The sequence below is a fragment of the Chlorocebus sabaeus genome, chromosome 1 (assembly GCF_047675955.1).
Source record: "Chlorocebus sabaeus isolate Y175 chromosome 1, mChlSab1.0.hap1, whole genome shotgun sequence".
NCBI classification, from domain to species: domain Eukaryota; kingdom Metazoa; phylum Chordata; class Mammalia; order Primates; family Cercopithecidae; genus Chlorocebus; species Chlorocebus sabaeus.
Genome location: NC_132904.1, coordinates 58,539,823 through 58,682,626, shown reverse-complemented (window position 1 = coordinate 58,682,626; position 142,804 = coordinate 58,539,823). Strand labels below are relative to the sequence as shown.

General features: G+C 45.4%; 4 protein-coding genes, 1 long non-coding RNA gene and 1 pseudogene across 14 annotated transcripts; 3 read left to right on the top strand and 3 right to left on the bottom strand.

Moving 5' to 3' along the window:
• Positions 1-20,725: 20,725 nt before the first annotated feature.
• Positions 20,726-22,347, bottom strand: CAVIN3 (caveolae associated protein 3). Its single transcript, XM_008008856.3, has 2 exons — positions 21,874-22,347; positions 20,726-21,350 (listed from the first exon to the last, which is right to left on the bottom strand). The coding sequence occupies exons 1-2, from the start codon at positions 22,255-22,257 to the stop codon at positions 20,943-20,945; spliced, it is 792 nt and encodes a 263-aa protein (XP_008007047.3). The 5' UTR covers positions 22,258-22,347; the 3' UTR covers positions 20,726-20,942.
• Positions 21,357-26,176, top strand: LOC140712376 (uncharacterized). Its single transcript, XR_012093914.1, has 3 exons — positions 21,357-21,478; positions 25,418-25,524; positions 25,730-26,176. It is a non-coding gene; the product is annotated as an uncharacterized lncRNA (long non-coding RNA).
• Positions 26,177-66,379: 40,203 nt separating this feature from the next.
• On the top strand, positions 66,380-67,852 carry LOC103241544 (V-type proton ATPase subunit E 1 pseudogene; annotated as a pseudogene).
• A 24,257-nt stretch (positions 67,853-92,109) lies between these two features.
• On the top strand, positions 92,110-96,665 carry SMPD1 (sphingomyelin phosphodiesterase 1). Of its 3 annotated transcripts, none has more exons than XM_037999796.2 (6): positions 92,110-92,589; positions 93,065-93,876; positions 94,888-95,059; positions 95,287-95,363; positions 95,566-95,711; positions 95,888-96,665. In XM_037999796.2, the coding sequence occupies exons 1-6, from the start codon at positions 92,287-92,289 to the stop codon at positions 96,274-96,276; spliced, it is 1,899 nt and encodes a 632-aa protein (XP_037855724.2). In that variant the 5' UTR covers positions 92,110-92,286; the 3' UTR covers positions 96,277-96,665. The 3 variants fall into 3 exon arrangements, with proteins under 3 accessions (XP_037855724.2, XP_008007007.3, XP_008007012.3); XM_008008816.3 differs by having other exon boundaries at positions 92,112-92,589; positions 95,867-96,665; XM_008008821.3 differs by having other exon boundaries at positions 92,113-92,589; positions 93,065-93,837; positions 95,867-96,665.
• Positions 96,666-96,792: 127 nt separating this feature from the next.
• APBB1 (amyloid beta precursor protein binding family B member 1) lies at positions 96,793-120,869 on the bottom strand. Of its 7 annotated transcripts, none has more exons than XM_073018857.1 (14): positions 120,742-120,869; positions 112,027-112,761; positions 105,338-105,528; positions 105,182-105,238; positions 105,013-105,098; positions 104,839-104,902; positions 104,245-104,394; positions 103,753-103,880; positions 103,248-103,362; positions 103,019-103,103; positions 102,662-102,745; positions 97,760-97,875; positions 97,449-97,625; positions 96,793-97,367 (listed from the first exon to the last, which is right to left on the bottom strand). In XM_073018857.1, exons 2-14 carry the CDS (start codon positions 112,745-112,747, stop codon positions 97,200-97,202), a joined length of 2,142 nt encoding a protein of 713 aa, XP_072874958.1. In that variant the 5' UTR covers positions 112,748-112,761; positions 120,742-120,869; the 3' UTR covers positions 96,793-97,199. The 7 variants fall into 7 exon arrangements, with proteins under 7 accessions (XP_072874958.1, XP_008006966.2, XP_072874957.1 ...); XM_008008775.3 differs by having other exon boundaries at positions 105,338-105,513; positions 120,742-120,868; XM_073018856.1 differs by lacking the exon at positions 120,742-120,869 and adding an exon at positions 120,616-120,711.
• An 11,190-nt stretch (positions 120,870-132,059) lies between these two features.
• Positions 132,060-141,861, bottom strand: HPX (hemopexin). Of its 2 annotated transcripts, none has more exons than XM_008008735.3 (10): positions 141,602-141,861; positions 141,423-141,451; positions 141,208-141,279; positions 140,906-141,027; positions 139,121-139,274; positions 138,214-138,426; positions 137,820-137,951; positions 132,792-132,922; positions 132,546-132,708; positions 132,060-132,406 (listed from the first exon to the last, which is right to left on the bottom strand). In XM_008008735.3, the coding sequence occupies exons 1-10, from the start codon at positions 141,682-141,684 to the stop codon at positions 132,147-132,149; spliced, it is 1,359 nt and encodes a 452-aa protein (XP_008006926.2). In that variant the 5' UTR covers positions 141,685-141,861; the 3' UTR covers positions 132,060-132,146. The 2 variants fall into 2 exon arrangements, with proteins under 2 accessions (XP_008006926.2, XP_008006919.2); XM_008008728.3 differs by having other exon boundaries at positions 141,393-141,451; positions 141,602-141,855.
• Between the last annotated feature and the right edge of the window lie 943 nt (positions 141,862-142,804).

Sequence of the window (142,804 nt, the reverse complement as noted above, 5' to 3'; positions counted from 1 at the left end):
GGAAGGAAGGAAGGAAGGAAGGAAGGAAGGAAGGAAGGAAGGAAGGAAGGGAGGGAGGGAGGGAGGGAGGGAGGGAGGGAGGGGAGGGAGGGAGGGAGGGAGGAAGGGAGGAAGGGAGGGAGGAAGAGAGATAGAAAGGGAGGAAGGAAGGAAGGAAGGGAGATAGAAAGGAAGGAAGGAAGGAAGAGAGAGAGAAAGAGAGAGAAAGAAAGAAAGAAAGAAAGAAAGAAAGAAAGAAAGAAAGAAAGAAAGAAAGAAAGAAAGAAAGAAAGAAAGAAAGAAAGAAAGAAAGAAAGAAAGAAAGAAGAAGGAAGGAAGGAAGGAAGGAAGGAAGGAAGGGAGAGAGAGAGAGAAAGAAAGAAGAAAGAAAGAAAGAAAGAAAGAAAGAAAGAAAGAAAGAAAGAAAGAAAGAAAGAAAGAAAGAAAGAAAGAAAGAAAGAAAGAAAGAAAGAAAGAAAGAAAGAAAGAAAGAAGAGATCCAAGAAGAAAGAAATTAGGCCAAAATGTATAGATACTACAGATGAAAACTTACGGAGAAATTTCCTTGGACTTACCTTCTTAGCTTCAGGATAGCAAATGAATAGAAGCTTGTAAAAGATCAAGCTGAAATTTCTTAGAGAACCTCCAGCAGAACAAACTTAAAGAAGGCCCAAAGGCCCGTATGGTTAACATTCTTGCTGCACCTGTTTAAAGAACCAGGCCAAATCTAATAAGACCATACTCATTTTGTCATCAGAAGTCTTTGAGGTTCTTTGTAATAAAAAGTGGAAAGACTATAAGGAAAAAATTGTGCTTAAATTGAAAATTGTGTGTTGTCATTCCAGAGCACTCCTGACTTGTCCGATTCCAGTTCTGCGGGAGTTGTTTTGCAGCTCTATAGTGTAGATAACTGGCAGCAATGCTAAATCATTCTTGTCCATAGACATGCAAATGGATTCTGTCCAGTGAAAAAGCAACAACAACAAAAAAAAACCCATCTGGCTCTATTTGCACAGTCATTTTAATATTCCTGATCTATAAATGTGTCTGTCCTTGGGATTATCCTTTCACCTGGTTGTAATACTTCACTGGTTTCCTCGTGAATGCGTTAAATAAAACCTTTAACTCATGTTTATTCTCATATCTATAGAAGAGTACTGATCTTACCTGTTTATAAAAATTATCTTTTAATACCTACTTAGAACTAAATTATCATTTAATGGCTTGTCCCTGTCTTTGCTTTAGCCACAGAGGCCTAGAGACTTTAAGACAAAGCATCAGAGACTTCTGAGGCAGCCCAATCTGGCGACCTTCCCAGCAACCTAGCGCAGAAACTTTCTAGAAGCTTTCTGATGACAGCCCTGTTCAGAAGCACTTGCTGTTTTTTCTGTTCTATTGACTGAAGTGTCCTGACACTTTTTTGGCAGACATTGTAATGTGCTGAGAAGTTGTACCTGGTATCTCATCATCAAAATGGAAATTTCAAAAGGCTGTCCTGAGTAGCCCCTGAGATTGTGCACCCCACTCAAAGACTTGGAATCAACCCAAATGTCCATCAGTGACAGATTGGATTAAGAAAATGTGGCACATATACACCATGGAATACTATGCAGCCATAAAAAAGGATGAGTTTGTGTCCTTTGTAGGGACATGGATGCAGCTGGAAACCATCATTCTCAGCAAACTATCACAAGAACAGAAAACCAAACACCGCATGTTCTCACTCATAGGTGGGAACTGAACAATGAGATCACTTGGACTCGGGAAGGGGAACATCACACACCGGGGCCTATCATGGGGAGGGGGGAGGGGGGAGGGATTGCATTGGGAGTTATACCTGATGTAAATGACGAGTTGATGGGTGCAGCACACCAACATGGCACATGTAGCAAACCTGCACGTTGTGCACATGTACCCTACAACTTGAAGTTTAATAATAATAAATAAAAAAAAAAAAAGAGATGGCTAATATATCCTATTGTCAATGCATAGATGATGGTATGATGATAGCTTGCTGGAAAAATGCTGAGGATACTTGCCCAGTTCAGGAAAAAAGCCTGCCTCTTTCACCACAGCATATGCCCTCCTGGGTCTTTATGACTTGCTTGAATGTGTGTAGGACCATCGTCATTATTAAAACATGTATTCCTAACAGCCGAGAGTGAGACCTTTGCTTAGGACAGTTAATAAACAAATCCAAAAGTTAATGCTACCTTGGGAACATGTCAAGTTTCTGAGTCATAAAGCCCCAAGTTAGTAGCTGGAAAGTCCATCATCAAGGTTAAGGGCATTCCCCAGAATGCTAGAATGATTTTGACAATTTGAAAAACTTTGTTTAATTATTGCTCAGGGAAGAAACATCCACGAACATCTTTGTTTAGCAGAGGACTTCCGTGACAGGTGAGTCAAAGTAAGTAACGAGCAAAACAAGCCAGGCAAGGTGGCTCACGCCTGTAAACCCAGCACTTTGGGAGGCTGAGACTGGCAGATCACCTGAGGTCAGGAGTTCGAGAACACCCTGACCAACATGGCAATACCCCACCTCTATTAAAAATACAAAAAAAATTAGCCAGGCCTGGTGGCACTTACCTGTAATCCCAGCTACTCGGGAGGCTGAGGCACCAGAATCACTTGAACCCAGGAGGCAGAGGTTTCAGTGAGCTGAGATTGGCCACTGCACTCCAGCCTGGGTGACAGAGCAAGACTCTGACTCCAAAAAAAAAAAAAAAGAACAAAACAAATCAAAAAGTTTTACCACAAGTGTGTCATTGTTAACAGTTTGATATATAGCCTGTCATGACTCAGTCCTTTGTTTCTGGATCATCTAATTTAGGACAAAGCTATTTTGAGCTAGGGAAAAGAAATTTCTGGAAAATTGAGAAAATCCAGTGTTAGTAAAGGAAGGCTCCTTTGCAGTACCTATTGTTTTCATGAGAAGGATTTTTCCCTAAACCCTCTGACCCTAGTCTTATGCCTCTCAAGTGAGTTACCTGACTTGAAAGGGGAACTGGGTGTGTGTGGCCCAGCCCTGTCCTCCTGCCCTCTTTCTCTCCCTCTGGGAATCTTCCTATCTACAGAGTGGTAGTGCTGATGGCTGCTTGACTCTGGTTTTTCAGGTCAGACTATAACTTGACAAATCTCTAATACCAGAGGAGTTCAGGATTGGGAATTCTACTGTTGCCACATACTTCTATTCCAACTTTATTAGGGAACAGAGATAACATCTAACTGTTCCTGTTGAGGGAACAGTTGGGAACAGTTCCCATTGAGGGAACTGTTCCCATTTAGGGAACAGTTAGATGCTGTCTAACACCTCAATATTTATTATCAGTGTTTCTTTGGAAAATTGGCTGGGGGCTTTTGCTTCTGGCAGTCATCATACAGGGAGTTACAGTGTCACTTACAGGATATCAAATTAGAAAACAGCTGTGGAAAATTATGTGAAAACCCAATTTCCATGGACACTGTGGACATGGTGATTGTGGATGTGTAATGAACAGGGCCCATGATAAGAATGTAATTGAACAATGCTTTTCCATGTTCAACACATGCAGAATCTCAGAATCCTTTACATCATTCTCAATGTATCTTGCCAGAACAAGAGAAACCATATCATAAATGTGAATTCTAAATATATAGCTCTTTTTAAAATCTACCATGACTAATTATAACTGTTGGCTCAACAGATGTACCCCCATTCCATCACCCTTCTTTTTGGAAACAGAATACCACTAAGAGCCACTACAAGATATCCTTTTGTTAGGTCTAAAAAGTCCTTCTGCTGACAAGTACTGCCTGAGAATGAGTTTTCACACCTGCTTGGCAGGCTGTGCACACCTCAAATATTCAGGGAAGCACGGAGGAAGGGGTATGGCCCTCCAGGGTGCTGCTGTCAAGCACTGTAGCAGAGTAACCTACTGGAATTACTTGTAAAACCATCCCCACAAAAGCAAAAATCCATGTGCTGCTTCTTGTCATTTCAGAGGCAATAGTTAAGTTGTACACATAGAAAAGACCCATATTCGGGAATGTCGCTTCCTGACCATTTTTGTTCTTTTTTGCAACTGTGCTACCCAAATAAGCAATGAGCAATATACTAGAAACCTGAGGCTGTCCACATGGCGAGATCTGATCCAAGTTCCATTGCAATGTTGCTCAAAGGTGGTTTGTTTTGCAGGGTTGTAGTCTCTTACAGCCAGAGGGGGATGGAGGAGAACAACCACTGAACTCAAAGGCAGCCCTGGTTCCTTTGATCACTGCAAAGCCATCTAGGAAGTAGCTCCTGACAGACCCTTCCCTCCCTGGAAGGCATGGCCTGCTAGATAACCCCTTAACTGCGGGCCAAATAGCACAGTATTTGGATAGAGAGGAGGCTTCATTAGAGGGGTGATAGAGGCAGCTCTCTTTCTGGTAAAAATTAAAACTGATACAGGGCCATAAGGATGAATGGCAGCATAACATACTGAAAGAGTGAAATAAAATACAGTGTCTTGTGTTTTATTTTCCTTACCTGCTCAGGGTTGTTGTTTTGAGAGCTGGCCCAGGACCCACATAATGTTGGCTCAGAGCCATATTAAAAGATGTGAGGAGTCTCCCCTTATTTCCCAGAAAAGCCTTAGCTTTTGTAAGCTTCAGGGAAGATTAAAGAGTCCATGAGGTAGCTGTTTAAGGTTTTGCTCATATGCCCAACAGCTTCCCACTGTAGATCGTGTTAGCCACCTCTATCCCCAAACCCTGACCTCGGATAATCGAAGTCCACAGGACATGACATGTTGATACCCATTACCTGACCAGAAAAATGCTTTCTTTGTCCTCTGTTTAATCTATTCTTTCTTTGTTTTTTTTCTTTTTCTTTTTTGTGATGGAGTCTTGCTCTAGCACCCAGGCTGGAGTGCAGTGGCACAATCTCAGCTCACTGCAACCTCTGCCTCCCAGGTTCAAGCAGCTCTCCTGCCTCAGTCTCCCAAGTAGCTGGGATTACAGGTGCCCACCACCTTGCCCAGCTAATTTTTGTATTTTTAGTAGAGATGTGGTTTCACCATGTTGGCCAGACTTGTCTCAAACCCCTGATCTCAGGTGATCTGCCCACCTCAGCCTCCCAAAATGCTGGATTTACAAGCATGAGCCACCGTGCCCAGCCTACCTCTATTCTTTCTAATAGTTCTTGTTAACTTTGATAACATGTCTGCAATAAGCTCTGAATTACTGTAATGTTTGAAATGTACACTGGGAAAGTTCCTATATACAACTCAACTGCCATCCATACCATGAGAATAGTGATTTGTTTGGCTCTTCTCCAACCCATTCGAGTTGAACAAAATATTCAAGACTTGCTTCTGGTTTTTTCAGGAGTCTCTGAATATCCCCTCTTGACCACCTTCTGGGGTATTAAATTAAACAGAAACAGAATTTATGGAAATATTCAACAGCCCTAATGATCTATAAGCATTTGCCAGTGCTTAATCTGTTCCAGAGGTATATCTACCTCCTCAAATCATTCTTAAGAGGCCCCAGGTACCACCCAGCTTCTCCTAAGCATTTTAGTCCTTTTTCCTGTCACAGAAGCCTTCTCTGCCCCCTCCACTTTGTCCTGCCTGAGCTGAACAAATCACCAAACCAGGCACTATGGACTGCGACTTGGCTGTACAGGTGCCCTTTACATAACAATGATGTTCTTGAGAGGCATGACTCTTAAGTGGACATGAGTCTCCGGGACTTTAAATCCTCCTTGTTACTTTCAGACAAACTGCTGACAAGCCCAGTCAGCATGCACTGACCTGAATGCCCTTTTCTACATCATTAAACCCCTTTTTAACTTTCCGCTGTGGTGATGATGTGTATCTACCCTGGATCCACACTATGTTTCTTCCCCCTTTCTGTTTAATCACACCTAAATCAAAAGCAGAAAATCATAGTTAAAGCTAATTTGTATGCATATTAAATATTAAAATCCATATTAAAATTAATGACATGGTGTTATGGTGAGACCCCTTAATAACACTACCATGTGACAATTTTCTATTTTCGCTTACTATTGCTATTAACTTCGTGTTGGCATCAGTTGTTCCTCCACAGGTGAAAAGTACATTTGATAGCAGCATGTATATGTAAATAATTTACAAATGACACAATTTTTATAATTATTTTTAAAAATTAAAAACCCTCTAAAAAACTAATTTTTAAGATAGCTCTGAAAAATATGTATACTCTTACCCTTTTGTATCTTACCCTAAAAATTACTTTTTGCAAATAATCTTATATGTTTTCACTCCCCTTTATTTTGCTTTGCTGGTGGCTCTGATGGTATATGTTCACTGGTGCCTTTTTGGGGGAACACTCCAGAATCCTGTTCTACCACAGACACAGACAGATGTTCTGATAATGAGTACTGGTATTTTGGAAAATAAAACAAAAAACAAAATTTCACCACATCCCTGTGAAAATATTTCTACACATTCCTGGAGTTTGTCTGATGTAATATCATTGGCAAGGTAGAAGGTCATCCTAAATTAACTTTGCATCTTTTTCCATTATGCACCATATGAAGAAGCATGAATTGTAGAGTCTTCACAACAGAAATAGCTTGTTCTATATTACAGGACTCCAGATTGAGGGATTCATCTTGACTAACAATATTGTTACATTAATGCTTCAACACAGTCTCTTATATTGAGTACTGTAGAGAAAAAGGCATAGAATAAGTTTATTCTAAGAAATAAATAATTATTACTAAGAAAAAAATAATAAACCCAACTTTCTCTTTACCAAACAATTTACCTGGAATTACAACCTGTATCATTGCAGTGCTTTTACGAATTCTAGGCAATATCTTCTCTCTAACTTAAAAAATAAGTAAAACTTAAGAAAGAAAGAAAGAAAGAAAGAAAGAAAGAAAGAAAGAAAGAAAGAAAGAAAGAAAGAAAGAAAGAAAGAAAGGAAGGAAGGAAGGAAGGAAGGAAGGAAGGAAGGAAGGAAGGAAGACAGACAAGTGATAAAACTTAAAGCTCCCCCATCTCACCCTTCATCACATGCTAGGAGAATATCTTTCACCAATTCTTAACTATAGATACCCAAGTAAGAAATAGTCTGTTTAACGATCACATCAGGGATCAATCAAATGTTGAGGTTTACCAACCTCGGCAATATTGACATTTTGGATAGGCTAATTATTTGTTGTAAGATACTATCATGTGCATTGTAAGATGATTAATAGCATCCCTGATGTCCATCTACTAGGTGCCAGTTGTGACACTAAAAAGTGTCTGCAGACATTGGTAAATGTCCCTCCTGGGGTGGGTGGTGGAGGGGATGCCTGCAGTTGAGAACAATTGGTCTAGAGAAAAGACGGTAATTGACCTAGTTTAGATGGAGTGCATAATGCTGGGTCAGTTAGCTGTGAATCAAGGAACAAGGATTAGTAAAGTACAGCATAATTCTATTTGAATCTATGTGGCTGCTCCTTCAAGCAGTGCTGAAAAGTCAATCTGCTGAGTGTTCACTACACTGTGGAGATTCTCTCTAGGGTTTGGCTTTTGTAGCTTTGCTCTTTGTTGAAGTCGTGCTATGGTCTGATTGTTTGTGTTGCCCTAAAACTCATATGTTGAAATCTTAACAGTCAAGGTGATGATATTACAAGGTGGCACCTTTGGGAGGTGACTAGAGATTAGATCATGAGAATTAAAGGGATTAATGTCCTTATAAGAGAGGCCTAAGAGAGAGTCCGCAGGCCTTCTACCATGTGAAGACAGAGAGAAAAAGCACCATCTGTGAACCAGAGAGCAGACCCTTACCAGATGCTGGATCTGCCAGCATCTTGATTTTGGACTTCCCAGTCTCCAGAACTATAAGAAATAAATTTCTGTTGTTTATAAGCTACTCCGTTTATTGTATTTTCTTATAGTAGCCACAACAGACTAAAGCATGCTATTAAGCTTTTTAATTTATTATATTTATTTTTAATTTTTGTCTGTAGTTATTTCTTATTTGTTTTTGAAGTTTTTCCCCTGTTTTAGGTATTTCTATTATCCTCACAGTTTTAGTATTCTGCCATCTTCAAGTAAGCTTTAAGTTGATTTTTGTCCAATCTGAGTTAGAATGTTGTTTTTTTCTATTTAGCTCCCTCTCATTAGTAGAACCTGAAATTTGCTAGGTAAAATGTGTGAGTTTTATTATGTCTGTATTTCAGGAAGAAATAAAAGGTAGATAGTCACGACTGTATATTTGAGGCTTACTTGTTTATAAACCTTGGAAGTCTGCAGCCAAGTTAGCAGCTAGTTGAAAAGGATTAGAAGAACAAACTCCTCACCATCATAAAGTTCAATGTATTTAACAGTCTGGCTGGGTAATTAATGCTTAAATGTCAAAATGAGTCTTCTTGAAGTATTCTTTTAGATACCCCAACCCACTGACCTAGAGAAAAGATCAAGATTTCAGCCTTTCCCTTGAGAGAAATGTTGCAAGCCGAGTTTGAGAAACTCAGAAGAGAAATCCTAAAACATGAGAAATTTCTTCTGAGATAGACTGCTTGAAAGAGCTGAGAGCTTTCAGAGACATTGTGAGATCAGCAAGATTTCCCCTTTGAAATCTTGCATTCATCCCCAAACCTAGTTGGAGCAAGGGCAGAGAGGCCGCACTCTGTAGCAGAATATCAAAGCACTGGCAATGGTTGAATGGGAGAAAGCTTGAAGAACACAGACTCCTAGTGACAGAGCAAATTGCTTCCAGGAAAGTAAGCAGAGCATTCTGGGTGGCAGTGACAGTGTGACAGCAGTTGTCTCAGAGTTGGGTGCAGTCAGGAACTTGCATCTATCAAAGTACATGAGGGACATCTACTTGTGCCTAGTAGAAAACAGTTCTTAGGCACCAATTCCCAACAAAAATGGAGGTACTAACACCTACCAGCAAACAGGCAATTATGAAAGAAGGATGATAAGCTCAGCCTGTTTTGGATGGACTGGGAATTAATGTATTTCCATCACTAATTGGTGATTTGGGGAGAAACAGAGGCTACAGAGGTAGATTTTATGGTTCAAAGAGGACACATCAATTCCATTTCTTTTACCTAAGGCATACTTTTGGAAGGAGCTTCTTCTTACTCAGAGAAGAGGAGAAGGGATGCTATGTTATATACCAAGGGCCCATTATGAAATGCAACAAGCATTTTATGACTTCTGAATATACATGTAGCATTGTGAAGTTCTGAAAGATAAACTCAATATGTCCTTACCCTCAGGGAGCTTACAATACAGTGAAGAATGGAACAATTGCACAAACACAGTATATAATAAAAAAGTCATACAAGAATGCCACTTTGACTAAAAGGAAGAGAAGTTCATATGTTTTTAAAAATCAGGAATAGCATTCTGACCAACTGAGCATATAAAATAGATTCAAGTATAAACATTTAAGAGATAATTTCAGGAGCCCATATGAGAGTCAATGAGATTCTATGCTAGGATAGTGGCAATGAAACAGAAATGAAAGAATGGATTTGTGAAATGTATACCTAGTATCTTCAAGATTGGTTGACTAATTGCATATGGGAGATAATTGAGATGGGGAGAAAGGAAGCACTGGGAATTGGGGCAATGGAGATACGGTTAGCTGAAGTAAGAAAGAAAAAGGGAAATCAGATGGAAGATGGCAAGCTTGTTTTTGAGATGCTGCTGTAAATACAAGACACCGAATATACAAGAGGCTGGTGATTATATAGGCCGGTACACTGCATGCATAAGAAGTTGGTGATTACATAGATGTTGTCACCTCACCTTATTTTCCCCTGGTTAGGACTCCTGTCTTTTGATTCTGTCTGTTCACAGTCACACCCCTGGTTTAAAGATACTCTGAGAAGCATAAGTATGTATGCCTTGAAAGCCAGTGCTTAGGATTCATGCCATCACCACCGCCTATACCCTGTCACCTCTTTATTTAGCCTTAGCTCCCTATGAGTAACTCAAACGCCTACGGTTTTATTTTCCTGCATGTGTTGGCGCTGATGTAATTGGGATGAGCCAGCTCAGCTGGAATGGAGGAGTACGCCATTATGAAGCTCTGTCAGGGGAGGAATGATTGACTGCAGCAACTCAGGAACTGTCTCTCTCTTTCTTTCTTTCTTTCTTTCTTTTTTTTTTTTTTTTTTTTTTTTTTCCTTGCTTCTCAGCACAGTCCTGATGTGGATACTGGAAGGATAAAATTTACAGTCTCAAGACATGATTCTCTATAAATCAAATGAAGGATTTTTACTAAATTGAGTCTCAACTCTTCTCTGAATTCTCCGTATGTCAGCATAGAATTGCTTCAATCTCCCTTTCGCTACTACTTTATGCTCATAAATTTCATTTTCACTTCTGACAGCTTTTATTTGCTTGGGTCTATTTTTCAATGTTGCTGAACATTTTTGATATTTCCTCTTCACTGTTTATAAAAGGAATATGTACTCATTGTAAACATAACTTGATTTGGAAGTTAAGAAAAAATATAAAGAAGAGAGTACGTGACCTAAACTCTCACCACTATTACCATTTTGATCCAGTCTTTTTCCTCTTATGTACATTTTAATTTTAAAACATAGTTGGAATCATACTATGTAAATTATTTTGTTTTCTGGTATTTGTAACCATTATATTATTAGAATTTTCTCACATTATTAAAATTAGTTTAAATCATTTTTGATAGCTGCATGAAATTTTATTATTGCAGATGTTGTATTTTTCTTTATGATATTAGCTCCTGTGCTGATTGCCTAACTCTTTATGGTAAAAATTTCCTGGGCTATGCATGTGTCTATACATAGCAAAAAGAGAAAAATGAAAGAATGAAAACCAAAATGATACAAAGAAAAAAAGGCATAATTTTTTTTTTTTTTTTTTTTTTTTTTTTTGAGACAGAGCTTCCCTCTTGTTGCCCAGGCTGGAGTGCAATGGTGCAACCTCTGCTCACTGAAACCTCCACCTCCCAGGTTCATGGGATTCTCCTGCCTCAGCCTCCAGAGGAGCTGAGACTACAGGCATGCACAACCATGCCAAGCTAATTTTTTAAAATATATTTTTAGTAGAGACAGAGTTTCACCATATTGGCCAGGCTGGTCTCAAACTCCTGACTTCAGGTGATCCACTCGCCTCGGCCTCCCAAAGTGCTGGGATTATAGGTGTGAGCTACCGCATCCGTCATGTTCTATAAATTTTAAAAACAAATTCTATCAAATTAAAGAAGTAATAGTTTCTACTTTATGTAAAATGTTCCTGCACATTTTACATAAAGTTGGCATGTAAAAAGTCAACTTTAAAATGGAGAAGATCTGAAATAATGAGGAATCTTAATTTAGCAAAGAAATTGAATAGAAGACAAGATTTTGGACATGAAAGAGGGTGACAATGGAGATAGGTATATTCTCCAAATTCACCAACCATGTTTAAAGGAATGGCAAATAAAAGACTGGAAACAAGTCAAAACATTGAAATTGTTAAGTATTTATTCCTTTGCTGGTTGTAAATTGATAATTTGAACTATGATATTCTGTTTGAAATGTAAATGTTTAATCTTTCCATCCATGGTGGAAAAGAATGTCTTCCAGAAGTGGGGAGTAAGGGGACAGGAGATGTACTCTGACCTCAAAATTATGTGACAGTGTTTCCAAAATATATTTGCTTGAACAGATGTCTTCTAAGCAAATGTTATAAAATACTCAATTGGGGACATGAAATTTCCATTCATAAGCATAAGAAACTTATTTTTGAAACTTATTTTTGCTTATATCCATAGATTATTGGGGCACCAGTGGTGTTTTGTTACATGAGTAAGTTCTTTAGCAGTGATTTGTGAGATTTTGGTGCACCCATCACCCAAGTAGTATACACTGCAACCTATTTGTAGTCTTTTTTCCCTCGTCCCCTTCCCTCCCTGTCCCTCTGAGTTCCCAAAGTTCATTGTATCATTCTTAGGCCTTGCATCCTCATAGCTTGCCTTCCACTTATAAGTGAGAACATACGATGTTTGATTTTCCATTTCTGAGTTACCTCACTTAGAATAATAGTCTCCAATCTCATCCAGATCTCTGCAAATGCCATTAACTCATTCATTTTTATGGCTGAGCAGTATTCCATCATATGTATATGTATATGTATATGTATATATATATGTATATATGTGTGTGTGACATATATATATATATCTATCTCACACCGTTTCTTTATCCACTTGTTGATTGATTGGCATTTGGGTTGGTGCCACGCTTTTGCAATTGCAAATTGTGCTGCTATAAACATGCATGTGGAAGTATCTTTTTTGTATAATGACTTCTTTTCCTCTGGGTAGATACCTAGTAGTGGAATTGATGAATCAAATGGTAGTTCTTTAAGGAATCACCACACTGTTTTCCATAGTGGTTGTACGTACTAGTTTACATTCCCACTAGTAATATAGATGTGTTCCCTGTTCACTGTATCCACACCAACATCTATTATTTTTTGATATTTTTATTATGGCCACTCTTGCAGAAGTAAGGTGGGATCGCATTGTGAAACTTAATTTTTGAAGAGCGTGTTTTGACCAGAATAAATACGTGAATTACACCTGTAAGAAGTTGAAAAATTATAAATCTTATCAGCTTCTGGTTAAATGTGTGATTTGTCTGTGAAGATATTTAAAAAAAAAAAAACTATGAACTTTGTTTACTCCAGAATGATCTATGGTTTTCAAGTATACTGAAGTAAGAAGGACTCTACTTGAGGAAAGTAAACTACCACCATGAGTTAAAACATGTCTAAAGCCAAGGCTTTTTATTTTTTTTATTTTTTTCCAGAATGGATTTTCCAAGAAACTTCACTTTCAGGGATAAGTAAGATCTTGACAGGCTGAATTAAGCAAGATATCAAGGAGGGAAAAAAGATACCTAAAATGAACTATACCACATATTGTTTCTAGTGGGAGAAATGAGCATAGAGGGAGTCTTTTGAGCCAGTTCTGCCTTGAGACAATGCTTCAGAATCAAGAAGGGGAAGAATCTATCACAGTTCCCGTTTTAGTAAAGTTTCTGCATGAGATTTCTTAAGTTAATCTGTATAATTTTAAGTTTGGCAACTTTTATACTAAATGTTTTGTTTCAAATACAAAAATACAGCAGTAAAAGTATATAATGTAATGTAATATGATATAATATAGTAAAAAACATAATATCTCTCAGTTTGGACATTTCCTTGTTAGATGCTGCTAATTAAAATAGAAAAATGTTTACTGGTGAAATAAGCTGTGTCTGGACCTTAATTTTTAAAGATGGCCACATGTTTTATCTCTGGCTTATATAATCATGCAAATTATGACAAAAAAATGCATTTGGGGAATATGGGAAGGTCATATTTCAACCTATGCAAAGAGTGTTACCCTGGATGAGGTTATATTTTCCTTTAATTTTCAGAGAGATTTTTATTATGCTCAGATGATGCTGAAACCCTGTTTGGATCTATATTCTATAAAATCAATTTTAAGTTTCTTAAACAATAGGAGGAGAGAAAATGATACATATTTATTATACTACACACAATATTTGCTATACCCATGCATTCTTATGCATTTTTACCATGTTATAGAATATATCAGTTCTCCCTAAAGCTCAAAATGGGTGTCCTTTTATAATATGCTTGGATAAAGTAAAATTATGTTTTTAAAAAGGAAATAACAAGTTTCTAATGTTTTAAACAAGAATATAATAAGCAAATGGTTTGATCTGAGAATATCTAATATTGGCTTATCAAAGATTGTGAAAGGATGTTGTACTAAAGTAAACAATAGTTGCTTTGACAAAAGAAAAATAACTTGAAAGAGTTAAAGTAAGTAAGAATTTGAAGTTAAATAAAAACATCAGAATAAGGCTGGATGCGGTGGCTCACACCTGTAATCCCAACACTTTGGGAGGCCTAAGCAGGCAGATCTCTTGAGGGCAGGAGTTCAAGACCAGTCAATATGTAAAAACTTAGTCTCTACTAAAAATAAAAAAAACTAGCAGGGTGTCCTGGTAGGCACCTGTAATCCCAGCTACTTGGGGGGCTGAGGCAGGAGAACTGCTTGAACCTGGGAGGCGGAGGTTGCAATGAGCCGAGATCGCACCACTCCACTCTAGCCTGGGTGATAGAGTGAGACTCTGTCTCAATTAAAAAGAAAAAAAAAATCAGAATAAACTCATGACTCTAATAGACTCTGATTGTCATAAGAACATTTCAAGCAGCTGTTGATGTCACCCTGCCTGCAAGGGAAGCATGGGAAACAATCTACTCGATAATCAGACTTGGGTCTCTTATACTGGTTTGCCACAGAAGGTATCACCAGATAAGTTGGGCCAAATATTAGAAAATCAAGGCAAGACTGGAATAGACTGTTGTAACAAGAAAAAAAGAATACCTTCACAGATGATTCAAGTATTTAAGAAAAAAACAGACAAAAAAGCTTAGTCTGTTTTGTGCTGCTATAACAGAATACCTGAGATTCAGTACTTTATAAAGAACAGAAATTTATTTCTCACAGTTCTGGAGTCTAGAAAGTCCAAGATCAAGGTTCTAGCATCTATTGAGGACCTTCTTGTTATGTCCCCACATGGTGGAAGGCAGAAAGGGGTCAACCCACTCCCACAAGCACTTTTTATAGCAGCAAATCCATTCATGAGGACTGTGAAAATTGTCAAAATCAAAATGGAGTCACTTGTGTTAAAAACCTTGACAAAGAGAGCTGAGGAAGGCTATGAAGGAGGGATTCTTGTGCATGAATTCTTGATATCACAAAAGACTTTGCAAAACCACAGCCTGCACAAAATCCATCACAACCTTACACATTAAAAAAAAAAAAAAAAAAATGCTTCTGGCCAGGCACAGTGGCTCATGCCTGTAATCCCAGCGCTTTGGGAGGCCGAGGCGAGCGGATCACCTGAGGTCAGGAGTTCGAGACCAGCCTGACCAACATGGAGAAACCCCATCCCTACTAAAAATACAAAATTAACTGGGCATGGTGGTGCATGCCTGTAATCCCAGCTACTCAGGAGGCTGAGGCAGAAGAATTGCTTGAACCCGGGAGGCGGAGGTTGCATGAGCTAAGATCGCACCATTGCACTCCAGTCTGGGCAAAAGGGCGAAACTCCATCTCAAAATAATGATGGTAATAATAATAATAATAATGCTTCTGGGAGGACATCTGCCTAGTGACTCTCTGTCCAATCTTGGGCTGGCACCACCTTTGTTATTAATCCTTGTAGTCAAGAATAATTATCTCAAAACAATTATATAATCCTCCTCATTTTTCCTTTAAAAACCTTTGTCTTCCTTTATATCCCTGAATATACACATAATTTACTGTGGCAAACGTACATATTCCCATTGTAATGCCTATTCCAAAATAAACATCATTTTCTTCTAGAAAGTCTTCCTTTCCATTTGTCAAAAAAAAAAAAAAACACGTTGAAAGGAGCTCCCATATACCAAGAAGTGACAGGTAAGCATAAGGAGAAAACCTACTAGCCAGCAATTGATACCAATTGAGTATTTAAAAAGAGCCATAAATTCATAACTATTCTAAAAATGAGAGTTGGGAGAAGGGAAAACATACTAAAAAGTAAGATATGTATCTTTCAAATTAGCTTTATAAAATTATGAAATAATGATCAAGTTACCTGAATCAAACATTCAGAGCATTGGTCAACACAGATGTTAACAATTTCAAATGGTAAGCAAACATAAGAAGGGTACATTTATAATCTTTTCAGTTCAAGAGTATTAAAATACATTTTGACTAGCCAGATTTAGAGATGTCTAAAAATTAGGGCAAAACAGGTAGACAGTTGGGTAAAGTGGGTAAAGAAATAAAGAATAAAACAGGCATGTAAATACATAAATAATACAAGAAGTAATAATGATATCATAAAATTAATGCTACATTTAAAAAAATCCACATTACTTTAGAATGGTCTAGTCCTTGAGTCTCTGAGAAATAAAAGGAGTTGTTTAAATTGGGTTGGACTGCTCTGTCTTCATTCTGTGTTGGAGAGAGGAAGATCTGTAGAAGTCTAGAAACAATCTGACTCATAATATGGGATCATCTCAAACCTATCTTCTCTAATAAACCAGACTTCCTAACAAAATATCCATGCTCAAGACACAGGTGATGGATTAAATAAAATAGCTATCAGAATAATTAAGCTCAATCTCATAGGACGGGGGGTAGGGGAAGATTGTTGGACTCTTGTTTCAAAATGACTGAATAAAGACTGTGTTTTCCACCATCATGTTAAAAAGAATTGAAAACAGAAAAGAGGATCATGAATGCAAACTCTGTCTGTCTCTGATGAAACTAAGATACATCTGAAACCACAAGGATAGATGTCAAGACAGTACAGGACACTTTAGTGTTGGAAATGCCTGTGGAATAGACAGCATTCAAGTTCTATTCAATGCTGAGGTTGTATAAGTCCTCTGCTCACAATAAAGGAAAATCAAAAGGACCTCTAGCCCTTAACTAGGGAAGAAGTTTCTACCAGGAATGTATATATTTTTGCCCATGTAAGAGGCATGTCACAACAAAAGGTGGGCATATTAGATTAGATTATCCTGCCCATTACTTTTATCCAGTTTCTACTATTCTATTGCATTATACATAGTTTAAGATCTTACTTTGGCTTCCCATGTAGACTTTGTTGAAGGATGACAAATGTTTTGAATAGCTAGCTAGACTATTCCAGTCACTTGGCCATTAGATTTCTTACAGAAATTAATGAATCCAGAAATCAAATTAATCAGTGTTTTCTGAGTGCAGTTATTGCAGATCAGTCTAATCTTGCTGGAATGCATGATAAATTTGTGTTTCTGGCCTGAAGAGTTGAGAGCCAAAGTGAATTTTAATGATCCACTAATGTGCCTTCTGCCTGCTTAAACAGCTGCCTAAATGCCACACATGCTGGATGACAAGTTGGTATTCTGTATCATTGTCTCTACTTCCTTTATTTTACTTTTTTAAAGGCAAGGTCTCATTCTGTCACCCAGGCTGGAGTATAGTGCCGCAATCATAACTCACTGCAACTTTAAAATCCTGGGCTCAAGCAATCTTCCCACCTCAGCCTCCCAAGTAGCTAGAACTACAGGTGTGCCCCCAAGCCCAGCTAATTTTTTTTTTTTTTAAGTTTTCTGTACAGACAGGGTTTCACCATGTTACCCAGGATGGTCTTGAACTCCTGGCCTAAAGCTATCCACCCACCTCAGCCTCCCAAAAGGCTAGGATTACAGGCATAAGTCACTGCACCTGGCCATTTATTTTTAACAATATTAATAATAATAACCAGCAGTGATAATGGAGAACACAATATAACAAAATGAGCTATTAAGAAATTTAACTAATTTTGTTTTAACTTGATTTTATTATTTGCTGCTATAGACAACTCAGGAAGAAATAAAAACTAGTATTCCCTTCCCTTGTGAAATTAGTCAAGCCTTTGGGTTTCTAGGGGTCAAGATGTTTTATATGGAAAATGCACATATAGGTTCTAAATTCTGATTGTGGGTTGAACAGGGAAAATCGAGTAGACTTCCAAGAATTTTGAAAAAAAAGGATTTATTTTTCCTTGGGGACAGAGAACTGAGCCTGCTCATACCAGTCCCACTGAGACGGCCACACCTTGAAAGGGGCACAGTCTTGAGCACCAGGTTTGGGAGCCTGCGGGAGAAGTGCTAAACTTCCCCAGACCAAAGAGAGCTACTGCAGAGCCACCCTCCATGGAAGGACCCCTGCCCCCCACACCTTCTCTACCCCTAACTGTCCCCAACATATTGCTGGACAGGCTGACCTTGGGGTAATTAGACGAGGCACCAACTAGGACACTGGTTCCCCGACACTGACATCGTGTGGTCATAAGGAGCAAGGGCAGCAGAGATATGCAAAGGCTGAGAGATGGTGTGAGCCCCATAGTACTGCACAATCTCGAAAATGGGAAGACAACTAAAATTACTAATAATCAACTTCCCAACAGCATGGCAGGCAGGTGGGGGCTTCAACTCTTCTTATTGAATCCATGAAAATAAAAATGTGACACCACTTGAACTCAAGTGTCAAGGAGTAACTCATACATGTAACTCTGGTCCCAATATTAATCCCCAATGTCCTTATCTAAAGAACACCCCCACAAACCCTTATCTGCATCCTTAGTCTGTTTTCTTTTTCTTCAGAGCTCAAAACCAGAACGCCCTTGTGGTTCATGTGTTTACTTGTTTTTATCTGGTTTACATGTTTACTTATTTATTACCTGTCTCTTCCTACTGGAATTTGACTCTATAGAGGTATGGATCTTGTCTTTTTTATGTGTCACTGTATCCTCAGATTTTATTTTATTTACTTTATTTGTTTATTATTTATTTTATTTTTTGAGACAGACTGTCACCCTCTTGCCCAGGGTGGAGTGCAGTGGTGCAATCTGCAGACTCTGCCCCCCAGACTTAATCAACTCTCATGCCTCAGCCTACCAAGTAGCTGAGACTACAGGTGTGCACCACCACACCTGGCTAACTACTTGTGTATTTTCAGTACAGACGGGGTTTCGCCATATTGACCAGGCTGGTCTCAAACTCCTGGACTTAAGCAAACTGCCGGTCTCAGCCTCCCAGAGTGCTGGGATTACAGATGTGAGCCATCATGCCTGGTAGTATCCTTAGATTTAAAATAGTACCTGGAAGACCCTAAGAGTTCGGTAAGTACTTGTTGAATGAGTGGGCAAATGAATTATATACCTGAAGCTTATGGAGCAAAAACGATACCTCAGCACTGCTATGCCCTTGATTTATGTCACTTAATCTTTGCAACAGCCCAAGTAGGGGGCTATAATTATCTCATTTGATAGATAATAGAGCAGAGAACCCAAACTACCCACCACTGAGCTCTACTGCCCCTCACCATTCCTGATTTCCATCTCACTATTTACCATTTCCAAGAACAATTCCTTATATATCTCCCACTTTTCCTCCTTCAGGTTGGGTCATGCCCCTTCCCCATTTGCTCTCAAAATAGCTTACATGTAACTATCATTCATTACAATTGGTGATGGTATCTCCCTCTAAATCCTGAGCTCCCTGAGGTGTTCATGAGACCTAGCATAGGGCCTCGAACAAAGTAGGTATTAAAAATGTTGTTATAAGATAGTGACTGAATGAAGGAGTATATGATCGTGCTCCTCATCCTTAACCACCCCAGTCCCACTTCTAGCTTTTTATTTTTTTCCTTCCTTTTTTTTTTTTTTTTTTTTTTTTTGAAATATGGTCTCGCTCTGTCACCCGGGCTGGAGTGCAATGGCTTACCTGCAACTTCTGCCTCCTGGGCTCGAGTGATCCTCCCACCTCGGCCCCCCAAGTAGCTGGGACTACAAGCACAAGTCACCACATCTAGCTAAATTTTGTATTTTTTGTAGAAATGGGGTTTCATCAACTTGCCAAGGGTGGATTCGAGCTCCGGAGGTCAAGTCCTCCACCCACCTTGGCCTCCCAAAGTGCTAAGATTACAGGCATGAGCCACTGCGCCCAGCCCCTTCTGTGATATTCTTGCTTTACTGCTGCAGGGAACTCTCCTCAGCCCCTCAAGAAGGTCTACCCTGTGCCAGACACAGTACTTAGTGTGGGAAATACAGAAATGAATAAAACTGTCCCTACTGCAAGGGAGCCACAATTTAGTAGAGTGGAGTGGGGGCATAACCACAAACCCTCACAATCCGTGCAGTTAGCACTAGAAATGTGCAAGTGGTGCTTTGAGAGAAGGAAGAGAAACACCTGGCCCTGAAACAGGTGTGCTTTTCTAAGTTTGGCAGGACAGCAGGGATGAGAGTGAGAGCACAGAGCTCAGTGTGACTCAATGGTAGCATGAGGGGAAGTGGTGAGAGATGAGGCTACAAAAATAGGCAGGGACCAGATCATAAAGGGTCTTTATTCTGAAGATAATGAGGAAGCACTGAAATATTTGAATCAAGACAATGATGTGATGAGATTGGCAGTTCAAACACTGGTCAAGTGAAAGTCCTGAAAAAAGGCAGCCGCTGTATTAGAAAAGTGGACAGATTGCAGAGGTAAAATCAATAGAATAGCTGTTTCCATGTGGGAGGGGGATGAGAGAAAGTCCTTAAGCCAACAAGGACTCCCAAGTTTCTCTGTGGATGACGGTACCATTCATTGGTAAAGAAAACACAAGAGGGGGAAATATTCTGAACCATACCTAGTAGGACCTGCCACATAGTAGGTGTTCAATAAATGGCTATTGAATGAAATGGAATTTAAAAGGTAGAAGATACTTGCTACTTTTGAAGTACTTTTCAACTGCAGCTCAAGACAGGGGTATGGGGTGTATGCAGCTGGTAGGGGAGGCCTAGGCATGAATGTCAGCCGAAAAGCACCCAGAGTAAAAAGAGGACCAAGAAAGGAATACTGGAAAACCCAACTTTTAGGAGGTGCTAAAGGAAGAAAAGACTAAGAGGAAAACCATTAGTTGACACTTAGTAAGCAACTACAGAAAGGACTGTACTCGATGCTTTAAAAAAAAAAATTGCAACTGTGTGTTCCCATGAGGAAAGTTTAAAGAGCAAGTGGTCAGAATGATATTTCTATATGTCACTGGAGTCTAGAACCCAGGACTCCGTGGAAACTGGAGAAATCGTACAATGATTCCAGGTTCCAACATTTGTCTTATTCCTTGTAACTGCCTTCCCACATCCAACCGCTTCCCCATCCCTTCTCACGGAGTCTGGTTCGCGTGAAATTACTTTTATTGATGGTGAGGGCAAGCAGGTGTGAGTGGCTGCACCTCTTTCAGAGGACACAGGACTGGGCTTAAGGAAGGGAGGGCCAGAGAGCACGGCTTGGTGGATGCAGGATTCGCTCCTTATTAGGGCGTGAGTGCTACATTCTCAAAGGATTTATTTTAGGACAAGGCACAAGCACAGGGGAGACAGGCAACACCAGCCCTCAGGCTGCACTCTCTATTTGGAGCGGAACTTCTTTGGCAGCCCCAGGTCTCCTGGGATCTTCCTCGGTGTCCTGCGGAGTCTCTGGCTCCAGCTCCAGCATGGGCTCCAGCTCAGGTTGGGCTTCCAGCTGGGCTTCAGCGCTCCGGCCAGGCCCAAGGCGAGGCGGCTTGACGGGGGTGGGCGGTGGCCCTGCAGGGCCTTTCCGGCCCGAAAGGGCCCTTCGGAGGCTCTGTACCTTCTGCAATCCGGTGCGCCGCAGCCGCTGGGCCCTGGACTCCACCGGCTCCTCGTCCGAGCTCTCTCCAACTTCGGCCTCCAGCTGCTCTGGGCCCAGCTCGGACTGGTCCTCCGGGCCCAAGGGCTCTGGTGCCTTCTGGAAAGCGCTGGCTGGGACTTCACCCTCCTCCTGCATATGACGGACACAGCACTGATCCTGGCAGCTCCTTACCCCCAGCAGCCCGAAACTCACGCCTTAATTACACAAGCCTTTTAACTCTGCAGCCAGAGTCTGGGGGTAAAGACAGGCGCGGGAAGGTAAAGGGAGGGAAAGCTGCGTGCGAACTGCAAAACTTTGTAAAGTAGGTGAGGCCCAGTGAGGGGCGAGAGGAGGATGGTGCCCACAGTCACGGAATGCCCTTTCAACCACCGTTATTTTAGGAATTGACTGGGACTTATACCAAATTCTGCGGACGTGGCCTGAGCTAGAGCTGGGCGGGCTTGGATTGGCCAGGCGGGGCTCAGGCGTGAGAGGGAGGGATGGGGCTGGCTCTTGGGAAATGGGTGCGGCTCTGCGAGTCTGTTCCACAGTAACAGACGGCGGGAGGGGTCCGGAATGTGGGTGTGGTAGGTGGATGGAGGCAGGGAGCCCCCAGCTGGTGGCCCAAACGCCGGCAAAGGCCCTGGACTGGGGACCATTTGAGGTCACTGACCTTAAAGAGCAGAACGTGGAGCTTCCCGCGCGCCACCAGCAGCCCATGGTTGGCCTCCAGCCTCTGCACCTGGGCTGCGCGGCGCACCGCGCGCTCTTGGGCGGCGTTGGCGTGCGAGCTTACGCGCTCCGCCTTGGCCAGCAGCTGCGCCAAGGTGTTGCTGGTGGTGTCGTGGCTGCGACTCAAAGCGCCCAGGCCGCTCTGGATGCGGCGCACGGACCCGGCCAGGCCTCCCTGCCTTCGAGCCAGGCCTCCCTGCCGCTCCCGCAGCGTCTCCAGCATGGAGGCCAGCTTCTCCAGCAAGGTCACCACCGTCACGGCGTGCACGGGACCCCCAGCCGACGCCTCGGGCACAGGCCCCGGCTCCAACGCACTCTCCCTCATGATCCCTGACCGCTCAGCTCCGTCTGCCTGAAACCGCTGGCTGCACTACAGTCTAGGGCTGCCTTTCCCTGGCTCCTCCCCAGCTCCAGCTGTGACTCAGGCAGGCGGAGTTGGCCTTCTGGGGCAGCGGGAGGGCGCGAGGGCGTGGGGATGTCGGCAGCGGGGTCTCTTGAAAGCGTTTCGCCTTCCGCTGCCCCGCCCCGGGGACGTACTGGGAAGCTTGTTGGCCCCAAATCGGCCCCCTGCAAACCCTCTCACTGTGAGTTTGAGTTACCCTCCTCCGCTCCAGTTCCCTGGTGTGCCTGTTTCTGGTCTCTCCACTGCAAAGGGCGAATTACGGAAATTTTTATTTCATGCATAGTTTCTAGTGGGCGCAGAAACTATGTTGGCACGGCAAGAGGGGCATCAGTCGCCGTCCACTTTCGGCCTCCCACACCGCTGAAGATCGTATTTTCGTGGCTCCCAGTCTGGACACAGGCGACAGGGAGGCCCTGGAACATTCTGCTTACAGATCGCGAACTGTCAAGGCCCGAGGCCCCGCTTTGTGACTGGACAGGCTGCTCATTGTGGGCTGGCGGGCGGGGCATCCTCTGGTGTTTCCCTAATAGTCATCACCAGGGTTTAGCCGCAGGCTTCGTTTCCTGCTTCTCTATTTCGTCCTCTTGGGTAGAATTATCCTGTTTCTTTTCTCTAGCTCTCTGCCCTCTCCTTCTTTAAATCTCAGCCGCCCCTCTCTCCAGCACCCAAGCTTGGGGGATAAGCAGGACACCTCCTCACCTCTTCTTTTAAAACCCTTAAAAGGGTTAGAGTGGGCACTGGTCTTTGCTTTGATAGAGGTTACTTGGGCTCCTGCCTGACTTTCTTTTTTTTTTTTTTTTTTTTTTTTTTGGTTTGTTTCTTGTGTTCTGTGGAACTTTGGAGAGTAAAGATAAATTGCTGCTACAGAGAGGGAGAGAGTGGGCATGGAGGATCCAGTTAATGATGTGGATTGTGAATTTCTAATGTCAGCAGTTCGAAAAATCCCATGCCTTAGCCGGACACCGTGGCTCACGCCTGTAATTCCAGCATTTTGGGAGGGCGAGGGGTGAGGATCACGTGAGGCAAGGAGTTCGAGACCAGCCTAGGCAACATGGCAAAACCCCGTCTCTACTAAAAATACAGAAATTAGCAGGGCGTTGTGACACACGCCTGTAATCCCAGCTACTCGGGAGGGCTGAGGCAGAAGAATCGTTTGAACCTGGGAGGCAGAGGTTGCAGTGAGCCGAGATCGCTCCACTGCACTACAGCCTGGAGAACAGAGCAAGACTCCATCTCAAAAAAAAGGAAAAAAAGAAAGAAAAAAGAAAAGAAAATCCCATGCCTTGTTTGTAGCAATACTTGGCAAACCGTCTCACAAATGCAAGTAATCCATTAATCCTAATGATCTCTCTCCCTCTTCCTCTTCTCACTGAACCTGTGAGGGCCACTTGATAACAACTGTGGAAGAAACTTGTGTCACTCTGGAAATAGTTACATGGGCCTAAAGTGCCACAGACAGTGGGCAGCTAACGCCAGAAATCTGGTGATGCTAAGTTGATGGCCGGCTTCTACCAGGCCGTAAGCCTAAGTGCCCCCCCCACCCTCGCCCGGCTTAATACAAGAGAAAATAAACTCTCTTGGGAATCTGATGGGAATCACCAATCACCATCTCTTCCAGTGAAACTACATTTACCCAGAGAGATCCATCAGGGATGTACCAGTTAAAATGCTTTCAGACTGAGGGAACAAAAACTCATTTCAAACAGTACTTAGTAACAGGAAACTCAATTCAAATATAATTGAAAAAGACCATTGGTAGAGTGGTGATTAAGTGTGAGTCATTCACAGCTCCAAATCTGGTTCTCTGCAGTTCTCTCAACTGCTCAACTATGAGCCCCATCCCGCACCTCTCACACTCCCCTATGTCCCCCACACACCCCCTACCCCTGTGTATGTGCCCACATACACACAGGTGTCAGCTTCATTCCAGGCCTCACAACTCTGCACAAGATCTAAAAGAAAAAGGGGACTATCTTAAATATTAGGACATTTATTTTCCAGAAGCCTCCCAGAATTTTTACACTTGCCTTCCATTGGGTTACATGGCTTTTCCAAATCCATATTCTATGGCTACAAAAATGACATGCATTGATAGGTTTAGATGTATGTTCCCTAACCAATCACTGACAAGAAATCTAATAATTGCCTTTTGACAAGTTAGATCAATTCTGAAGTAGAGCAGATTCAGCTTTTCCAGGAGTATTAGGGTGGTATGGGAGGAAAAGTGGATATCTGTACAAAAATCTGGGTACTACTAGGAATGGATATTAAATTACAGGAAGCCTATGAAAGAATCACCAGCCTTGATGAGTGGGGCTAAGGAAGTTCAGTACATTTGGAAGTAAGAAGTACTTGGATAGATACTTGGATAGATTTGGATAGTTTTTGTTTGTTTGTTTGTTTGTTTGTTTTGAGACCAAGTCTCGCTCTGTCGCCCAGGCTGGAGTGCAAAGGTGCGATCTTGGCTCACTGCAACCTCCACCTCCCGGGTTCAAGCAATTCCCCTGCCTCAGCCTCCTGAGTAGCTGGGATTACAGGCACGTGTGACCAGGCCCAACTAATTTTTGTATTTTTAGTAGAGATGGGATTTCACCATGTTGATCAGGCTCATCTTGAATTCCTGACCCCGTGATCCACCCATCTCGGCCTCCCAAAGTGCTGGGATTACAGGCGTAAGCCACCACACCCAGCGTGGATAGATATTTTTTAAAACCTGGTAACGAAGTGGCATTGTTGTCTGGAGTAAATACCTGAGATTTGTTGTCTCACAGCTATGGAAAAGTAGGACACGGACACACAAAGAGTGAGGTTCAGCGCAGAAGTTGAACAGGCAAAAGAAAAAGAAGAGCTCTCTGCAACAGAGATGGGTCCCAGAGAAATGGGTTACTGGTTCCGCAGTGGAATGCAAGGGATTTTATAGGTGACTTTAAGGAGGCAGTGTGTCATTTATATAGGGCACAAAAGATGGGTTGGACCAGGTGTGCCATTTGCATAGAGCACGAAAAACTGGTTAGGGCTAGGTGTGCCATTTGTATAGGGCACAAAAAGATGACCACCCCCACCCTAATCTTTTATTTTGCAGATGGGTTCTCTACCTGGCCAGTACCATGTTGCCTGTTTCTTTTCTGTACATGTGGTGACAAAGAAAAGGGAAGATGAGCCTCCATGTTGAACATACCTGGCCCCCAGGTAACCCTTTTCTATTGATACAGTTGCCGGCATTCACTCCTGCAAGCTTCCAACTTGCTTATCTATGTTTGCAGCTTGATTTTTCAGGCTGTTCTTTGTTAGAAAATAAATGATTTGGGGGCTGTTTTTTGTTAAAAGGGAAATTCTGCTGAGGACTCTTTTACCCTCACTATCTGCCTAAATAATTTTTTTCCATCTCCTGTAGCACTAACTCCCTCTCTGGATATGTGGAACAAGGACGACCTTAAACTTAACAATAGAACCAATGATGGTTCTGCCGGTCTCCCCAAAGCCCCAAGTTTAAAAGCCATATGAACTGGCTGATAGTGGAAAATGGAAGCCCATGAGGTAAGTAAAAATAACTTGGGGCCAGCTAGAAGAATGCCTGAGTCAATAAAGCAGAGATTGATAGAAATTGTAGTAGAGTGACCTTGATTATAGAGTATCAAAGGAAGAGCTGTATTACAGTTTCCAAAAAGGGTAAGAAAAGAAGAAAACAAAGATGTAGAATGATGCCCTCTGTTCAAAAATAAATTTAGGAACCTTAAAATTTTAAAGGGTTTATTTGAGCTAAGAACAATTCATAAATTAGGCAGCACTCAAGGCCAAAAGAGGTTTAGAGAGCTCAGCTGTAGCAGTGTGGGCAGTGAGCTTTTATAGGCTGAACATGGAAGTAAGACAAAGAAAATATATTTGATTCATTAATATGGAAATTCCTTAGTTAGAGGTTAGCTGGTGGTTTCTAATTGGTAAGGTCCCTAGTTTTCTTTTACTTTTTACATTGGGCTTTGGTTTGCTTATGTAGGAATCAAATGTGGTGGAGCCATCTCAGCCTGAGGGCCTCCCAATTGAAAATCTTTTTAACACCTCTAAGGTAGTTGTCTTAAAAATTTCTATTCTCAGCCAGGTGCAGTGGCTCGCACCTGTCATCCCAGCACTTTGGGAGGCCGGGGCGGGCGGATCACCTGAGGTCAGGAGTTTGAGACCAGCCTGACCAACATGGAGAAACCCCGTCTCTACTAAAAATACAAAATTAGCCAGAGATGATGGCACATGCCTGCAACCCCAGCTACTCGGGAGGCTGAGGTGGGAGAATTGCTTGAACCTGGGAGGTAGAGGTTTTGGTGAGCCAAGATTTCACCATTGCACTCCAACCTGGGCAAAAGAGTGAAATGCTGCCTCAAAAAAAAAAAAAAAAAAAAAAAAAAAAAAAAAAAAAAAAAAAATTCTATTCTGTAAACTAGAGGTGTGGCTGGTGGCATCTACTCTCTCATACCCCATGGTATGGACATGAAAAGCAGAAGCTTATTGTCACAGGTTGCTTGTGTCCCCAAAAAGATATATTTAAGTCCTAACCCCTGGTGCCTATGAATATGACCTTACTTTGAAATAGAGTCTTGCAAATATAATTAAGATAAGACCATAATGAAGTAGAATAGGCCCTTAATCCAATACGACTGGTGTCCTTATAAGAGAGGGAAGAGATATACAGGGAGAACACCATGTGACGACAGAGGCAGAGATTAGAGTTATGCTGCCACAAACCAAGGAATGTCCCAGAAACCAAAAGAGGCAAGGGAGGATCCTTCCCTAGGAGCTTCAGAAGGAACATGCGCCTGCCAACACCTTGATTTCAGGCTTCTGCCCTCCAAAACCATGATAGAATACGTTTCTGGGGTTTTTGGTGGTGGTGGTGGTGGTGGTGGTGGTGGTGTTTGAGACAGAGTCTCACTCTTGTCACCCAGACTGCAGTGCAATGGCATGATCTCGGCTCACTGCAACCTCCACCCCCCGAGTTTGAGTGATTCTCCTGCCTTAGCCTCCTGAAGAGCTGGGACTACAGGTGCTCACTACCACACCCAGCTAGTTTTTGTATTTGTAGTAAAGACGAGATGGAGTTTCACCATGTTGACCAGGCTGATCTCAAACTCCTGACCTCCAGTGATCCACCTGCCTCGGCCTCCCAAAATGCTAGGATTACAGGTATAAGCCACCGCACCTGGCAAATTTCTGTTGTTTTAAGCCACCTAGTTTGTGACTTTTTTTGTTTTGGTAGCTCTGGAAAACTAGTAACAACTTTGATTAATCAACATCAGTATTACAGTATCTCATTACCCAGGATGCCCCTGCAAATGACTTCTCCAATTATGTGAAAGTATTAGATTCTCTGTAGGAAATGTTAATAAAACCTGAACACACCCAGTAGAACATAGACAATTAAACTAGTAGTTGGCCAGATATAATGAGTCTTGCAACAATTAGTGGAATACTATGGCAGTTGAGCTAACAACTGCTTTAAAAAACTAAAAGGTATTACCCATCCTGCTTGTCAAGGGTTCCATTTATATACTGGCCCACCCCGTCCCCAGAGCACAGCATACTGTGAGGAAGAGTTGGCTGTACTAAGGAGAAAAAAAATCCATTATACCTTTCATTAGACCTGGGGCTGCCTGAAATATATCTACCTAACAAACATCTGCTTAAGGGTGGCCGTCTGTCTCTACCTATTCAAGAACAAGTTGGTGCTCCTTTTACTTTAAGGAAATCTCTGAGAAAGATAGATCAGATTGTAGTGTCTTAGATGATATCATTCTGCATCTTTGTTTTCGTTCTTCTTTCAGTTGCCCGGTGCCCCACTATATGAAGTTGCCAAGATCCCCTAAAAACAAAAGTGACAAAGGCACTACCGTTCTTAACATCATACCCAAGAGGATGAGTCTGTGCCACTGGGTTCAGAGAGCATCCACCAGAAATCCAGCAGACAGGGATTACCTAGAATAGTAGTGCTTAAACTCACTCACGACAGGTAGTGAAACACGTGTAACACCTCCTGCTGCAACAAAGAAGAGGGAGGTGTTACAGTCAGCAAATGCTTCACCTTGGAATTTTCACACACTCTGTATCTTGGGTCATCCAAAAGGCTGCATACTTTCAATAGGATTGAGAGGAGCCTGGGTGACTAACCCTGGCAAGAAGCCACAGTATGGCCAATTCTAGCCTTTGGGTCCTATGATTCAGAAAGAAAAATGAGACCATGGAGTCTCTGTGATTTCTACCTCTTCCACCAAGATGATTTGTCAAGGAGGGAGGGGGGCAGATCCTATAAGGGAAAATATAGCATAAGTATTTAGGATGTTTGACTAAGGAATGCTTTTAGCAGCTGAGAATTACACTGCTTTTGAAAAACAATTGCTGGCTGATTACTGGAGGGGAGTAACAGTGCTAGTGAAGAGACTCAACAGAGGTCGGTGAGTGGTTTTGTGAGTTGGAACCCTTTGTCTCACATAGCAATGTAACTTAACAGTCTTTGATTATTAAATAGAAAAATCAAAATCTAAGAAAGGATGAGAGATATCTATGTGAGCTCATTATAAAAGACACATCCCTGACCAGGACCCTCACTTTCATTTGCCCGGAAAAACTGATGCATCCTCTGGGCACTAACCTTTAAATCAAAAGTAACAATGTGAGGCACAGATAGAACGACTCATTTAACAGGCAGTGGGCCTCAGTAGACAGGCACCACCTTCCACCCTTTGTCATAGACATCCTGTCTACGGAAGAGGTAAGGTTATTCCACACAATGAGGGAGCTCTGTGTCACTGGCAGTTACAATAGCTACAAGTTTGAGGCATCAGGAAGTGAATTTGTACTGACTCCAGAAATTAAAATATCCAAATGGATGGAAGATCTTGGAATGGTATATTATGACCAGTAGGCTTAGGGATGCCTTTTATAGCAAGAATCAGGCACATTATTCACTCAAATGACTATTTTTGTATCTCATATTTTAGTGTGTTGAATAGTGTCTTAGTCCATTTTCCGTTGCTATAAACTGAATACCATGGGCTGGGTAATTTATAAAGAACAGAGATTTATTTAGCTCATGGTTCTGGAGGCTGGGAAGTCTGACAGCTTGGTGCTGGCATCTGGTGAAAGCCTTTTTGCTTCATCATAGCATGGTGAAGGCATCATATGGTGAGAGGACAGGAGTGTGCATGTCAGCGCAGGCCTCTTCTTCTTATAAAGCCACCAGTCCTATTTTGGGAACCCCACCGTGTTGACTTTATCTAATCCTAAGTACCTCCCAAAGGCCCCACTTCCAATCAACATATGAATTTGGAGATTAAGTTTCCACCACATGAAATTTGGTGGACACATTTAAACAATAGCAAATAGTGTCCCCCCAGAAGATATGTCTAAGCCCTAACCCCTAGTACCTGTGAATATGACCTTTGCAGATATAACTATATCTTTGCAGATATAATTAAGTTAAGGATCTTGAGATGAGATCATTCTAAATCAAATGCCTGGTGTACTTATAAGTAGAGGAGAAGCCACAGAGACACAAAAAAGACAATACTATGAAAATGAAGGAAGAGATTGGAGGGCAGCCACAAGCCAAGGAATACCAAGGATCAGAAACTAAGAGAGAGGCATAGAGTGGATTCTCCCTCAGAACCTTCCAGAGTGAGTGGCTCTACCATACTGATATTGTACTTCTGCCTTCTTGGGCTTTGACAAAATACACTTCTGTTGTTTTAAACCATTTAATTTGTGGTAACTTGTTATGGCAGACCTAGAAAACTAGAACATATATAGACACCTACCAAAAAGATTAGGGATAGAAAAAACAATTTAAAAGCAAGTAAATCCATCAATATGTCATGGATGTTTGTTTTGGCCAAGGCACACTAGGTGCATCAGAGCACCAGACACCTGAGATGAGAACTAGGTTGGCTGAAGTTCACATTTTGAAGTATGTAATTACTGCTGGAGCCAATTGTCAGGATGCAGGAGTTTGGGCTCCTTCAGCAAAAATGCCCTGGGACATTCCAAGACGCAAAAAAAAAAAAAAAAAAAAAAAAAAAAAAAAAAAAGTCTGGAACTACTAAATAGACTCTATTGAGTCTCTTTCTATAATCTGAGGAATTCAATGGGCTCTGCCAGCAGGGAAGCCTTGCCTGGGTTTGAGTTTGCTTTCTTAGGCAAATCACTGAGAAGCCACCACCAAAGGACTGCAGCCCTCCACCTTGAGCTAATATGGCATTTCTCAACTAAAGCCTCTAATCCAGGAATATATTTTACCACCCATATGATAAAGGACAGGGCAGATCGCTGGGGGATGATGTACCCTACCTCTTACCTGGATTGAGAGAGATAGAATAAACCACTGAGGGGGGGCTTGGCCATAATTCCATGGTCAGTAATTCCAGATGGGTAGTCACTTGCAGACTATTGTATATAACTAGAGCCCTGCAATTACTTTTATCTTAGCATAGACATCCCCCTTTGTATTTGGTGCTGAGTCCAAGGAAAAAGAAGTCATTTTTAGCCATCCAGTATCTACCACACTGGGAAATAATTTAATTTTTATAAGATTTAGGCACTACATTAGTTAAATGGTATTTACTATGAGATTTCGTTTGAAGAATAACTATCATTTGTTTACTGTCTAAAGAATAGATAGTTGCTAATCAATTCAACAAAGGAAGGGAAAGAAGTGAGTCTACCCTAGGCAAAGAACAGCATTGTCTCTTCCACCCCATGCCACTTTAGGGCAATTGACATGGTTTAGCACTATCGCACAACACAATTTACCCTACCGAATATTTCTCATCTTCTTTGGATTCAGTGGATTTTAGAAGCAGGACAGAAAACTGCTCAGAACCAGACCATATGTACAACAATCCACTTACTAAGTCAGCCAGGGAGGGCAGTAGAGAAGAAAGAGTTAAAATGTTTTAATAGGTCTAAAAGCTTACTCACTTAATCGAAAGGTGAGAATGATTCCTGAGACTAGTAGACTTGTTCTTAAGAATGGTACTTCAACTTTTTGGCATTGAGACCCCCATCTGGTTAAGTGTGATCATATCACAATAATCCATTGAGTCGCCCAGAGATAGTATACTGTACAAAATCAATATACTACCTGCTATTCAACTTGCCTGTCTGTAGGAACTGCAGCTTAATCACGACTCCTTTTTATTGTGTGGATTTGGATGAAGGAAATATTAATTGTCATAGGTAGGATTAGGGTTTAAGATACTCTTTTTGTCACCAAGTGGCATTTAAGTCACATAATGAATGGGCTAAAGAGCAGTAAGCAAGGCATTCCTGCCCGTAAAGAATGCGGAAGACTGCGGTAGTGCCTGGACCTGGCAAAAGAGACTAGAAGGGAAGAACTGACCTTGGAGTCAGGTCTCCAACCACGTAGATCTGTCAGAGATTGATTTGGTTGGGAAACTAATGTAGGAGGAGAAGTGCTGTAAGTAGCTGAAACCATGTAATTGATGTGGGCTAAAGATGATTTAGACAATGAAGAAAGAAAGAGAAGGAAGAAAGGAAGAAAGGGAGGGAGGTGAGCAAGGAGAGGAAGGAGAGAGAGACAGAAAAGAGAAGAAAAAGAAAAGAAAGAAAGAAAATTACTCATATATACTTCCACACGAAAACTTATAAAATATATTGAGGCAACCATATACTTATACAGCTCCATCTATAATGGGAAAATTTAGGAGACAGAAAATCATGGTGTTTGGATTGTACTGTACTTTCAAAGGCTGAAACGTGAATCCTCAAAGGAAAAATAGAAATTACTCTTGAACTTTTTGGGATTTGAAGTTTCCTCAGGAAATCAGATTAGAGGGCTACCTGGTGAAGCCTGGAGGACCTGTCAAAAAAAAAGGAAGCTTGGATCTTTGCAAGGTTAGAAGAACAAATGGGATCCAGAAAAAAAGACTGGTCATATTCAGTGGCTAAGAGCATTGGAGAAGGCCTGTGGAATCTCAGCAGGTCAGGTCCATGACTCATGAGTAGACACCTGTGTTTCTACTGCCTGGTGCCATAATCATAAACAATGTGAGCAGGGGCAAATAAGATCCTAGTTCAGTACTATTCACTATAAATATAATGTATGTAAGTTAAAATTTTCCAGCAGCCATATTAAAAAAAATTTTTAATGAAATTAACTTTTAAAAAATATTTTATTTAACTCAATATATCCATCATATTGCCATTTTAACATGTAATCATATTTTTAAGTATTAATTACACATTTTACATTCTTTTAGGTCTCTGAAATCTGATGTATATTTTATATTTATAGAACATCTCAATTTGCATATTCAATGTTCATTAGAAATGATGGCTCTCTGTTTAGACTTTGATAAAAGAAAAACTTCAGCCAAATTAAGTTTAAAGGAGTTTAATTGAGCAATGAATGATTTGCGAATTAGGCAGGTGCCAGAATCACAGCAGATTCACAGAGACTCTAGGGGTGCCTCATGGTCAGAAAAAAACTTATACACAAAAAGGGTAAAGTGACATACAGGAATCAGAAGTGAGGTACAGAACCAGTGAGATTGGTTACAGCTCGACATTTGCCTTATTTTAATGCCGTTTGAATATTCAGTAGTCTATGAGTGGTTGAAGTATGGCCCCTGCGATTAACCAACACTCAGCTATTGTTACAGGTGCACACCACTAAGTTAGGTTTTCAATTTTATCTGACTATTAAGCTAGGTTACAGTTCATCTACGAAGACTCAAATATAGAAGTACAGAGTCCTTCTCAGGCCATATTTAGTTTGCTTAACAACTTCATAAAATTTATAGTTGAAAAAGTAGATTTACATACCCAAGTTGTTCCAATATACTTAAAAGTTTCCAATAACTGAATCAAGTATCCGTTTTTAAATTTAAATTTAAACTAATTAAAATTGAATTATGTGGGATATGGGATGAGAGAGAAAATCAAGAGTTAATCTCTGCAGGAATCTGGGCCTAAGGTTCCCTTACTTGACTGATGTTTGTATTTTCTTATTTTGGTAAAAATTGACTCCCGTGTAGATAGTAGAGTGACAGAGGAGGAGCCCAATCCCACATAGATATAAAAGGTGGAAGCTGGCATGGTGTCTCATGCCTATAATCCCAGTACTTTGGGAAGCCAAGGAAGGTGGATCACCTAAGGTCAGGAGTTCAAGACCAACCTGGTCAACATGGTGAAACCCTGTCTCTACAAAAACACAAAAGTTAGCTGGGCATGATAGCAAGTGCCTGTAATCCCAGCTCCTCAGGAGGCTGAGGTGGGAAAATCACCTGAACCCAGGAGACAGAGGTTGCAGTGAGCAGAGATCATACCATTGCACTCCAGCCTGGGCAACAAAGCAAGACACCATCTCAAAAAAAAAAAAAAAAAAAAAGAAAAGAAAAGAAAAAAAAAGAAAAGGCGGAATTAATGTCCCAAGCCTCTAAATTTCTTTAGAAAAAAGAGATAGTGCTCCATCAAACTGAGCACATTGCTGCCTCTGGCAGCTGGGCACTGAGAAAGTGCTCTCTGGTCTAGAGTCACCGACTCACACCACAGAGCTTGAACCAGTTGCTAATCAGTTCTTGAAGGTGGGGGAGGAGATAAAACGTGACCCTGCAGTCACTCCCCTCACCATCCAGCCTAGCTTTCTGGACCTCTAGATCCTTTCACCCTCCTCTGTGCCACCTATTTGCTGATTCCACCTTTTTATATATGCAGTCAATCCTCATTATTCATGGATTCAGTATTTGCAAATTTGCCTACTTACAAAAATGTATTTGTAACCCCAAAATCAACACTCAGGAGTTTTTGTGGTCATTTGCAGACATACACAAAGGGGACAAAAATATGAGTTGCTCAACAGGGAACATTCCCAAATGACATCCAGTAAGGCAGCGCTCTCCCTTCTTGTTTCAGCACTGGTACAGTAAATATTAATACATTTTTTTTTCACAATCTATGTAGTGCTGTGTTTTCAATTTTTGTGCTTTTTGTTGGTAATTTCACTGTTTACAGTGGCCCCCAAGAGTAGTGTTGAAGTACTGTCTGTTGCGCCTGAGCACAGGCTGTGGTGTGTCTTAACAGAGAAAATACGTGGGTTAGGTAGGCTTTGTGCAGACACGAGCTATGATGCTGTCAGCTCGGAGTTCAGTGTTAAAAACCCAACAATATATATTAAATAAGGTGTTTTCAAACAGAAACACACATAAAACAAGGTTATGTATTGATTGGTTGATGAAACTGTTGTGACTATGGCTTACAGGAACCTAACTCCGCATTTTCCCCAAGAGAAATGGTTCAGTGATCACTAATTTGGTGTTCTCAGCAATTTTACAGATTATAACTACATCAGATAATGAAAATTGACTCTCTCTATATAATTCTATATATATATAGAAAATTTTATATATATACACTAAAATTTTATATATATATAGAATTACATATATATATATATAATTTTAGTATAATTTTCTGTTTTTTCAACTTATAACCCAAGTATTACCTAGGTCTCCCTTTGTTCCCTAGAAATCTAAGTTTGGACCCTACCAATTCTATTGCTTTTGAAAATCTAAAGTTCTCCAGGACAGGTAGAAGCTGCTCTACTTCTCCAGGAGAACAGCCAAGAGTGAGCCAAGATCACGCCACTGCACTCTAGCCTGGGTGACAAAGCAGGACCCTGTTGACAAATAAATAAATAAATAATCCTTGCTAATTCCTGAACTCTATTTAAAAAATCTACTGCCTTCCACTTCCTTCCCACGCTGGCCCTGGAGGGTAGCTCCTCTAGTGATTTCTAACAGAATTGATTTTTGTTAGGCAATTGCAAGCCTTTCGCGTGTATTAATTAAATTAATCCTCACAATGACCATCCGAGATAGGCAATATTACTATCCCACTTCACAGTGAGGAGATGGGGAAACAAAGAGATTAGATTACTTGCCAAGATCACACTACTGATAAATAGCAGGGCTGGAATCCAACCCTGGCATCTGCTCCTTAGGCAAACAAACCATGTTACCAAAAATATCACAGCAGCTAGAGAAGCAATCTGAATCCAGTGAATTTGGAATTGTTGGAAAAAAAAACATTCACTACCACATAACTATTTGCATATAGCTTCACATACTCTTTGAATGTATTTCTTTCACTTGCTACCCAGTGAAGGAATCAGGAGGATCAGAAAGGAAGAGGAATGTGCACAAAGACCATAACTCTAAGTGGCAGCATCAGGGTTTGAGCCTGGTCCAAATTAAACTTCATCTCCATTTCCCATAGGAAGAAATGGAGGACAGGAGGGGCCAAACAAGTTACAGTTTCATCCCTCCAGAGGGCCAATAGAGTATTTTGCACGAAGTTGAAGCTAAACATGTATTATGTCCTATCTCTGGACTGAATGACTAGATGCTACTCGGCTCCTCAACTAGAAGAAGCCTGGGACCTTGACCACACTAATGCTCATGACAGGGGATTTGCAGGTGACTAGAGGTACCAGATTTAACAAATAAAAATATAGGGTGTCCAATTAAATTTTAGTGTAAGATAAGCAACGAATACCTTTTCTAGTATTAGTGTGTCCCATGCAATATACTAGAAATGCTATTCATTATTCATGTTAAATTTAATTTTAATGGGGCATCCTGTATTTTACGTGTCAGTCCAACCCATGACCTAAGCAGACACTGTAGAAAAACAAAAGGAGAATTAAGGAGATAAGTGAAACAGAAGGTGAGCTGAAAAGAGGCACTGTGTGAATTTGAGGGTCCAGTAGAAGCTGACTTGTAGGTACTTGGGCTGTTTTGATGCCCACAACAACCTTGGGGAAGGGGCAGAATAGCACAGGGGTAAGCTTTCTGCCCCTCCAGGTTCTGTAGGATATCAGGGCTTCTATCGGCACCTCTATGTTCAAATCCTGGCTGTACCCTCCATGGTTGTATACACTCTGGATAATTCACTTAATTTAAACCTTGCTGCTTTTATAAAATGGATAAACAAAAAGTTAATAGTGACATTCATCACACTGATGTCCCTCAATGAATTATCAATATGTTTTTCTTTCCCATCTATATTCTTTATTGAATTCTATTATTTTTGATCCTGGTTTAGAGTAAGCATTATGCCCTTACAAGAGTGAAATGAAATTTTTAAAAAAAATTTTTTAATGTTTTCTGAGTGCTGAGTGTTTTCAACGATCATGCATGACTGGCAGCAAAGAGGAACTAGGATGGATTCGATAAGGAGCAACAAGTCCTGAGCACACACAGAGAACTGGCTGTGAATCCTGTTTCTGCCACTCACCATTTACTTGTTGGGTAACCTTAGCCACTTCATTTATCCTCTCTGATCTTCAGGCCTACCTCATTTCCTCCCCAAAGAGATGGTGGGTAAGAGAGAACTTCGCAAAATGCTGCCAGAGCATAAATAGGTCTTATGACTATGTAGCAGAAAAATGGGACCTCAAAGAGGAGAGAGACTTGCAGAGTCGGGTATTGCTGCCATTCTTTGAATAGCAGCTGAAAATATTTCCCAAAATTGTCCCCATCTGGTCAGGATACCCCACAGCCTTTTACTAAGATGGTGTCTTCATCTAGCCTCAGCCCAGCTGCAGTACCTTTGTGGAACTCCCACCACTGATGCTCAAGAGGAGAGTGTAAGTTCAAGAGGGGTAAGCTGTCTACCCACGCGTTCATCCGCAGTCCCTCAGACAAGCATGCAGATATATGCTTTGGTTGTTTGTTTGGTTGGTTTTGTTTTGCAACAGGGTCTTGCCCTGTTGCTCAACTGGAGTGCAGTGGTGCAGTCACAGCTCACTGCAGCCTCAACCTCCCAGGCTCAAGTGGTCCTCCCACCTCAGTCTCCCAAGTAGCTAGGACTACAGGCACATGCCACCACGTCTGGCTAATTTTTCAGTTTTTCGTACAGACAGGATCTTACTATGTTGCCTAATCTGGTCTCTAACTCCTGGGCTCAAACAATCCTCCCACCTTGGCCTCCCAAAGTGCTGGGATTACAGGGGTGAGCCACCGCACCCAGCCCAAGCATGCTTTTAGATTGTACTCTCTAAAAATTAATGTTTGTTCCTGGGAGCAGTGCATGAGCTAATATAACAAGTCTATTAATCAAATGAACTGACATAATTCCTACTAACACATGTAGGAATATTGAAAAGGAAATCCAGCCAGGAAGATCTAAATCCACAACAAAGTGCAAGCTATTATATTATCACATTGAAAAACACAATCCAGCCACCTGAAACAAGCAGTGTGACCCAAAAGCCATTTTCCTAAATTTGTCTAAGGGTTTCTCCAGCCCTACACTGTCCAATATGATAGCCACTAGCCACATGTGGCTGTTTAGTTTTAAATTTTCATTAATTAGAATTAAATAAAATGTAAAACTTAATCCTCAGCTACATTATCCATATTTCAAGTGCTTAGCAGACATATGTGGCAAGTGGCTACCATATTGGATGCATCCCTCTCCTCAGCACAATCCCACAGGGTGCGTGTGGTCCCCAAACTCCTTCCCAAACTTCCAAGTTGCCAAGTATAAATACACAGGCTTCTCTGAGAGATGAGAAGAAAGAAATAAGGAAATCTTTCATTTAGCCAAAAAGCCATGTCTTGACAAGAAAAGATCAATATAAATAAAGTTACAGGGCAATTAATGGAGAAGTGATCTCTTCCATCAGCATTTGGACCATTTAAAGTAGATACAAAAGGATATAGAAGACTAGTTTCTGAAACAGCCCCATGTTTTAGGACCTGGATCAGGACTTTCAAAAATATATACTTTTTTTTTAACTTTTATTTTAAGTTCAGGGATACAAGTGCAGGTTTGTTACAAAGGTAAATTTGTGTCTGGGGGGCTTGTTGTACAGATTATTTCATTACCCAGGTATTAAGCCTAGTAACCATTAGTTATTTTTCCTAATCTTCTCCCTTCTCCCACCTTCCACTTTCTGAAAGGCCCCAGTGTCTGCTGTTCCCCTCTATGTGTTCATGTGTTCTTATCATTTAGCACCCACTTAGAACATGCAGTATTTGGTTTTTTATATCCTTAGGATGCGAAAGGATAGTGGCCTCCAGTTCCATCCATGTCCCTGCAAAGGACATCATCTTGTTCTTTTTTATGGCTGCATAGTATTCCATGGTGTATATACCTTTTAATGTAGATTACCTTGATTACAGGAACAATATTGTTACAGATTTTATCATTTTTGAGAAAATATAATGAAAATTGTGTCTAACAAAGTAATAAGATTCCTTTCTGTCTATACGGTGAAAATGCTCAGGATGTTCACTACAGCCTGCCTCACCCTGGAAAAGGGATGTGAGGATAATGAGAAAGATGAGTATGTTCAGTGTGGAGCATGCAAATTTGCATGAAAAGTAAATGTAACCTTGTGCCTAACTATGACTGGTTCCCAGAGATATTTTAGTTCTCAGTTTTAATAACGTGTCTAGCACAGAAAAGCCTAGAACATAAAAGGGTCCAATACAAATTTACTGATTTAAGAAAAAATAATGTTTGTTTTGCTAAGAAAGGTGAAGCACCAATAAGAAATGAATCATACTTGCAGTGAGATAGATAGATAGAGAGATAGATAGATAGATAGATAGATAGATAGATAGATAGAAAAAATAAGTTAAATTTAAAGTCAAATAAAAATCCAATGTCAATTGGATAAGAAATTGATGTTTAAGTCTAAAAAGTAAAGCTTGTCTTTATTTTGTCCATATTTTATTTAATTTTATTTGTGATAGGGTCTTGCTTGCTCTGGAATCCAGATAGGAGTACAATGGTGCTACCATGTCTCACTGTAGCCTCAACCACCTGGGTTCAAGTGATTCTCCTGCCTCACCCTTCCAAGTAACTAGAATCACAGGCATGTGCCACTATGCCCAACTAATTTTTAAATTTTTTTTGTAGAGATGTGGCCTCTCCATGTTGCCCTGGGCTCAAGCGACCTTCCTGCTTCTGCCTCCCAAAGTTCTGGGACTACAGGCGTGAGCCACCTCACCTTGCCTGTCTTTCTCTTTTAATCCATTTCATGTTGTTTATGCTTTTTTTTTTTTTTTTTTTTTTTTTTTTTCTGAGATGGAGTCTCACTGTGTCTCCAGGCTGGAGTGCAGTGGCACAATCAGGGCTCACTGCAACCTCCGCCTCCCAGGTTCAAGTGATTGTCCTACCTCAGCTTCCCAAGTAGCTGGGATTACAGGTGTGTGCCACCATGCGTGGGTAATTTTTGCATTTTTAGTAGAGACAGGGTTTCACCATGTTGGCCAGGCTGGTCTCGAACTCCTGACTTCAGGTGATCCGCCCTCCTCGGCCTCCCAAAGTGCTGGGATTACAGGCATGGGCCACAGCGCCCAGCCTGTTTATGCTTTTAACCAGTATCTACACTGGTTACAGTTTCTTTACCAAGTGAACTGACTCAAACTTTCATTCATACCCAAAGAGTCTGAACCCTTCATGAATTAGCCTAGAATGGTGTCAATGTTTTAATTAGCCTTTGCCACCAGGCATGGCAGTATAAGAAGTCATGCCACCAGCCCTCTCACTTTCTAATTATATTCCCCCAGGCCCCTATCATAATGGACCTTGGTCAGGTGCCACTTTTTTGCAATGAAAAAACGTCTAGTCAAGCTAGCTAGGCCTTCCTGGAATGAGAGAATCTTCACCACTCTGGACCATGCCAAAATGCTGAGGACAGTAGCCACATTCTTTTGAGGCTCTATTGCTTGCAAACCTACTTCTCAAAATCCATTTATTTTCTAGACAGAGATCAGTTGGTTGCAAAGAATAGAAATTATCTCAGGTAACTTAAGTGAAGGAGGGTTTATTGTAAGAGAATTGGCGGCCACCCCAGCTCCCAAAGTAGACTGTTGAAACAATTTATTGAGTCTGGAGCCTTTCCTGAATTAACAAAAGGGAGGATCCATTAAAGGATAATACAGCTTATTTATTATTTCAATAGCTTCCCAGGCAAAGCAGGAAAGAAACCAGACCTCTTTTCTGAACGATAATGGTGGCTACTAACTCTGGGGAAAAGGTAAGATACCTTCTAATTGAGGAAATATATCCTTTTTCAATATGAGTCTAGATTGTACTCTTTAAAAATTAATGTTTGTTCCTGGGAGCAGTGCATGAGCTAATATAACAATTCTATTGATCAAATGAACTGACATAGTTCCTCCTCACACATGTGGGAATATTGAAAAGGAAATTCAGCCAGGAAGATCTAAATCCACAACAAACTGCAATCTTAGAGTCTTTTCTTCCTTCCCCACCCCCAGCCCACTTCTATACACAGAATTTTGCAAGGCTTGGATAAAAGTAGGCATCATTTTTATCTGGTTAAAGTCCTGGGGACCCTACCTCTAATTTGCACACTCAGACCAAGACACTTTGGTAAGGTAAGAATGGTAAATTTGGAGAGAAAGAAAGAGGCAAGAAGTGAGATCCCTCCTTGTGGATAGGTGTGGGGTTTTCCCAAGCAAATCGATGGAGTTCCTAATAAATAAAATTTTAAAAGGAGGCCCATGGAGAAGGAAAAGTTGTGCATCTAAAGGCCAGAGAGCTTGTGAAGGATCTGGACCTGCAGGTAACATCTCTTTGAGAAGTAAAGAGAAAGTCTAAGGAGTGTTTTATTCTTTCCTCTTTGATGTAGAATCACTCTTCAGAAATTGCCTCTTTAGTGAAGAAACCTGCATAGAACCACTTAGGCTGTTGGTAATTTCGAAAAGACTGGAAAGAGAGAACTGTAGAGGAAAAGAGAAAGAAAGACTTGCCCCAACCATCACCTCTGATTTACTGGAGAGAGACATCAAGCGGGTGATAATGTAACCACCCAGTGTGTTCACTGTGCCCGCTGCCTAGACAGAGCTGATTTATCAAGACAGGGGAATTGCAATGGCGAAAAAGTAATTCACACAGAACCAGTTGTGTGGGAGACCAGAGTTTTATTATTATTCATATCAGTCTCCCCAGGCATTAGGGGATCAGAGTTTTTAAGGATAATTTGGCAGGTACGGGCTCCAAAAGTGAGGAGTGCTGATTGATCTGGTTGAAGATAAAAGCATAGGGGGTCGAAGTGAGTTCTTCTTGCTGACTTCCAGGTGGGATCGCAGAACTGGCTGAGCCAGATTATCAGTCTGGGTGGTGTCATCTCCTGTATCAGCATGCAGGGTCTACAAAACGTCTCAAGCACTGATCTTAGGTTAGCTAATTTGTTAGGCCTACAAAGGCAGACTGGTCCCCTGGCATGAAGGGGTTTTTTGGGAAGGACTATTATCCATTTTGTTTCAGAGTTTATACACTAAATTCCTTCCCACAGCTAGTTCAGCCTACACCCAGGAATGAACAAAGACAGTTTACAGGTTAAAAGAAAGATGGGGTCACTTAGGTCTGATCTCTTTCACTGACCTAATTTCCTAAGTTATGATTTTTGCAAAGGCGATTTCAATAACATGGAGCTCCTGATGGTGACAGGCCACACTGAGAGCGGGGAGAAAACATCCATGGTGAGGAGATAGCAGTGCAGAGATGACAAATTCTCAAGGGGCAATAAGATGCTCTTGTATCTCCCTATAAATTAGAACATGCTGCTCGCTAAAAGAGGAATTGAGGGAGTCTGGACATTCAAAGTGATCAGATATCATTTGGTTAAAATTAGTTCTAACCCAAATATATGTACAAATATATAATTTATATGTTATGTCTATAAATATATATTATATATATGTTTATATAGAGACAGGCTCTTGCTGTGTTGCCCAGGCTGGTCTCGAACTCCTGGGCTCAAGCCATCCTCCCACCTCAGCCTCCCAAAGTGCTGGGATTGCAGGCATGAGCCACTGTGCTTCAAGTCCAAAGTTCCACACACTTTGTTATACTCACAACACACACCTTCTCAGCATTTCCACATCCTTTCTTGCTGCCTCAGTTCTTCATGAATCTAGTGTCAAGCACAGCTCCTTTATCAATTTTTGTAAAGAAATGTACTCTGAAGGTTTTGAGGGTTGGTCATGGGATATATAATATGAATGCATTGGGGCTCAGAAAATGATACCCCAAGTGAAGGCCTCATAAGCAAAGTTTCTCTCTGGCCTTCTCCTGCCCCCATCTCTCGCCCCTCATTCTCCCCCAAGGAAAACCATTAAAAGTATAATCCCAGCCTGGTGCCGTGGCTCATGCCTGTGATCCCAGCACTTTGGGAGGCTGAGGTGGGCGGATGACCTGAGGTCAGGAGTTCAAGACCAGCCTGGCCAACATGGTGAAACCTATTTCTACTAAAAATACAAAAATTAGCCAGGTGTGGTGGTGCATGCCTGTCATTCCAGCTACTTGGGAGGCTGAGGTAAGAGAATCACCTGAACCCAGGAGGCGAAGGTTGCAGTGAGCCGAGATCATGCCATTGCACTCCAGCCTGGGTGACAGAGTAAGACTCCATCTCAGAAAAAAAAAAAATAGCCAGGCGTGGTGGCTCATGCCTGTAATCCCAGCACTTTGGAAGGCCAAGGTGGGCGGATCACCTGAAGTCAGGAGTTTGAGACCAGGCTGGCCAACATGGTGAAACCCCATCTCTACTAAAAGTACAAAATTCAGCCAGGTGTGGCAGGCATCTGTAATCCCAGCTACTTGGGAGGCTGAGGCAGGAGAATCGCTTGAAACCCGGGAGGCGGAGGTTGTAATGAGCCAAGATAGTGCTACTGCACTCCAGCCTGGGAGACAGAGAAAGACTCCGTCTCAAAAAAACGAAACAAAACAAAAAATTATGATCCTTCCTCTCCAAGGTGGGTTATAGAAACCAGAACCACTCTCCCACAAAGCAAGCCATAAAACTTAAAAGTATTATTCTAACCTTCCCCTGCCTTGCTGCGTAAGAGCTGCACATAAATAAATCCCTGGCTGGGCATGGTGGCTCATGCCTGTAATCCCAATAGTTTGGGAGGCCAAGGCAGGAGGATCGCTTGAACCCAGGAGTTCAAGACCAGCCTAGGCAACGTAGCCAGACCTCATCTCTATAGAAAATTTTAAAAAGTTAGCTGGGTGTCCAGTTCCAGCTACTTGAGAGACTGAGGGGGAGGATGCCCTGAAACTGGGAGGTCGAGGCTGCAGTGAGGCATGATCACGCCACTACACTCCAGCTTAAGTGGCAGAGTGAGACCCTGCCTCTAAAGACAAAAGAAGAAATAAAGTGAGAAAAAAGCGAATTATTTTTAAAAAGAAAGAAATTTTCACCATGTTGGCCAGGCCGGACTCGAACTCCTGACCTCAGGTGATCCACCTGCCTCAGCCTCCCAAAGTGCTGGGATTACAGGTGTGAGCCACCATACCTGGCCTCATAGTTTAATTCCTTGATCAATAAAGACAGGGAACATCTAACTGGTAGCCTTGGGTCAGATCTAATAAGCTATTGCCCAGGGGTAATGGAATGAGATGAAAGTGGTAGGTATAGTCCACTCTTACAGGATCTGTGGTCCAGGTAGGTGCAGAAGTTTGTCTAATCAAAGTAGCAAGCCTATTTATTCTCAGTGGTTGTGGGAGGATTTAAGGGCACTGATAAATAATACCCCAATTTCTTGTTCTAGTTCTCAACCAACTGAGAAATAAAGTAAAAGAATAAGGTAATAAGAGGCCAGGCACAGTGACTCACACCTGTAATCCCAGCACTTTGGGAGGCCAAGGCAGGCGGATCACCTGAGGTCAGGAGTTCGAGACCAGCCTGGCCAATATAGCGAAACCCCATCTTTACTAAAAATATGAAAATTAGTCAGGTGTGGTGGCAGGCTCTTGTGATCCCAGCTATTCGGGAGACTGAGGGAGGAGAACCGCTTGAACCGGGGAGGTGGAGGTTGCAGTGAGCCAGGATCACGCCATTGCACTACAGCCTGGGCAACAGAGCAAGACTGTCTCAAAAAAAAAAAAAGAATAAGGTAATAAGAGATCAAAACCACAATATTACTGATAAAATTCATATTGGCGAATGTGGCTATATCATTTAGCAAATGGGTCGCTTGATTCTGAATACCAGAATTAGGGAGACTAACCCACCCACTCACAGATGGTATACAAAAATTACAGCTTCCCCCTTGGTTTATGTAGAGGAATCAATATTGACCCTGAGTTGATTATTGTTAAAGTGGGTAATGGGTACGTGAATCTTTATACCATTGTCTCTTCTATTTAAGTACTCTGCATTTAATAACTTTTGGGAGTAAATCCAATCGTGCACTTATATCTTCCCCCAATGCTCTGAGAGAGAGATATCAGAAACATTCTTTTCTTTCTGCAAAGTATAGAAATTTGCAATGATGCCACTTCAGTCATTAGGCCTTGTTGAAGGGATTTTTAATTCCCATCCAGCCTGCTCAAATTTTCCTATACAGTTCAATACACTGATTGAGCCCCAAGTTCTGGCATCCCAGTGTACCCCAGTGGTATGCCTGTTGTGTTGTAGCTTCCAAGACTATAGTGCTCTGATGTGTTGGGATGGCAGCAGGCAGTATTTTTCAGTCCTGTTACCTATGTGGCTGCTACCACTGCATCCTGTTAAATAATGTCTTCAACCCAAGAAACCTGCTTCCTAGAGAAATTTCTCTCTATCTCTGCATTTGTTCCCACTAGAGAATGACCATCACCAGATTCCTGAACTGAAAATGCTGTTGACACTTTGGAAACTCGGACCCCTATTAATAGGGTGACCAACTATCCTGGTTTACCTTGAATGCAGGATTTTCAATGCTAAAACCAGAAAAACCAGGATGGTTGGTCATCCACCTCAGGCCTAATAAATACCAGTCAATAATTCAGCCATGGGCTTCCTTAAGATACTGTCTTTTCTTGACTGTTGAATAGTCTAGGACTTGAGTAGCAGCTCTTTCTGCTACTGGACACTTGTTTTACTACCCTATTTCTCTAGATTTTATTTCATGGCTAGTAATTAAGACATAAAATCAATGGGTTCTGGTTATGCCAAAGCCCTCACTCTTCGAAAGTGCCCATCCAGAGTTGGATAATCCCACACAGAAGGTGTTCTCTCAACAGACCAGCATCCAACCTAAACCTAGACCCAATGCATCATTTTTCTTCCTAGTCCCACATTAATACTTCTTATCTCTGCTGTGCTTAGGTCCCTGATTTATAAATATTTCAGACATATTTTCTCAGGACACAGGGAGTACTTAAACCTCCACATAGCAGAGATATGACATACAATAAGCTGTTATCTGGAAACTCCTAGTGATGCATTTAGTACTTTACAATAATCTTTCTGGTCTTCCCCTCAACCCATTAAGTGTTTCTGTAACTAGCTTGTGTATCTGTCCCCATCTTTAAGGAAGAAGTCCCTATTTGCTCATGCTATGATTTCCCTCATGCTCTCCCTCCCTCCCTCCCTTTCTCTGTCTCTCTCTCCACCCCAATTTTGAGATGCTGCACCTTAATAGTTTTCTATACCTAGATCCTTTTTGAAGGAGTAATTTCAGCCAGCACTGAAATCTACACTTTTTTTATCTTGTTAGATTTACTTAGGACCTAATGACTATTTCTGAGCTAATAATAACTCCATCAGCTTATATTTTCTGATACTCTCTTTAAGAGCAATTACATCTAGTTGCATCTCCTTTTCCTTTTTTATTCATGCATCTTAGTCTTCTCAAGGTATAATGAGAGTAGCACTTGAGCCTGAGATAAGCCATAAGAATTCCAGGATAGTCTCTCCATAGTTCCCTTTCTTGGATAAAGTCATTTCAAAACATCTTAGTGGGTCAGATTTGGAGCAGCCTGCTTACAATGGTGAATACCACAACTGATAAATAATTGTTCTGCATCCTGCCCACATCTAAAAGATTCAGGGTGTCTTTTACAGATACAGGACTCTCCTTTCTCTTTGTTTCTCTTCTCTCTCTTCTCCTTGATTGAAGCATTACTTCAGCTGTCCCTGCTTACTAAGGCACTGCAGCTCACCAGCATCTTCATGGCCCTCACGTGGCTCATGCACATATCCTAACTCTGATACCTTTTTGTTCAAGAATAATCTACAGCACATTACACCCAAAGCTCTCACTTTTGCTATAGTTGTGCCTTTACAGAGCCATCCTCAAACCCTGCCCACAGTGGCATCTGGCTAAGGCCTACCCTTTTGAATATCAAGGACACCCACATGCACCTTGACAGAGACATTTTAGCTGAAGGCAGACAAGACCCATCTACTGCTCCCCTAAGTTCAGCCGAGAGCCTGACTCATATTAAAAACAGATCCTCACCTGTGGATAAAGTCCCAAGACCTGTGAGGTCCCACCAAGGTGAAAGTCCCACCTGAGGTCAGGCATAGTGACTCATGCCTGTAATCCCAGCACTTTGGGAGGCCGAGGAGGGTGGATCACTTGAGGTCAGGAGTTCGAGACCAACCTGACCAATATGGTGAAACCCTGTCTCTATTAAAAATACAAAAATTAGTCAGGCGTGATGGCGCACACCTGTAGTCCCAGCTACTTAGGAGGCTGAGGCAGGAGAATTGCTTGAACCCAGGAGGTGGAGGTTGCAGTGAGCCAAGATCGTGCCACTGCCCTCCAGCCTGGGCGACAGAGGCAGACTCCATCACAAAAAAAAAAGTTCCCCCCTGGCCAGCAATGAAAACCTGAAACTTCCTGCCCAGCTACAACTGATAAAAACCAATTACATCCGTTAAAAGAGCCTTCTGGCTTACTAAAAGCTTCCACAAAACCACTGCAATCACAAATGTATGCTTGCTCAAGTCCAAACCCAAAATTGACTTCACCAAAAGCCTCTTAACGTATTAGCTGGGTCTCCAAATTTCACTCCCTGTTTATTTTTTAAGGCTCCTGGTCCAGTGAATGAGATGTTGAAGTTGTGTGAATCCTCAATAAACGGCACATCTTTCACTCTCCTGAGTTCAACACCAGTTAAAAGGTAGAAGCCAATAATCATTTCTGTGACTGACAAAGTTAATACTAGAAAGAGGGTTTATGTCATTGGATAAAATAACTTTCTAATAGTGAATCCCAGAAATAAAGAGAGGTTTGCCTACACGGCTGTAGATCATACTGGAAAACTGAGGTCTACCAATGGGGCAAGCCCCTTTAGAATGTCCTTCGAAGTGCATGCTTTCGAGGTCAACCTGGATCCCAAAGAGACAGTTGGGAAAGCTGAAGCTTGTTCTTCCCAAATGTATCAGTTAGCTAAGTCATTGACTTCTCTTCTGGAGAGGGAGGCTAGCATTGTTACTCTAAAGAGCTCCCTCCACATGAAATGAACAATTGAGAGAAGAAAAGCACTTTTCTCCAGTTGTAGTCAAAATTAACCATCCTAATGGATAAAGAAAATGTGGGATATATTCAGCCCTTATAAAGAAGGAAATCGTTTCATTTGTGACAATATGGAGAAACCTGGAAAACATCATGTGAAGTAAAACCAGCCAGAAAGACAAATACCGCATGATTTCAGAAATATGTAGAACCTTTAAAAAGTCAAACTTATGGAAGCAGAGAGTAGAATAGAAGTTACCGGTGGCTGGGGCTGGGAGTTGGGGTGGTGGGCGAGTAGAGATATTAGGGAGACATTGATCAAAAGGCACAAAAGTGTCCTCCAGTTAGACAGGAAGAATCAGCTCAGAAGATTTATCGTACAATATGATGGCCATAGTTAGTAACAACATATTATACATTTGAAAATTGCTAAGAGAGTAGATTATGCTTTCTCACCACAGAAAAAATGTAAGTACTTGAGTTAATTGATATATTGATTAGCTCAATTTAACCATTCTACAGTATATTCATGTATCAAAACATGTTGTACACTAAAAAATCTATACAATTTATATTAGTCAACTTAAAAATTAATTTTTAAAAAAGATTAATTATCCTAGATAACAGCAGGACATCTTTTTTCCATTTCTGCATGTGGCATGAGAAATGTGAAATGACCAGTTTCCAATTTCCAATATAATGGGATCATTATTACAGACCCCTAGTGAAACTCTCTCACCTTGCTTTGGTTTTGTTGTTTTGTTTTGTTTTGTTTTGTTTTGTTTCTGTTTTTGTTTTACTTTGAACCCTAAGGTGCTAAATACTTTGGTAGTAAAAGAATCTTGGTTAGAGAAAGACAGCACTTTGAGAATGATTATTGAAGTATAATTATGAGTGGTGATGCTCCCATCTCCAACTCTTAATCCCTGGGCCTTTTTATTCTGACTTGGAGACATGAATATATGAATCTGGCAGAGAACATAAATCATCAACAGCAAGACAAGATGCCTAACTCACAAGAAATTGTTCCCCAGCTAGAGTCAAAGCTGAACAGTCATTTCTCTGTAATGCCAGCAACTTCTGTCTGATGGGGTCTATATTAGCTTCCTAGAGCTGCCATAAGAAAGTGCCACAAAATTAATGACTTAAAACAACAGACACATATTCATTTGTTATATCATGGTTCTAGAAGCTAGAAACCCAAGGTCTCAGCAAGGCACTCTCTCCAAAGGCTTGGGAGAGAATCATTCTTTGCCTCTGATAGCTCCCAGCAATCCTTGTCATTCCTTGGCATGTAACTGCACCACTTCAATCTCTGTCCTCATCTTCACAGGTCCTTCTTTCCTCTGTATCTGAGAGTTTTCAAATCTTTCTCTCTTTATAGAGACACCAATCATTGAGTTTAGGGTCCTCCGTAATCCAGTCTGACCTTATCTTAATTTGGTTACACCTGCAAAGACCCTATTTTTAAATAAGGTCCTCTTCAAAGGTACCAGGGTTAGGACTTCAACATATCTTTTTGCAGAACACAATTCAACCCACTGTAGGTCCCATAATGAAATCAATGAATGGCATGGACATTGGTTCTTTGTCTTCTTTTTCTATGAAAAATTTCTTTACAGAGCTGTGATACATTAATTACAACAATGGGCCCTGGCCGAGTGCAGCGGCTCACACCTGTAATCCCAGCACTTTGGGAGGCTGAGGTGGGTGGATCACAAGATCAGGAGATCGAGACCATCCTGGCTCACATGGTGAAACCCCGTCTCTACTAAAAATACAAAAAACATTAGCAGGGCGTGGTGGTGGGCACCTGTAGTCCCAGCTGCTCAGGAGGCTGAGGCAGGAGAATGGCGTGAACCCGGGAGGCGGAGCTTGCAGTGAGCAGAGCTTGCGCCACTGCACCCCATCCTGGGCAACAGAGCGAGACTCAGTCTCAAAAAAAAAAAAAAAAAAAGAGATCCTATGCTTCCCCTGCCTCCCCTGTATCCATATTCTTTGAAATGTGACTTTTCAATCCTTCCATCAAGAAAGTCTATTTCCTCACACACTGAATCTAGACTGGTCTTATGGTTTGCTTTGGCCAATAGAATGCAGCAGAAGTGTCATCATGCTAGTTCTAAATGTAAGCTTCAAACTTCTGGTCTCTCTTTTGGAGCCCTGACCCTGCCATGTAAATAAGGCCAGGGTAGCTTGATACTTGATAAGACACATGTCCCAGTCTCCCATGTCACCCAGCCATCAGCCAGCCAACCACCAGACATGTGAATGAGGTCATCCTAGACCAGTCAACCTGCAGCTGATCAACCTGGCGACCCACAGATTCATGAGCAATAATATATGGTTACTGTTTTAAGCCACTATGTTTTGGGATGGTTTATTATGCAGCATTAAATAACTGATAACAAGATATAAAAGTATACATGATTCCATGACAATACATAAGACTTTCAGTAAGTTCGCAGATGTCAGTGCTGGCAGGAGTGTGACAAAGGGAGAAGAAACACCCAAATTCAGAATAAGTGTCTATTCCAATGAGGACAAATGTCTGTCACCTATGTAATGAAACATGTCTAAAAACAATCTAGCTGGTACCATTAGCTGGCTGATCCCATTAAATTATGGTCTCATAATATGGATTAAGAGTTTGTCACTGTTAATTGGCAATTTGCGTATTTGGCTGTGGCAGTAGCCAAATAAGACACAGCCAAGAGAATTCTATTATGAGCCAAAACCTAGTTAACATCCCTAATCTCACTGCCAGTTTATTCATTAATCCATTGGGCAAAAACTGGGAAGGTTGGGGAAGAAGACTTGATTGATGTATCACATGCGTCCTTTGGTCCCAACCCACATCTTCTTGGCTTATCTTTTTCTCCAGCTAGTTGATCAGGAAGCAGGATGGCAACTAACTTCCCGTAGAGGGAATCTGTCAGCAGTTGGACTCAGCTTCACCTTTTGCCTAGGGCACACTGCTGCATACACAACCTCAAAATGTGAGGCAGCTAACACCCCAGAGGTAACCCTTAACTAAGGAGGGGTAAGGCCAGGAGATACACAAATGCAGGCCAGGCATGGTGGCTGTGCCTATAATCCCAGGACTTTGGGAGGCAGAGGTAGGAGGATCACTTAAGTCTGGTAATTCAAAATTACAGTGAGCTATGGTCACTGCACTCCGGCCTAGGCAACAGAGCAGGAGGACTTTGTCTAAATAAATAAATAAATAAATAAATAAATAAATGGAACATCTTACACTTATTCTCAGAAGATCCAACAGATAGAGCTCAGTTGCTCACAAAAGTGATTAACTCCAATATATGCCTTGCATTAGCTCTTCGCAGTCTGACAAAATCACCAGACACCACCCAGAAATCAGTGTAAACCTGTCCCCAGGATATGTGTTATTCCAGGCAGTATGGAAGTTGGGCTTCCCTTCCCTCTGGCCATTTCTATCTGGTGGCTGTGTCCTATGCAGAGCTGTCTGCACATCAGGCTTGAGTCTTCTCTTCTGCCAACAGGGCCTGGCTGGAAATTGAGAGAGGGTGGCATGAGCTCTCATTCATTTTAGTGGCTGCATAATATTCCATTATAAGGAATATTTAATCACATTTTATGAACTAATTCATGGTATTTTTGTTGCTACAACAAAACTGCTATGAATACCCCTCAAGTAGCCCCTCCGTCACCTCAAAAAACGTATATAATCCAGTGGAAGAAATTGACGTTAAGCTAGTAATTATGAAAATAGTGACTTAATTATAATTGTGATCTATGCTATGAAAGAAAAGTACTAAATGCTGTGACAGTACATTATACATAGACCTAACCTCAAGGACTTGAGGGTGAGTCATAAAATCTACCCTAAGTAAACGACATTCGAAAGACAAGTATAAGTTAATAAGGTCAGTGGGTAGGAGGGAGGTGCAGATGAGGCGGAAGGAGCCAGCATGTGTGAAGGTGTCAGTTGGAATGTGCATCAGCAGGGCAGTACACATACAAGTGCACACAGGCAAGAAAGATTAGCCCTTTGGGGAGTTGTCAGCGGTGCAGCACGTATACAAGTGCACACAGACGAGAAAGGTTAGCCCTTCGGGGAGTTGTCAGCAGTGTACCACATATAAAAGTGCACACAGGCAGGAAAAGTTAGCCCTTTGGGGAGTTGCCAGCAGTCCTGCCTGCCTGATCTTTAGAATGAGGTGGAGAAAGGTTGATGCAACTGTGAAGTACACAATAGGGGGCCACTGGAGGATTTTAAGGAAGGATTTCCTAAATCTCACTCTGGAGGGGAAGCTGGAGACAGAAAAGGCTTAACATAGGAAAACCAGGCAGGGGACAGAACTAGCTGTGTGGCCTTAGACAAATCACGTAGCCTCTCTGAGCTCCAGTTGCCTCATCTGAAAACAGGGGTAATAATTCTTACCTTAGAGAGTGCTGTTACGATTATTGAGATAAAGTATTACAAATGTTAAATGTTTAGTAAATGTTAATATTTATTATTTTTCTACATTCCTCGTTCTCCCTTACTTTTCACGTCTACTTTGACACAAAATCCTGCTCATCCTCCCTCCTAAACACCCCTCAGATCTGTTTTCTTTTCCGTAACATCCTTCTTTATTTAACTCTCATAAATTCTAACTTGGTTGCCTAGTTGGGTTTCTGCCTGCAGTCTATCCCTCCTCTAATTACAACTTGGCTACCAAAGTAATTAAACAGAAACCAGAATATTTCAACTGCCTGTTGAAAATTCTCCTGATTCTTCATCTGTTTAAGGACTATGACCAAAGCCCTAAATATGGGTATAAGATTCTTAATGATCTTCCCCCATATCTGTATGTCATTCCTCTTCCTCACCATCCTCCCAGCCCACCTCTATAGTGTTCTCTATTTCCTAGATGCTTTGGATCGCATGGAGATCCCTTGACACCCCAGGCTCTCTCACACACCTCACATCCTTACTCACACCTTTGCTCCTGCCCCAGATACTTCCCCTCATGTGTGCCTCACAAACAAAATCCCTGTTCATGCTTTGAGATCCTGTTTCAATGTTACCTCTTCCTCCTCACACGTTCACAACCTCCTCAAATTGTATATTCAGACCTTCCCTGGGCCTCCAAAGCATTGTGCATATCCTTGTTCTTCGGTCCTTATCACATTTATTGTAATTATTTTACATATATTAATTTTCACCTCTGACACCATGAGCTTCTAAAAATAGTGACCTTGCTTAATCACCCTTGTATCCTCAGCACCTAACTCAAATTCTGTCATATATTGGATGTACACTTGCTGAAAAAAAAAAAAAAAAAAAAACATATGAATGAATCCAACATAAAAAGTAAGAGTGTATTTGGAACTAGTTGGTCTGTGATAACAGGACTTGGCCTCTAGGTGGCTGTGCTTAGCGGATCTAAGCCACCAAGCCTGGTTCTCCCCTGACTCCAGGGGATCTGGTCAGAGGGGCAACTAATTTCCTCTCTCTCTGACACCTCACCTGCTTGCACCTGGGCCCCATCTTGGGACCTAAGCCAGCTGCCCCCTCCACATGTGAGGTTGCAGTGCCATCTACTGGTATCTAGAAGACCTGCAGGTCAGACCGAAGGAGGAAGAGGAAGGAAGAATTAAGGACCACTGTGGTTTAACCCGGCCATGAAATCTCAGCTACCAGATCCCACATTGGGCAGTTTGTCCCACCTATGTGAGCCCATACTTGCTGGGGAAAGCACCTCATTTATACTTCCCGTTGACTGAATACCCTCAGTCGTCTCAGTGTCCAGAGCCCTTTCTTCAATCCTCTGAGAGCCAGGGCCCCCACCCTCAGTTTTGTCAGGAGTTGGTCACCCTAACAGTGACACAAACGTCCTCCTTGGCCTTCTCAGTAATAGAGTCTCTCACTCAGGAACCACTGATCAGGACCCTCTCCTTCAGGCTTTAGTGACCAGATGCCTCCACCCAGGCCCTTAGCAAGTAGGGCCCTTGACTCAGACCCCTCAGTGATCAGGTACTTTTCCACAGGTCCCCAATGACCAGAGCATCTTGTTTAGGCTCCTCGGGGACCAAAGCTCACCCTCACCCCAGTCAGTAACTAGGGACCTTCTCTGAGACACCTCAACAATGGTGCCCCAGCTCAGCCCCCTCAGTGACCAGGGGTCTTCTTCACAGGCCTCCCAGGGACCCTCGCTCAGGCCCCTCAGTAACCAGGGTCCTCACTGAGCCCATCAATGATCGGGGTCCTCACTCTGCTTCTCCGTGAGCTAAGGACATGTTTCTCTAGTTTTCATTCAAGTTTCATTGACAGGAATCCTCCCTCAGACCCCTCATCAGGGATAGATTCTTCAATAAGCTGATAAGAAAGAGCTATGACATTACGAAAGCAGAAACCACAAAACAGGAAAAAAAAGTTTTTTAAGAATTCAGTATTTGCAGCTGGGCACGGTGGCTCACCCTTGTAATCCCAGCACTTTGGGAGGCTGAGGCGGGCGGATCACAAGGTCAGGAGATCATGACCATCCTGGCTAACATGGTGAAACCGCATCTCTACTAAAAATACAAAATATTAGCCAGGCATGGTGGCACGCGCTTGTGGTCCCAGCTACTCGGAAGGCTGAGGCAGGAGAAAGGCGTGAACCCGGGAGGCAGAGGTTACAGTGAGCCAGGATCACGCCACTGCACTCCAGCCTGGGCGACAGAGCGAGACGTCGTCTCAAAAAAAAAAAAAAAAAAGAATTCAATATTTGCAAAAGACCATCAATATGACCATCGTAGGATACATTTTATTAACTGTCTTTGTACTTATTTTATGGCTTATACCATTTTGTTTTGAATAACATGTAGAAACCAAGCATAATCTTTAATGTGCTTAGACCTTTAACAGTCTTGATCAGCCTCATTCCTCAGGGACCCTGACCTAAGAGCTAAGAGCTGCATGATCAAAGGTCTTTAATTAAGGTCTAGTGAGCATAACAAGAACTGGGCAGGTTCCCTCAGGCCACGCAACTGTCTTCTGCTTCCCTCTGCTCCCCTGAGAAGCTGTTGGAGCCTCTCATCTCCAAGGCTCTGCCTTCTGCTCCATCCCTATGCCCTTTGTCCAGAGAGGGGCCACAGCTGCGCCCGGGTCTCATGAGGAGGTGTGGGCCCTGCTGGGCTAATTGATGCAATCCCAGGGTTGTCCCCCAAAAGGCCGGCTTTGACCACCCCAGCCCCAGCCCACATACATCGGGGTGATTAGCAATAACCCTCCAAAATGTTTCTGCCACGCAGTAATCCACATGAACAGTGTAACATAAACAAACCAGCTTCCACTTTTACTCCACATCCTCTGGGAACTTAGTACAGGGTCTAAAGTAAATACAAATTACAGGAAAACTTGGTGGGCCAGATATAGGAAACTGTGATTCACCATCCCTATTCCTGTTCCCCCCATTCCCAGAGCCATTTTTTCCTCTTTGTTTTAACTCATGCTGGGCTCCCTGCACTTGATGCAGCTGCCCCTGGAGTTCCTTTAAACATTAACCACTATTCTTGTTTACCAACTGCCCCTAAGGCCTGTTTTTCCCTCTACAAACAGAACCTTCAGCATTAAGGCCTTTTTTCAGAGAAAAAAACAAAACCCTCCCATTTATCAAAAGTATAACAAGTCAGCCATTCAGTCGATGTGTTCATTCATTCATTCATTCATTCACTCTTACCACACAACTTTATTGACCTCCGCTGTGTATTGAGCCTTGTGCAAGGTGTTGGGGAAACAACAGTGTATAAAATAGAATTCATCACTTTGCGAGGCCAGGGTGGGTAGCTCACGGGGTCAGGAGTTCAAGACCAGCCTGGCCAACATGGTGAGACCCCGTCTCTACTAAAAATGCAAAAAGTTGGCCAGGCGTGGTGGTGAACGCCTGTAATCCCAGCTACTTGGGAGGATGAGGCAGAGAATTGCTTGAACCCAGGAAGCAGAGGTTGCAGTGAGCCGAGATCGTGCCACTGCACTCAAGCTTGGGTGACAGAGTGAGACTCTGTCTAAAAAAAATAGAATTCATGTCCTTGTGAAACTCACCTCCAATTAGGACACAGCTGTTAGACAAACTGTATGATTATTTATTTAATAGAAAATATGATACATAGCCAGACGCGGTGGCTCATGCCTATAATCCCAGCACTTTGGGAGGCCAAGGCGGATGGATCACCTGAAGTCAGGAGTTTGAGACCAGCCTGACCAACAAGGTGAAACCCCATCTCTACTAAAAATACAAAAAAAAAAAAAAAAAAATTAGCCGGGCATGGTGGCATGTGCCTATAGTCCCAGTTACTCAGGAGACTAAGACAGGAGAGTTACTTGAATCCCGGAGGCGGAGGTTGCGGTGAGCCAAGATTGTGCCACTGCACTCCACTGTAGCCTGGGCTATGGAACAAGACTGTGTCCAGAGAGAGAGAGAAAGAAAAGAAGAAAGAAAATGTGATATATACTACAAAGGAGATGGACTTACTATTTGTCTAGGCCTGCACTACATGCTCTGGGTGGTATAAAATAAGTGGATAAGGCATAAATCTACTGTCAAATATTCAAAATCGACGTGGAGAGCCAACCCAGAGCTCCTGCTAGGGAAGGGAGAGTTAAGAGAAACCTCTCAGTCTCCAGTTCTTGAGAATATCTCAAAGACTCTTGAGGACTGGAAAAGACAAAAGTGTTGAGTAAAGACGTCCAGAAAACAGGGCCAAGGTGTCAGGGTTGACATATTGGACTAGCACAAACAGTTCAAACAAGAAGGCAAACTGTGTTTAGAAAATGTTGCAGAGTGCTGCTGGTGGGCTGGCCAGAGATTAGAAGACAGGAAAGGCAAAATTTCTTAGAGTCAGAGCAAGGGGCATACAAGCTTCACGGCAAAGTGGGTTTGTTCCCTCATTTGTTTAATCATTGATTAATGTCATTTGTTTAACCTCTTGATTAATGTCAGGCACTGTGCTGGACACTAAAGAGACAGTAATTAACAGAAAAGTTTATTTGTGAAAACAGACATAGGCAGGGCACAGTGGCTCACGCCTGTAATCCCAGCACTTTGGGAGGCTGAGGCAGGCGGATCATGAGGTCAGGAGATTGAGACCATCCTGGTTAACACGGTGAAACCCCGTCTCTACTAAAAATTACAAAAAAAAAAAATTAGCTGGGTGTGGTGGCAGGTGCCTATAGTCCCAGCTACTTGGGAGGCTGAGGCAGGAGAATGGCATGAACCTGGGAGGCGGAGCTTGCAGTGAGCCGAGATTGCACCACTGCACTCCAGCCTGGGCAACAGAGCGAGACCCCATCTCAAAAAAAAATAAAAAACAGATGTGTAAACAGATACACAATAAGCCCCAATAACTGCAATTAAAAATAGATGCATGAGGCTTAACAGTGACACACTACTAAGTTACCCCTATAATAATGTCCCCCTCACTGGGGAGAAGAGGGAGTGCCATCACAACCAGCTCTCAGGAATTGCTTCTCCAAAACCTGTGCTACACATGCACCCAGCAGCGGTGGGAAGATTGCTAACACACCAATTGTCATGTCATTTTCAAGTCATTGTATTGCATTGAAATGTAATAGTTATTTTTGCCATTGGCTTTGATTTCCTGCCAAAATTCTTCCAGGGTTTCGATAAAATTGGGTTTAACCTTTGAGAGTGTGTATGAATATGGATGTCATCCATTGTGTGTGGGTGGTGGAGAAAAGATTGAGAATGGCCGCCATGCACGGCTGAGGATGAGTCACAATCTTTAGACCAGAAAGGGAGCTGAGTGGGAGGCCTGGCAGGAGAAAGTTGCAAGAGTGAATCGGGGCTTTTGGGCCTGAGGCAATAATGATGTCAAGACATCTCTCCAATGTGGCCTCCCAGTGAGATGTCCTGATCTAGCCAGGCCTGGAACCTAGTGGACAGGCACCAGAAAGCCCAGTGCCAGGGTCTCCTTATTGTGTAATTCGGATCCTGTGCTTTGGAAATTTGACGTAGGTGAGCTATTTATATCTTATGTTTTCTCTTCCTCTGTTCTTCAGAAAAACTTTCATAAAATGCCATCTGTATCGGTACTTTCTTCATTAACTATGTATTGCTTGTTTAATTTTTTAAAGCTATAGATTCACAGTAATACAGTATAAAGAAAGACCCTAAAATGAAAATGCCAGTTCAAACTGTTCAGAGGAATCAAAGTTTTGTTCACATTCCTGGGAAAGCTGTTAAAAAGGAACAGCCCAACTCCAATTAGAGGTTGGGGACAAGGCTGGGCAAGCAGTTAGTTTTGAAGTCAGAAAACTCTCAGACTGCTGGGGAAAGAGGTGGGGATAGGGGTGGGAAGCTCAAGGCCCTTGCCCTGATCCCCGCTGCTGCAGAATCCTCCTTCCAGAACTCCCCTCTGCCAGACTTCCCTAAGTTCCACAGTGGTATGCTTCTATGAGTAAAGCTGCTTCCATTACTGAGAGATTATGGTGGCCCAGGAGACACTTAGAATCCAGTTCTAGGCCTCAGAAGCTCTGTAAAGTCAGGGAACACAGGAGAGGTCAGTAGGCAGGGGAGGCCCCACTAACGTGAGCATCTCTAGCCTCTGTCTCTTTAAAGTCTGTCTAAGAACAAGCCTACACTCTATCTCCCCTGTAAAATTCTCCCTGACTCTTTGGCCACCACTGACCTCTCCTTCCTGGAGTTCTTTAATTATGAAGACTAAGCACCATTTTATGTCTTTCTTCTTTTGGAAAATCACCTGATCATGTATTTTGCCTGCTATTCACTGCCTCAGTGTATTCTTTTGAAGTCAGTTTATGGGAGTTCTTGATGCAGCTGACTGCAACTATTTCCCTAGTTTGTTTGTCTTTTTTATTTTGCTTAACTTTTATTTTTTGACATGCTAAAGTTTAAAATACTTCCATAGCCAAGTCAGTTAATCTTTTCCTTTGTGATCACTTCTACTGCTTCTAAGATGGAAACATTACTTCCTTCCAGAGATTTGATAAACATTTTGGTGTTTCTGGGAATTTTTTTTTTTTTTAAAGCTCTTTAGTTCATCTGGAAAGTACTTGGTATACAATGTGAGAAGAGGATCTAGGCTGATCTGATGGTAACCAGTTTTCCCAGAACTTTATATTGAATAAATTTCTTGGCCGGGTGCGGTGGTTCACACCTCTAATCCCAGCACTTTGGGAGTCTGAAGTGGACAGATCACCTGAGGTCAGGAATTCAAGACGAGCCTGGCCAACATGGTGAAACCCAGTCTCTACTAAAAATACAAAAAATTAGCCAGGCGTGGTGGCAAGTGCCTGTAATCCCAGCTATTCCAGAGGCTGAGGCAGGAGAATTGCTTGAACCCGGGAGGCAGAGGTTGCGGCGAGCCGAGGTCACGCCATGGCACTCCAGCATGGGCAACAAGAGCAAAACTCCATTTCAAAAAAAATGTTATTCTTTTCCAATGACTTTTTTTTTTTTTTTTTTTTTTTGACAGGATCTTGCTCTGTCACCCAGGGTAGAGAGGAGTGGCACAAACACCATTCATTGCAGCCTCAGCCTCCTCGAACTGAAGTAATCCTCCCATGTAGCTGGGACTACAAGTGCACACCCCCACACCCAGCTAATCTTTTTTTTTTTTTTTTTTTTTGTAGAGATAGGGATCTCCCTGTGTTGCCCAGGCTGATCTCAAACTCGTGGACTCAAGCGATCCTCCCACCTTGGCCTCCCAAAGCATTGGGATTACAGGCGTGAGCCACTGCACCTGTCCCCCAAGGACTTTTTATTCCATTTTTATGGTATATTGAATTCATATATATCAGATCTATCTTTTTTCCAGGCAACCTATTCAGTTCCAAGAAAAGATTATTTGACACCTGACTGTGCATTGTTTATTACTGTCTATTAACTACACTCAAAATATTTTAAAGAAAAAATCACATACTTCCAATTATTCATCCAACAACGGTTTACTGAATGTTGACTTTGGGCCAGACACTGGCTAGGTGCTGGAAATAGAGTGGAAAATAAGACATGCATGGTTTTTGCCATTACTATACTCATAATCAAATAGCAATAATGATAGACTACAGAAAGTGTTTAGCAGCAAACGCATCTTAGAGGTGATGGGAGGGAAGTGTTGAGAAACCCACTGGAGGCTTCCATCTGACACCTGAAGGATGAGCGGCACTAATGCAAAGAGAAGGAAGCTGACAGAATCCAGGATGTGATGAGACCTAGGCCAGGCACCTCCTACTAGGACCTTGATTACAGCTTTATGAAACCAATGGAACCTGGAGGAAAAGAAGCAGTTAAAAGATAAGAAAACTGATCACTCCACAAGGACTGTCCTGAGCAGAAAGGGGGAGCTCCTACTTCATGCCAGACATCATGCCAACACTTGCATGTAACTCTCAGTTCATCCTCAGAATCCTCCTTGGGGTTACTTTATTTACTCCACTGTACAGTCACTGGGAGACTAAGACCAGAGTGTTTACCTTCTCCGCTTGCTGGAGTCCCAAATCATAATGTGGGCAGGATGAAGCCCTGAAGCATGAACACATCCACTTTGTCCTGTTCGCTTCCTCCCTCCTCGGGGGGAGTTTGCTATCCCTGAACCTTTGTGCTTCCGGATCTCATGTCGTGCAATCTTAGACGTAAGTCTAAAAGACAACGTTGACTCACCAGAGTCCTTGGACTGGCAGGGGCCTAGGTCAGACTGTGGAATCTCCAGAGCCAACTTTGTCTTTTCAAATTATAAGTTCTCAGCACCTGGTTTCTGAGGTCACCCACTTGGCCCTCTTCCAAGTGTACTTCCCTACTTTCCTTACTATTCTAAAGCTTTTTAATACACTTCCACTGCTGCTCTGAAATTTGCGTTGGTCCTTTATTCTGCCTTATGCTCCTCAGTCGAATTCTTTCTTCTTTCTTTCTTTCTTTCTTTCTTTTTTTTTTTTAGATACAGTTTCGCCTCTTGTTGCCCAGGCTGGAGTGCAATGGCGCAATCTCGGCTCACCTCAACCTCTGCCTCCTGGGTTCAAGCGATTCTCCTGCCTCGGCCTCCTGAGTAGCTGGGATTACAGGCGCCCACCACCACACCCGGCTAATTTTTGTATTTTTAGTAGAGATGGGGTTTCATCATGTTGGCCAGGCTGGTCTCAAACTCCTGACCTCAGGTTATCCGCCCGCCTCGGCCTCCCAAAGTGCTGGGATTACAGGCATGAGCCACCACGCCTGGCCAAATTTTGTTTTTCTAGCAATTTAATTGCATTTTACAAAAATGTCAATCTGCAATGGATTTGAAATGCAAATTTTTAGAATAAAATTGGTCTTGTCACTATGGATAGTTTGAGAATCACTGCTTTGTACACTCTGTATCCCCCACGGGGCTTGTCACCATAATTGCTTTGAATTCTGATCACTAATACTTGTTGATGACGGCCAGACCCACAGGTGTGAGTTTTGGAATCAGTTACTGCACACTGTGGACAAAGTCACAGCCCAGGGCCCTGTCAACCCTCAATACAGGGACATTTCAGGACTCTGTTGTATACTCAATACTGCCATATCCCAGGGCCCTGTCACATCCTAGCTGTCACACACCAGATGCTATCACAGCTCAGGGCCAAGCAGGGGCTGTCACAAGCCCCTGGGAAGTGCCAGCATATAAAGATTGACAGGACAGGCCCTGGGTTGTTCTGTACATGGAGGTTCCTGGGACGTGCCATTATTTGAGGGATGCCAGGGCCCCACTCTGTGTCTATATCTGGGGTATGACAAGGCCCTGGACTGTGACATGGTTCTGGAATGTGGCCACGCCCTGTGAGTGAGGTATTGAGTTCTGGGCTATGATAAGTTCTGACTGTGCCAGAGTGCAGACTCTTAATTCCCTCTGGAATACTGAGAGTGCCGGGAAATGGCAGCTTAATGTTCAGGGTACATCTTAATTTGTCTTGGATCTGTGGTGTGACAGGGACAGCTGCATTCATCCTGGAGTGAAAGTGTATCTGGGTATGTTGGGCCACATTTGCATTAAAGTTTGTTCTGAGCTCTGGAGCTATTGACCAAGCCCGTCCTGCCTTCTGAGGTATGGAAGACACTGAGGCCTTCTAACCCATGGCACAGCATTCTCTGCTTCCAGGGGGTCTGCCTTGGGCCATCACCCCAGAGAGTTTGATCAAGGTCTGTCTTACCACACCCCCTCCCAAATTCTTGCAGCTCCCAAAGCTGCTGGAGGCAGCACCTGAGCTTGTCTCCGCTGAGCTTATTCACCCCCAAGGACTGCCTGCAGCCTGCCCACTTCGCATCATGCGAGGCCACAGTGCCATCTGCTGGCTATTGCGAGCCATGCTGGTCAGGTTGGGAGGGCACAGGAGCATGCTGGGCTGACAAGGAGCACTGAGAAGCCCTCCCCACCTCAGTTCAGGAATAACAGAAGTGGCCTTTCCCTTAAGCCCCCACTGACCAGAGCCCCTCATTCAGGCTTCAGTCACCAGAGCCCCCCGCTCAAGTCCTTTAGTGACTACAGCCTCTAGATCAGTCTCCTCAGGAATCAGGGCCCCTCATGTAGCCCCCAGTCCCACCCCCGAGTGACCAGGGCCCCTAGGTCATGTGCGCAGTGACCAGGGCCTCTCTCTAAGGCTCTGTAGTGACCAGAACCCCTCATTCAAGCTCACTTAGGCTTGGCTTCACAATCAGGTCATTCAATGACCGGGACCTATAGCTCTTGACCCCCAAAGACCAGAGCCTCTCTCAGACGCCCACGACCAAGTCCCTTCAGTGATCTACAGTCCTCTCCTTTAGGACCCTCTGTGCCTAGGTAGCTAAAGACCATTACTCAGTGGACATAAGGAGTGGTGTTTGTGGGGGCTCTTTGATCCCCAAGAGCTGGATAGGTCCCATCTGTTTCCTCCATTTATCGTCGCCCTCCCACTGGTCTCCAGAGAGGCCTCTGGTCATCGGGGCTTTGCATTTTGTTTTGCCTGTGCTCCTGGGTCCCCCTTCAGACATGGCCACAGCTGTGCCCAGGTCTCATAACAAAGGTGGTCTGTTGAGTTAATTAATCCCATCCCGGGAACTGCAGCCCGAGAAGACTAGATTCTATAGCATGACAGCCCACCTGGGCCTTGCATCTGCTGGTCCTCTAACACCAGACCACATACCCCTGTGCCATCTCGCCACCTCCCATAGGCAGGCCTCCCATCACATCTATCTCAGGCCGTATTACTCAAAGGCCAAATGCTTCCAGTCCCAGCATCCCACCAGTCCCTGGCACCTGTCCCAGATACCAAGTGTGACTTTTCCCATTTTCCTTTTCTTCCAGACCCGAGCCCAATCCAGGTCCTACCCTTCTCAGCCCCCATCCCATTTGGGCTCATTTACTTATTCAAACAAATATCAAATGAGCATCTACATATTAGGATTCTAGATAGGGGTGTGGCGTCAGTGTGCAGGGATGGCAGCATAGAGGAGACATTTTGGTTGAGACTTGAAGGATGAATAGGAGTTTGCCAAAGAGTCAAAGGATAGGAAATTATTTGAGGAAGAAGAAACTGCATATACTTCACAAATGTACAGAGGACCCTGGTCACCCATGTGGTTGGAGCACAAAGTGAAAAGTGGGGAGAGCGGGAGAAGAGAGACTTGAATAGGGAAGCAAAGAACAGCAGATGGAAGATCTTGTAGCTGAGCTAAGAAGTTTGAATTTTTTCCCCCTAGGATGGAAAAACACAAAAGTTTTTTCAAACTTCCAAGTAGGAAGTTATGATTTCAAAAAAAAAAAGAAAACAAAAAAGAAAAGAAGCCTTTTTCTAATTAGAAAGGTCAGGTTAGTGGCATTGTGGAAGATGGATTGGGCAAGGGCAAAAGTAGACCCAGAGAAACTAGTCAGTCTAGCCAGTCAGCCAGCAAGCATTTCTTAAGTTCTGTAGCAGGTTAAATAGTTGCTTCTCCCGCCCCAAAAGTTATGCCCACGTCCCAGAACCCGTGAATGTGACCTTATTTGGAAAACAGAACTTTGAAGATGTAATCAAGTTAAGGATCTCAGGGTCCTTGATTATCTGATGGGCCTTAAATCCAAAGGCAAATGTCCTTATAAGAAACACACACAAGAGAAGGCCACTGAAGACAGAGGCAGAGATTGCAGTGATGCAGCCATAAGCCAAGGAATACCTGGAACTATCAGAAGCAGAAAGAGCAGATTCTCCCTTGAAGCCTTCAGAGGGAGTGTGGCCCTGCTGACATCTTAATTTCAAACCTCTGATCTCCAGAACTACGAGAATAAATTTATGTTGCCTTATGCCACGAAGTTTGTGGTGATTTTTTACAACAGCTCTAGGAAACTAATACACATGCCGACCAGGTACTGTGGTAGACACTGGGTATATCATAATGAACACAGTATATATATTTCCTGCCCTCTTGAATCTTAACAGCAAGCAAATTTATTCATTAATTCACTCAACAAATAATTATTTGGCACCTGTAATATTCCAACCACTGTTCTAGCTACTTGGGTTATACTGGTGAACAGTCTCTACTTTTGTGCAGTTCATTCCTAGTGGAAGAGACAGACAGCAAACAAGTAAAAAATAGAAGAGAAGAGAACAAATGAATAGAAACAGTAAAATAGAATAGAACGAGTAGAATAGAAACACTAGAACATAAAAGAACTAAACAGAGCATATTAGAGTAGAACAAAATAGGATGGAATAGGAGTAGGGATAAGTGACCTAAAGAAAAATAAAACTGGGTAAGGACAGGGTGAGGTCCCACTCCTCAGGTTTGCTTCCAGAGCTCCTCCTGCTTGGCTCTGAATTGCTGGGGAGCTGATCTCTGCAGGCTGCATTTCCCAGGCTCCTGTTAGCTGGTGGACTTTAACCATTCAGAGCAACTGGTAGGAGATTGGCAGTCAGAATCAAGCAGCCTGCCAGGATTTTTCACCACATTTTCCTCTGCCTCCACTGTGACTGCATCTCATTTAAGCCTCCATTGCTGAATAGGTCACTTCTACACAGTGACCTTGTTCCTGGAAAAAAATCTCTTCTCTGTCCCTCCAACCTAGGGGTGGTCGCAACTTGTCTTGGTTGCTAGTCTCTGGGTCGCCTCACTCTCCTGGTTGGAGTCTCTGCCTTTTCAATCACCTATGTAGCCAGTTCTTTGTATTAAACTTTATCTTATGAAAATGCACAGTGTGGTTCCTGTTTTCCTAGTACGACCCTAATCAACACAGAAGGGAGGTAGAGTGCTATTTTCAAATCTGTGGTCAGAAAAGATCCATTGAGCAGAAGCATAAATAATGTGAAGGGGTGAGGCATGGGATAAAGATCTGGGAAGAAGAGGATTCCAGGGAGAGGGAAGAGCAAGTGTGAAGGCCATAAAAGGGAAATATTTGAGTGTGTTCACACAGCAATAAGCATGCATTCCGTGTACCAGGGCAGGAACCAGAGGAGCTGGGGTTGGTGTGGTAGGCAGGGCCACCTCTCTGCTCAAGGCCTTCAGATCAGTCCCAGCAATGGCCTTCAAAGCCCTTCATAATTTAGTCTCTCATTGACTGCTTGACTTCAGTTCTTACTACTCCTTCCATTCCCCACTCCGCTCCGGCCACTGTCATTTCCTTGCTCTTCCTCAGCACTGCCCAGATGTGCTCCCACCACAACACCTTGCACATGTTGTTCCTTCTGTCTGGAATATTTTCTCTCAGATATCCACAAAGCTTACTTTCTCATCTCCTTTAAATCTTTGCCCAAATATAGTCTTCTTTTCCTTTTTTTTAGATGGAGTCTCACTCTGTCACTTAGACTGGAGTACAGTGGCATGATCTCGGCTCACTGCAACCTCCGCCTCCTGGGTTCAAGAAGTCCTCTGCCTCAAGCTCCCAAGTAGCTGGGATTACAGGCGCCCACCACCACACCCGGGTAATTTTTTGTATTTTTAGTAGAGACGGGGCTTCACCATCTTGGCCAGGCTGGTCTTGAACTCCTGACCTTGTGATCCACCAGCCTTAGCCTCTCAAAGTGCTGGGATTACAGGTGTGAGCTACCACACCTGGCCACCCAAATATAGTCTTCTTAATGAGACATCCCATAATCACCCTGCTTCAAATTGCACACCCACCCCAGCTCTCCCCAACCCATTTCATTCTTAATTTTCCTTCATGGCACTGTTTGCTGTTTTGTAAACTCTATGACAGCAGGGATTTTTGAATACTTAGTTTCAAAACATTGATGTATCCCCATCACTAATGTATCCCTCAATACCTGGAACAGTGCCTGGAGCACAGTAGATCTCTATACTAATTTGTAGAATTAATTAATTAATTTTCATCAGGGGAATGAAGCAATCTGATATACAATTTCAAAAGAGAAGAGTGGGCTATGGGAAATCGACTGTGGGGTTGGGGGCAATGGTGAAAGCAGGGGAAACCAGTTAGGATAACTTGTAGAAATCTAAGATAGAGATGGTAGTAACTTAGGCTAAGGCAATAGCTACAGAGGTGATCAGAGGTAGGATTTAGGATAGGTTTTAGAGAACAAACAGACATGACTTGATAATTAATAAAATGTAGGGGTAAAGGGAGATGAAGTGTCAAAGATGACTCCAAGAGCTGGGTGCAATGATGTGTGCCTGTAGTCCTAGCTACTCAGGAGGCTGAGGCAGGAGGATCCCTTGTGCCCAGGAGTTTGAGACCAGTCTGGGAAAGACAGCAAGACCCTACCTAACAAAAGAAAAGAAAAGAAAAGAAAAGAAAAAATGGTTTAAAGAAAAAAAAGAATTTAAAAATTTAAAAAAATAAAAATTTAATGACTCCAAGTGTCTTGTATGCCAAGGCACCTATCCCTAGTTAGGAAAGACTGGAGCAGTGTCAAAATCAGAATGAAAGATTGAAAGTTCCATTTTGGACATAACTAAGTTAGAGATGTCTGAGCTCAGAAGAGGCATGAAATGAAAATATAAATCTGAAATTCATCAATATATTAAAAGTATCTGAGAAAGGAAACCGAGATCTGCACAGGGCTTCCCTTTGCCCATTCGTCTCCCCTCACCCTTTAAACATAAACTCGAGCCTGCTGCTCACCGACCTAGCATTGCTCTCGCCATGACTCTCAGCGATGCTGATGTGCAAAAGCAGATAAAGCATATGATGGCTTTCATTGAACAAGAAGCCAATGAGAAAGCAGAAGAAATAGATGCAAAGGCAGAAGAAGAGTTCAACATAGAGAAAGGTCAGCTTGTGCAAACCCAAAGACTAAAGATTATGGAATATTATGAGAAGAAAGAGAAACAGATTGAGCAGCAGAAGAAAATTCAGATGTCCAATCTGATGAATTAAGCGAGACTCAAAGTCCTCAGAGCGAGAGATGACCTTATCACAGACCTACTAAATGAAGCAAAACAGAGACTAAGCAAAGTGGTAAAAGATACAACCAGGTACCAAGTGCTGCTAGATGGACTGGTTCTCCAGGGTTTGTACCAGTTGCTGGAGCACCGAATGATTGTTCATTGCAGGAAACAAGATTTCCCTCTGGTAAAGGCTGCAGTGCAGAAGGCAATCCCTATATATAAAATTGCCACCAAAAACGATGTTGATGTCCAAATTGACCAGGAGTCCTACCTGCCTGAAGACATAGCTGGTGGAGTTGAGATCTATAATGGGGATCGTAAAATAAAGGTTTCCAACACCCTGGAAAGCCGGCTGGATCTCATAGCCCAGCAGATGATACCAGAAGTCCGGGGAGCCTTGTTTGGTGCAAATGCCAACAGGAAGTTTTTGGACTAAGCCTTCAGGAGGTGGAGCTCATCCTCAGCTCTCCTGCTATGATGTGGAAGCTTCTGATATTTGAAGAAACACGAATGTCTCTGTAGCTTCCTCTTTACTGCCCCAGTATTGCTCTGTATTTATCAGTGATGCCCCTCTTGTCACTCATGCCTTGCCTAATTGTTCACAGTGGTGGAAAGCTTCATGTAATATGATCAGGACCCACCTCCAGTTCATCTGAAAGTAACACAGTGTCCAGTTGATTCTCCAGCACTAGGGGAAGGGGCAGATGGTGGTCGCATAGGCTTCCTGGGTCTCCACTCTCCGTCTGGCCTAGAGGTGATGTGTTTAGTGTTTGGCCCTGCAGTCCCCACTGTTGAGGCTTAAGGTGCGTGTGGCGCACCACTCCTTCCAGCAGTAGTTGCTTTACTGTTACCTGTTTAGGCCTAGAAGTTTTCCCTCATCTGTAAATGTGATTTAAAATCTAAGCCATGAATATGCTTTATTTATTAAAAGAGTTACATGGAAAAAAAAAAAAGTATCTGAGGCTGGGAGTGGCTATGATCATCTGGCCCTAAGGAGATGTAAAGATGCCAGATTCTGTATTAAGTTGATCAAAAGATCCTCAAATGTGCAGCAGATATTCCTTGTCACTTTATGGACAACTGGTTTCGTCTTAAGTTTTTTCTCTTGGTCAAAAGTGAGTCGCAGCTGGGTGTGGCTCACACCTGTAATCCCAGCACCTTAGGAGGCCAAGACAGGCAGATCATTTGAACTCAAAATTCAAGACCAGCTTGGGCAACATGGTGAAGCCCTCTTTCTATTAAAAAAAAAAAAATTATCTGGGCATGGTGGCACATGCCTGTAATCCCAGCTACTTGGGAGGCTGAGATGTGAGGATAGCTTGAGCCTAGGAGGTGGAGGTTGCAGTGAGCCAAGATGGTGCCACTGCACTCCAGCTTAGGCAACAGAGAGTCAGACCCTGTCTCAAAAAACAATAATAATAATTTTAAAAAAAATTTTTTTAAAAAGTGAATCCCTGGCCAGGCAAGGTGGCTCATGCCTGTAATCCCAGCACTTTGGGAGGCTGAGGCGGGTGGATCACCTGAGGTTGGGAGTTCGAGACCAGCCTGACCAACATGGAGAAACCCCATCTCTACTAAAAATACAAAATTAGCCAGGCACAGTGGTGCATGCCTGAAATCCCAGCTACTTGGGAGGCTGAGGCAGGAGAATCCCTTGAACCCGGGAGGCAGAGGTTGCGGTGAGCTGAGATCCTGCCATTGCACTCTAGCCTGTGCAACAAGAGCATAACTCCATCTCAAAAAAAAAGAAGAAGAAAAAGTGAATCCCTACATTCCAGTGTGGCCCTTAGACCTTTCAAACAGGGTTTCTGCCCAGCCCCACCTCTGAGCAGATCCCTGCTCTGGAGTGACGTCTGCAACATTTTCTAAGAAATGATGCTTGGAACCAGCTGGGGCCAGCAGGGCTTCCCAGTGGTACACCTCAAGTCTGAATGAAGATCCGTGTGAGCCACAATTTCTATTTTTTTTCTTCTTCAGAAGAAAGCACAGTTGGCTGGACACTGTGGCTCATGCTCATAATCCTAGCACTTTGGGAGGCCGAGGTGGGCGAACTGCCTGAGCTTAGGCATTCAAGACCAGCCTGGGCAACATGGCAAAACCCTTCTCTACTAAAAATACAAAAATTAGTAGGACATGGTAACCCATGCCCGTAGTCCCAGCTACTTGGGAGGCTGAGACAAGAGAATCACTTGAACCTGGGAGCCAGAGGTTGCAGTGAGCCGAGTTCGTGCCACTGCACTCCAGCCTGGGTGACAGAGTGAGACCCTGTCTCAAAAAAATAAATAAATAAATAAATGAAGTAGAAGAAGAAAGCACAGGATTTTTCTCTTGGAGCATAGAAGGTCTTTCTAGGTACAACACAACACATAACCCATAAAAGGAAAAGTCAAGATTTTGACAATATAAAATAAAAATTCCACATTGAATCTATAAATTACCTTGGGCAGTATGGCCATTTGCACGATATTGATTCTTCCTATCCATGAGCATGGTATGTTCTTCCATTTGTTTATGTCCTCTTTTATTTCACTGAGCAGTGGTTTGTAGTTCTCCTTGAAGAGGTCCTTTACATCCCTTGTAAGTTGGATTCCTAGCTATTTCATTCTTTTTGAAGCAATTGTGAATGGAAGTTCATTCATGGTTTGGCTCTCTGTTTTTCTGTTACTGGTATATAAGAATGCTTGTGATTTTCACACATTAATTTTGTATCCTGAGACTTTGCTGAAGTTTCTTATCAGCTTAAGGAGATTTTGGGCTGAGACAATGGGTTTTCTAAATATACATAGATTCAATGCCATCCCCATCAAGCTAGCAATTAGTTTCTTCACAGAATTGGAAAAAACTGCTTTAAAGTTCATATGGAACCAAAAAAGAGCCCACATCGCCAAGACAATCCTAAGTCAAAAGAACAAAGCTGGAGGCATCACGCTACCTGACTTCAAACTATACTACAAGGCTACAGTAACCAAAACAGCATGGTACTGGTACCAAAACAGAGATATAGACCAATGGAACAGAACAGAGTCCTCAGAAATAATACCACACATCTACAGCCATCTGATCTTTGACAAACCTGAGAGAAACAAGAAATGGGGAAAGGATTCCCTGTTTAATAAATGGTGCTGGGAAAATTGGCTAGCCATAAGTAGAAAGCTGAAACTAGATCCTTTCCTTACTCCTTATACGAAAATTAATTCAAGATGGATTAGAGACTTAAATGTTAGACCTAATACCATAAAAACCCTAGAGGAAAACCTAGGTAGTACCATTCAGGACATAGGAATGGGCAAGGGCTTCATGTCTAAAACACCAAAAGCAATGGCAACAAAAGCCAAAATTGACAAATGGGATCTCATTAAACTAAAGAGCTTCTGCACAGCAAAAGAAACTACCATCAGAGTGAACAGGCAACCTACAGAATGGGAGAATATTTTTGCAATCTACTCATCTGACAAAGGGCTAATATCCAGAACCTACAAAGAACTCAAACAAATTTACAAGAAAAAAACAAACATCCCCATCAAAAAGTGGGCAAAGGATATGAACAGACATTTCTCAAAAGAGGACATTCATACGGCCTACAGACACATGAAAAAATGTTCATCATCACTGGCCATCAGAGAAATGCAAATCAAAACCACAATGAGATACCATCTCACACCAGTTAGAATAGCAATCATTAAAAAGTCAGGAAACAACAGGTGCTGGAGAGGATGTGGAGAAATAGGAACACTTTTACACTGTTGGTGGGATTGTAAACTAGTTCAACCATTATGGAAAACGGTACGGTGATTCCTCAAGGATCTAGAACTAGAAGTACCATATGACCCAGCCATCCCATTACTGGGTATATACCCAAAGGATTATAAATCATGCTGCTATAAAGACACATGCACACATATGTTTATTGCGGCACTATTCACAATAGCAAAGACTTGGAATCAACCCAAATGTCCATCAGTGACAGATTGGATTAAGAAAATGTGGCACATATACACCATGGAATACTATGCAGCCATAAAAAAGGATGAGTTTGTGTCCTTTGTAGGGACATGGATGCAGCTGGAAACCATCATTCTCAGCAAACTATCACAAGAACAGAAAACCAAACACTGCATGTTCTCACTCATAGTTGGGAACTCAACAGTGAGATCACTTGGACTCGGGAAGGGGAACATCACACACCGGGGCCTATCATGGGGAGGGGGGAGGGGGGAGGGATTGCATTAGGAGTTATACCTGATGTCAATGACGAGTTGATGGGTGCTGACGAGTTGATGGGTGCAGCACACCAACATGGCACAAGTATACATATGTAACAAACCTGCACGTTATGCACATGTACCCTAGAACTTAAAGTATAATAAAAAAAAAAATCCACATTACAAAACCTACCATAAGCAAAATGCAAAAGACAGAAAATCAAACTGGAAAAAAATTAAAACTCTTATTAGTGACAAATTTATCTTGTTGAAAGAAAAACTTCAGCCAAATTAAATTTAAAAGATTGTAATTGAGTAATGAATGATTCATGAATCAGGCAGCCTCTAGAATCAAGCAGATTCAGAGAGACTCTAGGGGTTCCTCATGGTCAGAACAAATTTATAGACAAAAAAAGTAAAGTAATATACAAAAATCAGAAGTGAGGTACAGAAACAGCTGGATAGGTTACAGGTTGGCCTTTGCCTTATTTGAACACAGTTTGAACACTCAGCAGTCTATGAGTGGTTGAAATATGGCTGCTGGGATTGGCCAAGACTCAGCTATCATTACAGATGCATAGTCTTAAATTAGGTTTTCAATCTTGTGTGCCTATTAAGCTATGTTACGATTTGTCAATGATGATTCAAATATAGAAGTATGGAATCTTTCTCAGGCCATATTTAGTTTGCTTTAACAATCTAAAAACTAAGACTGAGGTGTCAGAGAAACCAAGAGAAGAAAGTGTCAAAGACAATGAGAACAATCAAATGCATCCCATTCTGCTGACAGATCGAGAAGAAAGAGACTGAAAAGGGCCCCTTAGATATATTTATGTGGAAGTCCTAAGGTGCCTTAGCCATTTTAATAGTTTGGTGGTGGTCAAAATGCAAGGAAATGGGAATAGCATGTGCAGGACATTCTTTCGAGATACTCTCTGTTAAACAGAGCAGAGAAACACTGGTAGTGAAGGATATTGGGTTAGGTCTAGTAAGAAGCTTGCATTTGTTTTGTGTTGATTTGCCTCATTTTGACTTTTAATGATAGAATCTTGATGGGATTTTCAAATTGAGCAGGAGAGGTTGAAAATGTCAGAAACAGTGTGGCTAAGACTGTCTTTGTCCTCCAATAGCCATTCTCTCATCTTCTATGGTAGTAGAGTCTGTGAATTTCAGCAGAGTAAATTACCTCCTGGAACAAAAATGACATTTCTTCACTTCCCTTGCAGTAGAATAATGCGTCCAAGTTCTAGCCATGGAAATAAAGGCAGAAATGTCTTGTGCAACTTCTAGGAAGTGTCCTTAAAGGAAAGGGCTCTCTTTTTCCTGCTGGCAAGAGTGTAGATATGATGGCTGGAGCATGAGCCACAAGATGGAAGCCACATTTTGGGGATGGTGGAAGCCACATTTTGGGGATGGTGGGCAAGATCAAAGCAGCCTGGTTTCCTGCTGATCACAGTGTTGTCATGCAAGTCCTGCATGGGCTGTGTCTATGTGAGGGAGGAATAAATATTGACCTCCTTTAAAGCTGCTGTTATTTTCAGTTTTTTGTCACTGATGACATAATATTAACTACAAGAGGGCCAGGCGAGGTGGCTCACGCCTGTAGTCTCAGCACTTTGGGAGGTTGAGGCAGGTGGATCACCTGAGGTCAGGGGTTTGAGACCAGCTTGACCAACGTAGTGAAACCCCATCTGTACTAAAAATACAAAAATCAGCCAGGTGTAGTGGTGCGCACCTGTAGTCCCAGCTTCTCAGAAGGCTGAGGCAAGAGAATCGCTTGAGCCTGAGAGGTGGAGGTTGCAGTGAGCCGAGATTGTGGCACTGTACTCCATCCAGCCTGGGTGACAGAGCGAGACTCCATCTCAAAAAAAAAAAAAAAAAAAAAAATCAACTAGGAGAAGGGGAATAACTAACATAATCAGATCCCTGAGAGATAGAAGAATATAAAAGTATCAGCCCTTTGTAAGAGGGATGCTTCATCAACTGGAATCTGGGCTCAACTACTTGCCAGCTGTGTGATCTTAGGCAAGCTATATAATTTCTCTGCACCTGTATTTCATCATCTGTAAAATATTAGGATATAAGAGAAGGGGAAAGGGAGAGGATGGCGACAGATGCAAGCAGGGTTTTAATCTGTTGTAACAAAGACAAGGGAATGTCTGTCTGAATGTCTATCTGTAAAATAGAAGGCAAAATCAATAAGTGAAAGTGAGTGGTGTGAGGGCAGAGGATGCAGAGAATATGAAAAGATCTACAAAGTTATGAAAAAGTTATTGTAGAAAAAGAGCAAGCTGACTAGAGAAACATGGAAAAATTACCAGGCAGCACTGAGGAACCACGTGAGTCTGGGGATCATGAATTTGTCATTATATCACTTTTTCTAGCTATAGAATTAATGTAACAATTTCAGCTACTCTGGTTCAGAAGAAGAAAATAAAAGTGATTGGGATCATTTGAGATTGAAGTTCAGTCAGATGAAAATGATAGAGGAGAGGGGAACGCAGGAGCTGAGCGTATCTGTGAAGGAATTACTATGTTAGATTACAAAGTATTATTTTAAATGGACAGAAAGCCAGGAGCAGGTGGGTAAACAGAGAAAAGGAAGATAGATTGGATGCATTGATGAAGTCAGAGAGCTATTGCATTGGGGGGGGTGCCCATCCATCACACCACCCATGCACTCATGTGCACACAAATGTGCATGCACAACCACATATCTTGGTTTCCTAGTTTAATTTCTGTTTGGAAGCTGAAAAATATCCCCCCAAGGATTAGCTTCTTCATAGAATAGAGATGGGGTAAAATAAAATGTATAACTGTCTAGTTTTCAGGACTAGATTTCACCCTTGTTCAGCCTACCCAAGAACGGGACTGAGACACTTCCTTCCACATTACACTCCCCTTCCTGTGTGTCAAAGATCTGACAGCTTCAGTGGAGCTTACAAGTATCCTGAGTCATTTTAAGTGAATTTCCACATGAGACAGTGTGGTTGGAGTGTGGCAAGATCTCAGGACACAGAGAGGTGACCTTCATCCTATGTAAGATGTAGGCAGCTGCGGATGGAGAGCCTTCTCCCAGGAATGACTGGAAGATCATCTGTCAACACTGGTGACATTGGGTGTTCATGTGACTGTTGACAGGAGGTCTGCAGGGGACAGCTTCTGTGCTGCTTCCTCATGCTGGCTGATGGGGGGAGGCAAGTATGTTATTCTTGCCCCTATCCTCTCCTGAGCTGGAGTCTCCTGTAGGGCAGGGCCTTTCCTACTAACAGGTATATTCCCAGCTTCTTGGTCTGAGCCTGACACAGAACAGTGTGTGTGTTGGCAGGGGTGGGTGGGAATAAATGGATGATTCCCTGACTATAGATAGAGCTAAGTTATTGTCATTAAGTAAATACTCCCTACATCTTCCACAGGGCAGGGTGGTGAGGGGCAGTTTTTAACATTTAACTTTTCCTTCGGCCTCCACCTCACTGTAACCATAGATTTCCTCTCTCCTGACAATGAACAGTGTGGACAAGGCATGGAAGACTGGGGAAGTTATCAGCTAGACCTCATTAAATCAATGATAGTCAATACAGATATAGTATCTACTATGTGTAAGGCTGTAGATACTGTATAGTTGGTGATGAAATATAAGATGCAACTTTAAAAGTTTGCCTCAGGTACTAAAAGTCTTCCTCTGTCTTATCTGTTGATCTAAGTACTATCTCATTGTATCTTCACAACCTTATATTATCTCTTATCTCCATGTCACACAGAAAGAAATTGAAGCTCAAAAACTGATGTGCTTTGTCCAGGTCACACAACTAATTCTAATCCAGATAGCTTGAGTTTAAATTGCAGCCCCTTGGCTGGGCGCGGTGTCTCACGCCTGTAATCCCAGCACTTTGGGAGGCCAAGGCAGGTGGATCACCTGAGGTCAGGAGTTTGAGACGAACCTGGCTAACACAGTGAAACTCTGTCTCTACTAAAAATACAAAAAATTAGCCAGGCGTGGTGGTGGACGCCTGTAATCCCAGCTACTCGGGAGGCTGAGGCAGGAGAATGGTGTGAACCCAGGAGGCGGAGCTTGCAGTGAGCCGAGATCGCACCACTGCACTCCAGCCTGGACGACAGAGTGAGACTCCATCTCGAAAAATAAATAAATAAATAAATAAAAATAAACAAATAAATTGCAGCCCCTACTATTGGGGGTTCTACATACACTGCGTTGGAATTGCCTGACAAGAGAAAATTTTTCTGGATTTCAGCTCTTAAATGTATAACCAGCTTTCCAGTAATCCCTAAAATTTCCGCAAGAGGGAGACCTTTCCCCATCAGTGCTAGACTGCTGATTGGAATTTCGAATTCCATTTGCAGTTTCACAGACAGCTCAAGAATTGGCTGGGGCCACTTGTACAGATTATTTGTACAGGTTTCCTGACACAACAAAATGTAGATACCCTAAGCGAATGCCTGTTTAAATTACTCCAAATTAACTAGGAAGTTCTCTATCCCAACCAGGCAGCCCGTTTTTTCCCTCTGCCCGTCACTCTCCAAGCCAGGCACTCAGTTCGCCACAGAGGCAGGGCCTGTATAAGCTTTAGATCTTTAAATACCTTTCCCTCCCCAAGTTCTAGTCATTATCCAATAGCCTAGAAGCCTCCACAATAGGTTTCAGAAGTTCTAAAACGTTGTCTCACCTTTCCCACTACCAGCCCTGCAGAAAACTTTGTTCATAATGAATTTTTCCACCTCCTGGACCTCAACCATCACTACTATCCAAGGGCTTACAGAGTGTCTGAGCAACAGGTATGGAATCCTATCATGTCATACCAGGAACCACTTCTCAGCAAAAGAGGTGTAAAGTGGGCATATGACTATTGTATCCACTGGTCACATTACAGCAGACCACCTGGAAACTGCCAGCCTAACACAGTAATAGAATCAGCTGGTAGATGCACAGCTGAAGCACAAACATGGAAGTAATTCCTAGAGAGGAGGAGGTGCCATCTTCTAGCATGCAGTATACACTTTAAACCAACAACCTGGTGTTCTGTTCCCAAAAGGTAAAACATAAGGGTTCAGAACCAAAGAGAGAAAGCAGGTATGGCCCTGTTCACCATCACTCCCAGTAATCTACGTGGGAAATTTGTGATTTCTGCCCCTACAACTCTAGGCTCTGCTGCTTTAGAGGCTCTGATTCCCAGTGGGGAAATGTGTCCAGCAGGGGAATGGGTTATGGTTGTTGCCTAGGAACTGTGGGTTCCTGCGTGCAGAGGCCAGCAGGCAAGAAGAGGCATGATCATGGTGGCTGTAGAGTTGATCCTGATTTGACAATCAGGGTCCTGATTGTTGATCCTGATAATACAACTGTTAGAAAATGGAGACATGGGGGATATGCTTGGCAGCCAGCTGGCCCACTTGGGTGCCTCTTGGTAGTCCCTGCCCTATTTTGATGGTAAAAAGACAAGTGCAGCAGCATGGCTTGAGAACAGCATGGATACTGGGGCTCAGACCCCCAGGGAGAAAGTTTGCATCACACTATCAGGTAAGCCACTGAAATCAGCAGAGATGCTCACTAAGGGTGAAGGAAAGCTAAAATGAATCAAAGAAGAAAATGATGAGTATCAGTTGCAGTCCTGAGAGAGGCTTCAGAGAGCTATAATTCTTTCCACTATCTTTCTTCTAACTTCCACCATGAAGAGAGACTCATTAGCGTGCTAGAGGAGCTGTTCCAGACTTCCGTGAAATGAATCCAAGTGGCACAAGAGGTAGTCTGTGGTGGACACTGTGATGTGCCACATGACCTCCCTTCAGGAACAAAGGGCTTATTCCCCCATGTAAACCAAAAATAAAAATCTAAGCCCCCTGACCGACTGATAGACTCCCCTCTCTGCCAAAAACATTCCAATCTAAACCAGAAAATCTAGTTCAGGCCATGATCGAAAGTGGGGGTTGGACATGCCTCATCATACTCTCCTCTCTTCAGAATTGGGAACAAGTGACCAGCATTAACATTTAAAAAGATCTGGCCAGGTGCAGTGGCTCACGCCTGTAATCCCAGCACTTTGGGAGGCCAAGGTAGGTGGATCACGAGGTCAGGAGTTCAAGACCAGCCTGGCCAACATAGTGAAACCCCATCTCTACTAAAAATACAAAAATCAGCCGGGCGTTGTGGCGGGTGACTGTAATCCCAGCCACTTGGGAGGCTGAGGCAGAGAATTGCTTGAACCCGGGAGGCAAATGTTGCAGTGAGCCGAGATCACACCACTGCGCTCCAGCCTGGGCAACACAGCAAGACTCCATCTCAAAAAATAAAATATAAAATAATAAATAAATAAAAGATCTTAATGGGGAAAAACTACATTCTGTCGACAATCCTTTTTTTTTCTCCAGGTCTCTCCTCTGATCCAGAAGAAAATTAAGAGTCTGACACCTGTTTAAGTCCGATAACAGCTCTGATGCCTGCTACATGGAGGTTTCATCTGCAAGATAAAATCTGGGTCTCCAGGTCGGGTTTGGTGGCTCATGCCTGTAATCCCAGAACTTTGGGAGGCTGAGGCAGGTGGATCACCTGAGGTCGGGGGCTCGAGACTGACCTGGCCAACATGGCGAAACCCCATCTCTACTAAAAATACAAAAATCAGCCAGATGTGGTGGCAGGCGCCTATAATCCCAGCTACAGGAGAATTGCTTGAACCCAGGAGGCAGAGGTTGCAGTAAGCCAAGATCACACCACTGCACTCCACCGAGCAAGACTCTGTCTCAAAAAACAAAACAGAACAAAAACAAACAAACAAACAAAAATGTTGGTCTCCACAACACCTCCTTATCTTAACCTAGACATGCTTTTCATTTTTTATTTTTTTATTTTTTTGAGATGGAGTTTTGCTCTTGTCACCCAGGCTGGAGTGCAATGGCCCGACCTTGGCTCACTGCAACCTCCACCTCCCAGGTTCAAGCGATTCCCCTGTCTCAGCCTCCTGAGTAGCTGGGATTACAGGCGCCTGCCACCATGCCTGGCTAATTTTTTGTATTTTTAGTAGAGACGGGGCTTCACCATGTTGGCCAGGCCAGTCTCGAACTCTTGACCTCAGGTGATCCACCTGCCTCAGCCTCCCAAAGTGCTGGGATTACAGGCGTGAGCTGCCATACCCTGCCGACATTCCTTTCTATTGATTCCAGCTCTTTAGATAATAACTCTTTTCAACCAACTGCCAATCAGAAAATCTTTGACTCTATCTATGACCTGGAGGCTCCTCTCCCCGACTCCCCCAACCTCCACTGCTTCCAGTTGTCTCGCTTTTCTGGACCAAACCAATGTACATTTTACATGTATTGATTGGCCTCTTACGTCTCCCTAAAAGATGTAAAACCAAGCTGTAACCTGACCACCTTGGGCACATGCTGTGCGTGTGCTCTCAGGGTCTCCTGGGGCTGTATCACAGGCCATTAGTCGCTCACTTTTGGCTCAGAATAAATCTCTTCCAGTATTTTACAAAGTTTGCCTCTTTTCATCAACATCCAGCTGTGAAACTGCCTTTTCAAAAATTATAGCTGAGGAAATTATGACAGTAAAAGAGATCTGACCTAACTGACTCCACCTTGCTTCTAACCTCCAAGCTGTCCTTGTTCATTCCGGGGCATAAACCAAACTAACCTTGGGAAGGAATTTAGTTTATAGCTTAATTTTTTTTTTTCAGATGGAGTTTTGCCCGGGGTGGAATGCAATAGCTTAATCTTGGCTCTGTGCAACCTCCACCTCCCAGGTTCAGGTGATTCTCCTGCCTCCGCCTCCCGAGTAGCTGGGATTACAGGCACCTGCCACCACACACAGCTGATTTTTGTATTTTTAGTAGAGAAGGGGTTTCACCATGTTGACCAGGCTGGTCTTGAACTCCTGACTTCAGGTGATCCAACCGCCTCCACCTCCCATATAGTGCTGGGATTATAGGCGTGAGAGCCACCATACCAGGCCTTATAGCTTAACTTTTAAACAAAGATGGTAATAGCCCTTTCCTGAAATAAGGCCCCTTCTTGCCTGAACCAAACTGCCTTTGTAGGACTAACAAATTAGCTACAAGATTAGAAATTACAGTTTAGGAGCCATGCAGCGTTCAGCTGCAAGAGTCTGACCCTCCCCAAATTGCTCCTGGAAATAATATCACTGTTGTAAAACCTAAGATTAGTGCTTGAGATATTTTCCAGATCCTGCATTCTGATGCACCAACTGATACCACCCAGACCAGTAACCTGGCTCAGCCAGCTCTGCAATCCCAACTAGGAACAGAAGACAGCAAGAAAAACTCAGTTTGACACCCTATGATTTCATCTCCAACCTGACGAATCAGTACTTCCCACTTCATGAGCCCCTACCCACCAAATTATCCTAAAAAACTCTGATCCCTGAGTTCTTGGGGAGACTGATTTGAGTAATAATAAAACTCCAGTTCCTGGTACAGCCGGCTAATTACTCTCTCTATTGCAATTCTTATCTTGATTGATTGGCTCTGTCTCTGCAGCAGACAAGGAGAACCTGTTGGGCAATTACAGCTGCTCAGAATGGTCTCAACAGAAAGTCATCAGCCCCCTACAGGGATTTTCCTAAATGAAACAAACTCTCTCATCCCATTTCAGGACAACTCTGAAGGGTCATCCCAACCTCAGTGCTCCTATGGGGTCCAACAAGACCTCTCTGAGACAGCATCACAGATCGACTTGCCCATTTACCCAAGTCTGCTTTCTTCCCTTTCCTTTCAGAGGTGTTCATTTCAAGAACACTTTCTAATACAATTCTCTCACATTAATCTCTGTCTTAGAACCTGATTCCTAGAGAACAGTGTCATTCATGTTGAGGGAAAAGGGACTTTTGATCATCTATCCAGAAGGATAAGAGCGTGTGATATGGCAGCAAGTGATGGTTCCATCAAAAACAACAGGTATGAAAACATTGTATAAAAGAGGATGTGATCAAGAAAGATGTTATTGTTATTGGGTATGTGCTAAGGTCTTGGAGATCAATAAAATTTGGACCCTAGGGTCATCAGTGTCCTCCATAAGGAAGGACAGACAGAGTGAATCTCTGTCCTGAATCTACTGTCCTGAATGGACAGTAACATTGAAGGAGAATGAGGCAACTTGAAATCCCTGACAGGGAAATGGGAGATTATGTTTCATAGCAAATTTACCAGGCTCTTTCATGCCTTGTACTTTGTTCATGACATCCCTCCTCCCTCCTTTTCCTACTGCCAAAATTCGAATGCTTGAAGATTATAGATCCAAGCCTACAGTTATGAAAAAGAAGTAGCTATCAGGAAGGAAAAGCCTTTTCCTCTATCCTTTTAGGTTCAGTGGCTGGGGCCTGTAAATTAAACTGACAAAAGACAAATTTACAGGAGAAAAGGGTTTATTCGTATGCACAGGGGAACCACAAAAGAAGTAGCTGGCTCATCAAATGGTTGAAATTAGCCGGGTGTAGTGGCTTATGCCTGTAATCCCAGCTACTCGGAAGGCTGAGGCAGGACAATCACTTGAACCCAGGAGGCAGAGGTTGCAGTGAACTGAGATCACACCAGTGCACTCCAACCTGAACAAGAGTGAAACTCTGTCTCAAAAAAGAAGGAAGGAAGGAAGGAAGGAAGGAAGGAAGGAAGGAAGGAAGGAAGGAAGGAAGGAAGGAAGGAAGGAAGGAAGGAGGAAGGAGGGAGGGAGGGAGGGAGGGAGGGAGGGAGGGCAGGCTTACACATCTAACTTAGTAGGAGAAGTGGAAAGGGGAGGAAAGTTCTAGGGGAGAAAGAGGTTGCTTAAGGAAAGACAAAAGAGTTTTTAAAAGAACAAACGTCAGACCAGAAAGTGTGTGATACTGTGGTCTATGCCAGCCTGAGTGGTCTTTCTGTCTTCTTCAGAGTCATTAAACTCCCCTGGAAAGGGTATTTATGTTGAGTTTACTCTTGGTCTCCCTACTCGGAGTGGAAGCCTTGCTGAAGAGGACATGTATGGTAGTCTTCATTTCTGATAAAAGAAAAATAGCTCAGACCACTCTGAACTACTTGAGGTACGCAAAATTTATCAGGCCCAGAGAGACATGAGTATGGGACTTCAGTCATACACTCCACCCCTTACCCCCACGCTTGTTCCCACAAAACCAAGAATTGGGCTGCAATTGTTTGTTCCTAGTCAGACATGCCTCACCCTTTATCTTCACATTCCTGGGATTTGTGATACAAAGAACAAGGTATAGTCAATCAATAGCTTATGTTATTTTTATGTAAATTCTTGGTGAACAACTTAGTGTCTATGAAAAGAGTGAAACTCTGTAAAATATTTGAAGAGATTTATTTTGAGGCAAATGAGTGACCACGGCCCATGACACAGCCCACAGGAGGTCCTGAGAACATGTGCCCAAGGTGGTCAGGGTGCAGTTTGGTTTTATACATTTTAGGGATGTATGAGACACATCAATCAAATAAATTTGAGAAACACACTGGTTTGGTCCAGAAAGGTGGGACAATTTGAAGTGGTGAGGTGGGGGAGGAGGGCTTCCAGGCTATAGGGAAATTTAAACATTTTCTGGTTGACAATTGGTTGAGTTTGTCTGAAGCCCTGGGATCAATAGAAAGGAAATGTTCATATTTCTCCACATCCTCTCCAGCACCTGTTGTTTCCTGACTTTTTAATGATCGCCATTCTAACTGGTGTGAGATGGTATCTCATTGTGGTTTTGATTTGCATTTCTCTGATGGCCAGTGATGATGAACATTTTTTCATGTGTCTGTTGGCTGTATGAATGTCTTCTTTTGAGAAATGTCTGTTCATATCCTTTGCCCACTTTTTGATGGGGTTGTTTGTTTTTTTCTTGTAAATTTGTTTGAGTTCTTTGTAGGTTCTGGATATTAGCCCTTTGTCAGATGAGTAGATTGCAAAAATTTTCTCCCATTCTGTAGGTTGCCTGTTCACTCTGATTGTAGTTTCTTTTGCTGTGCAGAAGCTCTTTAGTTTAATGAGATCCCATTTGTCAATTTTGGCTTTTGCTGCCGTTGCTTTTGGTGTTTTAGACATGAAGTCTTTGCCCATGCCTATGTCCTGAATGGTACTACCTAGGTTTTCCTCTAGGATTTTTATGGTATTAGGTCTAACATTTAAGTCTCTAATCCATCTTGAATTAATTTTCATATAAGGAGTAAGGAAAGGATCCAGTTTCAGCTTTCTACTTATGGCTAGCCAATTTTCCCAGCACCATTTATTAAATAGGGAATCCTTTCCCCATTTCTTGTTTCTCTCAGGTTTGTCAAAGATCAGATGGCTGTAGATGTGTGGTATTATTTCTGAGGACTCTGTTCTGTTCCATTGGTCTATATCTCTGTTTTGGTACCAGTACCATGGAGAAATAGGAACACTTTTACACTGTTGGTGGGATTGTAAACTAGTTCAACCATTATGGAAAACACTATGGCGATTCCTCAAGGATCTAGAACTAGAAGTACCATATGACCCAGCCATCCCATTACTGGGTATATACCCAAAGGATTATAAATCATGCTGCTATAAAGACACATGCACACGTATGTTTATTGCGGCACTATTCACAATAGCAAAGACTTGGAATCAACCCAAATGTCCATCAGTGACAGACTGGATGAAGAAAATGTGGCACATATACACCATGGAATACTATGCAGCCATAAAAAAGGATGAGTTTGTGTCCTTTGTAGGGACATGGATGCAGCTGGAAACCATCATTCTTAGCAAACTATCGCAAGAACAGAAAACCAAACACCGCATGTTCTCACTCATAGGTGGGAACTGAACAATGAGATCACTTGGACTCGGGAAGGGGAACATCACACACCGGGGCCTATCATGGGGAGGGGGGAGGGAGGAGGGATTGCATTGGGAGTTATACCTGATGTAAATGACAAGTTGATGGGTGCTGACGAGTTGATGGGTGTAGCACACCAACATGGCACAAGTATACATATGTAACAAACCTGCACGTTATGCACATGTACCCTAGAACTCAAAGTATAATAATAAAAAATAAATAAATAAATAAATAAATAAATAAATAAATAAATAAATAAAGGAAATGTTCAGGTTAAGATAAAAGATTGTGGAGACCAAGGTCCTTTGAAGTCTCATAGTGGCTGCCCTTAGAGACAACAGTTGATAATGTTTCCTATTCAGATCTTTAAAAGGTGCTAAAAGGTGCTAGACTCTCAGTTAATCTCTTCAGGATTGGGAGGGCCCGGAGGAAAAAGATCTATCTGTGTTATTAGACATTCTTTACAGATGTAAATTTTCCCCCATAAAGGACAACTTTGCAGGGCCATTTCAAAGTGGCCAGGGGAGGTGGCTCATTCCTGTAATCCTAGCACTTTGGGAGGCCAAGGCAGGCGGATTACCTGAGGTCAGTAGTTCGAGACCAGCCTGGCCAACATGGCAAAACCCCATCTTTATTAACAATACAAAAATTAGCCGGCCGTGGTGGTGGGTGCCTATAAACCCAGCTATTTGGGAGGCTGAGGCAGGAGAATCCCTTCAACCCAGGAGGGGTAGGTTGCAGTAAGCCGAGATCACCCCATTGCACTCCAGCCTGGGCAACAAGAGTGAAACTCCATCCCGCCCCCTGACCAAAAAATATATATATATATATGTGTGTGTGTGTGTGTGTGTGTGTGTGTGTGTGTGTGTGGGGGGGGGGCAAAGAAACAAGTTTTGGGGTAAATATTTTTATTTTCTTCTTTGTCATGTAATTTTATGCTAGAGTCAGACTGAAAAGTCAGTCACAATATATAGGGTCAAATAAAACCCATCTGATGAGAATTTATGGTTTGTAGGGCATGACTACTCAGACCCTTTCAATAGGAATTTGGGCAAGATAAGAAAAAATCAGAGGTTAGTCCTCATTAGGAATTGCCTCTTCTTTAAAAACCCACTTGTGACTTCTGCTAATTGGGAGCATATACTCAGGGCAACTTGAATCTTCGCTTCCAAGTGCAGTCTTCAAACTTGGCCCAAATAAACTCTCTACAAATAAGGGAGGAGACCACCCCTCATATTCTCTTATGCCCAATTTCTGCCTCCAAAGAAAGAAGAAGTAAAAACTAAAAGGCAGAAATGAAATCCACAAGCAGACAGCCCAGCACCACACCCTGGGCCTGGTAGTTAAAGATGACCCCTGACCTAATCAATTATGTTATCTATAGATTACAGACATTACATAGAAAAGCACTGTGAAAATCCCTGTCCTGTTCTGTTCCATTCTAATTACCAATGCATGCAGCCCCCAGTCACGAACCCCCTGCTTGCTCAATTGATCACGACCCTCTCAAGTGGAGCCCTTTAGAGTTGTGAGCCCTTAAAAGGGACAGGAATTGCTCACTCCGGGAGCTTGGTTGTTGGAGATGTGAGTCTTGCCAAAGTTCCCGGCTGAATAAAGCCCTTCCTTCTTTAACTCGGTGTCTGAAGGGTTTTGTCTGCGGCTTGTCCTGCTACACTTACATTAAGTTTGCCTTAGATTTTTCCCTTTAGGTCGACATTTCCCAGAAGTTTTAATCAGATGAAGAAAGCTCCCAGAAGGTTTATTTCTGCATCTATTGAATCTGAAATATCTTCAGCTTAAAATAATTGTTATACCAACTCTGGTGTTCTGAATGGATCCCCACACAGCAAAGAATAGAGCCAGAATGTTGCATTTGTGAAAGGAAAATAAAAACTCAGGACCCCAGTTCACTATGCCAAAAGGAAAAAAAATAAACTGAAAACTGAATCATGTAAAAAGCTGCCTTTCCTTTTGTTCCTAAGCAGATAGCTACAGACAAAAAGTTAAATATTTACAAAATTAGCCGGGTATGGTGGCGCATGCCTGTAATCCCAGCTACTCAGGAGGCTGAGTCAGGAGAACCACTTGAACCCAGGAGGCGGAGGTTGTGGTGAGCCGAGATTGCACCATTGCACTCCAGCCTGGGCAACAACAGTGAAAACTCTGTCTCAAACAAAACAAAACAAAACAACAAAAACAAAAAACAAAAGGTTAAATGTCTCCACAGGCATATTTACTTTATCTTATGTAAAGTGCCAAATACATAATTGAGTGTTTCCCTACCTGCTCCTTTTCTCTTGAGACATGTGGATTACCATACCTTTCCTCTTTCCCTCCAGTTCACTTTTCCCCTTTAAATACTGAAGCCCTCAAAATCATCTTTGGAGAAAGCCATAGGCCACAGACTGTTTCTGTGATTCTGTGTTTATTTCTTCCAGCCATGTCCTTAACCTTGGCAAAATAAACTTCTAAATTGAGACCTGTCTCAGACATGTTTTGATTGACACATTCAAATTCCAGTTCCAGCATTTACTAGCTAGCTGTGGGATCTTGAGCCACTTATTTAATCCTACTTTCCTTCTCTGTAAAATGGGGATAATTATACTCCCAACTTTGTTGTGGGGATTAAGTTAATGCAGAGTCCTCAGAAAAGTACCTGTAGAGGGTTATTTGGGCCAAGGGCCAAGGTTGAGGACTGCAACCCAGGGCACACTTGCAAGTTGTCTCAGGGGAGTGCTCTGGACAACAAAAGAGGGGCTCACATTTGTAAAGAATAAAAAGATGAATTAGGAGAGGAAGTGATTACAAAAGTTGTTCATCAGGAATTCTCATTGTTTACAGAAATAACACTGGTTATACATTGTTTAGTGCTTGGCTATATATTGTTGAACTATCAGGTGTATGGCATTTAATGGCTACTTAGCATAGCAGGTGGTTTCAAAAGATAATTACTTAGCTCAAAGAAGAGGGAGAGTGACTGTTGTTACATTTTAAATGCCTCTCTGGGCCTGATAGTTTAAAGGGGCTCATCTTCCTCAGATAAAATGGTTTTTGTTTTGTTTTGTTTTTTTTATAGTACATAATCTTAAAAATGCATGGTAATGATTACTGTGAGTACTCTATCTGAGATGATGTCCCCAGAACTGAGGGGAAAAAAAACACTTGTAGAAAATTATCAAAGGAAAGAACTGACAGGACTTGATAGCTCTGAGGATCCCTCAGAAGCACTTGCCAAACAACTTAGGGTTTAATTGCTGTTCTGCCACTTAACTTCTTTGTGCTTCATCCTATCTGTAAGGAGGGGTAATAATAGTAGTTGTAGTTGTTAGGCAGGAATCTAGACCCAACATGGCGGCGTTACCTGGTGTAGCAGGCCTTTTGTTAAAGACTCCCTTCACCCTTGTACACACCTGCAGACTTATATGCGTCAGAGTTCCGGCTGGGCAGTCACACTCCTCCATGACTTGCAGCTCACCTGCATTCCACAAGTTGGTAAACAGCCGTTTTGGTTGACAGTTTCCAAAGACCCCTTCCTCATGACCCTTACTCAACTCCTGCCCTAGTAGTTTCAAGACCCCCCAGGCCCTGTTTGCACAACCAGCTTCCCTACCTCTCAGGCTATAAGAAGCCCCTACCCTCCTCCCTCAGCGCGACTTCCTCGGCCGGCACCTTTGGACCGAGGAACCTCGCCCACGAGTCCTAATAAAGGCTATTCTCACTGCCATTTGCCTTTTGTCTTTGTTCCCAGTTCGGCTCCAGCCTCAGTTTACCTTTATATTTGGTGCCGAGACCCGGGAGGAGACCCCCTCCCCGGACCCCTGCTGGGTCGGGCAGGCTCTCCTCTCCCTGAGCCGGGATCCCCTCCTCAAGCCTGGAGCCGTCTTACCAAATTTGACTCAATCCGATCACTGCTGGGTAAGTTTTTTCCCCATCCTGAAGGCTCCCTCCAGGAGTTCCTGTCCGAAATGCGCGGCCACGTCAGGGGCTCTCTCCGGTCAGCTGTGACCTCAGCACCGGGGACTAGGAGACGTCAAACCTCCCTGGAAGCCACCGTACCCTGCACTCTGCGTGGCAGTGGGAGGACGTGCCCATTGCCTCCAGACTGCCCGCCTTGAGACCATGGGAACTACCCAGTCCAAACCAAACCGAAAATCTCCTCTGGGGTGCCTCTTGGCGAATCTCCAGACTTTAAGTCTCAGCCAAGACATAAAACGAAAGCAGCTCATTTTCTTCTGTACAATAGCATGGCCACAATATAAATTGGATAATCAGTCTCAGTGGCCTGCAGAAGGCACTCTAGACTTTAACATTCTCACAGATCTGACCAACTTCTGCAAGAGACTAGGCAAATGGTCCAAGATACTCTATGTTCAGGCCTTTTGGGACTTGTGTTCTCGCCCAGATCTCTGCACCCAATGCTCGTTAGCTCAAGTTCTGCTCGCAAAGTCTCTTCCCTCAAGCAAGGAGAGGGATGATTCCTCCTCTTTTTCTGAGCCTCCTGACACCCTATCCCGGCCACCCCTCCGGTCTCCTGCCCAACCTCCTCCTTACCCTGACCCACTGTTATCCCCATCCTCGTCAATGCTTCCCCACCCTTCTCCCCCTCCTGTGCCCTTACCAAACCTGACAGATTCTGTCTCCCCTACCTCCACCTCCTCCCCTTCCTCGCCTGTATCAGCCCATACTCAGCCCAGGACCGACCTCCTGTGTCCCTTATGAGAGGTGGCAGGCGCCAAAGGAGTAGTCTGGGTCCATGTGCCATTTTCATTGGCAGACTTGTCTAAGGTTGAGGAGCATGCAGGCTCCTTTTCGGCCAATCCTACTCATTATATCAAAGAGTTTAGGTATCTATGCCAGGCATATGATCTCACCTGGCATGACCTTCATGTTGTTATGACTTCAACCCTGTCTCCTGAGGAGCAGGAACACATCCTAGTGGCAGCCAGGCAGCATGCTAATCAGGTTCATTTAACTGACCCTGCCATGCCAGTCGGCACCGAGGCAGTGCCCTCGGCTGAGCCCAACTGGGACTACCAGGTAGGGCAGGCAGGACGCCGCCGCTGAGACATGATGGTTCAGTGCCTTCTTGCTGGCATGCAGGCAGCCTCTAACAAATCAGTCAACATTAAAAAACTAAAGGAGGTAGTCCAAGGCGCAGATGAAAATCTGGCTGTTTTTCTTAACCAGCTGACTGAGGCACTTATTCAGTACACCCACCTTGACCCTGCCTCCCCTGCAGGAGGAACTGTCTTGGCCTCATATTTCATTTCTCAGTCGGCCCCTGATATCCAAAAAAAAATTTTTTGAAAGGCAGAGGAAGGCCCTCAAACTCCCATCCAGGACTTAGTCAAACTGGCCTTCAAGGTCTACAACTCCAGGGAGGAAGCAGCTGAGGCCCAATGACAGGCCAGGCTAAAACAGAAGGTACAACTCCAAACCCAGGCCTTGGTAGCAGCCCTGAGACCGGCTGGCTCCAGGAGCTCCCAGAAAGGAGGTACTACCCAAGCACCACCTGGTGCCTGCTTCAAGTGTGGCAACGATGGCCACTGGGCCAGGCAGTGCCCTAACCCAAAGGAGCCAACTCGCCCCTGACCAAACTGTTGGCAGATGGGCCACTGGAAGTCAGACTGCCCCGACCTAGGATGGTCGCTGCGCCTCCACGTGACGACCCTCCTCCAGGTATTGGAGGTGCCTTCCAGCTTCTCAACACCGATGAAGATTGAAGAGGCCCAGACTCGGGGACCCCTCGCACTCTCACTGAGCCCAAGGTTATGCTCCAGGTAGCAGGTAAGTCCATATCCTTCCTTATGGACATGGAGGCTACCTACTCTGTTTTGCCTTCCTTCAGTGGCCCCAGCCATCCCTCCACTGTCACAGTCATGGGAATTGACGGCACTCCCTCCACCTACCGCCAGACTCCTCCTCTGTCTTGCCGCCTGGATGGCTCCCTCTTCTCGCACTCATTTCTTATTCCTTCGTGCCCAGTCCCCTTGTTAGGACGAGATCTCCTCTCCAAGCTAGGGGCCTCAGTTCACTTCCGACCCAACCCCTCCCCACACCTCACATTCCTCTTCCCCCTTCTCTCACCTGACAAACTCTGCCAGGCTGACCCCCCACTCCCGTTTCCAGTCCCCATTAACCCTAAGGTGCAGGACACCTCCACCCCGATCATTGCTCAGCACCACACTCTGGTCCGCATCCGGCTAAAAGACCCTTCCAAGTTCCCCTCCAGACCCCAGTTCCCTATCTCCCTTGAACACCGACAGGGACTAAAACCTATCATTACACGCCTGCTCTGACAGCACATTCTAGTTCCCGCCAACACACCATGCAATACTCCTATCCTGCCTGTATGGAAAAGCTCTGGGGCCTATCGCCTCATGCAGGACCTACGCCTCATCAGTGAGGCAGTAGTCCCTACCTTTCCAGTTGATCCTAATCTATATACACTCCTCTCGTGCATTCCCCCTGACACCACTCATTTCACTGTCCTTGACCTGAAAGATGCCTTCTTTACCATCCCTCTACACCCAGACTGCCACTTTCTGTTTGCCTTCACATGGGAGGACCCAGACACTCATATTTCTTCCCAGTTGACCTGGACTGTCTTGCCTCAAGGGTTCCGAGATAGCCCCCAATTTTTCAGACAGGCACTGGCACAGGACATCCTCCTCTGCCCCCTAACCCATAGCACCATTCTACAATACGTAGATGATCTATTACTATGTAGTCCTTCCTGGGAGTGCTCCCTTGCAGACACTGCTACACTTCTAAATTTTCTAGGTGACTGAGGTTATCGGGTTACCCCGGCTAAGGCTCAACTTTGCACCCCTTCTGTCACCTACCTAGGCATACTACTCACACCCACTACAAAAAGCCTTACGGCAGATAGAATAAGCCTCATTAAAACTCTCCAGCCTCCTCAGGATGCGGAAGAGATCTTGTCCTTCCTAGGACTGGTAGGGTATTTCAGGCACTGGATTCCCAACTTCGGGATCCTAGCCAAGCCCCTCTACCAGGCTGCCAGGGAGACACCCACCAGACCGCTGTCCGACCCCTCCTTGGTTGCCAACTCTTTCAAGAAGCTTCAGGACTGTCTCCTTTCTGCCCCTGCTCTCTCTCTCCCCAACCCCCTTCAGCCCTTTCATCTATTCACCGAGGAGCGCCAGAAGGTAGCCACTGGGCTCCTAGCCCAGCCGGTTGGATCCACATACCAGGCTGTGGCCTATCTCTCCAAGCAGTTAGATCCCACAGTCCAGGGCTGGCAACCTTGTCTGCCAGCCCTGGCGGCTGGCACAGAACTTACCCAAGAGGCCCTCACTTAGGTAGTGGCAGTCGTCTGTGGCCAGTTAAGTCCTACCCTTTCTAAGCCCCTTACTAATCATTGGCTTCTTGCTACTCATAGCTCCCTGTGTCCTCCACTTCATCCAGGACCACATGAAAGAAGTCTCCCAGGTCACTTTCAATCAGATGCTGCTCCACCCCTATACCCAAGTTCCGACCTCCAAAAAACCCCACGACGACCCATACCAGCAGGAAGCAGTCAGATGAACACGTCGCCCCACTTTCTTATTAGAAAGAGGTCGGAATGTTAGGCAGGAATCTAGACCCAACATGGCGGCGTTACCCAGCATAGCAGGCCTTTTGTTAAAGACTCCCTTCACCCTTGTACACACCCGCAGACTTACATGTGTCAGAGTTCCGGCTGGGCAGTCACACTCCTCCATGACCTGCAGCTCACCTGCATTCCCCAAGTTGGTAAACAGCCGTTTTGGTTGACAGTTTCCAAAGACCCCTTCCTCATGACCCTTACTCAACTCCTGCCCTAGTAGTTTCAAGAACCCCCAGGCCCTGTTTGCACAACTTCCCTACCTCTCAGGTTATAAGAAGCCCCTACCCTCCTCCCTCAGCGTGACTTCCTCGGCCCGCACCTTTGGACCGAGGAACCTCACCCGTGAGTCCTAATAAAGGCTATTCTCACTGCCATTTGCCTTGTGTCTTCATTCCTGGTTCAGCTCCAGCCTGTTTACCCTTACAGTAGTGACCAAGGGAAACTTCCCCTTTGCCCTCTGAAATTCTGCTGAAAAATCAACCCACAAAAAACGGATTAATTGAAGAAAAGGCATACAAATTTTATTAATGTGTCCACGGGCAACCACAGAGTGACTACCCACTTCCCAACTGAGTTCAGAAGCTTATGTGCCATCCAGGCAAAGCAGGTTATGGGAGTGAGGGGAAGAGGAATTCTGCTGAGGGAGAAGGAATGGATCAGGTAACAGATTAACTAGTAAATGGTCATGTGAAAGGGTCTGTTCAGGTGTGATTATATTCTTGGTTTTATAGGGAGGGGAAGAAAAAAACAATTGTTCCTTTTGATGGGTCTGGACGCTAGGTAAAGGCTTTGGGAGAAAGGGGGCGGGCGTAGGAAGGTCAGAGAGACCTTGAGGCTTAACTTAGTAAGTCAAACCACCACATTTTGGGTATGGATTTCTGGGCCCCAATATAATAGGTACTTCTTAGTGCTGTTGTGAGAATTGAAGATTATTAATTATAAAGTGCCTGGATTGGTGCTTGGCACATCCTAAACAACTCCATAAATGCTCGCTTTTACCGTCGTGGATACACGGAGGTGGGAGACCCAACTGGGTTCCAGCTCATGTTATTGGTCCCCATGGCTATATGGTCTTTACGGCTTCCTAGTCTCTTCACCATCTCTAAGGTTTGGTTTCCTCATCTGAATCAAAGGTGAATGATTCTCAGGGTGACTCAAGGGTGCTGGTGCCAGTGGCAGAGCATGGGAAATCGAGGGAAGGCACCTTCCTGTCAGAGGCAACACACCCAGTGGGAGGATCCTGCCGGCCCTGCTCTCTCCTACCCTGCTTACCCGAGCTAAATGCCGGGGTCGGTCTGGCAGCTATTCCGGGATCTGAGCGCGGATTCGGACAAAGGAGGCGTCTTTCACCAACCACATCACATGGAGCCCCAAAGCACGAGCATGGCCTCCCCCGGCTGTGACCTCAAGGCCGAGCCCCTGGTGACCTCAGGGAGAGTCCCCACCCCCACCGCCCTTGCGCCCTGGGGCAGGGCGGGGGGCGTGGAGAGGGGGCGGAATCGGGGCGGTCCCGGGAGCGCCCAGCCCGCTCCGCCTCCGCAGCGTTGACAGCTGCCAGCCGCCGGGAGATCAGCTGTTGGAGATCAGAGGAAGAGGAAGGGGCGGAGCTGCTTTGCGGCCGGCCGCGAAGCAGTCAGCCGGCTACAGAGAAGGGTAATCGGGTGTCCTCAGCGCCGCCTGGGGCCCTGAGGGCCAGCTAGGGCCCAGGCCGGTGGGGACGGGACAAACGAACTAGCCCCGTGTAGGAAGCCTGACAATGCCCCGCTACGGAGCATCACCGCGCCAGAGTCGCCCCAGGTCCGGCCGGGAGCAGGGACAAGACAGGACCTTCGGAGCCCCCCGACTCCTTTGGATGGGCCTGGTACTGGTGCTGGCGCTGGCTCTGGCTCTGTCTGACTCTCTGGTTCTCTGGCCGGCAGAGGCTCATCCTCTTCCTCCCCAAGGCCATCCTGCCAGGTTACATCGCATAGCGCCCCGTCTCCGAGATGTCTTTGGGTGGGGGAACCTCACCTGCCCAGTCTGCAAAGGTCTATTCACCGCCATCAACCTTGGGCTGAAGGTGAGCGCTGAAGGGGTTGCAGTGGAGGAGGCCGAAGGGAGTGCTGGGGCTGGGGGCTGGGGCTGATGCTGGTGCCCTGGGGTCAGAATGCATCCCTGATGGAGAGGGTGGCATCTACAATCCGTCACTGAGTTTGCTCCCCTTTGGGGACACCTATGGCTACATGCCACCACCACCCCATTGTGACCTTTGTGAAGTAAGAAAATAATGCAGACAGTGCCTGAGAAAGTCAGCTTGTCAAGCAAAGGCCTCATGCCACAGGCTGCTGAGCTAAAGAGGAAGTGATGGCCTGGTGCTGCCTGAGTTAGAGGGTAATATCTGGAAGGCAAAGGTGTGCACTGAGCTTTCTTCACCATGGTGCACTGAGTCCTGCCCAGCCCCAGTTTGGAAATGGAAGCCCAAGGGGTGTTGGCCAGGGGTTGGCCTGGTTCCTCTGCTCTGCCTGATTTCTCACCATGCGCTCCTCCCACTGCAGAAGGAACCCAATGTGGCTCGCGTGGGTTCCATGGCCATCAAGCTGTGCAATCTGCTGAAGATAGCACCACCTGCCGTGTGCCAATCCATTGTCCAGCTCTTTGAGGATGACATGGTGGAGGTGTGGAGACGCTCAGTGCTGAGCCCATCTGAGGCCTGCGGCCTGCTCCTGGGCTCCACCTGTGGGCACTGGGACATTTTCTCATCTTGGAACATCTCTTTGCCTACTGTGCCGAAGCCGCCCCCCAAACCCCCTAGCCCCCCAGCCCCAGGTGCCCCTGTCAGCCGCGTCCTCTTCCTCACTGACCTGCACTGGGATCATGACTACCTGGAGGGCATGGACCCTGACTGTGCCGACCCACTGTGTTGCCGCCAGGGTTCTGGCCTGCCGCCTGCATCCCGGCCAGGTGCTGGATACTGGGGGGAATACAGCAAGTGTGACCTGCCCCTGAGGACCCTGGAAAGCCTGTTGAGTGGGCTGGACCCAGCCGGCCCTTTTGATATGGTATACTGGACAGGAGACATCCCTGCACATGATGTCTGGCACCAGACTCGTCAGGACCAGCTGCGGGCCCTGACCACTGTCACAGCACTTGTGAGGAAGTTCCTGGGGCCAGTGCCAGTGTACCCTGCTGTGGGCAACCACGAGAGCACACCCGTCAATAGCTTCCCTCCCCCCTTCATTGAGGGCAACCACTCCTCCCGCTGGCTCTACGAAGCGATGGCCAAGGCTTGGGAGCCCTGGCTGCCTGCTGAAGCCCTGCGCACCCTCAGGTACTTATCATCCATGGAAACCCAGGAAGGGAAAAAAAGGTGAATGAAAGTAAAGGGAGAAGGGAACCTGGGGCATTGTCTCTGATTGCTCTAGCATGAGTCCTTAGTGCTCTTCACTCGGCTCCCCTAATCTGACTCCACCTTCCCTTTCTACTCTTTTGCCACACCAGGCTATTTTTTTTTTTTTTTAATAGTTTAGTTTTTGTAGAGACAAGATCTTGCTATGTTGCCCAGGCTGGTCTCAAACACCTAACCTCAAGCAATCCTCCCGCCTCGGCCTCCCAAAGTGCTGGGACTACAGACGTCAGCTACTGCTCTCGGCCCTCCTTTTTTTGGGGGGGGGGGAGCAGGGATGGAGTCTTGCTCTGTCACCCACGCTGGAGTGCAGTGGCACGATCTCAACTCACTACAGCCTCCACCTCCCAGGTTCAAGCAATTCTACTGCCTCAGCCTCCCAAGTACCTGAGACTACAGGTGCATGCCACCACGCCCTAATTTTCATATTTTTAGTAGAGATGGGGTTTCACCATGTTGGCCAGGATGGTTGTGATCTCCTGACCTCGTGATCTGCCCACCTCAGCCTCCCAAAGTGCTGGGATTACAGGCGTGAACCACCGCACCCAGCCTTCTAGCCCTCCCTTTCTACTCTTGTCTCCAGCCACCCTCCTTCAAAGGTCTGGCAGCATAACCTCTCCATGCCTCAGCTGCGTCTTTGCTCATGTTGGCCCTCTGGAATTGATTTCCCCTTTTTTAACTGCTGCAATTTTTCTCACCTTATCCATCTCATGTCATCTTCCCTCTGTGTGGCCCTTGCTTCCCATTCTAGCTCACTCTTATCCCTCCACCATACTCCTGGAGTCCTCTGCCCTCGGAGCCTTTCTTTTGTGTCACACAGACCCAATAATTAGAACTGTTTGGTCTCCAGCTAGACTGTGAGCTCTTTGCAGGTGGGGAAGATGTCATGTATGCTTTTACCCTCCAACCAAATGCCCAGCACAGGAGGAACAGGATTGGAACAAGTGTTGACCTCTCATGTTTACTTTGTTTCAGAATTGGGGGGTTCTATGCTCTTTCCCCATACCCCGGTCTCCGCCTCATCTCTCTCAATATGAATTTTTGTTCCCGTGAGAACTTCTGGCTCTTGATCAACTCCACGGATCCTGCAGGACAGCTCCAGTGGCTGGTGGGGGAGCTCCAGGCTGCTGAGGATCGAGGAGACAAAGTGAGGGGGAGTGGTGGGAACACAGTGGTGCTGGGGAACAAGCAGGCTTCTGTCGAGCTGGAGCACCTCTGGGCAGAGAAGTTTGATTTTCCTGGCATTCCCAACAAGTGTTCCCTGGGGGTTCAGCTCATGGTCACTGTTGAAAGCCTTCATTCAGTCCCCCTCTCTAGCCAGGGCTGCCTGGACCCCTGGATGCCCTGATTACCATCCTTAACTCTCCCTGCTAGGTGCATATAATTGGCCACATTCCCCCAGGGCACTGTCTGAAGAGCTGGAGCTGGAATTATTACCGAATTGTAGCCAGGTAGGAGGGAGATGAGGGTGGGAGTAGGGACAGGGTGAGTGTCTGAAGGCTGAAGATTCCCTTGAGCATCTCACCATCCCTGTTGTCCCATGGAGTGGGGAGACTCCTCACTAGAACAGATTGGAGAAAGAGGGCATCCTATCTCCCCAGATCTCTTCCTACCCCTCTCTAGAATCTTCTGAATGTAGTATTTTCTGGCCAGGTATGAGAACACCCTGGCTGCTCAGTTCTTTGGCCACACTCATGTGGATGAATTTGAGGTCTTCTATGATGAAGAGACTCTGAGCCGGCCGCTGGCTGTAGCCTTCCTGGCACCCAGTGCAACTACCTACATCGGCCTTAATCCTGGTGAGTGAGGCAGAAGGGAGCCTCCTTTATCCTGGAGTTGGTGGGATAGAGGAAGGAGGTTGGAGCCAGAGCCTGCAAAGCATGGGCAGGATGTGTGGCCCCCCCTGGAGTTGCCCTTGCTCCTTTCCCCTCCAGTCAGTCCCGCTTCCTTACAGGTTACCGTGTGTACCAAATAGATGGAAACTACTCCGGGAGCTCTCACGTAGTCTTGGACCATGAGACTTACATCCTGAATCTGACCCAGGCGAACACACCGGGAGCTATACCGCACTGGCAGCTTCTCTACAGGGCTCGAGAAACCTATGGGCTGCCCAACACACTGCCTACCGCTTGGCACAACCTGGTATATCGCATGCGGGGCGACATGCAACTCTTCCAGACCTTCTGGTTTCTCTACCATAAGGGCCACCCACCCTCAGAGCCCTGTGGCACGCCCTGCCGTCTGGCTACTCTTTGTGCCCAGCTCTCTGCCCGTGCTGACAGCCCTGCTCTGTGCCGCCACCTGATGCTAGATGGGAGCCTCCCAGAGGCCCAAAGCCTGTGGCCAAGGCCACTGTTTTGCTAGGGCCCCAGGGCCCACATTTGGAAAAGTTCTTGATGTAGGAAAGGATGAAAAAGCCCAAATGCTGCTGTGGTTCAACCAAGCAAGGTCATCCAGTGGAAGAACCAGTCCCTGGGCCCCAAGGATGCCGGGGAAACAGGACCTTATCCTTTCTTGGAGCTGGTTTAGCTGGATATGGGAGGGGGTTTGGCTGCCTGTGCCCAGGAGCTAAACTGCCTTGAGGCTGCTGTCCTTTCACAGCCATGGAATAGAGGCCTAAGTTGACACCGCCCTGGGCAGACAAGACAGGAGCTGTTGCCCCAGGCCTGTGCTGCCCAGCCAGGAACCCTGTACTGCTGCTGCGACCTGATCCCGCCAGTCTGTTAAAATAAAGATAAGAGACTTGAACTCTAGACCCCTGTGTGACTATACCAATTTCTTCCTTCAAGCAGGCAGGGCAAGGAGATCTTTGGGGCGAGATCATAACTGAGGCACAGGGTAATGGGGTTGATGGTGTGGTACGGGCATAGAAGGCACACAGCAGTGCAGACAGACTTTATTAGTGATATCAATACAGTAGAGGTGCCCATGGAGCAAAGGGAAGGGACCCATGCCTGGACCAGTCCCTTCCTCCTGCCCCTGCTGGGTCCCAGGAGTATGAGGCCTGGCCTGGGCCAGTTCCTCCTGTTCCACCTGAAACACATGGGGATGGAGAGCCAGGGCTGGCCTTGCTTCCTGCTCCTCTTGTTACCACACCAGTGTTATGACTTCCTTGAAGGGATTAGATCTCTCCCTCCCCAACTCCTAGGCAGGGAACCCTAGCTACTGGGGAGGGGCATATTTGGGAGGCCTGAGGCCTAGGAATAGCCTCTAGACCCCTACCTGACCCACACCCTTTAGTTCCCTGGGGCCCGACACAAGCAGGTGGAGGGAAGGCAGAGGCTTCTTCATGGGGTATGGGTCCCCAGCCGTTTGGGCTTCAGGGAGCCCCACAGCGACTGAACACCCCTGCGGACAGTCCACCCTACACGCCGTGCCACGGACTCAGCAGGGGGTGCTGGGAGGCAGGAAGTGGAGGCCTGGGAACGGGCATCCAGACACTTCTGGTAGCGAAGCTGCGGAGGCAAGCGGGGCAGTCACTCTCCAGCCTGCCTCACATGGGGCCACGCCACCACCACACCACCCTACCGGCTTACCATGCACGCAGCCTGCACAGCCTCTGAGAGGCTGGCAGCATTGGGCTCGCACCAAAACATGTGGCAGCAGAAGGAGGCCGGGCCGGCAGCCATGATGAATGCAAATGTGTGGACGTCTCTGCCCACGGCCAGGAAGGAGAGGAAACGCACCCGACACTCTCCCAGCACTGCCTCTGTCTGCATGGAGGGAACTCAGTTAAAAAGGAACACCACCCCACACTGTGTTCCACATCCATCTTAGCAGCTCTTCCCTTCACCCCGTCTCCCCTCCACGGCAAGGCAAAGCCACGACTTCTACCCCAGCTCTTTACCTGCTGGTGCAAGATGGTGAGAGTAGCAGGAGCCACACTGACATGACTTGGGGTCCACTGCTCACGGCTGCTGGAGGACAGGACTGACTCGAGGGCCCCATTAATCACATCTACCCCTAGAACATATGGACACAAGACACCACTGACGGTAGAGAGAGGATACCCCAGCTCTACCCTAGAACTCTAGCTCCACCCAGTCAAACCCAGGGCCTTTGCCCCATCCCCACTTTGCCAGCCTACATCTTGGACAATGCTGTCCAAGTATCCCTTCCCTGGGGCCCCTGGCCTCAGTAACTGGACATTTTCCTACTTTTTAAAATCTTGAATCCTAGGCTGGTTATTTTCACTGGCTCTGCCTATTCCTCCACACTTGTGAACTGACCGACCTCCCAGAGTTCTGACTTCCCCAAATTGTGCTCTCTCAGCGCTCATCACACTCAGACACCACATTGCTTCACACCACAATAACTCCCAAGTCAGCCCCTACAGGCCAGTCCTCTCCCAAGACCCCATTATTTTTTAAGATAATCTATTTGAGGAGTGATTACTCTGTATCACACTGTGCTAAGTCATCACAGTGTATTACCTCATTTGTGCCCGCACAACAACTTCACAACAGATTTCCATTTTACAAATAAGGAAACGGTAGAGATAGGCAACATGCCTTAGGTCACATCAAGGAATGGAGACCTGAGCTCAGGCAGTCTGATTCCAGAGCCTGGGTTCTTAGCCATGCCTTTCTCCTACCTCTTCTCTATATTACTAGTTTTCAGAACTACAAGGGCTTTCAAGATCTTAGGTTCTACTCAAGAATGTCTATAATGCGCTCAAGGGCCAAGGAACCCAAGGTTCCTGACTTTTAGATCAATCAGGTTTCCCTTATAATGCATGTTCTCCTCCACCTCAAACTGCTGTTAAACATTTCCCCTCATGGATCCCACTTTTGCTTGCACTCAGCAAAGCACCAAGGCAGGAGCACATGGTGTGGTGAAGGCATCAGTTCTAGTCCCCACACTTATAAGCTGCCCATGTGATCTACTGTCTCTGCACAAAGCCAGTGCAAAAGGCATATGCCTCTGTGGTCCACTCCCAGGCCCTCTGCCCCTTTTAGTGCCTCTCAGCTCCCACTAGGAGCAGACCATGTGGACTCCTTGTGGGCAGAGGACAAATGTCTTCCTTGAATGTCTTCTCCCATCTTGGCCTTGCTCATCTTACTTCTGGCTGGAGCAAGGCCAAACTGCTCCCAAAAGCATGCGAGTCTTCCAAAAACTGGCCTCCCCAGAGCTGTCAAGCCTCATATTTTACTGCTCCCTGAGTTTCAGATGATTTGTGTAGCATTATTATTAACAACCAATCTTGGCAAATGGCCTCCAAGGCAGATGGGGAATACAAAACAAGAGACAAGAATGTCCTTGAGGGACACAGACTGCAACTGAGGGAAAAGCCTCTGTCTTGAGTACCCTTTCCCCGCTGGACTGAGAAACTCCAGACTGTCATCCTTCAGGGCTCCGACTAGGTGTTCTCTAGGAAGCCATCCCTGCTGCAGGGCAGGGAGAAGACAACTCTGAGACAACTCTTACCACAACATCTTGTAACTGCTGGCAAACTTTTTTCCACACTGGCTTTGGCCATCTCAAGAACAGAAATGGAATTTAATTAATCCCTCTGTCCCCAATTCTAACACAGCGCTTATCTGCTGAAGAAATTCCAGATGCATGAGCAAGTCACTCTCAAGGCAACATGAGCAAATGCACCCAAACTGGTAAAACCAAGTGTCACACAAGTGGATGGGCCAGGTCATATTGCAGAGCGCTTCAAAAGCCAGGCAGAGGGGTGTGATGTTTATGACATTTAGGCCAGGGCAACTGGAAATCTCAAAGTTCAGTTGTGTGAAAGGGACATCAAAGTCAAACTGCTGAGTAAATGGGGCTGTGGGAAGTGGAGCCCGGCCTCAGAGTCTTAGGAGGTTTGGCAGGGAAGCAGTGAAAGCAGTGGAGCAAGGTATGGAAAAAGGCGGTCAGATTTGATAGCAACTCAGGACTGAAACCTACACCGTGACCTTGACCTCCAGCCCCACATGCAATCCCCCTTATCTGCTGTGCTTTTCTTTTTTCTTTTCTTTTTTTTTGTATCAGTTGTTGCCTTCTAATATACTCCATGGTTTACTCATTTTATTGTCTGTCTCTCCTTGCTAGAATGTAAGCTAAATAAAAGCAGGGATCTTTGTCACTTTTGTTCATCAATATATGGCAAGAAGCCAGAATAGTGCCTGACACACATCAGGCACTCATTACCACTTGTTGAATGAATGAATGATTAATGAATGAATACTGCAGCTTCTGGAGGGGCTAATGTTAAAAAAGGAGGTTACAAAGGAGCATAAGATAAAGCAGGAAGTAAGTTTAGAGGCCACTTGTCCAAAAGTGTGGAGCTGATGGAGCAGTCAAGGGTCACAGGCAGTTGATCTGGCATAGGGAGGACCTGAGTCAAGTGGTAGATGCAAAGAATCACATATGGAAATGGGGGTAACAACCGGCAGAGTCAACAAGGGTTTAGAAGTTGAGGATGAGAAGGAGGAAAGCAAAGGCATAAGGGTCAGCATGCTTTTCTCAACTCTAGCTCCAAGTCTTTGGCAGTGCCGCTGAATCCAAATGAAATATCCACTCCACTCTGCAAATCCGAGACTTCTTTCAAAACCTCAGTTCAATCCCCACCTTTTCTAAGAAGGGTCCCCTCTTTCAATGTAAGATTTTGGACATGAAAGTCAGCACGGTATGAGGGAAAGTGCAGAGAATTAAAGATGACCGGGGTTTGACTCCTAGGTCTAGCTTTCCTGGCCATGTAATCTGAAGCTAGTCTCATTTATTCATTAATTCATTTTTTTAATTCATTCATCAAAAATCTGTTGAGTTCCTCCTATGTGTCTTTTGACATGATACGCCACCACTTCTTCAAGTAGCCTCTTTTCTTCTTCCTGCCTCTGTCCTGTTGTCACTATCATTGGCAGTTTCATCCTCCACCCATCCACTGAATGTTGGAGGGCCTCAAGGCTATGACTAGCCTCATTTCCCTTCTCACTTCAGGATGCCGACTTTCCAGGGTCAAGCTACTCTACATCCATGGCTTTGATTACCTCTACAACCCAATAATGCCAAAACTTCTATCTCCAGCCCAGACCTCTCCTCCCAGCTCCAGATCTGTGAATCTAGCTGCCAACCTGACTTTGCCTCTCAGTTTCCCCAAAGGCACCTCAAACTCAGCATGTCCAAACGTTAGCTTACAATCTCCACACTCAAATTGGCCTCTTCTAACATCTGCCACCTTGAAAGAAAGAATCCACTATCCAGAAGGTCCAACAGCCAGGAACCTAGCAGTCACCCTTAATGCCCCTGTCCCTCACCCACACTGAAGCAATCACCGAGGCCTGTTGACTATACCTGTCTAAACAGCTCTGGAATCCACGCACTCCTCCTCAGCTCCATTGTTGTCCAAGAAACTCTCATTACTGGCCAGGACTACTGCAAGGGCCTCCTAACTGAGCTGCTCACATCCACCTCCACCCGCCTAACAGTCCCCTCCATGAAATAGCCAAAGTGAGCTTTCAAAATTCAAATCTGATTAAGGCAAGTGCACTCTTGGAGACTTCAATAACTCCTTGCTGCTCTTAGGATGAAGAAAAAATCATTAACATAATCCCTGAGATCCCTGACCTGGCAGCCTGGCCACTGCCCGGCTCTCAGCCTCATCTTGCATTGGCTTTCTTTCAGTACCTTGGAAGTGCCAAAGTGCCACCCACTGTAGATCCTGATCTTCCCCCATCCTACCCCCACCTCCATTCCACTTGACTGCATTCACTTCTATTCATTTTTTGGATTTCAGTTCAAATGTCACTTTCACAGGGAAGTCTTTTATGACCCCAGACTAGATGAAATTCCTCTGTTCTATCTTGCTGCTTTCTCTCAATGAATAACTCACAATCTGTGTGATTATTTTATTAATTCCTGGGTTTTTTCTACCACAACCTTCTATAACCTCTATGAAAATGGGACTGTGGCCACTGTTCTCCCAGCGCCTAGTCCAGAGCCTGCCACATGGTAAGCTTCAAAGGTATTTGTTAAGTGAATGAACAAATAAATAGCAGATACTATGACAGCACTGAAATATAAGAGTTAACCAGATCAGGCCAGGCACAGTGGCTCAAGCCTGTAATCCCAGCACTCTCAGAAGCCGAGGTGGGCGGATCACTTGAGGTCAGGAGTTCAAGACCAGCCCTGGCCAACACAGTGAAACCCTATCTCCACTAAACATACAAAAATTAACCAGGCCTGGTGGCGGGAGCCTGTAATTCCAGCTACTCAGGAGGCTGAGGCAGGAGAATTGCTTGAACCCGGGAGGCGGAGGTTGCAGTGAGCTGAGATCATGCCACTGCACTCCAGCCTGGGGGACAGAGCAAGACTTGTCTTTAAAAAAAAAAAAAATTATTTTCAACAATAACGTATGTGACAATTATGCTCACTGTTTCCTTCTCCTGATACTCCCAGCCCACAGCTCGTGCTGTAACACTTAACCCAGCTACAGGCTGCTGTCTGGTGTTTCCAGTCATCTAATAGCTGCCTCCCAATCCCACCAAAGCTTTTCCATGGGATGAAGGAGTGGGGTCTCCCTCTGTGCCTGGTTCAGCACCACTCACGTGGCTGATGCTCAGCGAAGGCATGCTGACTGCTGCTATAAGCAGGACAGTGAATATAGCTAGGACAGAAGTACAGGGAGGTGGGATGCATTTTAAAGGGTAGGGAGACATGAAGCATGAGGAAGGTCTGGTAGAAGTATTGGAAGGCAGAGGGTAGGGGCAGAGCTTTAGGATCAAGGTAGCAGCCCCTGGGTACAGAAGGACACACATACCAACAGGTTTAGCAACAGGTACATTCCCCAGGTAATAGACTTGGAACTTCTGGACCAACTCATTCTTAGGCGCTGGGAATTCCACTATGGGAAAGAACAGAAGGTTGATCATGGTAGCAGACCTTGCTCACCCCCAGTCCCCACCAGCAGGGCATAAGCTAGACACTTGCCCAGCCGAGGTCCTACTTCCATCTCGTCCCTTGCCTCCCTTTAACCGGAGTCCCTCCACTTATTGGAGTATTCAGTCTTCATGTGTTCATTTTTCTATCAGCGCTGTCCAGGAGCTCATGCCTTTCCTTGAGTCGCCCACCTTTGCCAACAAATCTGAGCTAGACCTGGAGGGGTTTTGACACTGACCTTGGAAAGGGACATCCACAAGTTTAGAGTGGTCCAGGGAGAGTCCATTTACCAAGCATCGGGCATTACGCCGTTCGGCCATGATCTGAGGAAGGAAGGGAGGCGAGGAGCCAGGGAGAATCTATTAGAGCCTCGTTGCCCTGGGGCCCCCCCACCCTACTCAGTAACCCCACCCACACCCTTGTAGAGTGAAGGTGGCAGCTAGTCCAGGGAGTGGAGGGGGCCGTGCCTTAGAGCAGATCTCATGCAGGCTGGTGGCGATGTTCTTGGCAGGTGCTTCACAGCGAAACACGTGGCACTTGAGCATCTGGGTCAGCTTATCACGAGCTACGTAGGCAAAGTCCCTGTTGGGGGAGGGGCACCTCAGTGTCTCCCAGTACCAACCAGTGCCAAGCCTGGTCCCCACCCCACCCACATCCTCCCCGCCTGTCACAGCTCCTCCAGGGCTTCTGCCCACAGCTGGTCCCCCACAGGTGCTGTCTTCTGGAGGGAGGGTAGAGAGGCAAGCATGCTGAGGTGGAAGGTAATGGTGGAGCATAGCGGGTTGGAAGGGGCAGGGCAGAAGAGGGGAGCTTGGGTGCTTCCAGGCATCTGGTCCAGGTGCAGGAGGGGGAAAATAGGCATAGTACCTCTCTCTGGGTCCAGCAGCACAAGAGAGGCAAAGAACAGAGTTAGAGAGGAGGACTCTGATGCTGGATGAACTCCCACCCTGGAATCCCAGGCCCTGTTCCCACCTTCCACTGTCCCGCCCAACGCCCCACACACGGATGCTGATGATGGGTTGGGCGTGCAGCAGTGCCTGGCTCTGTGGCTCCACTAGCTTTAGCGTCTCGTCCTCCAGCTGTAGTAGCAGATCCTTTCCCTGCAGGCCCAGAAGCAGGCACTCAGTGGGACTCCAGCCGGGATGGTAGCTGATCTCTGACTCCTGCAGCTCAGGGGATGTTAGCCACAGCTCTGGGGCCCCTGCTTTGGTGTCAGACCACCCGCCCTGCAGGCCTCACTGTAGTGGAGGTCACGTGGCATCTCTCACATCGACTCCACTGTTGTTAGGCTACCATCTCGCAAGGTCCTAGCCTGGGGTCACTCATCCATCCCACAGGGCTGCCACTTACGGAGGGCCAATATGCCCCTTTCCCAGCCTGCTTGTGGGCAGGTCAGACCTCCCATCTCTCATAATTCCCTTCACACTCTCTCATAGTACCACCCCTGCTGGCTCAGGTCCTTACTTCCCCCCAGCCCCCAGACATGGGGTCATGCAGGTTGTTTTTGTGGTAAGAGAGCTGACGGATGCAATTGTTGACTGCCACACTGCTGCGTCCAGGGGCCAGCTCCTCCTCGGTCATCTCTACCCAGCCTAGGGAGCGCACGGCGAAACACTGCCAGACACAGAAGAGGGGCAGGAGGCAGAGGATCGGAGTCAAAACTGGAGAGCCCTCAGCACAGGACACAGCAGAGTTCCTGAATACAGAGTATGGCAGGAGGCAGGGTGTTCTGAACTAAGACGGAGAAGCTCCCCAAACAGGATGTGGTTAGGGAGAGGGGGATGTGGTGAGGGTGAGGGAGATGTCATATGAGACCCTGGCTAGTACAAAAAAGCACCTGAACCAAGACTACGAGGGCCCCCAACCTGTCTGTTGGGCTGGTTGATTTAAAAATTGGAAGTGCCTCCAGCTCACTCACAGGGCTCTTTGCTGAGACTGGAAGAACTCCTAACTCAGGACCTGGGGGACTGCACTGAGACCCCTCAGAGCACAATATTAGGGGCTGTCCTACACACAAGAGGGCCCTGGTCTCAGAATGGGTGTCAGTCTTGAACAAACCTTGATCCCTGGGTTGGTATTCCGTGGGGGTAGCTTCTCCTCCTCTTGGGGCAATGGCTCTGGGCTGGAGGCAGATGGTAATACTTGGCACAGGGCCCCCATAAATGGAGCTGTCCCAAGGCCCCTTCCAGACAGATCCATCCCACTGCCAGCCCACTGCATCTGGCAGCTCACCTGAGGCTCTGAGCTGGGAAGGTCAATGTCCCCTCCTCAGGTTCCTTCAGTCCCAGCTCCATTGGGGCCTCATCACTGGGTTCATCCTTGGGAAGGGGATTGAGGAATCAGGATCAAAGTGATGCACCTCCTCCAGCTATCCCATAGTAAAGCAGGTCCCCCTACTCACCTTCCAAAACTCTCCATCCTCAAAGCCTTCTCCGTGAGCAAAACCTGTCCAGGTGAGCTAGGAGGAGGGAAGGGAGTAGTGAGCGAGTGTCCTATCCTACTCCAGCAGCACATACTCCCTCCCCTGGCCCAAAACCAACAAGCCTGTGAGCCTCACCTGGGACTCCTCTTGGGGGCTGCTCCCTTGTGAGGGGGAGGCCCGGCCGGGGGGTTCCCACTGGGTGGTCCCTGTTGGGATGTGCCAGTAATAGGTCCCTGAGGTGTCCTGGACCCTCATCCATCCAGCCGGCAGGTCGGAATCCGTCTCGAAGGCGTTAGGGTTCCAGAAGGAATCTGCCAGGTGGGAGGCTTGGTGAGGGTCAGCCTTCCTAAAGAGCAGACAGTTGGTGCCTATGCCCGGTCCCCTCTGAGACCCCATGGTTGAGAAGGGGTGGAGGAAAAGCTATACCACAACACAATTCCTGCTTCTGCCTAGAGCCTGTAGTCTGGAGTCACCACATGTGGGGTCACCAGTAGGGGACATGGCTCAGGTCTCCTCCTGGGCCCTGTTGGTGGCTAATGTGGCCACACTGTGGAAAGGAGGAAGGCAGGGAAGGAGGAGGGAACGGAGCAAGGAAGGTTGGGTGACCCCAATTAACCTCCTTTCATACATATCTCTATCTCAGTGAACACAAAGGGGAACACTTTTTAGCTCCTGCACACATACATGTACACACAGACACACAACACAAACAAGCCCTACCACACACCTGTGCAGCCACAAACACCAGGGTATGCAACACAGAAAATGCCAGCACAGATGGCAGGTATCACACACAGGTGCACATGTACGTGCATGGGCAAACATACACACCAATCTTAGCCATACACTTATGCAGACACCACAGAGGCATGCACATGCAGCTAAACATATGAGCCCCTGCCACACAGGTGTGCAGATACCACACCACAGTGGCACCTAACACATGTGTGGGTACCATACATACAGGTGGACCCACACTCAGACACACAGCATACATCAAACCCTGCCAAATGTGTGCAGACACCACAGACGTTCACTTCCTGACCCTTGCTGCACACAGTTGCAAGCAAACATGTCATGCACATACACACATACCTCACATCTGTGTCATACACCCTTGTCTGCCGACAGAGCCACACCACTCCATCCCTGTAACCCGCTCATGCGTCCTCTAACTCTTCTTTCCCTGTCAGCCCCACCCCACATGATGCCCAACCTCGTGCTGCCCCTCACCTGGGCTGCTGTCCTGCAGGATGATGGCCAGGAAAAAGTCCTGGGAGAACGTGGCGCTCATTCCCGGCCCCTCCTGCCTCCACCCTCCCTCCTCAAAGCCCCTCCAGCCCAGCCAGCTGGGGCTCACAGCCTGGCGCTGGGCTGCAGAGAAAAACTCATCCCGCCCCCTTCTCACCAGGGCAGAGCGTCTGCCAGGCAAGATCCTCCCCCGCTTGAAGCTTGCTAGGGAGGGGCCAGGACCACCATGCTAGGGAATCTCCTTGAGGGGGTGGGGAAGGGAGGAGAAAGGGAGGTTCATGAGACCCCAGCCCCTCTGCTCACACCTCTTCTTCCTCACCCTGGCTCCTCTCCCCCAATCCTGAACCTCCATCCCACCCTCCAGTGGTTATCTCAGTGCCTAAGCCAAGCCCAGTCTTAGGGATACCAGGAGACTCAGCCCCTCAGGAATACCCCAGCTGCCTGGGGCCCTGCAGAGCCTATAGCTCTCAGCATAAATAGGGTGTGGTTTCAAGGCCTTCGGGGATCCTGCCCCTGTCCAGAACCTGCACAGCAGTTTGAACCCAAGGGTGGGCTTTGAGCTCCTGAACCCCAGCAAGCTTGAGGCTGGGCTTGGGGCTTCCCAGCACCACCCCCCACGCCTCACCTGCCAGGGCCCAGCTAGGCTGCAGCGTCTCCTCGGCAACCGCAGCACCAGGACCGGCTGGGAGCGCCCAGACTGCTGACGTGCTTCCCGTTACCAGGGAAACCAGGAATCCTGACTGGTCCAAGAGGCAGCACTAAGGGACAGGCAGTCCCAAGACCCCGGCTGCTGGGCAACCAGACACAGCAGGGCTGGAAGTGGGCGTGGTTACTCCAAGGTGGCTGCACACCTGATGAGTTATTCAGGCAGGGTGCTTCACCATCCTCAGCTTCCAAATGACGTGGGCCCACAGACACCCAAAGAGGAGTGGCTCCTGCCCATCCACCTTCTAGGCAGCCATCACCACCTCTCCCCGCCACCACTTCTCCCTAACTCACACCCTATGGAATAAGGTTTTCAATAGGCACCTGAAACTTAACTGAGGCTCAGGGAATACCTGCTGTTCCCCCAGAGACCCTCCATTGCCTCGGGACTCTCCTGCTAAAACCTTCCAGAAACACCACACCTAAGGCCTCCATGCCCTCCTCCACAGCCACAGTCTGCTTCAGGAGGGCTGGATACTTCTGGAATCTGGGGACCAGTTCACCATCTCCTGACTGAGTGACACACACCAATCCATCTGCCATCCCTGACAGCCTGCACCTTCCTGCTTCAAAGAGCTTCATCCTTCCGATCTGTCCTGGAAGGGCAGCTTCTCCCCGCTTGGCCATCTGGGAGGCCCTTCTGGAGCTTGGCACATCTCCCTCCAAGCACAGCCCACCCAGGCCTTTGCTTTCACATACATGCATTTATTCCAGAACGTACACCTTCACTCCTGCATCGATTCATGCAGACACTTACACATAAAATATATTAAATGTTCACACATCATTCCTTCCTTCATTCATTCATTCATCCACAAATGCCTTTAGTGGCAAAGCCAGGTGTACTCACTTGCTCAGGAATCAGTGATTGACTTAATGCTCTCCCCTTCTCTCCACCCCACATAACTAACATAGCCCAGGCTACTAGCATTTTTTTACCTGGATCATTGCAAAAACATCATTAACTGGTCTTTCTCTTCCTGTCTGGTCTCCTCCAATCTCAGCTGCACACTACAGCCCAAATGATTCTTCTGAGATGCTAAACTAATCAAGTAATTTTCCAACTTAATCCTCTTAATTGTTTTGCACTGCCCTCAGGATAAAGTCCAAATTCCTCCCCAGGTTTTATGTGTTGTCATGAACCCCTGTCTGCTTCTCAGCCTTACCTCTGGCCACTCCCCTTCTCTCTCTTGGCTTGGGACACGCCCCTTGTCCTCTCCCAGCCCACCTCCCTTTCTCTCAATTTTCACCTGGCTATCACCTACCTCTCCTTCAGACATCAGTATACAGGTCCCTTCTAAAACTGACCCATTGCCCTCTCCCCCACCACTCTCACAGGCAGGGTCGGGGCCCCTCCTGGACTTCCCCAGCCCCAGAGAGCTCATCGCACTGATCATAACCTCCTGTTTCTTTCTTTGTCTCCTCACCAGGCTGTGAAGGCCAGGAGGGCAAAAACATCTTTGCCTCACAGTATACATTTCCAGCATTTAGGACAAGGCCTGGAGCAGAGTATGAATTCAACACAGGTAGTAAAGTTTATTCATTTATCATTCATTTAATTCATGAATTCATGCATTTATGCATTCAATCCATAGCTCTATGAATATCCTACAATAGGAAGGAGAAAATAATTTTTGCTCAATTCTAGCCTCATTTCTGCAGAAGCACAAACCTTCTCTGCAGCCCTCTTGGTCACAGCAACACAGTCATAAAAGAGTAATCAGTGACTTGGCCCCTTTCCTGGGCTGGCCCCCACCTCTATCCTCAATTCACAAAGTCTCCACCAGTGCAAGATACTTGAGAATCCTCTCGCCCCTCCAACATCCTTGCTGAGGTCACTGCCCAGCAAACCCATCCCAGCTCTTCAGCAATACTATCCTCCTATTCCTAGAAGCTTCATAGGTTATTCATAGTTGCAGCCATCACAGTGACCATCCCAGGGGCAACTGAGCAACTAGGCCTCTATCTGGTCACTGACTCATACCTCCTAGTCTTGCAAACTTGCAACCTACAACCTGCAGACTGATGCAAGCCTCAGACAGATTGTGTGTGGCCTGCACCGTGCTTTTTAAAAAATAGAATTTGTCGTTAACATTTAGAAATTGGGCTATTTTACACCAATATCTAGTTTTCAGTTTCCCTTTAACTGGCTGCATTGAGACTACATTTTTCCTCACCCCAATACCACACGTAATCAGCTGGAGTGCAGGAGGGGCTGTTCCTTTTAAAAGGAGTTGAGGCAATGACTGCCAAAGGCCACTAACATCACGAAAAGAGAGGCAATCAGACTTTGCCTTTGGTAGAAGTATTTAAAATACCACCTATGAAATATTCTTGCAAAAGCAAAACACAAAAATGCTCAAATCTGAACCTGATCAAGGCTCTAGAACTACCAATTTACAGGAAATCCAGGGGAAGAGGAGCATGGTAAATACCACGACAGGAGAGAGTCTGAAAAATCCAGACCATAGAAAACCCAGGACAAACAACATGATTCTTCAGTTAAAAAACAAAAGCAAAACTGCAAGCAAAAAACAAATAGACAGGGGGAACTTGATCAAACGAAACTTTAAGAGATAGATCAGGCCAGACATGGTGGCTCACGCCTGTAAGCCTCGTGCTTTGGGAAGCCAAGGTAGGAGGATTGTTTGAGAACAGGAGCTCACAACCAGCCTGGGCAACATAGTGAGACACTGTCTCTACTTTTTTTTTTTTTTTTTTTTTTTTTGAGATGGAGTCTCACTCTTATTGCCCAGGCTGGAGTGTAATGGCTCAATCTCGGCTCACCACGACCTCCGCCTCCCATGTTCAAGTGACTCTCCTGCTTCGGCCTCCCGAGTAGCTGGGATTACAGGTGCCTGCCACCATGCCCAGCTAATTTTGTATTTTTAGTAGAGATGGGGTTTCACCATGTTGGCCAGGCTGGTACTCCTGGGCTCAAGCAATCCGCCCACCTGAGCCTTCCAAAGTGCTGGGATTACAGGTGTGAGCCACTGTGCCCAGCCTCAATCCAGCCTTTTTAAAAACATAAATATCAACTGGATATTTAATGATACTAAGAGATTATTAAATTTTTGTAGGTACATTGATATTATGGTGGGTTTTTCTTAAGAGTTTTATCTTTCAGGCCGGGCGCGGTGGCTCACGCCTGTAATCCCAGCACTTTGGGAGGCCGAGGCGGGCGGATCACAAGGTCAGGAGATCGAGACCATGGTGAAACCCCGTCTCTACTAAAAAATAGAAAAAAATTAGCCAGGCGCAGTGGCGGGCGCCTGTAGTCCCAGCTACTTGGGAGGCTGAGGCAGGAGAATGGCGTGAGCCCGGAAGGCGGAGCTTGCAGTGAGCCGAGATTGCGCCACTGCACTCCAGCCTGGGCGACAGAGCGAGACTCCGTCTCAAAAAAAAAAAAAAAAAAAAAAAAAAGAGTTTTATCTTTCAGAAATGCAAAAGTAAACTTTGTTGTTGTTGTTGTTGTTGAAAAAGGGTCTCTGCCATCCAGGCTGGAGTGCAGTGGCACAACCATGGCTCACTGTAGCCTCGACTTTCTCGGGCTCGGGTGATCCTCTCAGGTCAGTCACCTGAGGACCTGAGACCACAGCCGCTGATGCCACCACTCCCAGCTAACTTCTTTGTATTTTTTATAGAGGCGGGGTTTTGCCATGTTGCCCAGGCTGGTCCTGAACTCTTGGGCTTAAGCAATCTGACCATTTTAGCCTTCCAATATGCTGGGTTACAGGTGTGAGCCACTGCACCCAGCTGTAAACATTTATAAATAAAAGTATTTGCTTCAGAATAACCTACGCTGGGCCTAGGAATGGAAGACAGCATGTAGGTAGCAAGATGAGTTATGTATTGATAATTGGTAAAACTGGGTCATGGGTAAATCAGGCTCATTATTCTTTTCTCTCTACTTTTGTATATGTTTGAAAATGTCCAGAATGAGTTTTTCGAACGGGGATGGTGTGCAGCCCCTAGGCTCATTTGAACTGCATGTTCTCTACAAAGATTGCACAGTTTGGGGTACGGGTATGGTGTCCGCTGCCTGGTGAGGATGGGGATCTTTCCTAATCTTTCTTAGACCCCCATCTACAGAACTCCAGGGTTGTGACTATAGCCCATTATCTCCATCCTTTGTTCCTCAGCTTTTCCTGTATTCTCTACATGACATTAGAAAATGTGGAGACTCAGCTGATTTAAATGGGACATATTTAATTATTAAGCCCTGGAATCCTAGTATCTATTCTCCTCCCCCTACCCAAAGGGTTTTCTTTTCTAACTTTTAGTCAATATCCTACTCCTGACAGCAGCTCCCCACAGACGTGACCTGTTAAAACGGGGCAGACTGTCCCAAGTGCACCTAAGTGCACTGTGCACTGTGCTGTGGTGGCAGTGTAACACAGGGCCAAGAGCTCAGACCTGGACTCAGACCTGGTTTAGATCTCAGCTCTATTGTAATCTCAGCCTGTCTGTGGTCTTGAGAAAGCTACTAAATCTCTCTGGGTCTCTTTTTTGTTATCTGTAATATGGGGATAATCATAGTATTTACCTCACAGCTTTACTGTGAGGATAAAGCCTGAAAATGCTGAGTAGAGGGCCAGTTACCTAGTCAGTGCCCAGTAAACAAACTAGTCCACTTATCAACCATGGTGGCATGCATAATGAACAGATCCATCCATCCAGGCATGCATGATGGTCAGATCTACCAGAATGTCCAAGCACTCTCTGAACAAGAAAGCCTGGACATGGCCTGCTGTGGCCTCAGGACATGGGCTTTCAGCTCACATCAGGCTGGCACTGGCCTCTATATGAGAGGCCTAACCTCTGCCCTCACACCCTCCCACATGCCCATGTCAAGCTCCACAAGGTACCTGTGTCCTCTGGGGAGCCATAGGAGGGGCTGCCCTGGGATAAGGTAGCCCAGCTTGAGTCCTCGTCACTGGCTGCACTGTTCCGCATGCCAAACAGCAGGCTGGCACTCTTGCTGTGTTCCCGGGGGCCATCTGTAAGGGCTTGGGGCCTGGGAGGGGCCTCCACACTCTCCAGGGGCTCAGGCAGCCCTGGGGGAGAAGATAAGTCCTCCTCCTCCTCTTCATCATCATCCTCCTCCTCCTCCTCCTCAGCCTCCCCTGCCGCCTTCTCCTCTCCCTCATCTGGCCCCTGCTCTTGAGTGCTGATGATCAGGCCAGGTCCTCGTAGGCCTCGGTTGGCCGCGTTGTGGGCTGAGAGCTCCAGCTCAGAGTACAGGTGTATCAGGCCTTTGGGGCCCAAGGGTGCCATCTCAGGCTCCTGGCTGGCCTCCTCCGCCAAGGTCAAGGTCACATTGCGATTCTGGTCACGGTGGGCCGTGGCGGCCCGCCGGAGTTGGTTCTGGCCCTCTTTTAGCCACTTGGCATTGGCAGGGCCTGGTTCAGGCCCACCACCCTCCCCCATGGCGCTACGCAGGTCCTTGGGTCCCACAGCTGTGGCCTGCAGCTTGGCGTTGAGTAGCTGGTTATGGGCAGCGTGCAGAGGCAGGGGTAGGCTCAGTGTGGGGCCTCCGTGGCTGTTGGCATTAATGGCCGACTGGCTCAGTGATGATGGAACAGACATGGCCTTGGCAGCTCCTGTGGGGTGGGGAAGGGAGATGCTGTTGAGCCTCTAGTCCAGAACAGCAGCATCACTGCTTCTGCCCCAGGGCTATGCCCTGTGCCTCCTCATCTCCCTGCACTAAGCAGGCTAGCACCCATGGCTCTCTATCCTATGAGAATGACTGGGCTCATCTTCTGTCCCAGCACTATCGTCCCCATCACAGGCCAGGCCCAGGTCTGAGGCTCACCCCATCCCTATATCCCCTGCCCTGAGCTTTCTGGGATGGCACAGCTGGTGCCTGCTCCGCCCTCGATCCCACCAGCAGGGCCTCCACACAATGGCTCTCTGTGTCTCCCCACCCCCCAGCTCATCCACCCGGGGCTTACTGTGCCAGGAACACCACTAGAGTGGGACTGGCTCGTGTGTTTTGGACACTGATCATTGACTGCCCCTCTCCTGCTGCACTTCCATCCCAAGCCCCACCACTGTAAGCTCCTCCGGCTGTGTTCCTATTCCCATAAGTCACTCAGCTCAACCAGCCCCCAAGCCCACCCCATACTAGGGACTGTGAGGACAGGAGGAAATAAGCTGCAGAACCAGCCCTACAGGGCATGGCACAGGAAGGCAGGTCACAGAGGGAGGGTGCTCGGCTGCAATTCACGGCTCCGCTGGCCAGATGAAGCTACATCTTGGTGACAATTTCCATGAAGTAGCTCCCCTTGGGCACCGGTCCCTCTACCAGCCCTTATAATGCCCTGTCCTGGATCGCTATGGGAGCCTTTCCCCTGGGCCCTTCAGCCTTTCAGATCTTTGCTTTTTGGGGTTTTTGTTTGTTTTTGTTTTTGAGATGGAGTCTTGCTTTTGTCAACCAGGCTGGAGTGCAATGGCAGGATCTCAGCTCACTGCAACCTCTGCCTCCCGGGTTCACGTGATTCTCCTGCCTCAGCCTCCTGAGTAGCTGTGATTACAGGTGCCGACCACCACGCCCAGCTAATTTTTGTATTTTCAGTAGAGATGGGGTTTCACCATGTTGGTCAGGCTGATCTCAAACTCTGACCTCGTGATCTGCCCACCTCGGCCTCCCAAAGTGCTGGGATTACAGGCGTGCGCCACTGCGCCCGGCCCAGCCTTTCAGATCTTTGACCAAATGTCACAGCCTCAGTGAAGCCTTCCCTGAACACCCATTTTAAAACCACAGGCTACCTCAGTCCCTCCTCAGCAATCCCTAACTCTTCCCCAGCGCCTGTCACCATCTGATAAGCCAATTTGTTATTTACTTTGTCTAATGATTGTCTCCTCAAGACTACAATTTATAATCTCCGTGTTGGTGAGGATTTTGCCTTTTTGGTTAAATACAGTATGCCTAGTGCCTAGCGTAGTCTTAGCACAGAGCAGGACCTCCACTAATATTTGTCGAATGAATGTATGAATCAGTCCCCATTTCCTCCAGGCTTCGCTTTGGCCTCTCCTCTGCCAGTGTCAGAAAACACTTTGGTTATGTTACTGAGCCTCATGGTGCCCCACACAAACTCCACCTGCCTTTCAGGGAAGTGGACGTCCTGTTCCACAAGGCCAGCTCCCCTCCCGACACCTCCCTCTGCCTCCTCACAGCCCTTTGTGGCTCAGCTTCTCGCAACCGTTTGAGTCCCAACTATCCTTCCAGCCCGCCGCCCAGGGACCCACCCTTGGCCCCATTCCATCCTCCCCACTCTCCCTGACCTTCCAGCTGCTCTGCTGCTCTCCTTCCCGGACCCCCACAAGAAAGTGCTCTCTCCCTGGAACCTCACCAGCCCCCGATTTCAGTTATTTCTCCCTGACCAACCACTGCCCACTTCTCTCTCATCCTGAGCCCTCCATGCAAGCCGTCCTTCAGACAGCCCCCACCACATTACTCTCTCCTTCCTCGATGGCCTCACTGAGTCTCTCTTCCTACCCGACCCTTCCACCAACACACAATTCTCCCTCACTGACTGTCCCAACAAACACCGCACTGCGCTCTTTCTAATTCCCACTGTACAGACCTTTCTCCTTGATGTCTTATCTGAGAGTTCCCTATCTCCCTGTTCCTCCACTAAGGAGTTCTTTCTTTCCCCGACTCCCCACTACCTCCCTTCCCTCTGTGTCCTCAGCACTGAGCAGAGGTGTTGCAGCTGCCTGAGCAAGGCTTGCCCATCTCTCCAGGCGCAGTGTGCCCAGGCTGGAGTGCAATGGCATGGTCTTGGCTCACTGCAACCTCTGCCTCCTGGGTTCAAGTGATTCTCCTGCCTCAGCCTCCTGGGTAGCTGGGATTACAGGTGCCCACCACCACGCCCAGCTAATTTCTGTATTTTATTTATTTATTTATTTTTTTGGAGAGAGAGGGTTTCACCATGTTGGCCAGGCTGGTCTCGAACTCCTGACCTCAGGTGATCCACCCACCTCAGTCTCCCAAAGTGCTAGGATTACAGGCTTGCGACACTAAGCCCAGCCCCATAGCTCACCTTTCTATGTCTCTAGTTCCTCAGACCCTAGTGTGATGCTGCCCATACATCTGTAAAATGAAAAAGGTTTATGTGCATGTGTCTGCCTCACGTGTAGCTGTTGATCTGCTCAGTGTGACTCCTCCTGGCCAATGAGAAAACTCATGGCCACTGGAATAAATGAAGAAAAAAATAGACAGCTCTGCCTCCTCCCAGAACCACAGTAATCTTCCAAAAATGGAAACCAGATTGTGTCACTCCCTGGTTCAGAAAATTAGAGGGCTCACCACTGCCTTTCGGATAATGTCTGCACTCGTTAGCAGAACACCCAAGAGCCCCCTTGAGCCAACCTCTATAACCTGTCAGACCTCTCCCCACCTCCCACCTCCTTTATACCTTATACTCCAGCCACAAGCAGTGTGGCAGATTCTGGAACATGTCGCACACTCTTAAAGCCCTGGGTCTTTGTTTATACTGCTCCCTCGGCCTGGAATTCTGTCTCCCCTTGTGAGAACCTCTGCTTGTATTTCAAAACTAACCTCAGCAGTCACAGCTCCTAAGCAGTCTTTCCTGTTCTCTCCCCACCATCAAGTGACTATTCTCTCCTTCGTGTCTCACAACATCCAGGACCACATTCGATCAGAATATCTGAGATGGTGTCTTATTCTATTTCACATTCCCATTATCAAAGAGAGTGCGCCGTGTGCCGCCACAGACTGGGCTGTCGCGCAGAAGGACCGAAAGGATGAATGGGACAGACACAGGGGCTGGGAGGATCTAGGAAGCTCAGAACTGGCTGGGAATAAATACCTAGAAAGGCTGTGGGGCCCAGTGGGCTGGTGAGGAGCAAAGGGAGCATTTGGGAGGGTGTCAGATAATGCCAAAGGGTCCCTGAGAGGGAAGTAAGATGGGACAGGAATCCCGGAGAGGTGAGGGCTGAGATCTAGGAAAAGGGAGTGAGGCAGGTAGCTTAAACTAACATCTTGGCTCAGACACTGTTCAAGAGTGGCATCTCCATGGGTTTCAGGAAGTAGAAGACTCCATGACTCTGCCATGCTCGGAGGACCTTAAGGATGGCAAACTCTTCTCTGAAGCAGTGGTGTACAGAGCCAGGTTTCTCAAAGGTCAGGCAGAGACTGACCTCCTTGGCATTAGGAGTTATGATCTGAAAAGGGTGTGTGCGCTGTAAGGCTGAAACAGTGAAGAGCCAAGTTGACTTCAGGGCAGCCCTGCCAATCTGGTCACCAGGCCGGGAAGTATTAGAGGAGGAACGGGGAAACTGTTTAAGTGCTGAAGCTTTAGCATCTAGCCTGAGGTGGTGTGGTCACCAACACCCCACTGCTCGAGGTCAAAAAGATGACCTCAGTCCAATTTTTTTAGAGAAGGAACACAACCTAATCTCTCCCCTCTCATTGGAGTTACCAAAGGATGCAAAGAGCCAAATGGGTTCTGGCTCAAGGCAGGGAGCTGGGCAGGGGCCTCAGGGCAGGAACTGAAAGAAGTAGCCACTAAGCCTGAAGATCCTGGTATCAGACCACAGGGGTTGGGGTTAAGTCTTGCTCCAAGTCAGGAGTTGTTCAATCTGACAGCTTACCATATGCCAGGCACTGTGCTAGACACAGGGGAGAGTGATGAATAAAAAAGAAATGGTTCTTCCTCTGGAGGAGTTCTCAGTTTAGGGGGAAACAGTCATTGAACAACTTGTTACAACGCAGTGTAACGCCAACATCTAGAACAGTGCCTGGCACCCATAGCATTCCCTATTTGTTGACTGAATATCACGGAGGAGGAAGAGGAGGGCATTACAGGAACCTGGGGCTTGCTATAGCCAAGACATCAGCGAAGGCCTGCCTGAGACTAGGACATAACTCTCTGTGGGCCACCCCTCTCAGAGGATGATCTCCCCTCCCAATTCACAAAGGAAAGGGAAGCCATCCAACTGGGGAACATCCTCAAACATAAAAACCTAACCAAACTTCAGCACCTACCCCTTTCTTTCCTTCCCAAAACCAACTGCTTCACCTATCATTTGGATTCTTCCTATGATACCTTTCCAGGAATTTTATACCACTGTTTATCTATTTTCTCCTCTATATAATCAACCTCTCCTTCTCAATAGGATCCACTATCTCCCAACTTGACCTGACGCTCCTCCAGAGCCACTCACTGCTCTTTCCTCCCCCATACAGGCAAACTTCCTGATAGAATTGTCTCTACTCACTGTTGCTACTTCCTCACCTCCCACTCACTCCTCAACCCTTTCCAAACCTGCTTCCAGTCCCAACACGACTCAGAAACAGCTCCTACCAAGGTCAACATGACCCCTGTGTCATTCAATCCAACAGACACAGTCCTCATCTTGGTTGTCCTCCCAGCAGCATCTGACCCCATGAATCTCTCATCCAGCCTCTATCCGTGGCCTCCACACTCTCATCTCCGCACTCCTCATCTCATCTCATCTTTTACACTTCTTGTTACTGTTTGCTGGGTTCCTAGACTCCTCTGCTGGCTCATCTTCCTCTATTGGCCATTACATGCTGGAGTTTCTTATGGCTTATTCTCATGCCCTTTCCTCTTTCTTATCCTATAATCAGTATAAATATTCATTCATGCCCACAGGTTCAGTTATACACTGATGATTTCCCAATTCAAATCTCCATTTCAGACCCCTCACCTGAGCTCCAGACAAGTACATTAAACTTTCTACTCAACATCTCCACTTGGATGTCTCAAGCTAATATACCCACTCGTGTTTCCCACTCCCACACACTAACTGGTCCTCTTTCAGGATCCTGGCTCATGGAATGATACAATCCATCCTATTCTGTGAATCTGAAGTAGGGGTACATCTTGACATGTCCTTCTTCAGCACTTGCTATGTTCAGTCCATCCCTAAGTACTGATGATTGCCTCTCTGAGAAAAATTTCTGAACTGCATCAACTCTCCACATCCACTACAACCAAGGACAAAGACCTTAAGACAAAATTTTTTTTTTTTTTTTTTTGAGGTGGAATCCTGCTGTGTCACCTAGGCTATAGTGCAGTGGCAAGATCTCAGTTCACTGCAAGCTCCGCCTCCCGGGTTCACGCCATTCTCCTGCCTCAGCCTCCTGAGTAGCTGGGACTACAGGCGCCCGCCACCGCGCCCCGCTAATTTTTTGTATTTTTAGTAGAGACGGGGTTTCACCGTGGTCTCGATCTCCTGACCTTGTGATCCGCCCGCCTTGGCCTCCCAAGGTGCTGGGATTACAGGCGTGAGCCACCGCACCCAGCCAAGACAAAATTCTTAAATGGCCTAAATTTCCTGCTCAGTCTGGCGCCTGCCTTCCTCCTCCCTGCCCCTGGCTTTGGTCACTCTGCTCTGCAGCCTCAGTAACCTTCTTCTGATTCCTGAAAGACGTCATGTGTTTTCCTTCTACAAGGTGTTTGCACATGATTTCCATGCTGCCTGGGACCTCTTCTCCTACTCTCTAAGCTGAATCAACTTCTACTCACCCACTATATTTTAGTTCAAACGTCACATTCTCAGAGAAGCTGACCTCGACCCTCTCTCCCTATCCTCGTGACCAGGTTAGCTGCTGCTCTTGTGCGTTCTCAAGGCACCATACTGCTTTTCTTCATGGTATATATTACATTCATAATGTTATTCTTATTTTTCTCCTAGATTGTCAGCTCCAAGGACTCAGTCTCTTTTGCTCACAGTTATATCTTCAGGACGTACGTAACACAGTGCCTGGCATATATTAGGTGCCCAAATCATATGTGTTGCATGAATAAGTGAGTGGAAGCATTTTTTAAAGGATCACTCTGGGTGCTGTGTTGAGAATAGTTAAAGGGAGGTAGGCAAGAGGGTATGCTATTAAAGTAGTCAAGGAAAAAAAAAAAGGTGGTGGCCCATATTAACTTTGGTGGCAGTGGGAAAAGAGTGAAATGAATGGATTTGAGAACTATTCAGGCAGTGGTGACAGAACTTGGTGAAATGAGATGCAGAGGGTGAGAGAGGGGTTAATCTCAAGTCTTGCTCATGACTCCACATTGGCAAATAGCCATTTCTGAGATATGAAGAAAGAACAGATTTGGAAGTAGGGTACAGAGAAAACCAGGGAAGATAATTTAGCTTGGAATCTATAGGTTTGGAATTCCTGTTTGTCTTTCAAGGAGATGTCAAGAGAGCAGCTGAATATATGAGTCTGGATTTCAGGAAAGAAGTCTGGGCTGGATATATAAATTTGAGAATCGTTAGCATATATATGAAATTTGAAGCTTTGGGAGTGAATAAAATATCTGGGGAGAAAGAACAGAGAATGAGAGAAGACAGCTCGGGACAGAGCCAAGAGCCTCACCAGCATCTAAAGAGAGTAGGAGAGGAAGCAAATGAGATTGAGAAGAGCAGACAATGCTGTAGGGCAGAAAGCAGGAAAACGCTTCTATGAGAGTGAGTGACATACCCCACCGAATACTACTCAAAGGTAAATGAGATAACAGTGTCTACTGGAGTTCTCCACAAGGAGGTCTCCGGTGACCTTGTCCTGGACAGTTTCAGTAGGTGTCAGGGACACAGAGTGGAGTGATTTTAAGAATGAATGGGAAGTAAGGAAGACAGCAAGCGTAGACTCTGAAGGGTGGAGAGAGCTGGGACTATAGCTGGAGGGGCTCAGAATGCAAGAGATACACAGGCGGATACAAAACAGGTTAGGAATTGGCAGTGGGAAAACTGCTCCTACTGAGTATTCCTGCCAGTGCTAGGCCTCCTGGCTGAGCTGTGGACACAGCCGCCCCAGGGCACACCCCTCGGTCGCCGAGGGCAACAGAATGCGGCTTGACAGATCCAGGGCCTGGGACCCCTGCTGGAATCGGCGCGGCCTGCCAGCCCACTCCACTCCACGTCCCCTTCCCGGCCCTGGGCCTCCCCTCCCCCAACCCCCACCGCCCCTGGTTTCTCGTCCTCCATACCCGCCCCTAGTCACCCTGAGGAGAAGGAGGTAAAGGGCAGCGGAGGGGGCAGTGTGAGGGCCCGAGTGGACCCTGCGATGGTGGGTATGAGGGGACGCTCAGCAGGCGCGCGGTGAGACGGCAGCCCGGGGATGGGGGATGGGGGATGGGGGATGGGGCCGGCCGGGGGACCCGGGCTGCCGTGGGGTAGGGGCTGCACGGTCCGCCGGCCGCTGGGGATGGGGACGCAGCGACCCGGGCTGGGCCGGGGCAGGGACAGCTCCTACCTGCGCGGCGAGGCCCGGGCCCAGATGACGAAGGTGGCTCAGGCTGCGGGGTTCGGGCTCCGCCGCGGCTTCTCCATCACAACATCCCCCGCCCAGGAACGCGCGGGCCGCGGGGCCGCGCCCCGAGCGGCGGAGGCGCGCGCGGGGGGAGGGGGAGGGGCGCCATCTTGGGGCGGGCGCGGCACTTGCCGCAGCTTCCTGGGGGCCTTACCCTGTAGGAGACCCTAGGACCTCGGCGAGCCCCGCGTTCCAGCCCTTCCAGCAGACATCCCTGCAGCCGATTTCCTGACCCCCGCCTAGCGCGGCGCCATCCTCCATTACGATTCCACAGACTCACCCTGCGCGCCCCGCAGGGCCCTGGCCCCGCACCCCCGCCGGGAGACGCGCAGACTGGGCTGGAGCCCGAATGGCGGTGGCGGTGGCGGTGCGGGGCCGCTGCCGCGCCGGGAGGGATTCCGGGGAGGCAGCCTGCTCCGCTCCTGCTGCACCGCTACCCGACGGCCTGGTGGGGAGGCTCTGAGGACACAGCGTTGCTGATAATAATAGCTCGTATTTATTGACCGCTTACGCCTTGCGGGTCTCGGTGTTAAACCGTTGACGCGCATTAATCTTCACATCAGCCCTGTAAAATCACCAGAATTATTATCCTCATTTTTCAGAGACTGATGCTAAGATTAAGACAGGTAAAGCGACTTGCCCGCAGTCACAATTAGTGATGAATTTGGACTGTAACTCCGATGTTTCTTGACACTGAAATACCTCTGCTGCTGAACGTAAAGCTGATATCAAGGCCTGGAAAATATCAAGAATACATTGCTCCCCCGTAGAAATTCACAAGGAAGGGGATATTGTGAATGAAAAGTGTAAAGATGTAAGGAAAGATGGTGGGGTACTATATTTACTACAGGCCCTCCCTGGATAGTGGGATACATCCCAGTGGTCAGATCAGTGACCCAGAGGCCATCGAGGATAATGAGAGGTTATATTACCATCCAGAAAGCCCTACATGCTAATCCCTCTAAGGTGCCTAAAACTAAAGATGTCCAAATCTGAGTTCGTTCTTTCTTTTTCTTTCTTTCGAGGCAGGGTCTCACTCTATCACCCAGTGGCAAGATCATGGCTCTCTGAAGCCTCAACCTCCAGGGTTCAGGTGATCCTCCCACCTCAGCCCCCAGAGTACGTGGACCACAGGCATGTGCCACTGCGCCTGGCTTTTTGTATTTTAGTAGAGATGGGGGTCTCACTATGTTCCCCAGGCTGGTGTGGAACTCCTGTGCTCAAGTGATCCTCCCACCTCGGCCTCCCAAAATGCTGAGTTTACAGGCGTCAGACACCGTACCTAGCCTGAATTCATTGTTTCATCCCCCTTCATTAGTCTTCTAAGGAGTTTCACTGGGGTGTAAAAGAACCCTCTTCAACACACACACACACGACACAACACACATCCCACGCTGGACACAGCTCCATTCCATCCATTCCAATGAATGACACCAACTACTGGTGGCTTCCCAAGCCGGAAGCTTCAAAGTAATCTTTGAATATACTTTTATTTTACTTGAGGTAAATATAAATGTTTTAACTTTTTATTCTGGAAAATTTCCAATGTATACTAAAGTAGACAGAACAATATAATGAACCCTCATATACCTATCGTTCAGTTTCAACAATTATCAACTCACAGCCAATAGTTTATAATGATTTGACAAATGCCTATGATATATGAACTGTGTATCAGGTCCCAAGCCAGGCGCTAGGGATCCAAAGACGAATCAGATTTGACTGCATCTCACCTGGAGGAGATGACATCTGACCTGAGTTGTTGTAAGACGAAGAATTACCCAGAAAAACAAAGTGTCTTCATTCATTCATTCATTTTCTTCCAGCAAATAATTACTATGTGTGAGGTACTGTCCTTGGTGCTAGCAACTGGTCAAGAAACAAGATAGTTCCGTCTCTCATATAGCTTGAAATTTAACAGGGGAAAGAGACATTAAACATGTAATTAGGAATGTGATGAGTATCTTGAAGGAGATGTACAGGGAGCTATGTGAGTGAGTTTAATTTGGCCTGGGAAGTTTAGGAGGCTTTCATAGGAAGTGACAATTCAGTGAGGGAAAGGGATGAAGGGTCAGCCAGGAGAAGAGAAAAGTATTCCAAGTAGCAGAAGTACAGGAAGGTCAGTATGGGTGTTGATATAGTTTGGATATTTGCCCCTGATCAAATCTCATGTTGAATTATAATCCCCAGTGCTGGAGGTGGGGCCTGGTGGGAGGTGTTCGGGTCATAGGGGCAGACCACTCATGGCTTGGTGCTGTCTTCCCCATGATGAGTGAGTTCCTGTGAGATCTGTTATCTAAAAGTGTGTGGCATGTCCGGGCGCGGTGGCTCAGGCCTGTAATCCCAGAACTTTGGGAGGCCAAGGAGGGCGGATCAACTGAGGTCAGGAGTTCGAGACCATCCTGGTCAACATGGTGAAACCCCATCTCTACTAAGAACACAAAAAAATTAGCCAGGCATGGTGGCGGGCATCTGTAGTCCCAGCTACTTGGGAGGCTGAGGCAGGAGAATTACTTTAACCCAGGAGGTGGAGGCTACAGTGAACTGAGATCACACCACTGCACTCCAGTCTGGGCATCTCAAATAAATGAATAGTGTATGGCACCTCTACCCTCACACTTTGTTGCTTCTGATCAGCCCATGTGGGATGCCTGTTCCCACTTTGCTTTCTGCCATGAGTAAAAACTCCCCTGGAAGCCGAGCAGATGCTGGTGCCATGTTTCCTGTATAACCTGCAGAACTGTGAGCTGATTAAACCTCTTTTCTTTATAAATTACCCAGTCTCAGGTATTTCTTTATAGCAACACAAGAACAGCCTAATGCAGGTGTGATAGTGGAGAATGGCGTAAGATGAAATAGGAAGGTGGGAAAGTACCAGATCAAGGAGGGCCTTGTATGCTGGGCTAAGGGTTTGACCTTTATTTTAAGGGCAACGGAAAATCATGGAAGGGTTTGAAGCAGGAGAGGGGCATGTTCACACTCGCATTTTAGAAGATCGCTTTCAGCTCCTGAGGAAGAATAGATAGGAGGAAAGCAAAATTGAAAGAATGTAGACCAGTTAGGAAGCAAGAGACCAGGTTAAAGATGATGGTGGCTTAGACTCTAGTGGTGGGACTAGGGATGGAGAAAATTGCATAGGTTTAATAAATATTCAAGAGGTAGAATTCCCAGAAATCAGTGATCAATTGGTTGATTAGCTATGGAATGGTAGAGAAAAAAATGATATCCAGATTTATTTTTGATAAAATTAAAAAAATCCAGAAGTATCACCCGTTTACAGATAGCATGCCAAAATATTTGTCTTCCCAATCTCATTGAGCAGGAAGGCTGCAGTATTCAGGGAAATCTCTTCAGATAAGAAGGACACAGATTGCATGATGAGGTTGAAGGGAGGAGTCTAATTAGCTAGGGATGCCCATGTGCAGTTCACATGGGCATCTTCTTCCTTACGTATTTGACCCACAGGCAGTCTTACTGAATTCTTGATCTCCTCTGAGGTCTGCAAAGTCTCCTGACCAATGGGGAATCAACCTGTGCCTTTCACCCATCCTTTCTCTACTATAATCTCTTCCCTCTTCTGATGCTTTCTATGGTGTGGGAGCAACCAATGAATAGCCTGTGAGCCACTTCAGATGCTGCATATAGTTCTGACCAATGTGGGTTCCTCTGAGGCAGCAGTTTTGAAAATTATTACTTTGGACCTATCAGGAAAAAATTGAATTATAAGCAAATCCATCTAGAGTCACTTACCAAGAGTAGTGGCTTTATGCTATTTGGTTTGGTAGTCTAGCTAATTAGCATTACGAGACAGTTGGCACCCAAGTCACCTATATGAAAGTATAGAGCTTTCATCTCTATTAAAAGTAAAGACACTTCTGGAATGAAGGCAGCGTTATCCTCCACTATATATAAATACTGCTTTGGTATTGTAATTTTTCTTATGATTGATCTGACACACCTCTTTTCTTCTTGATGGTGGTTTTCATTTGGAACATGTATAAGGAATAAAGTCTTCCCACATACTACATGAAGTGGAATTCCTCAGTCAAATTCAAGACCTGGCAAAAATTTTCTCAATCCAATACCCTTCTTCATCAGAATTATTCTTTTGTTTGTTTGTTATGAAGAGATGGAGGTCTCACTGTGTTGCCCCAGCAGGTCAGGAACTCCTGCACTCAAGCAATCCTCCCACTGTGGTCTCACAAAGTGCTGGGATTACAGGGGTGAGCAACCAAGCCTGGTTAAACAGGACTATTCCAACAACTACCTAGAAGAGTATAGAGTGAGAAGAGAAAAGGACTGAGAACTGAATTCTGGAATGCCAGTGTTTGGGAGCCAGCACTGAAAAAGACAGTCAAAAAGAAACCTGAGAATTAGCAGAAGGGTAAAAGAAGAATCAGGAAAGAGTAATGTCATGGGAGAAATCCAAGAGAGGAAAGACTTTCAAGGGTGAAGAAGTGGTCAACAACATCAAATGCAGAAAATATTTCCAATAAGGTCAAGGCAAAAAAAAAAAAGGTATCCTTTGAATTTGGCAACATGGAGGTTATGAATCCCCATGATTTGATCTGTATTAGCAGAAAATGGAGGCAGAAGCCACAATGCAATGAATTGAGCAAATGGAAAATGAGGAAGTAGAACAAATAAGTGCAGAGCCCCCTTTTGAGAAATTTGGAAGAAAGAATAGACAGTAGTTGCAAAGGGATGTGAGATTCTCCTACATGAATCCTTGAAACAAAAAAAAGATTCAGTTTTTGCAGTGTGGAGGTTCCTCAAAAAACTAAAAATAGAGCTACTATATGATCCAGCAATCCCACTGGTGGGTATATATCCAAAGGAACTGAAATCAGTATGTTGAAGGGATATCTGCATGCTCATGTTTATTGTAACATTATTTACAATATCCAAGACATGGTATCAACTTAAGTGTCCATCAATGGATGAATGGATAAAGAAAATGTGATTATAGACACAATGGAAAAGTGGGGATATCCTGTATTTGTGACAACATGGATAAACTTGGAGGACACTATATTAAATGAAATAATCTAGACACAGAAAGACAAATGCTACATGATCTCATTTATATGTGGAATCTAATGAAGTTGAACTCATAGAAGTAGACAGTAGAATGGTGGTTGCCAGGGTGTGGGGGTGTGGGAGGGGCAGGGGTGGAAGGGAATGGAGAGTTGTTGATTAAAGGGTACAATGTTCCAGGTAGACAGGAGGAATAAGTTTCGAGATCTATTGAACAACAAAAAGGCTAAAGTCAATAGCAATGTATTGTATATTTCAAAATAACAAGAGAATAAATTTCGAATGTCTCACCATAAAATATTGTAGGTAAGTGAGGTGAAGGATATGTTAATTAGCTTAATCATTCCACATTGCATATATATATCAAAACATCACATTGTACCCCATAAATATATATTATGATTTCCAATCAAAAATAGTATTAATAATAAAAAAAGGAAATTGAAAAATAAAATGAAATTTTCTAGTAAAATGAATCTCTCAGGTAAAAGAAAATATTCTGTTTTGTCTTTTAATAAAAAGATAGTAGAGACTTGAACATTGGGTGTAAACTACTAAAAGATATCAGTAGATATGATGAATTTGAAAAAAAAGAAAAAAGATGAGAGATCAGGGGATCCTGGAGGTGATGAGAGAGGGTAGGATCAAGGGCTCACGTAGGAGAATTGGACACCTTACCTTCACAGACTGAAGGGAGAGGGGTGAGCATAGGGGTGCATGTAGGGCAAAAGGTGGGAGTAGCAGAGGTTGAGGTATTTAATACCTAGTGATATCTCTTTTTTTTTTTTTGAGACAGAGTCTCGCTCTTTCGCCAAGGTTGGAGTGCAGTGCACAGCCCTGGTTCACTGCAATCTCTGCCTCCCAGGTTCAAACGATTCTCCTGCCTCAGCCTCCTGAGTAGCTGGGATTACAGGTGCCTGCCAGCACGACTGGCTAATTTTTGTATTTTTAGTAGAGACAGGGTTTCACCATGTTGATCAGGCTGGTCTCAAACTGCTGACCTTGTGATCTGCCCACCTTGGCCTCCCAAAGTGCTGGGATTACAGGCGTGAGCCACCACACCAGGCTGATATCAATACTTTTAAACTCTTTAGCTGAGGAAGAGAAGGAGGGTTGGAAGGGGAACAAGAAAACCTTCACAAGGTAAGTATTATCCCATCATGAACATCTGTTGTTGCCATTATTATCTGCCCAGTAACCCTTCCCCCTTTTACTGGTAATAGCACATCTGTTGTCTTTGGAGACCCATCCCTTCCCCACTCTTTGTCCATGTGGTTCAGATGGGAATCATTGCAGTCCCACAACCCACTTCAGTGGTACATTCCTAACCCAGGATTGGCCTATCTAAGTTAAAGTGATCAATTCAGAGATAGGCACATGACAAAATTTGAGCCAGTGAAAAATCAGATCCAGGAATTTTCGTGGAACTATTCGGCAAGAGGTGCTGATAGAACATAAGCCTGAGGGACAATTTGTCACAAGGAAGGATGAACTTTCCTAAGAATGAAGCTAACTCAAAGAAAGCAAAGCAAGGGATGGAGACAGGTGCCTAACAATATCAATTTAACCTGTAGATTTACCTTTTCCATGAAGTCGAAATCTGCCCATAGATTTTTTTTTAGCTCTTTAAATCAATAAATTCCCTTTTTGCTTACATCACTTTAAGTTGGATTTTTTTTTTTTTTTTTTTTACAGCGTCTCGCCTTGTCGGCCAGGCTGGAATGCAGTGGCGCAATCTAGGCTCACTGCAACCTCTGCCTTCTAGGTTCAACTGATTCTCCTGCTTCAGTCACCCAAGTAGCTGGGATTACAGACGCCTGCACTACACCCAGCTAATTTTTTGTATTTTTAGTAGAGACAGGGTTTCATCATGTTGGCCAGGTTGGTCTCAAACTCCTGACCTCAAGTGATCCACCCGCCTTGGCCTCCCAAGGTACAGGGATTACAGGCATGAGCCACTGCGCCCGGCCTAAGTTGGGTTTTATTACATGCAACCAAGAGTTATAATGCATTTGAATACACATAGCAGATATTGTCTATTGGTGCTCATTCCCATGGAAGATTTTCTATAATCTTCTCTGCATCGCCAGGGCTGGAAATCTGAAAAACACATTTCTCAGACTCCCTTGTCAGCTTGGCTCCAATTAGGTCTGAAGGGAAGGGAAAGGAAAAAGCCCTTCTGTTTCTGGCAATGCCTCTGGCACCATCAGCAGCAGTGGTTCCTGCCTAGCGAAAGTGGAGGTGGTTGCGTAGCATCAGCAATACAAACCCCAATAGCATCAGTAGCTGGTGCAGATTCATGGGCTCCAGCTTCTGGATCTTTGGGTGATAACTTTTCTCCTATTTGCTCTTCTAAATCCAGATTGGTAGTAGCTTCCAGATTTTGGGGTAACTGCTTTCCCTGGTTATGGTCTCCAAACCTTCTTACAACTTTGTAACAAACTCCTTGCATTAAATCTTTCTCTACCTAGATTTTTAGAGTGGTTTCTGTATTCTTATTGAACACTGATTGATACAACATACATTCTTATTTGCATACTCATATATATCACACACACACAAGAAGCTGAGTGGTTAAAGTTCTCAAATTTAAGCAGTAAGTGGCTTGGCTGGGATTGGAGCTCAGACATGTCTGATTCTAAAGTTCTCAAACTTTCTCTGACCTACAGTTGGTTTTTGTTGTTGATTTCTTTTTTTTTTTTTTAATAGCTAGATGAAATAGAGGTTAAAGGAGGAAAAGAAATAAAAGTATTGTCAAGAAAGTTGTTCAAATAATTATAATTGTTTTTAATAGAGACAGTTTTCCTCTGTCACCCGGGCTGGAATGCAGTGATGCAATCGTAGCTCACTGTGGCCTCAAACTCCTGGGTTCAAGTGATCCTCCTGCCTCAGCCTCCTAAGTAGCTGGGACTACAGGCACATACTATCACACCCTGCTAATTATTTTTACTGTTTGTAGAGACCAGAGTCTTGCTTTGTTTCCCAGGCTGGTCTCAAACTCCTGGCCTCAAGTGATCCTCCCAATTTGGTCTCCCAAAGCACTGGGATTAGGCATAAGCCACTGCACCTGGCCCAGATAATCAATGTTGATGTCTAATTTGGGTAGGAGAAAAATAGCTTTTAGGGAATGGAAGACTGTGAGAGTAACAAAGTCAAAGAGCAGGAATGTGGGAGTGAAGTGAGGGAGGCACAAGGATAAGGGGCTGCACTCACAAGAGAGATATTGGAATTTAACAAATCTCTTCAACAGGTGGAGCAATTGTGAGTGATGAATAGGGTTAACGTTGTGGCCGTAGTAATTGGGTAGCTGGTGTGGGGACATCAGTCTGCAAAGCCTTCAGCAACTGAGAGAACACAGGAGGCTTGTAGATGATGGCCATTGGAATAGTAGGGAGAATGATATGGCTTGTATCCAAGAAGCTGAAGGAGAAGGAATTTGACAGCACAAAAAGGGGGAAAATGGTGCAGATGTGCTGATACAGCTTCCCATCTACTGGGGCAGCTACAGGGGAAGAAAGAGGGGCCCTGGGGTACAACCTTTTCTCAAGGCTGGAGGTAAAGACATAGAGATGTTTGTACCCATGGAGTATGTAAAGGACATAGGGAAGCTTGTTAGATATGGAGTATGACTCTGAAAAAGTACCATGGAAAATCAGGGAAGAAGAGGCATGATGATGAGCCGGGAAAAAGGGCCATAGAGCAGTTTGGAAGTGAGGTTCCGCTCTCTCTCACCTTCATATCCAATCCATTGGCAAGTCCTATAGATTGTGTCTTCTAAATATTTTTGATCTGCCCACTACTCTTCACCATTGCCATGTGTCCAGGCCCCATGATCTACCAGATTAGCCATAGCACCAACCTCCACAATGGTCTGCCCATATCTGCTGGGGTCTTTTTTCACCCAGTATCCACTCTGCAGCAATTAGAGATATCTTTCTCAAATGTAACTCTCATCACCTCACCTTCTTCCTTCTTGTCTAAAATCCCTCAGTAGGTCTCTATTGCTCCCAAAATAGACAATATCCACGTTTCCTAGACTGCCATGGAAGGCCTCCTGTGAACTGGCATGTTCCTGCCTCCCTCTTCAGTCTCATCTCACCAGTCCCTCACACATCCCCTGTACTCCAGCCCTGTGGGGCCGGTTGCAGTTTGCACTCCTTGTTGTCCCTTCTCTCCTTTCCTCTGCTCACAATGCTCCCTGGTATGGTAATGCATAGTAGGCAGTGAATATATATTTGCTAAAGGAATTGCATAAATTTTACTCATCTTTAAAAATTAAACTAAGTGTTTATCATATATGAAGCCTTTCCCCTTTCCTAACCCCTTCTTCATCCTAAGTATTGCTGGCTCCACTCTCCTTTGTATATTGAGTCTTCCATCTTAGTGTCTATCTCACTTTATTGCATTTACTCGATGCTTTGTCTGTGTTCCCCTCCTGACTGTGATAGAGTGGCAGATTATTGATGGTAGAATGGCACAATGCTCTGCACATAGGAGATGCTAAATGAGTGAATGAAAGAAGTATAAGTTGGACCTTTTTATGGTCTGAATATTGGCATATCCCCCAAATTCATATGTTGGAACCAAATGTCACTAATGTGATAGCATTAGGAGGGGGAGACTTTGGGAAGTGATTAAGTCACATGGGTTTCAACCTCATGAAAGGGATTAGTGTCCTTATAAAAGAGCCCAAAGGGAGCTGCTTGTCCCTTTTCCACCATGTGAGAATACAGCAGAAAGGTGCCATCTTTGAAGCAGAACAAGCACTCAACAGACACTGAACCTGCTGGAGCCTTGATCTTGGACTTTCCAGCCTCTAGAATTGTGAACAATAAATTCCTATTGCTGATAGATTACCCACTCTAAGGTACTCTGTCATAGCAGCCTAAATTGACTCAAACAAACCATTTCTGGGAGTTCCCTGGAGAGAAGCTAGAGGATTCCCTGCAAGAGAACAGGTGGGAGGAGAGGAGAAAGGGGAGACTTAGTACTCCTGCCTCCATAAACAAAAGGAAGTTAACCTTGGGTGTCAGAGTTGCTGGATAACTGTTTAGACACCTCTAGGCTCCCTGGCATGATGCAGCAGTGGCCCCAAGTGTAGTATATGAACTTGATAAGGCCCAGACCTGAAACTCTGGCCTTATCTCCACCCCTTAGACTAGCAGCCAACCCCATGAGGGTAGCCATCCAGGACACCATTAGGAAAGAAAAGCAAAGCTCAAGATGCTCCTAAGGAGTAGACCCACAACCCAGCTGCTTGGCCCCTAACCTCTGTTCTCAGCTCCAGTCAATTTCCTAGTCAGACCTAATCTGAGACACTGTCTGCCAGCTCCCAGCCCTTCAGGCTGGAGCCACTCTATAGCCTGGCCTCCCAGTACAAAGCCTTGTGTGACAGTCAGAGCTTGTTAGCTTCTACTCTACCCACCAAAGTCCTACAGAGCAAAGGGCTGACAGGTTGGGAGGGGCTGACCCTAGATCACATGAGGCCATGAGCCACAGTCTAGGTCTACGTCCAGAGCCCCTTCCCAAGAGAGTTCAAGGGATGGGTTTGAGTCTATATTCATTGTCACTGGAAGGTGGGTGGCATTCTATCTATTTTATAGGAAAGGAAAATGAGGCTAGGACATGGAAGCTCAGAGTAAGGGGCCTCTGCTGGAATCTCAGGCTAATATTTGAGCCTGAAACAAGCCAGCCTCCAGCCTCAGCTGGGTTGTAAAGGCAGTGGAGGAATAGGGTCTTGTCTGAGACATAGCTACCTATAGTCTAGGCCCAATCCCCAGTTAAATCATTGTCAGCAAATTTGGAACCCAAAGCCTTCACCAGTTTATGACCAGAAAATAACCAAGCACTGCAACCTCCTTGCAGGTGACATTTGCTGGTCTAGATGGTGCAGATACCCAGGAGGCTAATTGGGTAGGCCAGATTCTCTGTGCCAGCAAAGCTCCTGAGGCTCCAGCAAGACTCCCAGGGGCCATGCTCTGCAAATGTGCTTCATGGTGCCAGGTCCCTAAAGCATTATTTCTCCTCTCTCTCCAGCTTGCCTCTGACACACAGCTGGTGTATTTCTGTTTCCCCACTTCAACTTCATTCCACTTGTCATCCCTAACTCATGGCAACCCAAGCCATGAGTGGTGTTACTTGAATCACCCAAAACCACAATTTGAGGTCCCCCAGATTGGAGCTCCTCCCCTACAATTCTGAGCCAATCCTCTTTGCACATGCTTAGTTGTCCCAGGCCCTGTTGTTTCTGATGCCTTGCGGCCGGGTTGTGGTCATCTATTAGCAAGCTGAATCAGAGTCCTAGCTCCACCTGTTACTTGCTGTATAAACTCAGCTGTTCCTCTTCCTACTCTGGTTCTCTTTCCTCCCACTATGTGTAGATAGTCTGCAAAAAGCCAGTTTATGATCCGGACCTAAGAATCATCTGTGCAGAGATGAGGTTTGCCCTTTAGTCCTCCCCTTCCTTGTTTCTCACAACCTTGTTTGAGCTCAAGAGCCTCAAAGGAGAAGTTGCTAACTTTTCAACTCCAAAAAAGACGTAAGATTGTTTCACAACCAAGGTTCCTTGATTCAAGTGAAGAAGCAATCTGTCTTTATTATGAGGAACTGGGGAGGTGAGGCCAGGCCAGATTCATGTCAGAAGGCCCCTCAGTGAGTGCAGCCCAGGAGACTGGTCACTTTCTGGGGCTGTGGAGGGGACTTGGCTGCATTCAGTTTCTCCACATCACTGTAGCAGTACAAATTGGTACCATGGATGAGGTACAAGCCAGGACCATTGGCAGAACATGAGTTAGGGCCAAGGGACTTTTCCACACACAAGGCTCCGTCCACCTTCTCATGGGGCCAAGGAAGCTCTGTCCATGTGGCTTGAGCTCCTGACTTCAGGTCCAGCCACCACAGCCGCCGTCCTGGGGAGAAGGCACCAAACATAGCACGGCTTCCATGTCGTGGGGATCCTGACCTAGGCCTTCTCATGCCCTGGTGGGGATCTATGCCACAGACACGTAGCAGAACAAGCTGCCCCCTAAGCACCCAGAAGCCCCTCACCTGCCATGATATGGAGCCGAGAAGACCCAGGGCAGACAAAGGCCGCATCCACAGAGTCCAGGATAATCCCATGAGGGCTCCCGACTTCCTTCTCCAGCCGCTTTGGATAACCGCTTACTAGGGTATAGCCTCCCTTTGTCAGGAAGACATATACCTGAGTGCCCTGGAGGACAAAGGACAGTAATCAATACAGAGTTGGATATGCTTGTTCTAGTCTCCACCTCAAGCCTCTCCCCCAATACACACCTGGACCAGATAGAGTTTTTCTTCCCAGGAAAAGGCAGCATCCACTGTTGAAGGACCCTGGGGCCACTGATGAGCAATGGGCCAGCTATGCCAGCCATCCCGGCTGGTGTCCAGACGCCAGTAGTGGGTCCCTGTAGAATACCATAGGTTGCTCTAGGGCAGCTGGCAGAAGCCCAGGCAGAGAAGAGGCTAGTGATGATTGCAGAAATGAGTCATGAGAGGGAGAGAATGCATCCAGAGACCAAGATGGAAGAGGCCAGGTAAGAAGGAGAAATAGAGCAAGACTTGGTCAGTAATGTTGGGCACTGTGGCCTGGTTGGAACTGGAATCAGCAGGTACCTGAAAGAAAGGCAAGTGTGAAGAACAGTGGCTAAGTTTCCAGGTAAGGCCAACATCATGGGGTTGGCGGGCACTCCCTAAGGATCTCAGGTGTCCATGTGCAGAGATGCGGTTATAGATAATGAGATACAGTATCCAAAAGTTAAAAAGGAAGCACTGCTTCTGCTGAATGTTCTCACTCTGGCTGTGTTCTCCAGTCCCTCCCTGTGAGGTGGTGGGAGAGTGAGGGAGTAGCTGGGCTAGCACCCCATTTTTCTTCTCCTCTTTTCACAACAACGTATTAAGGAATTATCTAGGCTCCCATTTATCTTTTGTCCTCAATCCTCTTCTATTACACTTCTGTTTCCCTCAACCATTGAAATTCTTATCCAGGTTGCTAGTATTCTCCAGTTTGCCAGATCTCATGGTCAATTCTCTGTTTTTATCTGACCCCACCTCTCAGGAGCACTTGACTGCTCACTACTTCCTTCTCCTGTAAATGTCTTTTTCTGGAACTTGGCTTCTATGACACCAGGCTCTCCCAGTATCCCTCTTATCTTTTTTGACTACTCTTTTCTTCAACCTAATATCTAAATATTGGAATCCCCTAGTTTGGGCCTCTTCTCTTCTCTCTCTACCCTCACTTCCTTGGCAATCTCACCTAGTCCAGGGGCTTTAAATGCCATCTATGTGCTGATGACTTCCAATCTGTTCTTACCAGCTCTGACTGACTTCCCCTTTGAGCTTTAGGTTCCAAATCAGTGCCAGTAGGCACCCAAAACCTAATATGTCCAAACTGATTTCTGGTCCCAACACACACACTCCCTAGTCCTCCCCAATTTTAGAAAACAAAGCCACCAACCTCTCAGTTGCTGAGTCTGCAAAAGCTGAGTCATTCTTGAAACCTCTTTTCCCTTCCCTACTCTGACTGATATCATTTATTTATTTATTTATTTAGAGACAAGAGTTTCGCTCTTGTCCCCAGGCTAGAGTGCAATGGCGCAATCTTGGCTCACAGCAACCTCCACCTCCCAAGTTCAAGAGATTCTCCTGCCTCAGCCTCCCAAGTAGGCTGAGATTACAGGCATGTGCCACCATTCCCAGCTAATTTTGTATTTTTAGTAGAGATGAGGTTTCACCATGTTGTTCAGGCTAGTCTCGAACTCCTGACCTCAGGTGATCCACTCACTTTGGCCTCCCAAAGTGCTAGGATTACAGGCGTGAGCCACTGCACCTGGCCTATCCTATCTATTAGTTAATGCTGTCATCTCTACCTCCAAAATATATCATGCTGACTTCTCACTACCTCTGCTGCTATCATCCTAGTCTAAGCTGTCATCACCTCTAATTTGGACAACTGCAGGAATTGCTAGCTGGATTCCTTGCTTACATGATTGTACCTTTATCACTTATATTCTGCAAAAAGTTAGAGTGATCTTTTATAAAAAATGAGTTAGAATATGTCACAGCCCTGTTCAAGACCTTCTGATGACGCCCTTTTATGGTTGAAAACCCTTACCAGGTCTAGGTAACCTGGCCACTGCCTTCCCTGCTCTTTCAAGTCACCCACCTGTTCTTTCTCTGTGTTCCAGCTTCCTTCTTGATTCCTTGAAGTATGTGCTGCTCACCCTCCCTAAAATGCTTTTCCTCCAGCACATTGTGTGGCTAATTCCTTCTCATCACTGAAGTCTCAGCTCAAAAATTATTTCTTCAGAAGAGGGCCCTCATTCTCCTCACCTCTATGCCACTATCCTGTCTTATTTTCTTTACAATCCTTAATATTACCTAAAAGTATTCTCTTTCTTCCTTTCTCTTTGTTATTGTCCTCTCACTTTAGCAGATCCTATCAGGGCAGGCATCTCGTCTGCCATGTTGACTACTGTATCTCAGTGCCTAGGACAATGCCCACTACTTACCAGATACTCAACAATATTTGTTGAGTAAACACCTAGCGTTCTTGCTGCAACCACAAGTTCTCTTATTAGCTGTGTACTGAGTATATAGTGTTGACTGACATATCCACCTCCCCTGGGAGGTTTCCCACTGAAATTACCCTGCTCAGGAACTGTATTTATTTTATTTTATTTATTTTATTTTATTTTATTTTATTTTCAGACAGGGTCTCAATCTGTCACCCAGGCTGGATTGCAGAGGCGCAGTCATGGTTCACTGCAATCTCTGCCTCCCACACTCAAGCAATCCTCCTACCTCAGCCTCCTGAATAGCTGGGACTACCGTACATGCCACCACACCTGGCTAATTTTTTGTATTTTTAGTAGAGATGAGATTTCACCATGTTGCCCAGGCTGGTCTAGAACTCCTGGACTCAAGTGATCTGCCTGCCTCGGTCTCCCACAGTGCTGGAATTACAGGCGTGAGCCACCACACCTGGCCCAGGGACCCTATTTTGAGAATCAGAGCTATGCTGCTTTGTGCAGTGAAGTAAGTGATGAGTCCCCAATCCATTAATGTAGCCAATACATAGGCTGGCAATCAACCACTTTAATGTGGTGTGGTCTGAAAATATGGACTGGGCCATTCAGATTCCCTCTCTGGAAATCTTACTAGGAAAAAAGAACAACTGAGGGAGGTATCAGTTGGATCTGAGACTGAAAGATCATGAAGTAGTGAGAAGGCGGAAAGAACATGATGGTCCATGTGCAAGCCAAAGTTGTGAAGAAGCAAAGAGAATACATAAATACCTATGAGGGGCCAGGCACGGTTACTTATGCCTGTAATCTTAGCACTTTGGAAGGCCGAGGCAGGCGGATCACCTGAGGTCAGGAGTTCAAGACCAGCCTGACCAACACGGTGAAACCCCATCTCTACTAAAAATGTAAAAGTTAGCTGGGATGGAGGTACGCGCCTGTAGTCCCAGCTATTTGGGAGGCTGAGGCAGTAGAATCGCTTGAATCCAGGAGGCAGAGGTTGCAGTGAACCAAGATTGTGCCATTGCACTCCAGCCTGGGCGACAGAGTGAGACTCCATCTCAAACAACAGCAACAACAACTACAACAACAACAACAACAACAAAACTATAAGGCAGAGAAAGAAAAAAGATTTACCATGCTGTAGCTGGGTCATGTTCGTGTTTTTACCAAGATAGTGCATTCTCACCTAAGGTAGGAATATATATATATGGGGTTTTTTGTTTTATTTTTGTTTTGTTTTGTTTTTTGAGACAGGGTCTCACTCTGTCACGCAGGCTGGAGTGCAGTAGCACGATCATGGCTCACTGAAGCCTCGAAGTGGATGGGACTATAGGAACGCACTACCACACCCAACTAATTTTTATATTTTTTGTAGAGATGAGGTTTTGCCATGTTGCCCAGGCTGGTCTCGAACTCCTAGGTTCAAGTCGCTCAAGCGATCCACCCACCTCAGCCTCCCAAAGTGCTAGGATTACAGGCGTAAGCCACCATGCCCGGCCTGGGTATATTTAATATAAGGTGTTCTCTCTATGCTGTGTGTTCTCTCAACAGTAATGGAACATACATGACATTTTTCATTTAGGAGTTCGATAGCATTCTCATTATGGCCACATGGCCTTGAAGTTCTGTGATCTCTAAATGGCTTGGTGTCTCTCTCTATTTCTGTGTGTTTCCTGTGGCCCTGCTTTCACAAGCTCTCACTCACTCTCTCTCTTTCTGAATTTCACATTGTCTGTATGTCCTCCCGATGGGTTCTCACCATGGCTGCATGTTCTCTTGATACTTGTATGTTCTTACTATGGCATATGTTCTCAGTTTAATGTTGTATTTTCACTACAGGTGTGTGTTTCACCTTAGCTGTATGTTCTTATTATAGTGTGCAATCCTGCTGCGGAGATTTTGCTCTCCATGTGGTTATGTATTTTTCAACAGAACTTGATAGTCATAACTGGTCAAATTTCTCCAAGGGTCAGAGGCCAGAAAATTTTTGTGTGAAAAAATATTTTCACTATTTTATATTTTTACCACTGTCCTAATTATACATACATCTTAGGTTGGATATTGATGTGCTTGCTCACTCCTCTTGGGGATATTCTCAACTGTGCAGCATGACTATTTACTGCCTGACTGAACTCAGAACAGCCCCTAGGTATTATTAGATGGTTTTTACCATCTAATACCATTGATGCCACAAGTCAAGGGAGGGGTATCTCCATTGGCTACTCAGAGGAGAAACCTCCACAGGCTAGTGAAGCCAGCTTCTAAAGGTCTAAAGTACCCAACACTTTCAGCTGGTTCTCATCCCCAGGCAGTGAGATGCCCAGGGGTCTGGACATAGGAACCAGGAACCTGGAACAAGATGCAGTTCTGAAGATAAACAGGGGGAGTCAGAGGACTCAGAAAGATATGCAAGCACAAAGGGAGGCAAGGAGGTACAGAGACACATAGAAGTCCAGGGAGCAAGGGAGAGCCAGAAGGCTCAGCAGGGCATTGAGCAAGGAGAACACAAGGAGTCATAGGGGCCCAGAGAGGTCCACAGACGGCACAGCCATAGGAGGAGATGGTAGACAGGTGGATGAAGTTAGGCGCTTGGGCAATGACAGAAAAGATTGAGAAATGTGCCTCAGAGATAAGGGATGCAGAGGGGCATGCAGAAGGATGGGGACAGAGGGGACAAAATAAGTGACACAGTGATGACAATGGAGAAATGTGTCAAGGATGGGAGATACAAGTATAAGAGATGTGAGAGCACACTGGGGGAGTTGGGGGCATCTCTCACCACTGAAGGCATAGGTGGCACCATGGTTGTCAGACATCAGTGCAGACAAGACTAGATGTGGGCTACAGCGCATATATTCAGGGCCATGGTGGGTACCGTTCCCATGGCCAGTCCCATTCCTGTGTCCATGGCCTGGAGAGAGAAATGGGTGAGGAGAACACAGAAGGAGGCCAGAGGTCAGAGTGAGGTCTAAGGTGGAAGAGATGGCTGGGGTTAGTGGGGTGTGGGTTTCCCCATATGAGGGCAATGGGAAAATCCAGAATGGAAATGGGGCTAGATTAAGGGCCAAGGTGTTGCAACATGGAGTTAAGGTGAGAGCTAGGACACAGGAGATCCACAAGCTCAGGGAAGGTGGATGAATTCTGACAGGTCTCAAGTGCTAGGACTTTCTCACCTCTGCCAGGGCAGGGCATGAAGTAGTCTCGGACATCCAGCGGGTACCTGGGAGGCACCTCTCCCGTGATAGGGTTGAAGCGCAGGAATTGGTTACCCTGGAAGCAGTAGTAGCGGCCCAGCCATCTCAGGGCAGAGGAGCAGTTCCCAACAGCTGACCAGTAACGCTCCTTCATAGTTCCCGTAGCCAAGTCCCAGAACCACTTGTGGTCACCTTTGTCCAATCAATCAACAGGCATTCGGTGAGACTGGGCTATACCCTCCTTCGTGCTTTCTCTGGGTCCCAGGATGGGCCAGATAATGGTACTGACCACATGGACCTCACAACCATCAGAGAGACAGCTAAAGGAGGGTGATCATACACCAAAATTCAGCAGCAAAGTGCACAGGATCAGTTCAGCAAAGGCAGTGGGGAGACTCAGGGAAAACTTCCCAGGGAAGATGATACTTCAACTGAAATCTGAAACAGGAGTTAAAAGGCACACAACAAGGAGAGATGGAACCCCAGAGAGAGGAAAGATTCCAAAGCAGGAAGGAAACTGAGTGTACAGAGAATAACGTAGGGTTTCTGGAGCTTAGTGTTAAGGTAAAGGTATGATAAAAGTCAAAGCTGAAGGGCCAGTAGGGATTTGGCCATGGAGAGCCTTGTATATAAGACTAAGGAGGGTAGATTTGTCTTAAGGGTCATGGGGAACCACGAGGGACTATTCACACGGAATTATACCCAGTTACCTTCACCAGAATGACTTCCTCTCCTTCCCTCACTTGACTTCTAGACCATACGTGGTGTCTCTATTTCCCTTCCTTAAAAAGCCACATAGTGGCTCCACTACCACCATCACCATCACTACTGGCATCGCTACCAACCCACCACTACTCCAGGTTCTTGGATTCCAGCCTGGACTAACCTTGGAAGAAGAGGATGCCTTCAGCTTGACATTCTCCATGGTGACATTCCACAGCTGCATCCAGTGGGGATGGGATTCCAGGAAATTTATCTTGGAGCAACTTTGGGTATCCTTTCTCCTTCTTTTCAGGAGGGTATACCCAGACTTTGTCCCCCTGCATTCAAAAGTACTTTTTGACTGTATATCCCCAGACACTGCCACTCTGCATTTATATACATTTTTAATGTATTGTGCTTATACAATATCCTCCTGTGGCCCCACACATTCTCAGTCCATCTGTGGACAACAATGTTCTGTCCTTTTGCATGATACACACCCTCAGTTTGTGCAAATCCAGTCACTATTACTATAACACACACACCTCTAGCTCTGTACCCAGACACTCCTGTGGCACATTTATCTGCAACACCATCAGTGTTGACAAACATATCCACAAATGTTCATCCCACAATCATCTATACATTAGTACATCCATTTCTTCATTCATTCATTCAAGAAACAGTCACTGAATAACTACTATATGCCAGGCATTGTGAGAGGCACTGAGGATGACAAGACTCTGTCTTTCACTTCGGGAAGTTCACTGTACAAAAGCAGAAAGGACTCCTACAATCCTAGCCATGCAACAACCAAGGTGTAGTGTAAAGAGCGCACTGAGAATATAAACGGAGTGCCTAAGTCTGCCTGGAGAACTTGTAGAAGGTTTCACACCACAGAGGAAGCATTGGGCCCAAGAGCTGAAAAATCAGCAGGAATTTTCCAGGTTGACAAGTGAGGAAAGGGTGTTACCAGCAGAGGGAGCAGCATGCAGAGCCCAAACATGAGGAAGCAATGTGCTCCAAGGTCATGTAGATTTGTATGGCTGGCACACAGTGAATGTGGCCGGGGAAGAGATAAACCTGAGAAGATAACCAAGGCCCAGATCATGAGACCCTGTGTGCACTTGGTTTGTAGTAATCAGACACATTTTGGGGTCATTTACTGAAACAGAAAACACAGGAGGAAAGGTTGGTTTGTAAAGAAGATGCAAAGCTTCGTTTGGGGGATGCTGAATTTTAGGTGCCTGTGGAACATATAATTGGAAAGAGATGTCTGGAGTTCAGAAGGTAGATCTAGATCCAGTGTCCACAGCATAGATATTCCTCAGAGCCATGGTGATGATTGAGATCACTGAGGGAAGGTATATGGAAAGGCTAGGATGGATCCCCAAGGAACATTAGGGAACTGGCTGAGAAAGAATGAGACATTTGAAAAGAGAGAGAAAAGAGGCAGGAGGGAAAACAAAGCCAACAGTCAGGACTTCCCCAACCACACAGCACCTTTGGCAAGGTAGGAGAAGGCACCCCTTCCTCTGAGCAGACACAGCCTGAGTCACATGGGACTTCGCGAGCACAGCAGACTGGATTTCATGCTCCATATGCTCTTCTGGCCAGGTGCCATTGTGTTGGGAACAATTTTACCTGCCCTTTGAAGAGGACTTGATACAGGGTCATGGAAGGCAAGGGAAGAAATTGCCAGGGAAAAAAGGATGGCCAGCAGTGTGAAGTACAGCAGAGTGGTGTAGAACTAAGACTAGGACTGAAGAATAGCCACTGGATGGTGTAACTGCCAGGCCCACATGCATGCACACTCCCTTAGCCTGAGCTTTTACAGGAAAGGAGGGCACATGGGAAAGAAATCTGCTACCTATTGCTATGGGCTCCATGCCAAGGCCATTTGGGGGAAGGGTCCCCAGTGTCGATTCTAGCCCTCTCCAGCCTGGCCCTGATTTTGGCCCAGCAGTACCTTGATCAGAAAGACACTGTTGTGACCACGACGGAATGCAGCATCCACAGGGCTGGTGAAATTCTTCCATGTCTCTGAGATTAACTCACGGGCCCATTTGTGACTCTTCCACACAAACTCCCCTGAAAAAACCCACACTCACTGAGGGGCCCAGTGAGAAAACTTTGACCTACTGAGATAGCTTGAGAGAAGCTGTCAGTGATACCCTCAGATAATTCCTAAGACCTCCCACAGACAGGGACACCCTTCATGAAGGAGAATAAGTCTAAGGTCCTAAATACCCCAACCTTAGTCCCTCCTACCTTTAAAAAACAGCATGGTTCCATTGTCATCCAGGGTGGTAGCATCAAAGCTCCAGCCATCTGAGCAGCGTTCTGGGGCGGAGGTAGGGAGATGGCAAAGTAAAAAACAAACAAACAAACAGAAGGTGATAAAATGCAGAGACACAACCAAACAGATAGATAGACTTTGGGAGTCAGGGCCTCACCAGTCACGTCTGGGTCTGGCTTGGTCTCACCTTCAGCAACATTCCCATGGGCACTAGTCCTAGGGAGAACAAGATAGATATCTGGGTCCATTGGGATTGATTCCTTTCCCATAGCTCCTGACCCTAAATTTGACTGAGGCCTAAAAACTGGCCCTACCTTACCCCAGCCCAGAACTCAATCCTTCACTTCTAGTCCCAGCTTTACTCACGGAGGAAGAGGGTTGGCAATGGCCAGAGACCAGCACAGGCTCCACAACCCCAGTGCAACGGGTGCTCCCAGTGCCCTAGCCATGCTGAGCTGCAGAGGCCACAGGACAGCTCTGGGTGACCAGTTGAACTCTCTATATAGAGTTGGCAGCAGCACCACCCCCACCTCCAACTCCACTGGGAATGAGCTGTCTCCCAGGACTAAGCCAATATTGGCTGATTACATCACTGCAAATAAGGTCAGGGTCTGGACAGAAATCTGAATCCAATACTCCCTTTTCCCGGCAGCTACCCCCCAACCCCCTTCAGCAACTTTCAAGCAGTGACTGGGTTACACTGCTGATGTCCAGCTGTGACTCTCACCCTGGCAATGGGTCCAGGTGCCCATAAGAAGTGAGTAGACTGAGGATCACCTTTTATGACTGAGTTTATCTCCACAATGGGGGAGGTGAGAAAAGGAGGGAACTAATGTTTCTCTGTACTGTGTCAAGCCCTGCTCTAAGGCAGCTAGAGACAGCAATACTTACTACATTTAGTAACCATACACACAGATAAACTCACTTAGAAATACTCAGAGAACAACTTTTTCCAAGCTTCATCAGGGGCCTTTCTGGGGCATGCCCAAGCCTCTTCAGCTTTACCCTTGGGCTAGTGAGTCTGGGGACAATAATGTCTCACTGTTGTCAAATGTCCAAGCCCCATGCCCAGCCTCTCACCTTCCCTGACTGGCAAAGAGCTTTGCAAAAAGTGCCTGGAAGTGAAGCGTTGACAGTAATGAGACAGGAAGAGGAGGTGTCTCTCTTCCAGAGAGTACCACTACTAGTAATTAGTCTTTCTTGGTAGTTTCCACCTTGGGGGAAAATGCTTTATTTACTCAACACAGAACAAATAGAACTGTAACTGGGGTTTCACAATATTTATAACTGACTCCTGCTTAAATGCTACCTTCTCAATGAAGCCTTTCTTGATCACGTTATCTAGCCATTTCAGACCCTTGCTTGTTTTATTTCACTTACTAAAACTTGAAATTCTTTCATCTGTCTACTTATTTGGTGATGGTTGTTGTTGCTTTGCTTTGTTTTGCCTGTCTTGTTTACCATTATATATCCCTGACTCCTAAAAGAGTGCCTGGCATATAATAGTTGTTCCAGAAATATTTGTTGAATGAAAAAAATGCAAAAATGCATTTCAAGTACTGAGTAGTG

What these genes read in the sequence shown, in the direction of transcription:
- CAVIN3 (XM_008008856.3), bottom strand. Translation starts at nt 22,257, where the DNA reads ATGAGGGAGAGTGCGTTGGAGCCGGGGCCTGTGCCCGAGGCGTCGGCT. An exon ending in TCCACGTTCTGCTCTTTAAG is followed by an intron (nt 21,351 to 21,873) that starts GTCAGTGACCTC and finishes CGTCATATGCAG; the next exon opens with GAGGAGGGTGAAGTCCCAGC.
- SMPD1 (XM_008008816.3), top strand. Translation starts at nt 92,287, where the DNA reads ATGCCCCGCTACGGAGCATCACCGCGCCAGAGTCGCCCCAGGTCCGGC. An exon ending in CCATCAACCTTGGGCTGAAG is followed by an intron (nt 92,590 to 93,064) that starts GTGAGCGCTGAA and finishes CTCCCACTGCAG; the next exon opens with AAGGAACCCAATGTGGCTCG. An exon ending in ACCCAGGAAGGGAAAAAAAG is followed by an intron (nt 93,877 to 94,887) that starts GTGAATGAAAGT and finishes ACTTTGTTTCAG; the next exon opens with AATTGGGGGGTTCTATGCTC.
- APBB1 (XM_073018857.1), bottom strand. Translation starts at nt 112,747, where the DNA reads ATGTCTGTTCCATCATCACTGAGCCAGTCGGCCATTAATGCCAACAGC. An exon ending in TGGCTCCCCAGAGGACACAG is followed by an intron (nt 105,529 to 112,026) that starts GTACCTTGTGGA and finishes ACCCTCACCAAG; the next exon opens with CCTCCCACCTGGCAGATTCC. An exon ending in GTTGGGCGGGACAGTGGAAG is followed by an intron (nt 103,363 to 103,752) that starts GTGGGAACAGGG and finishes CTCCCCCAACAG; the next exon opens with GGACTTTGCCTACGTAGCTC.
- HPX (XM_008008728.3), bottom strand. Translation starts at nt 141,684, where the DNA reads ATGGCTAGGGCACTGGGAGCACCCGTTGCACTGGGGTTGTGGAGCCTG. An exon ending in GCCAGACCCAGACGTGACTG is followed by an intron (nt 141,280 to 141,392) that starts GTGAGGCCCTGA and finishes CCTCCGCCCCAG; the next exon opens with AACGCTGCTCAGATGGCTGG. An exon ending in ACAGTGTCTTTCTGATCAAG is followed by an intron (nt 139,275 to 140,905) that starts GTACTGCTGGGC and finishes TTTTGAATGCAG; the next exon opens with GGGGACAAAGTCTGGGTATA.